We start from the raw sequence: 144,179 nt of genomic DNA, 5'->3' as shown, positions 1-144,179 counted from the left end.
CATTTGTTTATAAAAATAGGGAAAATTAGGAGAAAAAGAAGGTGAAAGGTCACATGTTGCATGTGAGGAGGAAAATGAAGAAAATAGAGGCCTCATTAATAAAAAGGCTTATGAGGATCAGTTCACAAACTTTTGTTAGTTCAGTTTTGGAGCTCTCTCTCTCATACTCTTGTACACTTGAGGTTTTTGGAGCACTCTTGGAGGAGTGTGGCATGCTTGTAGTTTTGGAGCAAGAAATCAAAGGAAGAGTAGGAAAGCGCAAGAGGACATTGGGATCAACATCTATAGTGGGTTTTGCTTGCAGGTACCAAGTTGCATGTATGTTTTCCTCACTAATTTTGGCATGCATGTGTTTTATTGGTCATGATATGTCATTGGCATGGAGAATTTCTTGGATTGATAGTGGATTTGCCAAGCCTTGTTACTTCATGGATAACCATGGTGTTGTGGGTTCCTTTCTTTGTTTTTCTGGTTTGTTCTCATGTCTCCTTTAACTTGGATTGAGTTACTAGTTCCTGGAAGTCCTGGTTGGACAAACTCTCTGGAAGCCCTGTAATAGCTTGGGTTGAGTTACTAGTCTTGGAAGCCTTGGTTAGAAAAATGCTCTGGAAGCCATTGGTGGGTTGAGTTACTAGTCTGGAAGCCCTGGTTGGACAAGCGCTCTGGAAGCCTGGTGATAGTTGTGGGTTGAGTTACTAGTCCTGGAAGCCTTGGTTGGAACAAATGCTTTGGAGCCCTGAAAGGCTTGGGTAGAGACTGATGTGATGATGCTTTTGTGATGTCTAACCATGAGGTGGAATCATTGTTTGATGGGTTGAGGTGGTTTGGCCTCTCAAAGCCCTAAATGGTTTTGATTGATGTATTTTATAAGATCCCACATTCATGCTTGGAATATGGCATAAGGGTGACTTGCTAAAGAGAGATTTGGCTCAACCATGTCTATGGTTGGGTGGTTCATGGAAGTCACACAAATGGTTGGCCTTTGCATCATTAATATGAGGTTATTTCTCCTTTTTATTCATGATTATTATACTGGTTTATATATGGATTATATGACTATTGTTTCCTTGGTAATTCTATGGTTATTATGTTGGTTATGAGCATGTATTATGACATTGGCTATGTATGGCTCTCATATATTTTTACTTGTATATGAATGAACAATGTATCTATGGCCTAATGGATGAAATTGCAGCTAATGTGTTGAGGAATCAATGCTTCTTAGTGATTCTCAAATGAGTACGAGACCCCTATGCTCAGATCTATTGTTTAAACCTGTAGATTACATAATTTTGACATGTTTGACGAAATGCCTGTCATGGCTAGTAGGGGTCCAATCAAGTCCTTGTTCAAGTAATTGTATGTGTATCATTATTCTGTTGTTATCTTGCAATTCTGAAAGTGTCATTGAGTTATGGGCAATGATCTGGGCTCTAGGCTTGAAAAAGTGGCTCAAATCCGGAGACGAAGGCATAACACTGGGTAGAAAAGTCCCTGGACGCATGCATACCCATGTTGTGGGAGCGTCTAGAGACTCCTGTATGCATGGTTGTCCATATCAAGGGAGCATCCAAGGGTTTAAAAACTCAGTGGGACCCAGGCACTGGTTACCTAAGTGGTTATGATGGTACCTGGGAGCCTTGCTGCTGATGTGGAAGGTTTGTATGGTGTGTTTCTGTCGGTTCCACTTCCTTAAGGTGACTTAAGAGGTCAAATCATGTCATAGTAACTTCTCATCACATGTTTAACTCGGTTGGCCAATTACTTGGGTAGATGTGGGAGGAAGGTGTTACAGAGTGGTATCAGAGCAGGTTGCTCTCTCTTTGGGTCATATATGATACCACATAGTGGTATCAGAGCTTGGTTCACCCCTCAAACTGGATGGGATGTGTGTTGGTCATACATTCATGTCGTTTGCATATGTGTTTCTTGTGTTGTAAGATTGCATGCTTGTTGCATTTGTATGGTTTGGGCTATGGTTGTAGTGAGGTCACCATGGGAAGTTGATGGTGTTGTTGTGGAGTGTGTCGGCATGAGGGTATGGTCGATTATGCATTGTTTATGCATGTTAGTATTCACAAGTGGTCAAGTGTATAGTGATGTGGTGGTTTTTGTCATTCATGAGGTCATTGTATGTGTAGTTCATATGGTCATGCATTGATGACTGGACTCTAGCTAGAATGATGGGTATATGCTTATATGCTTATGTGTTATATTTCTATATGTTGTCATGATTATGTTATACATGTAGTACATTGATTGATTGATCTTGCAGACGAGGTATCCTCCTCGAATTATGCTAAGGTACATTGGTTTATTGTGATTTGGTTAGCTGACATAATATATCTTGCAGGAAGAATATCACAAATGACTAGCAAGATGGTAGACCACAGTTCCCGATACTCTCCTTAAGGATCAGATGAGCAACGTGGTGTTGGGCACTCTTCTAACTTGGCAGACACACTAAGAAGCTCAAAAGAAGAAATACGGAGTTGTAAGGCAAACAATGACATAACCGTATAGGCACAAGAGAAACAAGCACATGTAAATGCAATGACACTTCAGAGTTTGTCAGAATTGCAGCAACATGGACCACTTCAGATCAGCCATGAGTAGGAGGAAAAAACTAATGGGGCATATGGAAGCAGGTATCATGGTGAGTACATGTGGGACATAGAGGACACGATCAGAGTTGACAGGTCCTTGGACACTCCAGATAGGAGAGGTGATAGACACATGTACTATTCTAGTTTCGGATTTGACAGGAATTATGATTGACATCGTTATCATCCTTACAGGAGGTTTGACAGGGGATATTTGTCAGACAAGTTTAAGAAAGCAAAGCCACCTACATTTGATGGAGAGATGAAGAAACCACATGATGCAGAGGCATGGTTGCTTGGCATGAATAAGTTCTTCAGATTGCACGGTTACTCAAAGAACATGAAAGCCAGAATAACTACATTCAATCTCAATGGTAAAGTAGATATTTGGTGGGAAGATGTGAAGAATGTCAGAGGTATTCACGAGGAGGACTTGACTTGGAGTGAGCTCAAGAGAATATTCAAGAAGAAGTACCTAACATAGAGATACTTTGACGACAGGGCAAAAGAATTCTATAAGCTAAAGATGAGATCGATGACAAATGAGGAGTACACTGGCAGGTTCTTGGAGCTACTGAGGTATGTGCCTTATCTCAAGGAGGAGAAGGCCAAGATTCAGAGATTCATTATTGGATTATTGATTACATTCAAAGACAAGATTGAGTTCGATGAGCATAGGTCATTGGAGGAGGCCATCAGAAAGCTAAAGGATTGTTATGAGCAATCGAAGTGCAGATTTGAGACTAAGCCAGACTGGAAAGGTAATGCAAGGAAAAAAGGAAAATGGGACAAGAAGCGAGCAAGACCTTAAGATGCAGGTAATAAAGAGAATGCAACACCATCTAAGAAGTTCAATGCATTTGACAGAGGACAGGGACTTTGATCTGAGGAGTAGAACAAGGACAAAGGTTGGAAGCCTTTACAGTGTTGGACTTGTGGCAAATATCATCACAAGAAAGATTGTCCATAGTATCAGGGTGGTAGACTACAGATCTATAGTGTTCATGAGGCATAGACAATGGGAGACGTTGGGCAAAAGATTCCTAGGATCTATGTAATGTTGGATAATAGACAGGCATACCATCAAGCATCTATCATTGAGATGGATGGTAAGCTTTGTAATCAAGTTGTTTCTATAATGATTGACCCTAGATCTAATTATAGTTATGTTAATCTTGACCTGGTGGATAAGTGTGGTTTGAATAAAGAAGAGCATGCAAAGTCTTGATTAATGTAGTTGCCTATAGGTACTAAGAAGATACTTCATCACTGGGTAAGAGCTTGTACATTTGATTTGAATGGTATGCCTACCTCAACACATTTGAATGTATTACTGTTGGGATCATACAGTGGGCATGAATTGGTTGTACCTTCATAGAACCAAGGTGGATTGTTATGAAAAATCTTGAGTGCTTGGATGACAATGGAGAACAAGGAGTCTTGCGAGGTAAGAAGAAAGCAACATCAATTAGAATCGTGACAACTATGCAGGCCAAGTGTTGTCACAGGAAAGGGTGTGTGTTATTTGCAGTCAACATTTCTAGTGACAAAGGTAAGGAAGTTGAGGATACAAATATTTTGAGCAGGTACGCAATTCTACAACAGTTTCGGGATGTATTTCCTGAGATATTTCAGAGTTACCACCTCACAGGGAAGTAGACTTTTCTATTGTGTTGGTGCCAGGGGCAACTCTGACATCAAAGGCACCTTACATGATGAGTATACCTGAGTTGGTAGAGTTGAAGTTGCAGTTGAAGGAAATGCTTGACAAGGGATACATTAGTCAAAGTGTATTACCATGGGGCACACCAATATTGTTTGTGAAGAAGAATGATGGTAGTCTTAGGCTATGCATTGACCACAAGCAGTTAAATGAAGTGACCATCAAGAACAAGTATCCATTATCGAGGATTGATGACTTATTTGATCAACTGAAGGGAGTAGTAGTGTTCTTGAACATTGACCTGAGATCTAGATATCATCAGGTACGCATTAAAGAAGAGGACATCTACAATACAACTTTCCGTACCAGGTATGGGCATTATGAGTTTGTTGTAGTTCCATTTGGTTTAACTAATTCTCCAAATAACTTTATATGCTTGATGAATAGTGTGTTGCATCCATATTTGGATAAGTTTGTTATTGTCTTCATTGATGATACATTGGTATATTCAAAAAATGAAGAAGAGCATGCCGAACACTTAACAATAGTATTGAGATTGTTGAGAGAGCATCAGTTGTATGCTAAGTTCAACAAGTGCAATTTCTTTCAGATCGAAGTCCACTACTTGGGACATGTGGTTTCCAAGAAAGGCATAACAATGGACTCAGAAAAGGTAAGAGTTATCATGGAGTGGGCAACTCCTAGGAATGTAGATGAGGTGAGATCTTTCATGGGGTTAACATGTTATTACAGGAGGTTCATCAAGAACTTCTCGCATATTACTTATCCTATCATGTCATTGCAAAGGAAAGGAAAGAGGTTTGAATGGATAGAGGAGTGTTCAGCCATTTTTGAGCAGCTCGAGCAGTTGTTGACACATGCACAAGTCACTTTAGTTAACTCCTCCAAGTTGTTAGTTGACGTGGAATTTCGATTTTCCTCAATTTGATTAAAGCAAAAAATCAAAATTGAGACTTTCTTATTGCATTTTCAACAATGGCTCACATTGCAACCTGGGAACGACAAATGTGAAAGTCTAGGTCCCAAACATGTCCCTCCAACACCATAATAACATCTTCTTGGTATATGAGGTGGTGACCCAACAAATTGCAGAGAGACAATGCGTTATCACTGGTGATGTCCATCTACTTGGCCTCCAAGTTTGTAATTAGGATGTGATATCGAAGAGGGATGCTATCATCAAATTGTTCAGTGCCCTGATTGTGCCAAGTAGGGAGAGGCAACTTGCCTCTGCCTCTGCTTCCCCGATGAAGTCTGCCACACTCGCTCACCATAACGATTGTGAATAGATGCTATAACCAATGTTTCTACCTTCTATTACCCATGCTTATGGCATTCTTAACATTCTTTATAGGCAAATGATTACTGCCATCAAGTGGATGTGTGTACCAGAACTTGAAGGGCCATAAATGCTAAGTCGAGAGGAGTTTGCCACCATCGCAATCATTTGGAATGTGAACAAACAAAGAGACAAGCTCAGGGCTCTGTGGTTCCCTCAAAACGAAAGCTTTGAACACATTAATTATGAAGGCAATTAATACGTATCTCTACCGGCTAGTTTAATAAATACAATTTTACCTAATATATACAAATCTTAAAAAATAATTAATCCTTCCTCAAATAATAATATAATGATATTTTTTAATAAATATTTATTTTTAAGTGATATATGAGCTTAAAAACTACATTACAAAATAATAAATAAAATAACTAGGAAAGAATTAAAACCGACATTGTGTATTTAATAATAATATAATGATATTTTTTAATAAATATTTATTTTAAGTGATATATGAGGTTAAAAACCACGTTACAAAATAATAAATAAAATAACTAGGAAAGAATTAGAACCAACATTATGTGTATTTAACCATTATGTCATATTCATCCCCATCCTCGCTCATTTAATGAAAACTCGGTTGGTATCCTAATTCCTATCTCGGTTTTAATGAAATCTTGGTCGGTGGCTGGTTGTACAGAGCTTCTAGCCTTCGCCACCTTAATCTAGAGAGTCTGTCGTTGATGGCCACCTGCGCAAAGGCTTTAGGGAATGCAAAGGCAGGTTTTGAATTTACACAGAGGATTCTTGTGAGTAGCCCGGTCCAAAGATTTCCCCGAGCGATGCAGAGTAGAGCAAATTATATGGGCAAAGATCAGAAAAAAATGCAAAGTCCGTAGGTAAAAGCGATTTCACCTACATCGAGTATAGAGGCAACAAGCATTTTGAGCTCTTGAAGACCGCCACTGTAGGTTTATCGGTTGTTGAGGTCAGATGATTTTTGTTTTATATTTTCTCGGTGATTGGATTTGATTTGCTGTAAACTGCAACTGGTCTAGGGTTTTCAGGGTTTTGATTTGGGGTTCCTCAGAGAGAAAGATGTATTGGTATGGCGGGTTCCAAGGGGCAGATTAGGGTTCTCGCTAAAATTCGATCCTGAATGACGGATCTAACCCTAACCCTAACCTCGGGTTTTTATGTACGCCTATTTATCCGAAGCCCTAATTTTAGGCCATGATGGTTGTCAATAACGCTAAACCGTAATTATAGGCCATGATGGTTGTTGTCAATAGCCGTCAACCGCAATTTTAGGCCATGATAGTTGTCAATATCCCCAAACCGTAATTTAGGCCATGATGTATATCAAATTTCGTTCATTTTAATCAAGATTGAATGTGAAACTCATTGGCCCTAACCATATCGGAAGTTAATAAAATTGCCGTAGAGGAGATTTGAATTTTTATTATCTTCTGTCAATGCCCTGGACATTTTTGAAGGCCGGTTTTTTCTTTTAAATACGCTGAGGATAACTACAAAGCTATAACATATTTATTTACTTATTTAGCTGGGTCTTTTATTTTGTTCAAATTAATTCTTTTCGTAATTGATTATCCTGTTTGGCTTTGGTTGAAAATTGAAAATTTAGGTGTATAGAACCACAAATATTTTTATATTTGAGAGAGTGCCCTTGTTTTCAACGGGTTCGTAAAACGTCATTGTTGATGTAACTTGGAAATTGTTAATCAGTAATAAAGGAAATTGAAAATGATAATGTTCTTGAATTTATCCCTCTGATAATCATGCACAACACTGACCCCATAATATTTTGTTTGGGTGGCTGTAACATGTGGAATATATTTGCGATTGTTGCATTATTTACACTTCATTTATTTAGCATTCAAATATCAAGCATGCTAAATAAATAATCATATGCCATATGCTATTTTTTGCACCCCCAATCCATAAACAAAATAATCATTGGGCTGATAGTGGTCAATTCAAGCACTTTCAATGCTTAGCCCTTGCGGGTATAGATGTTGCCACTTTTGTGCTGCCAGCAGAGCTAACCATATGCCATTTTTTGCCCTAATTAGGCAATTTCCATCAAAGAAGAGGCTTAATTATGAGTTATGAAGGTCAGACAAGCTGGAAATCATCCAAATTAGCTCCAACATTGTCTTAGACCAAGCCCTAGTTGAACTCGACCCTTGCCCTAGCCATAGTAGCTTGCCTTTATGGATTGAAAATATGAAAAAGAGAGGTAAAAGATGAGTTTTTGAAGTTTTGATCATCAAGAGGGAGGCTAGTGCTCTTTCCCTACTTGGGTGATGATGGAGTCTTAGGAACATTAACCATGGAAATATCAAACCTTTGAATGGAGCAAGGGTGAAAACCTTGGTTTTCAATTCCTAGCCCTAGCTATCATTTTATGAGGGAGAAATTCACTAGAAAAATGTTAATATTCCAAATATTAGCCCAAATTTATATTCTCACTGCAATTAATTTTCTCGATAGAGCTTAACCATATGCCATTTTTTGCACCCCCAATTCATAAACAAAATAATCATTAGGCTGCTAGTGGTCAATTCAAGCACTTTTAGTGCTTAGACCTTGCGGGTATAGATGTTGCCACTTTCGTGCTACCAGCAGAGCTAACTACTGCATTTGTGACTGGTTGGAAGTCTAAGTGACCTTGACGGCTTACAGATGTTGTGCATGTCCTGGGTGAATTTGGCATAATAGATACCCATCTGTTGTGTTACTTAAGCCAAAAGGAAGACCACTTTCTTATCAAGGGGTCATTTATCAATCAAAGAAAAAGGAAAGTAATCAAAATGTGTCATGAGAAAGGCATGGTTGTTTTAGTCTATGTCACAAGGTTCGTTGAACTTTAACCTTGAGGTTCGAATTTTGGCGAACCTTAATTTTTTGTTATCCTATAATTCATTTTAAATTTATATATAAAATAAACGAACCTAATGGCGAACCTCATGAAAAATTTGAACTTAAACTGAATCTAATCATTGTCGAACCCAAACTTGAATATGAACCATGTGACATTGGTTTTAGTTGCACCAAAATTCCTTCAAATGCATTTCTTTCCCAAAGCAGAGATGAAATCAGTCTTGAGTTGGTTGAAACATGTTTCCATTTAACTTGCATTTGTTTTGGCTTAGGGACATTTCTCAAAGAAGAACGATAGTAAGAGCAGAAATATTTGAAAACAACAACCAAAGAATACCAATCCCAATCCTTTAAGAGTATGGGTGATTGATGGTATTTGGGAACATGTGTACAACATTATGTATTTACATTAAAGAAAATATTCATGATATCAAACACCAAAATGGAAACTCAGCTTTCCAACCCTGAGGTTCCAAGCTGCTAAATGAGTTGTGCATTTATGGATTATTTGCACTTGTAATGATTCATCTAAAAGAAAATATATAACCCAATTTCACAAAAATGTAAGATTAAATCTGTTCTAAAATCCAAGGAAACAAATCAACAAAAGGACTTGCAACAAAGGCACTAGTCGATCCTTTTCAGCTGGTTCACATTAATTCTCAATGCTTGACATTGACGCGAACAAAATCTCTCACATCTCCAAGACACATCTTGAGAGTCAATATAGAAATTGTATTTTTGGTGGATATAATTTACTGCGGCAATTTCAAAACTAGAGGGGGGTAGAGTATGTATGCCTTCGTAGGATTAGCAGTCAAGTCGCTCTGCAGAGATGGGTCCCTCGTCCCACAAACAAGGGTTTCTCATACACCAATTTGGTGTCTGGCTTGGCTGCGACCCTTAAAAATGGATAATAATAATAATAATAATTTCTTCATGGATCCTGTCTTCATTGCTTAATTCCTCTCATTAGAAGCATGCATTCTCATTTCCCAAACTCGATTGTAGTTGCACAATTATTTATTTGCCTCAAGGTTGTTATTAAATATAAAATAAAACAATAGTGGCAGTGGATAGTATTTCAATTCTTAATGCCCCAATTTTCTAGTCAATCCAAGAGAAAAAGACTGAAGTGTTCTTGATTAGTTTCAACATGAAAACATGATGACCAGACCAGTAAACTAGAAATTAACTCATCGTAACTGAAGTTTATCTCATGAACTTGCACTCATGCTAGGAAGACAAAATTGTTGTCTTCATTGGTTATGTCACGAGCTAGAAGACCTTCCGTTGCTACATTTTCAACAAGGTTCTGGTCCGATTCACATTTTTGGGCTCTGTTGGTTCAATGAATGGAGATGAGGGTAAATATGGTCTTTGATTCCCTCATGAATGATCCTCCTTGCCTCAATGTCATACTTGTTATGTTGGATCAACTGTTGGGCATCTTGAGGTGGCACTATTTGCTGCTTCACAAACTTGAGCACCCCATTATCTTCCAACAACACTGATATTTGCTCCTTCCATGAGTAGAAGTTCGAGGCTCCCTCTAAATTGTGATTCGACCTTAGTCTTTGGAATGCCATACATTATCCAAAGAATTGCTCTACTCTTCAAACTCTAGCGCAAGCCTTCTGCTTGATCTACACTGTCCACTAAATGGTTAATCTGGCGCTGGTCTTTAAACTGATCTTTGCTCTGATACCATGTTACTTTCACCAAGATATAGAGTTTCTTAACAACTTGTAAGTAACAAAATAATCATTAGAGAAAAAAACACAATCACACAAATTGACATGCTTGTTTACTCTGGAAATCTAACAGGGAAACCCTACTTCCTTGGTTGTGGTATTTTTATTGATTGTTCTTGAGCAATTGGATCTATTACAAATCACTTTGTCTCTGAGAGAACATTCCACTTCTTCTCACAAATCTCAGCTAATACAATTGATCTCGGCTCTCTAGCATGCAATTGTTCCTTTCCTGCCTCCTTGACTTGCCTTGCAAACCCTGCTCTCTCTTACTTGATGTTTGTGCACTAGAAGCCTCCTAAAGCCTTGTGCACTAGGTCCCTATTTCCCAACACACATGAGGCCTCATAATCCTAGTGCAAATTTGCCCCTATTTCCTTATGCAGTTTTGGCTCCTATCTTGTAGCGCAATTCCTCCTATTCTCTTGCACACTTGTGACTTCCTAGTCCTTAGCACACAAGCTCTGTGCAAAATCTCCTAAATACTTGCGCACTTACGATCTCTTATTCCTTAGGACACAATCAAGGATAATCTCACAAACCTTGTGAACAAAATCTATGATTTCTCATGCCTTCATCCTCCTCTTTATAGACCCAATTCGAGCATGTAAGGGGCCTAGCTCAATATAGAAACTCGATTCTTGATTGACGAGTTAACCAAGTCTAATTGATTCTCTCGCCAATCAACAATTGGAGTATTAACTTGTTTTCCCTTCATTCAAGATTGGAGACTAACTTGCTCTAACTGAACTTGTAATTGCCACCTCCTTCTATAGTCAAATTGATGAAGACGCCACTTAATTGAAGCTCCAATCTATGCATGCCATCTTGATGATTATTCTAGTAAACTGGAAATCAACTAATTGTAACTGAAGTCTAACTCATGAGCTCACACTCATACTGAGAGAAAGATAAATTAAAGTCTTTACTAGCTAAGTCAAAAGACCTTTACTTACTACATTTTCAACACTAGCTAGCTTATCTCGAACTTGAATGAACTTAGGAAGGTACGTAATGATGGGCTCTCCTTTGCTCAACTGGACATGTCTTAGCTTGTCCTTCAATGTGAGCTTCCTGACATCACTAGTACCCTGACACAAATCCAAGATGAGTTTCCACATCTTGTATGCTGTCTTCTTCCCATGGAGATGAGGTATAATATGGGCTTTGGCCCCGATCAAGAATGATCCGCCTGGCCGTGGTGTCATTCTTGTTATGTTAGATCAACTCTTGGGGATCTAAAGGTGGAACTATTTGATTCACCACAAATTCTAGCACCTCGTTATCTTCCAACACCACTAAGATCCACTCTCTCCATCAACAGAAGTTAAAGGTTCTCTCTAAACAATGATTTGTCCTTAGTCCTTGGAAGGACATACTGCTTATCCAAAAACTACTTTTCAAAATTCTAGCACAAGTATGTTGACTGATTTGTGCCCTTCAATGACTTAACAATTCTGGTGCTAGTTTTTATGCAGAACTCTACTCTGATACCATTTTAATTTTCATGAAACCCTGTAACTACTTAGATGAATTACTGAAAATTGAAACCAAATTTGCTTTCACCAAGATACAAAGTCTCTTAACAATTTATAAGCAGCGGAAAAACACTAGAGATAAAAAACATGCACAAAAAATTGACATGCTTGTTTTACCTAGGAAACCAAAAAAGGAAAACTTGCTTTCTTTGTTGTGGTATTTTATTGATTGTTCTTGAGCAAATCGATCTATTACAATTCATGCTGCAACTACAACCAACATTCTATCTCTGAGAAAGTGCTAGGCTTCTCCTCACTAATCTTAGCTTCTACAATTGATCTCGACCTGCCTTGATCATTGCTTGATCTCAACCCTGCACACAATTGTTGCCTTGTTGAATAGCCTTGATCTGCTTTGCAAATCTTGATCTCCTTAGCTCCACAATCCTTACGCACTAGGATCCTAAATCCTTGTGCACAAGCTCTTATTTCCTAGCGCACTTGTGCTCCTCATTCCTTGCGCACTTGAGCCCTATTTCCTTGTGCACAATCTCCTATTTCCTAACGCGCCATTGCTTGTCAATTATGTGCACTCCACACACAAAGAATGATCTATGAATTTGTGCGTTTGTCCTTCTCTTTATAGATAGAATTCGAACCGTGCAAGGATGCCTAGTTTGATTAGCAGTTCACTCGAGTTTCCTTCAATTGTGATTGCTAGTTAACTGAGAACTCAACTCATTCTCTCTCTAATCAACATTGAAGTCTTAACTCATTCTCTTTCTAATGAACACTGAAGTCTTAAATCGTTCTAACTAAACTTGTCACTTCCACCTTGTCTTGTAGTCTAACTGAAGAAGACTCCACTTAACTGAAGCTCCAACACTACGCATGAAAACATGACCATTCTAAGAAATTGAAAATCAATTCATTATAATTGAAGTCTATCTCATGAACTCACTCTCATGCTAGATAAAGACAAATTTGTGGTCTTCACTGGCTAAGGCACAAGCCAAAAGACCTTCCATTGCTACATTTTTGACATTCCCTCTTAGGAGGAAGGGATTCTATATAATGCCCAACTTTTCTTTGAAATATACGAAACTACCTCTTACCGTTGCCTTGGTCAAGATATCTATTGTCTGCTCTTCTGGTAGCAACGTACTTGGCCTTTGTTGAATTGAGTGCAACTGATCTCTACTTCCTGTTGAACCAGGAAATAATTGCTGACCTAATGCTGAAGAAACAACGTGAAGTACTCTTTCAATCTGTTCAACTCCTTGCCTGATCTGCATCAGTGAAACCCTAAAGCCTCACTACATCAACCTGTTTGTACCATAATCCGCAATTTGCCATACCTCTGAGATATCTCAAAACATGCTTCGTATTAAGCTAGTGAACTCTCGTAGGATCCATCATGAACTGGTTCATTGCAAAACATATGTTAGGCCATGTGTTGACTAAGTACATGAACGACCTAATGAGTTGCCTGTACAATGTAGCATTCACTTGGTCTGCTTTGCTAGCTTCCCATCTTCCTCCATTTTGTGACTATAGGTGTGGTCATGGGCATGCAATCTTGCATATGAAACCTCTTTAGGATCTTTATAGTGTACTTTCACTACCCCAAGAAGATTTCCCAATCGACCTGCCATATTTCCAGCCGGAGGAAATAGTGCATAAGCCCTATACCCTTCATCGCAAACTCCCTTGCAAGGCTTGCCTTGCAATCCTAAATCAAGATGTTTGCTCTAGTCAAAATAATATCATAATCATAGAGCACTAGAATCAGTGAAAGCTCTCCAATCATGATGCAGTACAGGTTGGCATCTGCCTCACTCTTAGGGAAGCCCTATCGAAGGTAGATATCACTACAAGTGTACCATGCTCTAAGAGCCTACTTGTGCTCATAAAGAGCTCTTCAACAAATATGCATAGTGCCTTTTCTGAAGGTCTCAAATCCCTCTGTTTGCTCCATATAAATCTCCTCCTCAACCACCTTGTCAAGGAATGCTATCTTCACGTCCATTTGGTGGATCTTCCACCCCATTTGAGTTGCAAGTGCCGAAATCATCTTGATGGATGAATAACGTGCCATTGGAGCGAATGTCTCCTCATAGTTGATGTCCTCAACCTATGAGAAGCCCTCAGCCATAAACTTGGCCTTGTACTTCTCTACACTCCCATCTACTCCATGCTTTTCTTGCCTTTTCTTACTTTTCTACCTAGTGTGAGCCTAGTACTGACTTGCCTTTTGGTAGTGGCACAATATCCCAGACATCATTCTTTATGATGGAGGAATATTCCTCCACCATGGCATCTCGCCAAACTTGTTGAGAGGTTGCTTCCTCATAACAAGAAGGCTTTGTGTCTAACAAATCTGTCATTATTGCCATATATACGATGTACTTTTGTGGTTGCTTGCTCTGCCTGAACACAGAGCTAGGAGTCTTAATTCGCTCCTCGGCCTCTTGAATTAACCTCTCGACCCACTTGGTTCTCTTCCTCCCTGTGGTGGGAGTCATTGACTGAGTGGCTGCCTCCACTCATCTTGGTATCTCCTTATCATGTTATGACTCTTGGTCATTTTGTTGGGCAACTCGCTTGCCACTTAGCTGAGACTCAACGTGTAATACTAGCTGAGGCTCTTGCTTGGGAGTGACTAGCTCCTCCTCAGGTACTCCAACTTGCTCTCGCTCCAAGGATTCCCTCAAAGCTCTATCCTCCTCAAAACTCACGTCTCTCATGATAACTCTCTTCTTGAGTGATGATATATATGCCCTGCATGCCTGAGATGTCTCACTGTAACCCACGAAAAAATCTCTTTTAAGCTTGTGGGTTCCAGCTTCTTCTTGGTCTCTTTGGATACATGGAACTAAAATTTTGTCCCAAAGATGCGCAAGTGAGAAACATCAGGGTTCTTGCCCGTGAAAGACTCCTCCAGTATAACTTGTTCAAGCACTCTGTGTGGACCCCCTGTTTTGTAGAAATACTGCAGTATTGCATGCCTTTGCCCACTAGAACATGGGTATCGCCTGATTATGCAACATGGCCTTGGCTGCTTCAACTATGATGCGGTTCTTCCTCAGCTACCCCATTTTTCGAGGTTTATGGGGTGCTGTAAGCTCTCTCCTAATGCCCTCGCACGCACGTCCCTGAAGGCATTGGAGACATATTCCCCACCACTGTCACTTAATGCTTTGATCTTCTTCCCGGTTTGGTTTTCTACCCAGGCCTTAAACTCCACGAACTTTCAAAAGACCTCCTCCTTCTTCATAAAGAAGATCTGTGTTTTTTGAGAATAGTCATATATGAAATTGACAATACTTATTGCTCATGAGTGGTGGAGAAGATAAGGGCTCATAATCTAAATGTACCAACTCCAAACCCTTTGGCTTTGCAATATCGACCCTGAAATGATGACTTGGCATACTTGCAAGGTGTGCACCCATTGCACACATCATGCTGGTTGAATGTGCACTGTGGTAGTCCTGTGGCCATCTGCCAAAGGATCTTCAATGCCCCATGATGCAAATGTCCTTACGTCTGTGCCAAAGCTCCCCCACGTCTCTGCTCTGCGCACTTCCTGCCTTGCTACTGAAGGTTGCGCATGAATAAACCTGCAACCTGTAAATATTTTTCATCCTCACACTAATTTGCTTCATAGATCCATAAGCTAAATGGTTGAGGTAAGCCTTACCTTTGCTAAAATCGACATGACAACCCTTTTCCTCTAGGGTAGCAATAGAAAAAAGGTTCTTCTTAAGGCCTGGAACATAGAGGACATCCTTGAGATGGAGAGAGCTACTAGATTCCCTCTCAAAACTGATAGTACCTACTTCCCTAGTCATGTACTTGCCATCATCTACTAGCTCAATGTAAAACTGCATGTCCTCCTCTTTTAATTGGCTGAAATATTCCTTGTTCCTGGTTATGTGGAAGGTGCTGAAATTCTAGTGATGCAAAGACTAGAATAGTTTTTCATAGTTTGATAACTACTTCTATTGATATATACAATTTCTTCTTGATCCTTTCATCAACAAGTAGATATAAATGAAAAACTTCAACCAATGACTCTTCAACAATAGTAAATAGAAATCATAGTAGATAATGAACAATAGACAAGAGACACCAAGATTAGGTTCACATCTAGGGGAAAACCCAAAATTCTTTTCTTATGAGGGAGAGATTTTGTCCATCAATAGTACATCAAAAATGTTTCAACAATTCCAAAATGATTAACAATAAGGTACTTATCCAAGTTTGTTCATATAATGAGAGAGATGTCACTTTTGTTCAACAAGAAAGGTCTGAATAACGCTGATTTGTAGCCTTGAAGCTACTGTCAAAGAAGGTTGAAGACATCACTGTAATTACCAAAGAATAGCCCAAAATTTGTACCCAAACAACTCAATCAACTTCAGAAATAAGTTAGAACATAGAGTGAGTCTCCCTGTAATTTTTTGGCCACAAGAGCATCCCTAAAACAGAGATAAAAAATTGATCCCAAGTCACTGTGTCAATGAAGCCTTGAAGGAGGTCAAACTGCAGTGAAAAAATCCCTTGAAAGACTTCACACATGTGAGTAAACTTGTAATAAAAGTTTGAATTCTCTTGTAATTGTAGACTGAATCATTGAGCATGATGATGGACGAAATGATGCTAATGACCACTTATTAATAAGTGTCAAATGAGGGCTAATTAGCCCTAGTAGCGTCGACTTGATGACCTCTTATGGAGCCGACTTGTAGGTGATTTCTTCTCCATGTTTTTGATGAAAAATGGCGATCATAGCTACCTTATATTTCAACACTCCTTAGCTAGGGAGGTAGTTTTTCATTCTCTCTCATGATCCATCTTCCCGGCCAGTCCATAGGACCCTCGGTCCACAGCCTAAGGAAGAGAACACAATCCAAGTTTCTCTTTCTCGACCTCATCATAAGGAAAGATACATAGCATCCATCTCAAAGCATCTTCTTGTCAACAAGGTCTCTCGACACACAACCTACAAGAGGAATCATCAATAGATCTCCTGAACAACAATGTCTCTTGGCACATAGCCAATGGGAGGAATCATCAATACATCTCTTGGACAACAATGTCTCTTGACACATAGCTTGCAGGAGGAATCATCGATACATATCCTGGACAACAATGTCTCTTGATACACAACCTACGGGAGGAATCCATCCCCCAGACCTCAATGTCTCTCGGCACATAGCCTATGGGAGATTTTTTTATCCATGATGCTATGTAATTAGTGCTTCCTCTCACTCGGAGAGGGGTTCTTAACCAAACTTCATCTGGGACAACGGCTTCGTCAATACATCATTAATCTGCTCATCAATAGGGACATTCGAGCCTCACAACTCCTCTTTGGGCAATATTCTGGATGTAGTGATACTTAATTTCAATATGCTTTGATTTGTCATGGAACACCGGGTTCTTAGGGAACCTCACACAAATTTGATTATCACAATAGATAATAGTCGGCTCTAACATTTGATCAAACAAGTTAGAGAACAATTTTTGAAACCATATAGCCTCGTAGTAGGCAACATGAGCAATGTATTCAACTTCGCCTATACTTAATGCAATAAAGATTTGTTTCCTGCTAGACTATGAAACCATGGTGGAGCCCAGGCTAAAGCAATAACCAAAGGTGCTCTTTCTATCATTAAAGGTACCGACCCATTTGCATCAGTGAAACCATATAGTTGCCATTCACCATTAGAAGCATACATCAAACCATACTTAATGGTACCTCATTAGTACCTCAATACGTGTCTTGCTACAACCCAGTGTACACAATGAGGATCCACCAGGAATTGACTGCATGTATTAAATGCATAACAAATATCTGTCTTGGTATTCACAAGATAGTTCAACAATCCAATCAATCTCCGATATATAGTAGGATCAAACAACTTTGAGTCACTGTCCCAAGTTTTCTTCAAGTTTGTCACCATAGGAGTGTCCATAGACTTGTAGTCCATCATGCCAAATTTTTGAAGAATCGAAACAATGTACTTGCCTTGGCCCCCAAAGATCCCCTCAAGTTTTTTCCAAATTTCCAATCCCAAATAGTAATGCATGAGGCCAACGCCTTTCATTTCAAATTCTGAAACCAACTCCCTGTTGCTTTGAACAATCAATACTCTGGCACTTGTTAGAAACAAATCGTCTACATGTAATAATAATATTAGGGGTTCACCATCAACAACTTTGAAATATAGATTCAGATCAACTTCACACTTCTTGAAGCCCAAACTCAATAGATAACCATCAATATGGTAATACCATGCATGAGGGCTGCTTCAACCCATGCAATGCCTTCTTCAATTTGCAAATATGAGTTTCTCTAGTGTGGACCTCAAAACGTTGAGGTTGTTTAATGTAGACCTCTTCTTTAATGACCCAATTCAGAAAAGTTGTTTTGACATCCATTTGATGCAACTTCCAACCTGCAATAGATGCAAAAGTAATAACAGATCTAATAGATGCATACTTGGCAATAGTAGCAAATGCGTCTTCATAATCCTCTCCCTCTTTCTAGAAGAATCCACGAGACACAAATCTAGCCTTATATTTCTCCACACTTACATTAGCAACATGTTTTATCTTGTAGATCCATTTTGAAGATACAATGTATTTCCCTCCAGGTCTAGGCATGATCTCCCAAACATCGTTCTTCAATATAGGTTGATATTCTTCAGTCATCACATCTTTCCATATTTTCTCTTCAACAATGTCTTGATAGGAGGATGGCTCAGATTTAATGATCTTGCACATCAAGGCTGTATAACCATGGTACTTGTTGGCATTATGTTTCTGGTATGGCTATATGTTACAGATGTTGTACTTGATGGCAACTCCCGTGGCAAGGCTCTCAATTTGTTGAAAATTAAGAAGTACGCAGGTAATCAGTTCAGAAGGTGCGTACCCGCAGGTACACCATGCAGGGACCGCGTCCAGGCACGCAGGCCAGCCATTTAGGAGGTGCGTCCCCCCAGTGCACACATTTCAAGGCAAAGAAATTCACATGTGGGGTTTTCTTATGTTTTACTCTTGGTATTTAGCCGACGGTATTGGGTTATTATGGTGTCGGCTCGTGGTATTGATCCATGTTTTAAGGAAGAGCTTTCCTATATAAAGCAAAGGAGATCATTTGGCTTGAGCATGTTTTGGGTTGAATATCTTATGAGGGCTAGATCTGGTCTAGATCTAAACAAGGCGAATCTACTGATGGACCGAGATCTCTTCGGCGCATGTTCAGATCTGTAGATCTGACTGTCTGGGTTACTTCTGAAGTCTTGAAATCATCTATGCCCGGGGGTACGCAGTGCAGAAACAGGAAATCTGCGTCGGTACGCAGAGCAGACACAGGAGACCTGCGTCGGTACGCAGAGCAGAAGAAGGGGAGCTGCGTCGGTACGCAGAGCGACTAAGGTTCAGGTGCGTCTGCATAGTAAAAGTACGCGGCGCGATAGTATTTTTGGGTGCGTCCCTGCAGTAATAGTACGCAGTGCGGTTGAAGGAACAGTGCGTGGGCACGTAGGCCACAGAAGGGAAAACTGCGTCCCTGTCTTAAAATGTTCTGTTGATTGAATTTTTCTGTTGATAAGGTGTTCTGGGTTAGTTCTGTTATTGCTGATCTGATAACTGTAGTGGACTGTAACCTTTAAGTACTTGATGATCATTTGATGCTTTATGAAAAGAAGTAGGGGGTTGTAGCTCCCTTCCAGGAGAGATTGGAAAACGAGAGAGAGTTGTAGCTCTCTGCAGGTTGCAGCCTGCGTACTGGTAAAGGACTGCACCAATACAAAACCATTGTAAAAGGAGTTTCTAATTTGAAAGAAGATAGAGATATATTGCAGCAGGTGGTTTTCACCCACATTGGGTTTCCACCTTACATCTTGTGTTCTTTGGTGTGACTATCTATTTTCTTTTGTTCATGCTCATTATTTTATGGTACTGACATGCAAAAATAATTCAAAGAACAAACAAAGAAGATTTATTAAAAGAATTGTATAATACTGATTCACCCCCCTCTCAGTATTATTTCCAACAATACTTTTTTGGCTTCTTGCTTTCCCTCAAAGTCCCATGAGCAGTAACATGACCTTCAACTTCCTTCAAAGTTCTTTAACCAGGCAAGTCTCTTTCTTGTCTCAGCAATAGGAACTTTCGTAGATTCAACAGGTTCACGATCAATGTCTTTTGCATAGGAGTCTTCATTCATAGGTACAGGCTCTTGGGGCTTTGGTTCCACATTCTTTGAGCAGTTTGTACTTCATCAGATTCCAAGTGTGAACCCTTGGATTTCTAGAATGCAACATCCTCATCAAATATAACATCCCTGCAGGTCTCAATATATCGTTGCCCTGGAATATAGACCCTAAAGGTCTTTGAATTCTCACTATATCCAACAAAAGTCCCCTTTCTTCCAGATGGTTCCAACTTTGTCCTTTCTCTTTGGGTACATGAACAAAAACTGGACAACCAAAGATTCTTTAATGTTCAACATTTGGTCTCTCACCTGTAAAGACTTCTTCAGGAGTGTTATAGTCCAAGATTCGATGGGGGCACCTGTTTTGAACGTAGAGTAGATAACAGTCCTTGCAGCTTCACTCCGAAGAAACATTGGCAATTCTTGATCATGTGGCATAGCTTTGACAACTTCCATTATAGTTCTATTCTTTCTTTAAGCAGTTCCATTTTGTTCGGGGTAGTAGGGAACTATTAACTCCCTCTTAATTCCAGCATCCCTGTAGAAGTCAATTAATTCATTTGATACATACTCCCCACCATTGTTGGACCTTAGAGTCTTGATCCTTCTTCTTGTAGCATTTTCAACCTATGCTTTGAATTCATGAAACTTTTCAAACACTTGATCCTTGGTGTTGAAAACAATAGCGAGAAAGTGACTCCTTGATTTGTGCCTTAATTCAAGGAGTTAAATTCGAGTTCCTTCTTGTGCGTGCTCAAGTTCCTATAAATCAGGAGATTCCTTATAAATTAGGATGAGTTCCTAAAATTTATGAATGTCCCTAAAACATAGGATGAGTTAGGTTGCAATTAACTAATGTGTTGAAATTGAAAGTCCATTTTTTTATTTTCTAGTGTGAGTTGAGTGAGGAAAAACACAAGTGATTGATTTTCAAGTGGTTGATTGGAAATAGGACGAGTTGCATGAACAATTAACTCATGCTGACTCAATCAATCACAAAAGCAAACTCCTTAATTAGAAACTTACTAACTTTAACCATTCAAATTACCTTTTAAAGTAGGAATGAAGGCACAAGTTTAATCATGGTTTTGATGAACAAGAGGTATCAGAGCTTGGTTCACCCCTCAGACTGGATGGGATGTGTGTTGGTCATACATTCATGTCGTTTGCATATGTGTTTCTTGTGTTGTAAGATTGCATGCTTGTTGCATTTGTATGGTATGGGTTATGGTTGTAGTGAGGTCGCCATGGGAAGTTGATGGTGTTGTTGTGGAGTGTGTCGGCATGAGGGTATAGTCGATTATGCATTGTTTATGCATGTTAGTATTCACATGTGGTCAAGTGTATAGTGATGTGGTGGTTTTTCTCATTCATGAGGTCATTGTATGTGTAGTTCATATGGTCATGCATTGATGACTGGACTCTAGCTAGAATGATGGGTATATGCTTATATGCTTATGTGTTATATTTCTATATGTTGTCATGATTATGTTATACATGTAGTATGTTGATTGATTGATCTTGTAGACGAGGTATCCTCCTCGAATTATGCTAAGGTACATTGGTTTATTGTGATTTGGTTAGCTGACATAATAAACCTTGCAGGAAGAATATCACAAATGACTAGCAAGATGGTAGACCACAGTTCCCAATACTCTCCTTATGGATCAGATGAGCAGCGTGGTGTTGGGCACTCTTCTGATTTGGCAGACACACTGAGAAGCTCAAAGGAAGAAATACGGAGTTGTAAGGCAAACAATGACATAACCATATAGGCACAAGAGAAACAAGCACATGTAAATGCAATGACACTTCAGAGTTTGTCAGAATTGCAGCAACATGGACCACTTCAGATCAGCCATGAGTAGGAGGACAAAACTAATGGTGCATATGGAAGCAGGTATCATGGTGAGTACATGTGGGACATAAAGGACACGATTAGAGTTGACAGGTCCTTGGACACTCCAGATAGGAGAGGTGATAGACACATGTACTATTCTAGTTTCGGATCTGACAGGAATTATGATTGACATCGTTATCATCCTTACAGGAGGTTTGACAGGGGATATTTGTCAGACAAGTTTAAGAAAGCAAAGCCACCTACATTTGATGGAGAGATGAAGAAACCACATGATGCAGAGGCATGGTTGCTTGGCATGAATAAGTTCTTCAGATTGCACGGTTACTCAAAGAACATGAAAGCTAGAATAACTACATTCAATCTCAATGGTAAAGTAGATATTTGGTGGTAAGATGTGAAGAATGTCAGAGGTATTCACGACGAGGAGTTGACTTGGAGTGAGCTCAAGAGAATATTCAAGAAGAAGTACCTAACATAGAGATACTTTGACGATAGGGCAAAAGAATTCTATAAGCTAAAGATGAGATCGATGAAAAATGAGGAGTACACTAGCAGGTTCTTGGAGCTACTGAGGTATGTGCCTTATCTCAAGGAGGAGAAGGCCAAGATTCAGAGATTCATTATTGGATTGCCGATTACATTCAAAGACAAGATTGAGTTCGATGGGCATAGGTCATTGGAGGAGGCCATCAGAAAGCTAAAGGATTGTTATGAGCAATCGAAGTGCAGATTTGAGACTAAGCCAGACTGGAAAGGTAATGCAAGGAAAAAGGAAAATGGGACAAGAAGCGAGCAAGACCTTAAGATGCAGGTAATAAAGAGAATGCAACACCATCTAAGAAGTTCAATGCATCTGACAGAGGACAGGGACTTTGATCTGAGGAGTAGAACAAGGACGAAGGTTGGAAGCCTTTACAGTGTTGGACTTGTGGCAAATATCATCACAAGAAAGATTGTCCATAGTATCAGGGTGGTAGACTACAGATCTATAGTGTTCATGAGGCATAGACAGTGGGAGACGTTGGGCAAAAGATTCCTAGGATCTATGTAATGTTGGATAATAGACAGGCATACCATCAAACATCTATCATTGAGATGGATGGTAAGCTTTGTAATCAAGTTGTTTCTATAATGATTGACCCTAGATCTAATTATAGTTATGTTAATCTTGACCTGGTGGATAAGTGTGGTTTGAATAAAGAAGGGCATGCAAAGTCTTGGTTAATGTAGTTGCCTATAGGTACTAAGAAGATACTTCATCACTGGGTAAGAGCTTGTACATTTGATTTGAATGGTATGCCTACCTCAACACATTTGAATGTATTACTGTTGGGATCATATAGTGGGCATGAATTGGTTGTACCTTCATAGAACCAAGGTGGATTGTTATGAAAATTCTTGAGTGCTTGGATGACAATGGAGAACAAGGAGTCTTGCGAGGTAAGAAGAAAGCAACATCAATTAGAATTGTGACAACTATGCAGGCCAAGTGTTGTCACAGGAAAGGGTGTGTGTTATTTGCAGTCAACATTTCTAGTGACAAAGGTAAGGAAGTTGAGGATACAAATATTTTGAGCAGGTACGCAATTCTACAACAGTTTCGGGATGTATTTCCTAAGATATTTCAGAGTTACCACCTCACAGGGAAGTAGACTTTTCTATTGTGTTGGTGCCAGGGGCAACTCTGACATCAAAGGCACCTTACATGATGAGTATACCTGAGTTGGTAGAGTTGAAGTTGCAGTTGAAGGAAATGCTTGACAAGGGATACATTAGTCAAAGTGTATTACCATGGGGCACACCAATATTGTTTGTGAAGAAGAATGATGGTAGTCTTAGGCTATGCATTGACCACAAGCAGTTAAATGAAGTGACCATCAAGAACAAGTATCCATTATCGAGGATTGATGACTTATTTGATCAACTGAAGGGAGTAGTAGTGTTCTTGAACATTGACCTGAGATCTAGATATCATCAGGTACGCATTAAAGAAGAGGACATCTACAATACAACTTTCCGTACCAGGTATGGGCATTATGAGTTTGTTGTAGTTCCATTTGGTTTAACTAATTCTCCAACTAACTTTATATGCTTGATGAATAGTGTGTTGCATCCATATTTGGATAAGTTTGTTATTGTCTTCATTGATGATACATTGGTATATTCAAAAAATGAAGAAGAGCATGCCGAACACTTAACAATAGTATTGAGATTGTTGAGAGAGCATCAGTTGTATGCTAAGTTCAACAAGTGCAATTTCTTTCAGATCAAAGTCCACTACTTGGGACATGTGGTTTCCAAGAAAGGCATAACAATGGACTCAGAAAAGGTAAGAGTGATCATGGAGTGGGCAACTCCTAGGAATGTAGATGAGGTGAGATCTTTCATGGGGTTAACATGTTATTACAGGAGGTTCATCAAGAACTTATCGCATATTACTTATCCTATCATGTCATTGCAAAGGAAAGGAAAGAGGTTTGAATGGATAGAGGAGTGTTCGGCCAGTTTTGAGCAGCTCGAGCAGTTGTTGACACATGCACAAGTCACTTTAGTTAACTCCTCCAAGTTGTTAGTTGACGTGGAATTTCGATTTTCCTCAATTTGATTAAAGCAAAAAATCAAAATTGAGACTTTCTTATTGCATTTTCAACAATGGCTCACATTGCAACCTGGGAACGACAAATGTGAAAGTCTAGGTCCCAAACATGTCCCTCCAACACCATAATAACATCTTCTTGGTATATGAGGTGGTGACCCAACAAATTGCAGAGAGACAATGCGTTATCACTGGTGATGTCCATCTACTTGGCCTCCAAGTTTGTAATTAGGATGTGATATCGAAGAGGGATGCTATCATAAAATTGTTCAGTGCCCTGATTGTGCCAAGTAGGGAGAGGCAACTTGCCTCTGCCTCTGCTTCCCCGATGAAGTCTGCCACACTCGCTCACCATAACGATTGTGAACAGATGCTATAACCAATGTTTCTACCTTCTATTACCCATGCTTTTGGCATTCTTAACATTCTTTATAGGCAAATGATTACTGCCATCAAGTGGATGTGTGTACCAAAACTTGAAGGGCCATAAATGCTAAGTCGAGAGGAGTTTGCCACCATCGCAATCATTTGGATTGTGAACAAACAAGGAGACAAGCTTAGGGATTTGTGGTTCCCTCAAAACGAAAACTTTGAACACATTAATTATGAGGGCAATTAATACGTCTCTCTACCGTCTAGTTTAATAAATACAATTTTACCTAATATACAAAAATCTTAAAAAATAATTAATCCTTCCTCAAATAATAATATAATGATATTTTTTAATAAATATTTATTTTAAGTGATATATGAGCTTAAAAACTACATTACAAAATAATAAATAAAATAACTAGGAAAGAATTAAAACCGACATGGTGTATTTAATAATAATATAATGATATTTTTTAATAAATATTTATTTTAAGTGATATATGAGCTTAAAAACTACATTACAAAATAATAAATAAAATAACCAGGAAAAAATTAGAACCAACATTATGGTATTCATCCCCATCCTCGCTCATTTAATGAAAACTCGGTTGGTATCCTAATTCCTATCTCGGTTTTAATGAAATCTTGGTCGGTGGCTGGTTGTACAGAGCTGCTAGCCTTCGCCACCTTAATCTAGAGAGTCTGTCGTTGATGGCCACCTGCGCAAAGGCTTTAGGGAATGCAAAGGCAGGTTTTGAATTTACACAGAGGATTCTTGTGAGTAGCCCGGTCCAAAGATTTCCCCGAGCGATGCAGAGTAGAGCAAATTATATGGGCAAAGATCAGAAAAAAATGCAAAGTCCGTAGGTAAAAGCGATTTCACCTACATCGAGTATAGAGGCAACAAGCATTTTGAGCTCTTGAAGACCGCCACTGTAGGTTTATCGGTTGTTGAGGTTAGATGATTTTTGTTTTATATTTTCTCGGTGATTGGATTTGATTTGCTGTAAACTGCAACTGGTCTAGGGTTTTCAGGGTTTTGATGTGGGGTTCCTCAGAGAGAAAGTTGTATTGGTATGGCGGGTTCCAAGGGGCAGATTAGGGTTCTCGCTAAAATCCGATCCTGAATGACGGATCTAACCCTAACCCTAACCTCGAGTCTTTATGTACGCCTATTTATCCGAAGCCCTAATTTTAGGCCATGATGGTTGTCAATAACGCTAAACCGTAATTATAGGCCATGATGGTTGTTGTCAATAGCCGTCAACCGCAATTTTAGGCCATGATAGTTGTCAATATCCCCAAACCGTAATTTAGGCCATGATGTATATCAAATTTCGTTCATTTTAATCAAGATTGAATGTGAAACTCATTGGCCCTAACCATATCGGAAGTTAATAAAATTGCCGTGGAGGAGATTTGAATTTTTATTATCTTCTGTCAATGCCCTGGACATTTTTGAAGGCCCGTTTTTTCTTTTAAATACGCCGAGGATAACTACAAAGCTATAACATATTTATTTACTTATTTAGCTGGGTCTTTTATTTTGTTCAAATTAATTCTTTTCGTAATTGATTATCCTGTTTGGCTTTGGTTGAAAATTGAAAATTTAGGTGTATAGAACCACAAATATTTTTATATTTGAGAGAGTGCCCTTGTTTTCAACGGGTTCGTAAAACGTCATTGTTGATGTAACTTGGAAATTGTTAATCAGTAATAAAGGAAATTGAAAATGATAATGTTCTTGAATTTATCCCTCTGATAATCATGCACAACACTGACCCCATAATATTTTGTTTGGGTGGCTGTAACATGTGGAATATATTTGCGATTGTTGCATTATTTACACTTCATTTATTTAGCATTCAAATATCAAGCATGCTAAATAAATAATCATATGCCATATGCTATTTTTTGCACCCCCAATCCATAAACAAAATAATCATTGGGCTGATAGTGGTCAATTCAAGCACTTTCAATGCTTAGCCCTTGCGGGTATAGATGTTGCCACTTTTGTGCTGCCAGCAGAGCTAACCATATGCCATTTTTTGCCCTAATTAGGCAATTTCCATCAAAGAAGAGGCTTAATTATGAGTTATGAAGGTCAGACAAGCTGGAAATCATCCAAATTAGCTCCAACATTGTCTTAGACCAAGCCCTAGTTGAACTCGACCCTTGCCCTAGCCATAGTAGCTTGCCTTTATGGATTGAAAATATGAAAAAGAGAGGTAAAAGATGAGTTTTTGAAGTTTTGATCATCAAGAGGGAGGCTAGTGCTCTTTCCCTACTTGGGTGATGATGGAGTCTTAGGAACATTAACCATGGAAATATCAAACCTTTGAATGGAGCAAGGGTGAAAACCTTGGTTTTCAATTCCTAGCCCTAGCTATCATTTTATGAGGGAGAAATTCACTAGAAAAATGTTAATATTCCAAATATTAGCCCAAATTTATATTCTCACTGCAATTAATTTTCTCGATAGAGCTTAACCATATGCCATTTTTTGCACCCCCAATTCATAAACAAAATAATCATTAGGCTGCTAGTGGTCAATTCAAGCACTTTTAGTGCTTAGACCTTGCGGGTATAGATGTTGCCACTTTCGTGCTACCAGCAGAGCTAACTACTGCATTTGTGACTGGTTGGAAGTCTAAGTGACCTTGACGGCTTACAGATGTTGTGCATGTCCTGGGTGAATTTGGCATAATAGATACCCATCTGTTGTGTTACTTAAGCCAAAAGGAAGACCACTTTCTTATCAAGGGGTCATTTATCAATCAAAGAAAAAGGAAAGTAATCAAAATGTGTCATGAGAAAGGCATGGTTGTTTTAGTCTATGTCACAAGGTTCGTTGAACTTTAACCTTGAGGTTCGAATTTTGGCGAACCTTAATTTTTTGTTATCCTATAATTCATTTTAAATTTATATATAAAATAAACGAACCTAATGGCGAACCTCATGAAAAATTTGAACTTAAACTGAATCTAATCATTGTCGAACCCAAACTTGAATATGAACCATGTGACATTGGTTTTAGTTGCACCAAAATTCCTTCAAATGCATTTCTTTCCCAAAGCAGAGATGAAATCAGTCTTGAGTTGGTTGAAACATGTTTCCATTTAACTTGCATTTGTTTTGGCTTAGGGACATTTCTCAAAGAAGAACGATAGTAAGAGCAGAAATATTTGAAAACAACAACCAAAGAATACCAATCCCAATCCTTTAAGAGTATGGGTGATTGATGGTATTTGGGAACATGTGTACAACATTATGTATTTACATTAAAGAAAATATTCATGATATCAAACACCAAAATGGAAACTCAGCTTTCCAACCCTGAGGTTCCAAGCTGCTAAATGAGTTGTGCATTTATGGATTATTTGCACTTGTAATGATTCATCTAAAAGAAAATATATAACCCAATTTCACAAAAATGTAAGATTAAATCTGTTCTAAAATCCAAGGAAACAAATCAACAAAAGGACTTGCAACAAAGGCACTAGTCGATCCTTTTCAGCTGGTTCACATTAATTCTCAATGCTTGACATTGACGCGAACAAAATCTCTCACATCTCCAAGACACATCTTGAGAGTCAATATAGAAATTGTATTTTTGGTGGATATAATTTACTGCGGCAATTTCAAAACTAGAGGGGGGTAGAGTATGTATGCCTTCGTAGGATTAGCAGTCAAGTCGCTCTGCAGAGATGGGTCCCTCGTCCCACAAACAAGGGTTTCTCATACACCAATTTGGTGTCTGGCTTGGCTGCGACCCTTAAAAATGGATAATAATAATAATAATAATTTCTTCATGGATCCTGTCTTCATTGCTTAATTCCTCTCATTAGAAGCATGCATTCTCATTTCCCAAACTCGATTGTAGTTGCACAATTATTTATTTGCCTCAAGGTTGTTATTAAATATAAAATAAAACAATAGTGGCAGTGGATAGTATTTCAATTCTTAATGCCCCAATTTTCTAGTCAATCCAAGAGAAAAAGACTGAAGTGTTCTTGATTAGTTTCAACATGAAAACATGATGACCAGACCAGTAAACTAGAAATTAACTCATCGTAACTGAAGTTTATCTCATGAACTTGCACTCATGCTAGGAAGACAAAATTGTTGTCTTCATTGGTTATGTCACGAGCTAGAAGACCTTCCGTTGCTACATTTTCAACAAGGTTCTGGTCCGATTCACATTTTTGGGCTCTGTTGGTTCAATGAATGGAGATGAGGGTAAATATGGTCTTTGATTCCCTCATGAATGATCCTCCTTGCCTCAATGTCATACTTGTTATGTTGGATCAACTGTTGGGCATCTTGAGGTGGCACTATTTGCTGCTTCACAAACTTGAGCACCCCATTATCTTCCAACAACACTGATATTTGCTCCTTCCATGAGTAGAAGTTCGAGGCTCCCTCTAAATTGTGATTCGACCTTAGTCTTTGGAATGCCATACATTATCCAAAGAATTGCTCTACTCTTCAAACTCTAGCGCAAGCCTTCTGCTTGATCTACACTGTCCACTAAATGGTTAATCTGGCGCTGGTCTTTAAACTGATCTTTGCTCTGATACCATGTTACTTTCACCAAGATATAGAGTTTCTTAACAACTTGTAAGTAACAAAATAATCATTAGAGAAAAAAACACAATCACACAAATTGACATGCTTGTTTACTCTGGAAATCTAACAGGGAAACCCTACTTCCTTGGTTGTGGTATTTTTATTGATTGTTCTTGAGCAATTGGATCTATTACAAATCACTTTGTCTCTGAGAGAACATTCCACTTCTTCTCACAAATCTCAGCTAATACAATTGATCTCGGCTCTCTAGCATGCAATTGTTCCTTTCCTGCCTCCTTGACTTGCCTTGCAAACCCTGCTCTCTCTTACTTGATGTTTGTGCACTAGAAGCCTCCTAAAGCCTTGTGCACTAGGTCCCTATTTCCCAACACACATGAGGCCTCATAATCCTAGTGCAAATTTGCCCCTATTTCCTTATGCAGTTTTGGCTCCTATCTTGTAGCGCAATTCCTCCTATTCTCTTGCACACTTGTGACTTCCTAGTCCTTAGCACACAAGCTCTGTGCAAAATCTCCTAAATACTTGCGCACTTACGATCTCTTATTCCTTAGGACACAATCAAGGATAATCTCACAAACCTTGTGAACAAAATCTATGATTTCTCATGCCTTCATCCTCCTCTTTATAGACCCAATTCGAGCATGTAAGGGGCCTAGCTCAATATAGAAACTCGATTCTTGATTGACGAGTTAACCAAGTCTAATTGATTCTCTCGCCAATCAACAATTGGAGTATTAACTTGTTTTCCCTTCATTCAAGATTGGAGACTAACTTGCTCTAACTGAACTTGTAATTGCCACCTCCTTCTATAGTCAAATTGATGAAGACGCCACTTAATTGAAGCTCCAATCTATGCATGCCATCTTGATGATTATTCTAGTAAACTGGAAATCAACTAATTGTAACTGAAGTCTAACTCATGAGCTCACACTCATACTGAGAGAAAGATAAATTAAAGTCTTTACTAGCTAAGTCAAAAGACCTTTACTTACTACATTTTCAACACTAGCTAGCTTATCTCGAACTTGAATGAACTTAGGAAGGTACGTAATGATGGGCTCTCCTTTGCTCAACTGGACATGTCTTAGCTTGTCCTTCAATGTGAGCTTCCTGACATCACTAGTACCCTGACACAAATCCAAGATGAGTTTCCACATCTTGTATGCTGTCTTCTTCCCATGGAGATGAGGTATAATATGGGCTTTGGCCCCGATCAAGAATGATCCGCCTGGCCGTGGTGTCATTCTTGTTATGTTAGATCAACTCTTGGGGATCTAAAGGTGGAACTATTTGATTCACCACAAATTCTAGCACCTCGTTATCTTCCAACACCACTGAGATCCACTCTCTCCATCAACAGAAGTTAAAGGTTCCCTCTAAACAATGATTTGTCCTTAGTCCTTGGAAGGACATACTGCTTATCCAAAAACTACTCTTCAAAATTCTAGCACAAGCATGTTGACTGATTTGTGCCCTTCACTGACTTAACAATTCTGGTGCTAGTTTTTATGCAGAACTCTACTCTGATACCATTTTAATTTTCATGAAACTCTGTAACTACTTAGATGAATTACTGAAAATTGAAACCAAATTTACTTTCACCAAGATACAAAGTCTCTTAACAATCTATAAGCAACGGAAAAACACTAGAGATAAAAAACATGCACAAAAAATTGACATGCTTGTTTTACCTAGGAAACCAAAAAAGGAAAACTTGCTTTCTTTGTTGTGGTATTTTATTGATTGTTCTTGAGCAAATCGATCTATTACAATTCATGCTGCAACTACAACCAACATTCTATCTCTGAGAAAGTGCTAGGCTTCTCCTCACTAATCTTAGCTTTTACAATTGATCTCGACTTGCCTTGATCACTGCTTGATCTCAACCCTGCACACAATTGTTGCCTTGTTGAATAGCCTTGATCTGCTTTGCAAATCTTGATCTCCTTAGCTCCACAATCCTTACGCACTAGGATCCTAAATCCTTGTGCACAAGCTCTTATTTCCTAGCGCACTTGTGCTCCTCATTCCTTGCGCACTTGAGCCCTATTTCCTTGTGCACAATCTCCTATTTCCTAACGCGCCATTGCTTGTCAATTATGTGCACTCCACACACAAAGAATGATCTATGAATTTGTGCGTTTGTCCTTCTCTTTATAGATAGAATTCGAACCGTGCAAGGATGCCTAGTTTGATTAGCAGTTCACTCGAGTTTCCTTCAATTGTGATTGCTAGTTAACTGAGAACTCAACTCATTCTCTCTCTAATCAACATTGAAGTCTTAACTCATTCTCTTTCTAATGAACACTGAAGTCTTAAATCGTTCTAACTAAACTTGTCACTTCCACCTTGTCTTGTAGTCTAACTGAAGAAGACTCCACTTAACTGAAGCTCCAACACTACGCATGAAAACATGACCATTCTAAGAAATTGAAAATCAATTCATTATAATTGAAGTCTATCTCATGAACTCACTCTCATGCTAGATAAAGACAAATTTGTGGTCTTCACTGGCTAAGGCACAAGCCAAAAGACCTTCCATTGCTACATTTTTGACATTCCCTCTTAGGAGGAAGGGATTCTATATAATGCCCAACTTTTCTTTGAAATATACGAAACTACCTCTTACCGTTGCCTTGGTCAAGATATCTATTGTCTGCTCTTCTGGTAGCAACGTACTTGGCCTTTGTTGAATTGAGTGCAACTGATCTCTACTTCCTGTTGAACCAGGAAATAATTGCTGACCTAATGCTGAAGAAACAACGTGAAGTACTCTTTCAATCTGTTCAACTCCTTGCCTGATCTGCATCAGTGAAACCCTAAAGCCTCACTACATCAACCTGTTTGTACCATAATCCGCAATTTGCCATACCTCTGAGATATCTCAAAACATGCTTCGTATTAAGCTAGTGAACTCTCGTAGGATCCATCATGAACTGGTTCATTGCAAAACATATGTTAGGCCATGTGTTGACTAAGTACATGAACGACCTAATGAGTTGCCTGTACAATGTAGCATTCACTTGGTCTGCTTTGCTAGCTTCCCATCTTCCTCCATTTTGTGACTATAGGTGTGGTCATGGGCATGCAATCTTGCATATGAAACCTCTTTAGGATCTTTATAGTGTACTTTCACTACCCCAAGAAGATTTCCCAATCGACCTGCCATATTTCCAGCCGGAGGAAATAGTGCATAAGCCCTATACCCTTCATCGCAAACTCCCTTGCAAGGCTTGCCTTGCAATCCTAAATCAAGATGTTTGCTCTAGTCAAAATAATATCATAATCATAGAGCACTAGAATCAGTGAAAGCTCTCCAATCATGATGCAGTACAGGTTGGCATCTGCCTCACTCTTAGTGAAGCCCTATCGAAGGTAGATATCACTACAAGTGTACCATGCTCTCAGAGCCTACTTGTGCTCGTAAAGAGCTCTTCAACAAATATGCATAGTGCCTTTTCTGAAGGTCTCAAATCCCTCTGTTTGCTCCATATAAATCTCCTCCTCAACCACCTTGTCAAGGAATGCTATCTTCACGTCCATTTGGTGGATCTTCCACCCCATTTGAGTTGCAAGTGCCGAAATCATCTTGATGGATGAATAACGTGCCATTGGAGCGAATGTCTCCTCATAGTTGATGTCCTCAACCTATGAGAAGCCCTCAGCCATAAACTTGGCCTTGTACTTCTCTACACTCCCATCTGCTCCATGCTTTTCTTGCCTTTTCTTACTTTTCTACCTAGTGTGAGCCTAGTACTGACTTGCCTTTTGGTAGTGGCACAATATCCCAGACATCATTCTTTATGATGGAGGAATATTCCTCCACCATGGCATCTCGCCAAACTTGTTGAGAGGTTGCTTCCTCATAACAAGAAGGCTTTGTGTCTAACAAATCTGTCATTATTGCCATATATACGATGTACTTTTGTGGTTGCTTGCTCTGCCTGAACACAGAGCTAGGAGTCTTAATTCGCTCCTCGGCCTCTTGAATTAACCTCTCGACCCACTTGGTTCTCTTCCTCCCTGTGGTGGGAGTCACTGACTGAGTGGCTGCCTCCACTCATCTTGGTATCTCCTTATCATGTTATGACTCTTGGTCATTTTGTTGGGCAACTCGCTTGCCACTTAGCTGAGACTCAACGTGTAATACTAGCTGAGGCTCTTGCTTGGGAGTGACTAGCTCCTCCTCAGGTACTCCAACTTGCTCTCGCTCCAAGGATTCCCTCAAAGCTCTATCCTCCTCAAAACTCACGTCTCTCATGATAACTCTCTTCTTGAGTGATGATATATATGCCCTGCATGCCTGAGATGTCTCACTGTAACCCACGAAAAAATCTCTTTTAAGCTTGTGGGTTCCAGCTTCTTCTTGGTCTCTTTGGATACATGGAACTAAAATTTTGTCCCAAAGATGCGCAAGTGAGAAACATCAGGGTTCTTGCCCGTGAAAGACTCCTCCAGTATAACTTGTTCAAGCACTCTGTGTGGACCCCCTGTTTTGTAGAAATACTGCAGTATTGCATGCCTTTGCCCACTAGAACATGGGTATCGCCTGATTATGCAACATGGCCTTGGCTGCTTCAACTATGATGCGGTTCTTCCTCAGCTACCCCATTTTTCGAGGTTTATGGGGTGCTGTAAGCTCTCTCCTAATGCCCTCGCACGCACGTCCCTGAAGGCATTGGAGACATATTCCCCACCACTGTCACTTAATGCTTTGATCTTCTTCCCGGTTTGGTTTTCTACCCAGGCCTTAAACTCCACGAACTTTCAAAAGACCTCCTCCTTCTTCATAAAGAAGATCTGTGTTTTTTGAGAATAGTCATATATGAAATTGACAATACTTATTGCTCATGAGTGGTGGAGAAGATAAGGGCTCATAATCTAAATGTACCAACTCCAAACCCTTTGGCTTTGCAATATCGACCCTGAAATGATGACTTGGCATACTTGCAAGGTGTGCACCCATTGCACACATCATGCTGGTTGAATGTGCACTGTGGTAGTCCTGTGGCCATCTGCCAAAGGATCTTCAATGCCCCATGATGCAAATGTCCTTACGTCTGTGCCAAAGCTCCCCCACGTCTCTGCTCTGCGCACTTCCTGCCTTGCTACTGAAGGTTGCGCATGAATAAACCTGCAACCTGTAAATATTTTTCATCCTCACACTAATTTGCTTCATAGATCCATAAGCTAAATGGTTGAGGTAAGCCTTACCTTTGCTAAAATCGACATGACAACCCTTTTCCTCTAGGGTAGCAATAGAAAAAAGGTTCTTCTTAAGGCCTGGAACATAGAGGACATCCTTGAGATGGAGAGAGCTACTAGATTCCCTCTCAAAACTGATAGTACCTACTTCCCTAGTCATGTACTTGCCATCATCTACTAGCTCAATGTAAAACTGCATGTCCTCCTCTTTTAATTGGCTGAAATATTCCTTGTTCCTGGTTATGTGGAAGGTGCTGAAATTCTAGTGATGCAAAGACTAGAATAGTTTTTCATAGTTTGATAACTACTTCTATTGATATATACAATTTCTTCTTGATCCTTTCATCAACAAGTAGATATAAATGAAAAACTTCAACCAATGACTCTTCAACAATAGTAAATAGAAATCATAGTAGATAATGAACAATAGACAAGAGACACCAAGATTAGGTTCACATCTAGGGGAAAACCCAAAATTCTTTTCTTATGAGGGAGAGATTTTGTCCATCAATAGTACATCAAAAATGTTTCAACAATTCCAAAATGATTAACAATAAGGTACTTATCCAAGTTTGTTCATATAATGAGAGAGATGTCACTTTTGTTCAACAAGAAAGGTCTGAATAACGCTGATTTGTAGCCTTGAAGCTACTGTCAAAGAAGGTTGAAGACATCACTGTAATTACCAAAGAATAGCCCAAAATTTGTACCCAAACAACTCAATCAACTTCAGAAATAAGTTAGAACATAGAGTGAGTCTCCCTGTAATTTTTTGGCCACAAGAGCATCCCTAAAACAGAGATAAAAAATTGATCCCAAGTCACTGTGTCAATGAAGCCTTGAAGGAGGTCAAACTGCAGTGAAAAAATCCCTTGAAAGACTTCACACATGTGAGTAAACTTGTAATAAAAGTTTGAATTCTCTTGTAATTGTAGACTGAATCATTGAGCATGATGATGGACGAAATGATGCTAATGACCACTTATTAATAAGTGTCAAATGAGGGCTAATTAGCCCTAGTAGCGTCGACTTGATGACCTCTTATGGAGCCGACTTGTAGGTGATTTCTTCTCCATGTTTTTGATGAAAAATGGCGATCATAGCTACCTTATATTTCAACACTCCTTAGCTAGGGAGGTAGTTTTTCATTCTCTCTCATGATCCATCTTCCCGGCCAGTCCATAGGACCCTCGGTCCACAGCCTAAGGAAGAGAACACAATCCAAGTTTCTCTTTCTCGACCTCATCATAAGGAAAGATACATAGCATCCATCTCAAAGCATCTTCTTGTCAACAAGGTCTCTCGACACACAACCTACAAGAGGAATCATCAATAGATCTCCTGAACAACAATGTCTCTTGGCACATAGCCAATGGGAGGAATCATCAATACATCTCTTGGACAACAATGTCTCTTGACACATAGCTTGCAGGAGGAATCATCGATACATATCCTGGACAACAATGTCTCTTGATACACAACCTACGGGAGGAATCCATCCCCCAGACCTCAATGTCTCTCGGCACATAGCCTATGGGAGATTTTTTTATCCATGATGCTATGTAATTAGTGCTTCCTCTCACTCGGAGAGGGGTTCTTAACCAAACTTCATCTGGGACAACGGCTTCGTCAATACATCATTAATCTGCTCATCAATAGGGACATTCGAGCCTCACAACTCCTCTTTGGGCAATATTCTGGATGTAGTGATACTTAATTTCAATATGCTTTGATTTGTCATGGAACACCGGGTTCTTAGGGAACCTCACACAAATTTGATTATCACAATAGATAATAGTCGGCTCTAACATTTGATCAAACAAGTTAGAGAACAATTTTTGAAACCATATAGCCTCGTAGTAGGCAACATGAGCAATGTATTCAACTTCGCCTATACTTAATGCAATAAAGATTTGTTTCCTGCTAGACTATGAAACCATGGTGGAGCCCAGGCTAAAGCAATAACCAAAGGTGCTCTTTCTATCATTAAAGGTACCGACCCATTTGCATCAGTGAAACCATATAGTTGCCATTCACCATTAGAAGCATACATCAAACCATACTTAATGGTACCTCATTAGTACCTCAATACGTGTCTTGCTACAACCCAGTGTACACAATGAGGATCCACCAGGAATTGACTGCATGTATTAAATGCATAACAAATATCTGTCTTGGTATTCACAAGATAGTTCAACAATCCAATCAATCTCCGATATATAGTAGGATCAAACAACTTTGAGTCACTGTCCCAAGTTTTCTTCAAGTTTGTCACCATAGGAGTGTCCATAGACTTGTAGTCCATCATGCCAAATTTTTGAAGAATCGAAACAATGTACTTGCCTTGGCCCCCAAAGATCCCCTCAAGTTTTTTCCAAATTTCCAATCCCAAATAGTAATGCATGAGGCCAACGCCTTTCATTTCAAATTCTGAAACCAACTCCCTGTTGCTTTGAACAATCAATACTCTGGCACTTGTTAGAAACAAATCGTCTACATGTAATAATAATATTAGGGGTTCACCATCAACAACTTTGAAATATAGATTCAGATCAACTTCACACTTCTTGAAGCCCAAACTCAATAGATAACCATCAATATGGTAATACCATGCATGAGGGCTGCTTCAACCCATGCAATGCCTTCTTCAATTTGCAAATATGAGTTTCTCTAGTGTGGACCTCAAAACGTTGAGGTTGTTTAATGTAGACCTCTTCTTTAATGACCCAATTCAGAAAAGTTGTTTTGACATCCATTTGATGCAACTTCCAACCTGCAATAGATGCAAAAGTAATAACAGATCTAATAGATGCATACTTGGCAATAGTAGCAAATGCGTCTTCATAATCCTCTCCCTCTTTCTAGAAGAATCCACGAGACACAAATCTAGCCTTATATTTCTCCACACTTACATTAGCAACATGTTTTATCTTGTAGATCCATTTTGAAGATACAATGTATTTCCCTCCAGGTCTAGGCATGATCTCCCAAACATCGTTCTTCAATATAGGTTGATATTCTTCAGTCATCACATCTTTCCATATTTTCTCTTCAACAATGTCTTGATAGGAGGATGGCTCAGATTTAATGATCTTGCACATCAAGGCTGTATAACCATGGTACTTGTTGGCATTATGTTTCTGGTATGGCTATATGTTACAGATGTTGTACTTGATGGCAACTCCCGTGGCAAGGCTCTCAATTTGTTGAAAATTAAGAAGTACGCAGGTAATCAGTTCAGAAGGTGCGTACCCGCAGGTACACCATGCAGGGACCGCGTCCAGGCACGCAGGCCAGCCATTTAGGAGGTGCGTCCCCCCAGTGCACACATTTCAAGGCAAAGAAATTCACATGTGGGGTTTTCTTATGTTTTACTCTTGGTATTTAGCCGACGGTATTGGGTTATTATGGTGTCGGCTCGTGGTATTGATCCATGTTTTAAGGAAGAGCTTTCCTATATAAAGCAAAGGAGATCATTTGGCTTGAGCATGTTTTGGGTTGAATATCTTATGAGGGCTAGATCTGGTCTAGATCTAAACAAGGCGAATCTACTGATGGACCGAGATCTCTTCGGCGCATGTTCAGATCTGTAGATCTGACTGTCTGGGTTACTTCTGAAGTCTTGAAATCATCTATGCCCGGGGGTACGCAGTGCAGAAACAGGAAATCTGCGTCGGTACGCAGAGCAGACACAGGAGACCTGCGTCGGTACGCAGAGCAGAAGAAGGGGAGCTGCGTCGGTACGCAGAGCGACTAAGGTTCAGGTGCGTCTGCATAGTAAAAGTACGCGGCGCGATAGTATTTTTGGGTGCGTCCCTGCAGTAATAGTACGCAGTGCGGTTGAAGGAACAGTGCGTGGGCACGTAGGCCACAGAAGGGAAAACTGCGTCCCTGTCTTAAAATGTTCTGTTGATTGAATTTTTCTGTTGATAAGGTGTTCTGGGTTAGTTCTGTTATTGCTGATCTGATAACTGTAGTGGACTGTAACCTTTAAGTACTTGATGATCATTTGATGCTTTATGAAAAGAAGTAGGGGGTTGTAGCTCCCTTCCAGGAGAGATTGGAAAACGAGAGAGAGTTGTAGCTCTCTGCAGGTTGCAGCCTGCGTACTGGTAAAGGACTGCACCAATACAAAACCATTGTAAAAGGAGTTTCTAATTTGAAAGAAGATAGAGATATATTGCAGCAGGTGGTTTTCACCCACATTGGGTTTCCACCTTACATCTTGTGTTCTTTGGTGTGACTATCTATTTTCTTTTGTTCATGCTCATTATTTTATGGTACTGACATGCAAAAATAATTCAAAGAACAAACAAAGAAGATTTATTAAAAGAATTGTATAATACTGATTCACCCCCCTCTCAGTATTATTTCCAACAATACTTTTTTGGCTTCTTGCTTTCCCTCAAAGTCCCATGAGCAGTAACATGACCTTCAACTTCCTTCAAAGTTCTTTAACCAGGCAAGTCTCTTTCTTGTCTCAGCAATAGGAACTTTCGTAGATTCAACAGGTTCACGATCAATGTCTTTTGCATAGGAGTCTTCATTCATAGGTATAGGCTCTTGGGGCTTTGGTTCCACATTCTTTGAGCAGTTTGTACTTCATCAGATTCCAAGTGTGAACCCTTGGATTTCTAGAATGCAACATCCTCATCAAATATAACATCCCTGCAGGTCTCAATATATCGTTGCCCTGGAATATAGACCCTAAAGGTCTTTGAATTCTCACTATATCCAACAAAAGTCCCCTTTCTTCCAGATGGTTCCAACTTTGTCCTTTCTCTTCGGGTACATGAACAAAATCTGGACAACCAAATATTCTTTAATGTTCAACATTTGGTCTCTCACCTGTAAAGACTTCTTCAGGAGTGTTATAGTCCAAGATTCGATGGGGGCACTTGTTTTGAACGTAGAGTAGATAACAGTCCTTGCAGCTTCACTCCGAAGAAACATTGGCAATTCTTGATCATGTGGCATAGCTTTGACAACTTCCATTATAGTTCTATTCTTTCTTTAAGCAGTTCCATTTTGTTCGGGGTAGTAGGGAACTATTAACTCCCTCTTAATTCCAGCATCCCTGTAGAAGTCAATTAATTCATTTGATACATACTCCCCACCATTCTTGGACCTTAGAGTCTTGATCCTTCTTCTTGTAGCATTTTCAACCTATGCTTTGAATTCATGAAACTTTTCAAACACTTGATCCTTGGTGTTGAAAACAATAGCGAGAAAGTGACTCCTTGATTTGTGCCTTAATTCAAGGAGTTAAATTCGAGTTCCTTCTTGTGCGTGCTCAAGTTCCTATAAATCAGGAGATTCCTTATAAATTAGGATGAGTTCCTAAAATTTATGAATGTCCCTAAAACATAGGATGAGTTAGGTTGCAATTAACTAATGTGTTGAAATTGAAAGTCCATTTTTTTATTTTCTAGTGTGAGTTGAGTGAGGAAAAACACAAGTGATTGATTTTCAAGTGGTTGATTGGAAATAGGACGAGTTGCATGAACAATTAACTCATGCTGACTCAATCAATCACAAAAGCAAACTCCTTAATTAGAAACTTACTAACTTTAACCATTCAAATTACCTTTTAAAGTAGGAATGAAGGCACAAGTTTAATCATGGTTTTGATGAACAAGAGTCAGTGAGACCAAGCAATAGGAAGCACGATTTTGTGCATGGAGCTTGTGAGGAGAAAATTTCGTGGATTTTCTACATGGTATCAGAGCAGTGAACAAAATCGATCACCACACAAGACCTCAAGTACAATGTTCATGGAAGGAGTCATGGGCTATTAGGAGGCAGATTCGAATGGGAGCCCTAGTTCAGCTGATGAAAGGAGCCATATGGTTGATAAGAGGGCAATTCCAGAAGTACCTAAGAGCAGTGATGATGGATTAGCCATATCAGTGCTAGTGGGCAGACTGTGTGAAGTCCCAAAGTGTTGCATTCTTGAAGGATTAAGGAGTAGCAAGTGGGCAGTTGATGAAGACCCTATGTGTTGACTCATTGATGGACTATGATTAGCTGGAGGGTAGATAGTTTGAGTAGCATATGTTCAGTCTTCTTGGAGTAGCCAAGAGAGTTGATAGTGGCAGATTTGACAGCTAGAGATGAAAGCGTTTTGAAGTAATAGAAGTTGCAATGATCAACAAAAAGAGGATGCAAAGTACTTGCCACATGTGTTGAAGGAACATCCTACCACATGATCGAGAAGAAGAATAGTTTCAACGACCTGAAGGAGTAGGATATGTAGTTTCAGATTGAGCCAGGAGATGATGGTTAGTATGCAGTAGCCAGCTAGAGGAGTTGGTACTGTCAGTGTTTCGAGGGAGTCAAGTAATCCTCTCCATCTCAAAGATGTACCCTATGTTCTAGGATTGAGGCAGAATCTTGTTTCAGTAGCTACCCTTGAGGACAAGGGATATGATATTATCTTTAGCAGAGGTAAGGCGTACCTCCAACACTTAATTCTTGATGTAAGAAACAGTTAGGTGTGAGGGTGAAGAATCTCTACAAATTGTAGGTAGAGATAGGTGCAGGGTTGAGCAACAAGGTAGGGAGTGCTCAGAGTAGAGGTGGTGGTTGAGCGAGAGTAGGATAAAGTTCTCAAGATAGAGACTCAACCAGTATCTCAATTTTAGTGTAAGATAGTTGGCAGTTGGGCTGACTAGCAGGGTGATGACGGTGACCATAGTTCAGAGACTTTCAGTATAGGGGGAGTTCGAGCTAAGTGCACAGAGGATTTGGTTAATGGAGGTCAAAATAGAGTTGAGTCTCCCAACATCAAGAAGCTTACGTAAAGGTACATTGGATACAAGGCACTGATGTCTAAAGAGGTGGACTTGTAGAGCATGGTGGGAAAGAACAAGTCTTCAAAGCAAGTTTCACAGAAGAAAGCAGAGAAGTCTTCTAGTGTTGGAGACAAATCCAGGTGGATAAGGTTCTTCTAGGAACACCTTCATCGCTAAGAGGGAGTGTTGAAAATAGTAGTGAGAAAGTGATTCCTTGATTGGTGCCTTAATTCAAGGAGTCAAATTCAAGTTCCTAAAAATTAGGAGATTCCCTATAAATTAGGATGAGTTCCTAAAATTTTGGAATGTCCCTAAAAATTAGGACGCGTTAGGTTGCAATTAACTGATGTGTTGAAATTGAAATCAAGTTTTTGATTTTCTAGTGTGAGCTAATTGAGGAAAAACACAAGTGATTGATTTTCAAGTGGTGCCATGTTGAAATTCTAGTGATGCAAAGACTAGAATAGTTTTTCACAATTTGGTAACTACACCTATTGATATATACAATTACTTCTTTATCCTTTCTTCAACAAGTAGATATACACGGAAAACTTCAATCAATGACTCTTCAACCAGAAGGTCTAAATAAGAAGGTTGATTTGTAGCCTTGAAGCTACTGTCAAAGAAGGCTGAAGACACCACTGTAATTACCAATGAATAGCCTCGAGTATGTAAAAATTTCTGTTTTCCCACCCCAGTTTTCAGTTTCTCCTTATTTCTACCATGTAGTTAAATGCCCATTCCCATAACCATACATTTAACAGACTGAAAAAATAAATATCGCTGAAAACACAAATTCTGGAAATTTTTCAGAATGCTGGAAATTGCAGAATTAAAAATCAGCAATCAAAAACAGCCATTAAAACACTGATATTTTTGGTCAACTTGACCCTGGAAAAACCCCCTACAACTCTTGGGGAAAACTAGTTTGAGAGCTCTTCTTTATTTCTGAAAATTGCCTTTTTACAGTGAGAATTATTCAGCAAAAAATCAGCAAGCAAATTTACAACTTATCTCCTTTCCCGTGCCTCACAGCAATCTGGAAATTATAGCAAACAGGACAGCAATAAATGTTGTACGGCCTCCGTTTTGTGTGTAGAAAAATCAGCAAACTGCTCCTCGATTTTTGTGCAAAAATCTGCCTTTCAATATGTGCTGAATCAACTGTACAAATCTGCTCAACTGCTGCCTTGGAATGTGTGCCAAGCTGTTGTCTCCTTCTCCTCCCTGCTCAGAAATCTCTCTTGCTCTCTTGCTCTTCTTCTCCCAATCTGCTCATGAAAGAATGAATGACCTTTTCCTCCTTTTCCTCCTTTAATATAACTCCAAGTGACTTTTGGGTGATCTCTAAATCCAATCGCTGAAATAGATTTAGATCAATGGCTGAGATTAAATGCTCATTTAAATCTCACTTTCTATTTTTTAATTCACCCCACTTTAATAAAGACCCACTTAGTCATTTATTTCCAAAGTCACTTTTCCTTTCTAATTTTTCATTTACTTTAAAATTAGACTTAGTAACTTTATCACTTAAAGTCACTTTTAAATTAAATTTAACTTTATAAAATTATAAAGTCACTTTAGGAGAAAAATTAAATTCTTTTGGACACTTTTCCCTAGGGCAAAGATCAAAGCCTAAGGGAACCACCTGTCCTCCGGTACCAAATTTCAACACTCCCTCTTACCGAGGAAGGTGTTCCTCACCACACCCATCTTGTCTCTGAAGTAGACATGCTTGCCCCGTGGTAAGGCTTTGGTAAGAATATCTGCAACATGCTCATCAGTGGAAATATACTCAAGTTTCACAACTCCCTTCTGAACATAGTCTCTGATGAAATGATATCGGATCCCGATATGCTTTGACCTGTCATGAAATACTGGATTCTCTGTGAGTTTAATGCAACTCTGATTATCATAGTAAATCACGGAAGGTCTCAACGGCTGACCAAATAAGCCAAACAACATCTTGCGAAGCCAGATGGCCTCACAACTAGCTAGACTGGCTGCCATATACTCTGCTTCCGCTGAACTCAGTGCTACTGACTGCTGCTTTCGGCTGAACCATGACACTACTGCTGAACCCAACCCAAAACAACACCCTGAAGTACTCTTCCTATCAGAAGCACAACCTGCCCAATCAGAATCAGTGTATCCTGCCAATCTCACTCCATCTCCCTGCCTGTAGTCCAGACCATAATCCACTGTCCCCTGCAAGTACCGCAAAATGTGTTTTGCAGCCACCCAGTGAACCTTCCTAGGCTCACACATAAACTGACTCATCGTGTTGACTGCAAAACAAATATATGGTCTAGTGTTGACCAAATACATCAAGGAACCAATCAGCTGCCTGTACAATGTGGGATCCACCAACTCGGAATCCGAAGCATGAAGCTTCTTCCAGTTGGTGATCATTGGTGTCGACATGGGTCTACAATCCTCCATGTGGAATCTGCTAAGGATGTCCACAATATACTTCCCCTGCCCCAGGAAGAAATGCCCCTCCTCCTGCCACACCTCCAAACCCAAAAAGTAATGCATCAAGCCGATGTCCTTCATCTCAAACTCCGCCGCAAGATTTCTCTTGCAGTGCTCTATGAGTCTCTCTGCACCTGTAATGATCAAGTCATCCACATACAGCACCAGAATGAGAGGCTCCTCACTAATCACAATAAAGTAAAGGTTCGGATCTGCCTCAGTCTTTGTGAAACCCATCCCCTGCAAGTATGCATCTATCCTGGAGTACCAAGCTCTGGGAGCTTGCTTCAGGTCATAAAGGGCCTTCTTCAATCTGCACACATGGGACTCCTTCCCATGCACCTCAAAGCCCTGTGGCTGCTCAATGTACACCTCCTCCTGTATGAAGCCATTGAGAAATGCGGTCTTCACATCCATCTGGTGGATCTTCCAACCCATCTCTGCTGCTATCGATATAATGGAGCGGATCGAAGTATATCGAGCCACGGGAGCGAAGGTCTCCTCATAATCAACTCCCTCTACCTGGGAGAACTCTCTAGCCACAAACCTCGCTTTGAATTTCTCAATGCTGCCATCTGCAGCATGCTTTACCTTGTAAAGCCATCTGGAAGTAACCACGGATTTGCCCTCAGGCCTCGGCACCACCTCCCAAACATCATTCTTCATGATAGAAGAATACTCCTCCTGCATGGCCTCTCTCCAGACCTGCTGGCTAGCTGCCTCCTCATAGCTAGAAGGCTCAGAGTCAAGGATGCTGGTAACCATCGCCATATAACTACAAAACCTCTCAGGTGGTCTACTCTCTCTGACCGGCCTCTTCGGCTCAGCAACAGATGTGGCATCTCTCAAGGTGTCCTGAAGCCACTTGGGCTTCCTCTTCCCTGAGCATGCTTCTCCCATAGGAGGATGAAACTCCTCCTCATCATCATCAGTAGCCTGAACTCCTGACTGTCTGTCTGCTGTCCTCCTGCCTGCACCTGAACCTGTAGAAGCTGAGGTACCGTGTGAATTGTCCATCAGTGGACTCCCTAGTGAACTGCTCTGCATGCTTCCCGGAGCACCACCCCTCTGGCTCGGCGAGCCACTGCTCACTGATGGACCTGACATCCTCATAGATGTACCTCCGGATCCTCCTGATCCCTGCCCACTGGATCCCTGCGACTGACTCAACTGCTGCTGAGGGTCTGGCTGATCCAGATACTCTAACTCCCGTGACCTCCCAAAGGCCCTGTCCTCCTCGAACTTCACATCCCGTCTGACAACAACTCTCCTCTGTGCAGGAATGTAAATTCGAAAGGCCTTTGAGGTCTCACTGTAGCCCACAAAGATACCCTTCTCTGCGGTGGGCTCTAGTTTGGTCCTCTTCTCCTTGGGTATATAGGAGTATGTTATGCATCCAAAGATATGAAGATGACCAATATCAGGCTTCTTCCCAGAGAAAGCCTCCTCCGGAGTCATGTGCCCCAAGGCACGATGCGGACTCCTGTTCTGCAAGTAAACAGCTGTGTTGCAGGCTTCTGCCCACAAGAACAATGGCAACCCCTGATCATGTAACATGGCTTTGGCAGCCCCTATGATGGATCTGTTCTTCCTCTCTGCAACTCCGTTCTGTTGGGGGTTGTAAGAAACAGTGAACTCCCTCTTAATGCCTGCCTCCGCACAATAGTCAACAAACTCTCCATGGGTGTACTCTCCTCCATTGTCCGACCTCAAGGACTTGATCTTTCGACCTGTCTGAGTCTCCACAAGAGCTCTGAACTCCTGAAACCGCTTGAAGACCTCACTCTTGGTCTTCAAAAAATAAATCCAGGTCCTCCTGGAGTGATCATCAATGAATAACACATAGTATTCATATCCACTCAAGGAAACATGAGACATCCGACTGCTCACATCGGAATGAATCAAATCAAGTATCCCCGTCGCTCTGCTGTCACTGCTGGGAAAGGGGGATTTGGCAAACTTGCCCATCGCACAACCTCTGCAAGTATCAAAGTGATCAGTACTGAAATCTGGCACACCTGTAGTGATCTCCCGCAATGTCCTCAAGGCTCCATGATACATATGTCCCATCCTGCGGTGCCAAATCTCACACAGCTCAGAACTGCTAGCTCTGCTGTCGGTACTACTGCTCAATGCCAAAAGGGGTTGGAATGCAAACTTGTACACCTTTGCATGGCGTACTCCTATCACTCTAGCTGAATCAGCTGGAGTGCCCCTGGGATACATCAACACCTGTCCTCCCCTGAACAGTACCTCATATCCTCTGTCCTCCAAAGCTGAGACGGATATGAGGTTCTTCCTCATCCTTGGCACATAAAGAACCTCTGACACCTTCAAGGGAGGTTTGGACTCCCTCTGAAATGTCACTGTCCCCACCCCGACTGCTCTAACAACTCTGTCATCACCGAGTACTACCTCAATATCAGTGCCACTCTCTGAAAGCTCTGAGAAGTACTCACGGATTCCTGTCATATGACGTGAAGCCCCACTGTCCACATACCAGATACCTGAAGATGCTCCGCTAATCGAGGGAAAAACATGCTCCCTCTGAACCTGTGTGGCAGGTGATCCTGCACTAGAGGACTCACACGTAGTGAACGCAAACTCCCGGTCAAAACGACCTGCAAAGTCCTCAATCTTTGCTGAAGCTGCCACGTCCTGGTTCTTCCCCTTCTTCTTCTTCTTCTCCGGACACACAACTGCATAGTGTCCCATCTTTTGACAATTCCAACACTTCACCTTGGAATAGTCCTTCTGTGTGTTCCCTTGTTTACCTTTACCTTTGCCTTTGCCCCCACCACCGCTTGTGGAAGCTTGCTTCTTCCCTTTGCCTTTCTTGCCTCCTGCCACCAGTGCTACGTCTTCATCCTGCTCAACTGGCTTGGCTGCCCCAAGTTGTCCTTTCCTGATCTCTGTCTGAATGCAATCATCCCAAAACCTCTCCCATGTGGGAAGGGTCTCACGTGCACAAACCCTATCAGCAAAGTTCAACCATGAATGGGGGAGGCCATTCAATGCAATACGCACCAACTCAGTGGATGGAATGGCCTCTCCAATCGCTGCCAACTCATCTCTCACATTGGTAATCTTTGTGAGATATCCAGCTGCACTATCATTCCCCATCTTAATGTTCTTCAGCGTCTCCTTCAGGACCATCTTCCGGTTCTCATTGGTACTCTGGTAGAGATTGGACAATGCTGTCCACATCTCATGGGCATTGCTCTTTCCTCTCACATGAGGAATGCAATGGTCTTTGATTCCGTCTAGAATCAGCCTCTTACCCTTATTGTTCTTCTTTTTATACTCAGTCAACTGAGTAACATCAGTGGGCACAACAACAGAGTTCTGTGCGGTATGCACCATGATATCCCAGACTTTTGCCTCCTCAAAGATACTCTGCATTCTCTCCTTCCAAACGCTGTAATTTATATGCCCATCCAACCTATCCTCCACCCTCAATCCCAATGACATCCTGCTGTCCTAAAACTAAAAAATAGCACTGCTGTAGTAAAGATAAAACTGCTGTTTATGAAAAAATCAGCTTGCTGGAATTTTCTGAGTGAAAAATCAGCAACTGTAATTTTTCCTTTTGTTGTCCCAAACTGCCCTTCAGCACTCAAGCTCTGATACCATGTAAAAATTTCTGTTTTCCCACCCCGATTTTCAGTTTCTCCTTATTTCTCCCATGTAGTTAAATGCCCATTCCCATAACCATACATTTAACAGACTGAAAAAATAAATATTGCTGAAAACACAAATTCTGGAAATTTTTCAGAATGTTGGAAATTGCAGAATTAAAAATCAGCAATCAAAAACAGCCATTAAAACACATTAAAACACTGATATTTTTGGTCAACTTGACCCTGGAAAAACCCCCTACAACTCTTGGGGAAAACCAGTTTGAGAGCTCTTATTTATTTCTGAAAATTGCCTTTTTACAGTGAGAATTATTCAGCAAAAAATCAGCAAGCAAATTTACAACTTATCTCCTTTCCCGTGCCTCACAGCAATCTGGAAATTACAGCAAACAGGACAGCAATAAATGCTGTACGGCCTCCGTTTTGTGTGCAGAAAAATCAGCAAACTGCTCCTCGATTTTTGTGCAAAAATCTGCCTTTCACTATGTGCTGAATCAGCTGTACAAATCTGCTCAACTGCTGCCTTGGAATGTGTGCCAAGTTGCTGTCTCCTTCTCCCAATCTGCTCATGAAAGAATGAATGACCTTTTCCTCCTTTAATATAACTCCAAGTGACTTTTGGGTGATCCAAGTGACTTTTGGGTGATCTCTAAATCCAATCGCTGAAATAGATTTATATCAATGGTTGAGATTAAATGCTCATTTAAATCTCACTTTCTATTTTTTAATTCACCCCACTTTAATAAAGACCCACTTAGTCATTTATTTCCAAAGTCACTTTTCCTTTCTAATTTTTCATTTACTTTAAAATTAGACTTAGTAACTTTATCACTTAAAGTCACTTTTAAATTAGATTTAACTTTATAAAATTATAAAGTCACTTTAGGAGAAAAATTAAATTCTTTTGGACACTTTTCCCTAGGCCAAAGATCAAAGCCTAAGGGAACCACCTGTCCTCCGGTACCAAATTTCAACAGAGTATATACCCAAATAGTGCTTGGTCAACTTCAGAAATAACTTAGAACATAGAACGAGTCTCCCTGCAATTTTTCAGCCTCAAGAGCATCAACAAAATAGAGATAAAAATTGATCCCAAGTCACTGTGTCAACGGACCCTTAAAGGAGGTCAAACTATAGTAAAAAGAATCCCTTGAAAAACTTCTTCGCACATGTGAGTAATCCTGTAATAGAAGTTCAAATTCTCTTGTAATTGCAAACTGAATCATTGAGCTTGATGATGGACAAAAAATGATGCCAACGATCACTTATTAATAGGCGTCAAATGAGGGCTAATTAGCCCTAGTAGGGCCAACATGATGACCTCTTATGGAGCCAACTTGTAGAGGTGATTGAGCCGTCTTATAGGTGTTTTCTTCTCCATGATGAAAAATCCCGACCATAGCTACCTTATATTTCAACAGAAGGATGCTTGTTAAAATTGGCAACTAGGGCCAAACTTCATGTGGGTCATCTTATTCATGACTGATAATATTTTTATTAGATTCCTCTCGTTGAGAGGTGTAGGATTGATCTAAAGATCATCTGATTCCGATAAGTATTCATGGAGTTATGAACTTATTTTGATTATGGAATTATTATCAAGCCGACCTACAACTTATGTAGGCTCAAGAAGCCCAAACGTCATGTCTATTCAACCTCTACATTTTAGTATAAATAGAAGAGGACTTCAAGTCATTTCTACACACACTTGGATCTCTTCATCTCTCTACTAGTCTTTGGGTTTTAGTAGGAGGAGAGATCCTAAGATGAAGCCGATGATGCCGGTGAAGCTGATGATGCTAATGCCGGTGAAGCCAATGATGCCGTTGAAGCCGATGATGTCAGTGACGCCGATGATGTCAGTGACGCCGATGATGCCGGTGAAGCCAATGAGGCCGGTGATGCTACTGATGCCGCCGATGTTGATGCCACTAATCTAGGGTTTGCTGCTGCTGATATAAATCAGATTTATGTACTATTTCTCTTTGTTGAATTATTGAAGATAAAAGAAGATTTGATCAAAGGGTTTCCCCATATTGGGGTTTGTCCCTGGCTAGCCGCCACATCTTGTGTCTCTTGTCTTGGCTTGTTTTCCGTTGATCGTTTAATGTTCTATCTGCACTTTACTTATGCACATGTGATTGCTAATCTATGAATAATAATAAGAAAGAAAAGTAAATTGATCTAAGCATAGAACATAACATAATTTAACAATACTCCATAATCAATATACCTTATGCTGCTACCTATTGAGCTTGCCATGCAAGCTATCAGTAGAGAGCGAATCTACCTATGCTGATGTAGCCACATGGTCCTTATTGGACCCCCTTTCGATTAGGACACTTAGTAGCATATTGCTCGAACTGATGGCAATGGAAGTATTTGATCTTTCTCATATCTTTCTTCTTCTTATCGCCATTCTGATTGGACTCAACCTTTCCTTGACCCTTCTTGCCCTTGGCTTTGCTACCTTTGCCTTCCAAGGCAAAGTTCTCATCCTCTCTTTGCTGATCTTCCAACTTTCGTTCCTCTCTAAGTTTCTTCTTAGACGCAGTCTGACCACAACCTTTCATAGCTGGGAAGATTCTCTTTGCCATTGACTGCATCCTGGAAATTCTACCAAGACTTATGAAGTTTGAGTAGTGCAAGACACACAAGGCCATTGTCTGCCACAATCTCGGCCACTCTAGCTATTAAATTTTAAATTTTCATGAACCTCTCCAACTACTTAGACGAATGATTTAAAACAAGGCAACTAAATATTGAAACCAAATTTGCTTTCACCAAGATACAAAGTTTCTTAACAAGAAGTAGCAGAATAAAACACTAGAGATAAAAACACAATCACACAAATTGACACACTTGTTTACTCAGGAAACTCAACAGGGAAAACTTGCTTCCTTGGTTGTGGTATTTTATTGATTGTTCTTGAGCAATTGGATCTATTACAAAACAATCTGTCTTTGAGAGAGAATTTTGTTTCTCATAATTCTCAACTGATACAATTGATCTTAGCTTGCCTTGCTCACTGCTCATTCTCGACTCTATAGCACACAACTGTTCCTTTGCCGCCTCCTTGACTTGCTCTGCTAACCCTACTCTCTTCTCCTTGATCTTTGTGCACTAGAATCCTCTTAAGTCCTTGTGCACTAGGTCCCTATTTCTTATTGCACATGAGGTCCCTAAATCCTAGCGCAAAGTTGCTCCTATTTCCTTGCGCAGATTTGGCTCCTATCTTGTAGCGCAATTCCTCCTTTTATATTGTGCATTTGTGACTTCCTACTCTTTAGGACACAAGCTTTGCGCGCAATCTCCTAAATACTTGCGCAATTGTGATCTCCTATTCCTTAGGACACAAGCTCTCTATGCTCTCCACAATCAAGGATAATCTCACAAACCTTGTGAACAAAACCTATGATTGCCAGTGCCTTTGTCCTCCTCTTTATAGACCTAATTCGAGTATGCAAGGGGCCTAGCTCAACTTAGAAACTCAAGTTTTGATTGACGAGTTAATTGAGAGTTTAACCGATTCCCTCTCCAATCCACACTTGGAGTATTAACTCGTTTTTCCTTCAATCAAGATTGAACACTGACTCACTCTATTTGAACTTGTAACTGCCACCTTGTTCTGTAGTCAAACTGATGAAGACTTCACTTAATTGAAGCTCCAACTCTGTGCATGCCATATTGATGATTATTCCAGAAAACTGGACATCAACTCATTGTAACTGAAGTGTAACTCATGAACTCGCACTCATACTGAGAGAGACAAATCAAGGTCTTCACTGTTTACGACATAAGTCAAAAGACCTTTACTCACTACATTTTCAACACTCCCCCTTAGCGAGGAAGGTACTTCTGGAAGAACATCCTCCACTTGGATTTGTCTCCAACACCACCAAGCTATCCACCACTACAACTACTGCCTTTGAACTAAAAGACTTTCCTGCTTCTTGTTGCAGAATTTGATCCGAAGCCCTGTTCCTTCCAACCATGCTTCTAGGATTCTGATATTGAGCATCTAACAATGTCACATTAGATTAGTTGAGGCTCCTGTTTGCCTTGCCACTTGCTTTCTCTCAGCAACTGACATTGTTCTTGCATCCAACACACTGGTCTTGTACTTCCTCACACTTGCATTGACTCCATGCTTCACCTTGTACACCCTATCTGAGTGTGCTATTGATTTTCCCTTTGGGTGTGGCACAATCTCCCAGACATCTTTCTTCACGATGGAGGAAGCTTCCTCCCCCATGGCATGCTGCCAATCCTACTGAGAGGTTGCCTTATCAAAACAAGAAGGCTTTGAGTCTATCAACTTAGTCATCAGTGCCATATACCTGGTGTACCTTTGTGGCTACTTACCTTGTCTAAATGTGGTAATGGGAGGTCCAACTCTCGTGATCCTCCCTAAACAACTTGTCTGCCCACCTTGCTTGAACTCTCCCTGTATTGGGAGTCACTGGCTAAGTGGCGGCCTCCACTTGCCCTGGTTTCTTCTCCTCCTCATCCTGTTGGTCAACCCACTTGCCAATTAGCCAAGGCTGAAATTGTGATATTAGATAAGGTTTCTTCTTGGGAGTTCTCTCTTGCTCTTACTCTAAGGACTCGCTTAGAGCTCTGCTCTCCTCAATCCTCATGTCTCTACTCATGCACACTGCTTGCCTTGCTGCTCAAGGTTGCGCTTGTCTCAAGATGTAGCAGGTGCAAATACTTTATCCTCACACCTATTTGCTTCTTACAGCCAAAAGCTAAATGGTTGAGGTAAGTGTTACCTTTGCTGAAGATGAGATCATAACCCTTGTCCTCAAGGGTAGCTACTGAAACAAGGTTCAACTTCAGTCTTGGAACATAGAGGACATCTATGAGATGGAGAGAGCTACCTCACTCCCTCTCAAAATTGATAGTACCAACATCCCTAGTTGTGTACTTGACTTGGTCACCTAGCTCAATATGAAACTGCATGTCCTTCTCCTTCAAGTGGTTGAAATACTCCTTGTTGCCAGTTATGTGGAAGTATGATCTTGAATCAATATACCATACATTGTTCTCTGCCGGGCTTGCCATGCAAGCTATCAATGAGAAATATTTCTCAAACTGAGAAGAAAATGCATCTACCGTCGCTGATGCCAGCCACTTGATCCTTACTGGACTCTTTCTTTCGATTAGGAAATTTTGTGGCATAGTGCCCAAACTCATGGCAATGGAAGCACTTGATCTTACACAATTTAACCACAACCTTTCCTTGATGGGAATATGCTCTTTGCCACTGACTACACCTTGAAAATTTCTCCAAGGACTCATGAAGTACCATAACTGCAAGACTCAGAAAGTCACTGTCTGCTATAGTCACACCCACTCCACCTAGCTCATCTTGAACTTGAGTGAACTTTGAAAGATATGTGATGATTTACTCTCCTTTGCTCATCGGGATACATATCCTCTCCTTGAGAGCAAGCTTTTTGGCATCACTAGAACCCTCATAAATATCTAAGACGGACTTAAACATCTCGTATTTTGTCATGTCACCATTTTTATTTTCCTCTACCGTATGGTCAAGATGGGTTATGTGATGGCCAAGCCCCAAGAGCAACATTACATCATCAGGGGTCTCGGGGGAGTTTTGAGGAGTTTTTATGGGATCCAATGGCATTTGCTTGGCATATTCCATCCCCCGCACAACTTGCCTTTCGTTCCGTTGCATTCCGACAAATTTAAAAAAAATAACATTATTATGGGGCTAACTTAATTAATTATGCTTGAGGTGGCGGTTCATGAAGATTATTTGATGGAACACCTCAATGTAATAACTTGTTGGAATTGGAACGAGAAGACCTATAGTATGGGATGCTAAGAAGTGACTTCCAATGGTCGGAGAGAGTATGGCGGGCGATTTACCATTTTCCTTAATTACTAGTGGACTGAGAAACAATCTAGAGAGTTAAGGCCGGGAGGGAGTACACTATGAAGGGACAAGTTACAAACCTTGTTAGTCATTTAATTAAGGAAAAATAATTAAATGGAGGAAAAGGCCCAAAAGTGACTTAAATAAAATTGAAGAGTCACTTAAGATAGAGCCAATGGAGGAGCTTTTAGAATAATAATAAAATAATAAAATAAGATGCTTCTAGAGGCTTGGAGATCTATCCATCAGATCTATAAAAGAGGAGGAGGAGGTCATTTGAAGACATCTTGATTTGAGCATTTGTCTTTGGTGTGGGGTGGAGAATCCAATTCTCTACCTTAGTAGCCCTAGGGCGAAATCCCTCAGGTGATTTAGTGAGAGTGGGCAAGAACCCATTTCTTCCCCTGGTGGATCCATTCAGGATTCACAGGTTGTACTCTTCAGTTGTAGTGATCTGTTATTGAATGTTAGTTTTGCTGCGCTAATTTCAATTACAGATTTATAAACAAATGCTTGTCCATTACTTCTTGTGCATAGGTTTCCTTAGGTTGTTTGTGAATGTAAGCAGGTAAATTTGATCAAGTTTAATGTGACATTCATGAGTAAAATAGCATAAAAGACAAATGTTGAACAATAGCAATAAAAAGTACAACAAACCATCAATTGAACACTTAACACAATGTTTTGATGAAGCAGTTCACCCCTCCCAGGCTACATTTCCTTGGTCCAGCTTCCATGACTTGGGCCTCTGTATTTGCTCAATAAGGAAAAAATGTTGTTTACAAAGCTCTACTGCTCTTGATATTTGTTCGAATGTGTTCAGAATGTCGAAATTAGCTAGGAACACCTTTTCCTGAGCTCCATTTGGTCAAAAAGTGCTCTAGTTATGACTCAAACTGTTTTTCCCTAGAAAAGCTCCTCTAAAACTGGAGGAACTCTAGTTAAGTTCGCTAAACTTGGAGAAAAGGTCGAAATTAGCGGTACTGCCAAAACTGCCGCCGGATTAAACTGGGGTTTAATTAAAGTTAACTGTGTATTAACTACAAACTAATCCATAGTTAGTGCTAATTGCGCAGTTAGTCTAACCGTAACCCGACGGATTGGAGGAAGTGGACACATGGTGTGGCTTCTGGCATGGTTTCTGCAAACGGTTTCGAAACCCGTGAATGAGGGTCTCTCTGGTATTGTCAATGATCTATGGCAATGATGCTCGGGGGTCTGATATCCTGTCGGTTGATTGGTAATGACCGGTTGTGAATGATTGGGAATGAGAGCCTGACGGTTTTCCACGAAGGTGTCACATGACCTTGCATTGAATGTTAGCTGTTGTAGTTTGTTGGAGCCGCCATTTGTATTCACTGTTTGGTGTGGGTTGATGTGTTCACATGAGGAGGGCTGGTCCTCCTAACCGCCAACTCCATACGTTTTAAACTTTAAATATATGTGGAAAGCTACATAGGTTAAGAAACAATGGTAGCAGAGTTGGTTATGTGCTGTGGATTGTGTAGAGGAGGTTGCGGGGTCGAACCCCGACGCCTCCATAAATTTTTTACCACTGCCCATAACTGGTCCTTAGGGGAGGGGCACGTGGCGGCCTCCGAGCTTGCCATTTGTCCCCTCATTGGTCCTGTTCTAAACCAATCACAATATGCCACGTCACCTCCACTAACAACCAATAAAAAATTGACACTTGGCGAGCTTTGACTGAATGTTGAGCATAGTTGACCTTACACAGTGACCTGCCACGTCAGGAATATGGATTGCTCACTGTGCAGTGACTGTGCATTTTTAATTTTTTTCCCTATTCGGCAAAGTGGATAGAACTCAATAACTTCCTCATATGAATTCGGTTTTCAGTGAAACGAGTTGCGTTAGGATCGATTTGTTTTTGAGATGGACGCGGTCGTTTAGGTTTCGAGCCATTTTGAGAACTTTGATTTTTGAGTTAAATACTGAGCACCTGATCATGCAATTATTGTGGGAGGCCGACATCAGTTTGTAGCAGGATATTTGGAGCTCTTCTAGGTTATTGTCTAAGCTTTTGAGTTAGTGTGTAACTTTGCTCTTATATTATGATAAATAAAGCTGAGATTTCCTGTATGTGTTTACTGCCTATTATGAGATTGCAGTTAATATATTTACAGTTTGCCGTCAATTTTTGGATTGATTTGTGCAATTTGGCTATGAAATTTGCAACATTAATTATTGAAGCAATTTTCTGTGAATTTATAATTTGGAATATTACAGTGGTATCAGAGCATGATTTTGGTCAGTTGTGGGTTAAAATTAAAGCTATCTTAGTGCCGTATTGTTCCTGAAGAATAAGGGAGCCAAGAGAATAATTGTTGTAGGCATGTCAAAAAGAAGTTACCTGGTCAAATATAGCCATTATAGGTGCCTGGTCAAATATAGCCATTATAGGTTCTGCTCTGACTATTTAACATGCAGCTTGGATCTGATTCTTCAACTTGTCCTGACGATGAACCACATTGGTTGGTTCGAAACGTGTTGACAAATGATCTATCATGTGATTTACGCCAAAAAGCCTTTTCTTATGAAAAAAAGAAGTTGCCGGAACAGATTTATTGCAGGGGTGAAATTATTCTTCTAGGTTGAAATTATTTTGCTAGGCTGAACTCAGCTTGCTGGACCGAAATTATTCTGTTGGGTCGAATTTATCTTTCTAGATCAAGATTATTTTGTTGGGCCAAAATTATTTTATTGTGCCGAATTTCTCTTATGGGCCGAAATTACTCTGTTGGGTTGAGTTTATCTTGTTGTGCCAAATTTCTCTTGTCAGTATGAAATTCTCTTGTTGGGTCGAAATATTTTGCAATAGTTGAATCTATTGTGGGTTTGCAAGATTAAAGATTTGGAGCATCGTGGTACAAATTGATCTTATTTGGAGCAGTGCGTAGAGTTGGGTAGATAGGGAATTTGCACTTATTGGGGCTTTCCAAGTCAGCGGGAATTTGGCCAAGATTTTTTTGGGTTTTGTGAGAGGAGACTGTGGTTAAAATTTCAGAATTTTCTGGGTAGTATTCAGGATGTAAATCAACATTTCTTCAACAGTTCGTTTTATTGGTAAACTATGTAATTCACACCACTCGGTGGGCTTGATCTTGGCTTGGAGTTAAGCCAAACCATTTCTGGGTTTTTATGGTTATGGTGTGAGGACCTCCGAGTTAAATTTTTAGAATTTTTTGAGCATTTTTTATGGAAAAAACTCCAATTCTTCTTCAGTAGCAACAATAATATTTTTTGGGTGGCATGTGCTACCTGTTTGGGTTATTTGCAACACTTTGGTCTACTTCATTTCACCTTGTTTTGCATGCATGCAATGTGGTATCATATTTATTTATGTTACAAGTGTTTCCACTTTATTTGCAAAAGCGTTTGACAAAAGTATTGCTTGCTAAATATTTGATGAAATTTCTCAAAGAAAGTTTTTAATATTTGTTGAGTTAGTGAGAGAGTATGGTGAGTCTACATTAGGTGTTCATATTATATTTGGACCTCTATGTAATTGTGAGTGTGACTTGTGAGGGATGAGTATGTCTCTATGTGAGAGGTTTATGTATTGAGTCAACTTGTTACTATTGTGTACTTCTTGATGTACTTCTTGATGTACTTGTCATTATTTAGCTAAAACATGGATCAAACCTTTATAAATTTCCTTAATAAGCTAGCAACATCAATCAATCGATCCTTTTCCAAGGGGATGCTTTCTATGCTACTGCAAAATCAACCACAAAAAGAACATGAGTTGGGATACAAAATCTACGTATTTGGGACAAATTTGAGATTCTTGGGGTTTACAGTAAAAACCCTTCTCAAACTAGACGAACTTGCTTCACTCCTCTCCAAGGTGGATCGGTTAGATGGGAGGAGCTTGATTTGGGCTCTGAAATCAACCATGCTTGCCTTAGTATAACACAAGTATCTGGAGCACCCTTGCATAGGAGTCAAACTTCTAGTTGCCTATTGTCTCAGAGGTATCATGATGTTGACTGCACCTATAACCCCTTACAGTGATGACATTATGAGGAGAGTCTTCAGACTGATAGTGGAGACATTTCAAGATTTGGATAACAGTGAGTGCCCTACCTTTGGGAAGACGCTAGGGATTCTAGAAGTCATGGCGTTGGTTAGATCTTATGACCTCATGTTTGAGCTGGAGTGTGACGATTTGATGCTGCAGATGTTTCAATGCTTCTTCAACTTTAGGAAACATCATACCGACGGAGTCATAGCACACTTGTAGTCCATTTTGTCTTCATGCGTGGGAGGACGTGAAGCCATTTGCAGGGAGTTACAATCTAAATTGTTGACCATTTGGAGGGAGGAACAATTGGTTTCACTTGTTGCTTATGAACTAGCTGACAGGTTGGTTGAGCAAAACATTGGGCTGGGAAGTTTGATAAGATGCAAGGTTTTCATCATCATATTCTTCTATAACAAGAAGAAGCTGTTGCAATCGTTTGGTGGCCTCCAAGAATTTTTATACTCTTCAGGTGACCGAGAAAGGTTACCCTAGATTTGTTTGTTTTTGACTCCAAAAGAGGTTACAAAACACTGAATCACAAGAAAAAATATAATCCACCATAATGGTTTTTGGTCAGAATGCAGGGGGTTCTTATCATATGTATTGATGAATCTGACATGATACTCAGTTTCACCTTTTGTCTTCTTAATGTGAGAAAACTCCAAACTTTATCCCACATGAATTGTATGTATTGAACATCCATGATCCATCATGATCTTTCTGCAATGGAGTTGCCAGTGGATGTTGTTAGGTGGTGATCCATCCTTGTGTTATGGAATAGTTTTTCAGGTTCACTAAAGCCCAAAACAATGCCTTATGTATGATCAAATCATGATAATTTCCTCTTGTTAGCCAATATGATCTGATCCTACATCAGATGGAGTCACTAGATGAGTAAAAATAAAAGATAGCAATTAAAAAAAATCACCAATGTCATTAGAATGACTGAAGATTGACATTGGTTCTTCATGAGAATTTCCTCTTGTTAGCAAATATGATTTGATTCTCCATTAGATGGAGTCGTTAGATGAGTAAAAATAAAATATAGCAATTAAAAAAAGACCACCAATGTCATAAGAATGATTGAAGATTGACGTTGGTTCCTTGCAACAATGCCAAATTGTTAGCACACAAATTTGCACCACATTAAAATGCTGACTCCAATATTTGTAGCACAAAAGTGAAGTGATAGCTAATAGGCAAATCATCCCAAAGGTCACCAGTTGATTGCATTTCCATTTGGATTGGTTCTCCCCAATTTTGGGGGGTGTCCCTTGCTTGTCATGCATTGAAAATCATCTAAAAATTTGCAAAGTAGCATAAGAAATCAACACATAATATGGATCCATGGCATGCAATCAAACAACTAAGTAAAAATGTTGGTTAATTAGAAATAAATGTGACAAGTTTAATTAGTAAACAATAAAATATGAAAGAAAGGAAAAAGAAAAAGCACTCTAAATGACTAATAAAATGAAAGTATAGGAAATACTATCTATATCACCGCATAACAGTGTTGCACATATTGCGATAATATCAGAATTATCGTGATATTATCGCTGAAAGAGCCTTTGTCGATACTATCATCAGAAAAAATCACGATAATTTGCCTAGTTTAATTTATTGCGATAATTTTGGAATTATTGCGAGACGAGGGAAATTATCGACCTATTATAAAAAAAACACGAATATAAGTTGCGGTTTGAGTTTTCAATGGTAATTTTCTTTTTTCTTTTGCTAAGATTGAGTTCTGAGGGTTGTGTGAGTCTTGTGACCATTTTTCATCAAGAAAACAAGGGAAAATCCATAGTTTTCTTTGCTATCAAAAGAGCATTTTTGGAGTGGAGATTTACTCCCATATCCATTTATGTAAAAAAAATTGCCTTCCTTTTCTTTCTTTTCCAAGATTAGTATATGCTATAAATTTAGAGTTTACCTTTTCTTACCCTCTTTTTAATTTCCACATTTGTTTTGTGTGGTTGGTCCAAAACTTGAAAATTTATTTAGAGCTCTAGAAAATGGGAAAACCATTGGACCAAATGTGGGAGTATGGTGAGCCATGTGAGGATGACAATAGAACAAAGATGAGATGTAAGCTCTATGGAATGGAAATGTTTGGCGGAATCACTCGCTTGAAATACCACCTTGCCAAAATCCCAGTGCATGATGTGGAAATTTGCCCTATAGCTACCCCAAATGTTGTCCTTATTGCAAAGAACTCAATTCTTGATACTACCAAAAAGAGAGATTGGAGGGAAGAATTAAGGAATTTCATGGGAACCACAAGCATCTCAAGGGCTAGGGAAACCTAATCCTCGGCCACACCTTCTCAGTGTAGTATTATTATCAGATTATTGTTATAGTATCTAGAATCAAGATGACTCATGATGATCATCTCATGAGATACATTTATTTTTGTTTTAGTGTGATTTTGTATTAAGTTTTAACTATTATCTTGTCAGAACTTATGACTGAGGAGTCAAGACAAAATGACAAATATTGTATTTCAGACTTAAATATCCACATCTTATACATCTTATACATTTTATATTGTAGTTTTATTTTCATATTTGTGTGACAATGTGTTTGTTTGATGCTTATGTTTGCTTTAAAAGAATAAAAATTTGAAAAAATGTTAAAATTCATGACAAATATCTTATTTCAGTATCTACTATCAATGACTGATGTTGATGTTTGCTTTAAAAGAATAAAAATTCGAAAAAATGTTATGTTTCAGGACGAATATCATATTTCAGTATCTACTTGACATCTTATACATTTTATATTGTAGTTTTATTTTCATATTTGTGTGACTGTGTTTGTTTGATGCTGATGTTGCTTTAAAGGAATTACATTTTGAAAAATAAAATTATATTTTGTAAATTTTTCAAGTTTCCTGATAATATATGATATTTTCCTCGATATTGTCGATAATTTAAATTTTGGACATCTGACGATAAATTGCCGATAATGATAAATGTAACATTGCCGTATAGAACATGAAATATTGTGTCCATGAGCCAAAAAGCTAGAAGAAAAGCATGGTCAAACTTTGTTCGTCAAAATATTGTTTACTCATCGAGGCAAGGTACAAGATAGAAAACGATTAAAATGCCCTACATGAAATATAAATAGAGAGAGGAAGAAAGAAATGATGGAAATAAGCTCAACTAACTACTCTCAAGAAAACTGTGCTAAACAATGGCCATTTAAACTCACTTTATGGAACTCTTCCTCATAAAGGAGATTTATATCTCGTGCAATATGCCTTGGTAACTTGTTGAAGTGGGTGGAAGTGGAGAAGTTTGCATGTGCCTAACCCATGCACCTTGTTAGAAGTGACAAGGAGTGGAGTGAACTCAAACAAGCGTAGGCTCGACTCTCCCATGCGCCTTTAGTGAAGTGGAGTGAAGAGAGGTGACCTCATTCATTTTCTTGTACGAAGTTGAATTATGAGAGAGAGAGAGGGAGGGAGGTCCATACGTTCTAGTTCAGCTCCCCATGTGCTTTGAGTGGAATGAGCCATGCACTTTTTCCACTTTATTAAGGATAACTCAACAAGGTAGCCTCATGCACGCTCATGCGCATTGAATTGAACTGAAGTGAAGTGAACTAAACTAGAGTGAGGTTGAGTCAAGTCCAATCCTTAAGAGGAGGCCGAATGGAGATCCAATTTCTCATTGTTGAAGGGCCTTTGAACATTTTGCTGCAACGGTTCAAATCCTTAGGAACCCATCATCGACTTAGCGTGTACAGGTTTAGAAAACTTCAAAATGAAATTTTCTTGAGAACCCCTGGAGACGCCTTGCAAAAGTTTTCAAGGCCTACTACACCACCAGTATAGCTCGAAACACACCCTCATATTTCATGTGTTCCACATATGTTTTGATCGTCTTCACTCCCACTTTGGCCTCTACTATAAAGAAGACAAATATTTGTTGAGAAGGATTGTTACGCTTGGCTTTATTAATAACAAGATCTTCCTCCTTTGGGTCTTTTCCGAAATTATCGAGGAACTACTCTTGGTCAGGTTGATCTCGAAATCACTCATGAGATAATCTCTGTCATTGAGCATATGAAGAATGGTTCGTTGCATTCTAAAGAGCTTGTTTGTCTGCTCAACCAAAACCATGGTGAGTTGCTATGCCTCTCTCTTTAAATCCTTCACAAGTTACTTTCAAAGCATAGGAGTTCTCTGTCTTGAAACCATAAACCCTTTCGCCTATGCTATCTTATATATGTTACTAGAAATGGAGAACCTCTTGCACTCAAAATATAACATAGACTTGTAAAAATTTGCAAAACAGATAAATCTAACTTTCAACCTTCAGATGGGAGATTGGTGATAAATCTGAAATCAACCATGAATGGGTTACATCCACAACAAAAGCTACAACCTCTTACAACTCACTAGAATTCGACAATCTTTCAAACAATTGACTTTGAGCATGGTTGGTCCTTGCTCTGACATCAATGACAACATCTGAACTATCTCTCCCTTTGTCATTGATGGCAATACTCCTACCATTTCTCCCCCTTTTGTTCTTGCCTTCCCCTTTGGCATCAATGGCAAATGGGGTGCTTCACTTAACAATGTCTTTCCCATTGACCACATATTTACAACACTTCTTGACTTGTGCTCCCCTTGGGCATATGCTTTGATTTTTTTTCTCGGGTTGTCATGCTAGGGTCATCCACATTATCAACATCACTTTCTTGAAATCCTTTTTATCTCCCTATAGTTTTAGGAAACAAAAGTCAAATAAAGCCCACATTTGTTTTAAGTTGTTTTGAATAGGTGTGCTACTGACAATAATAGGCGCTAGGAATCTCTCGAAGGTTTGTGCCACATTTAGTATTGGGATTTTTGATGATGTGCCTTTCATCCAAGATCATGTAACAATACCTTCACTTGTATATCCATCTCTTCCATGATAATCCCCTCTAATTACTTTCCAATTACTTTGAACAACATCATCTTCTTCCTTAGCAATGAGTATTTCTCTAATTATAGATTCCATTCCTTTTGCTATGTCATTATTGCCCTTTTTGTCAATAGTCTAGGATGGTCATATAACTTTTTCAATTTAGTTAGAGAAGCTAGAGATGAACCATCAATTAACAAATGAGCCATTTCACTCTTAAGAAATGTTGAGTACAATTGGTGTTTTCATGTTATCGATTTAAGCTATATAATTATATCATTCTTTTTGCTAGTTTCTGATGAGCAGAATCCCTAGATCGTGGGAAGAATTCACTTTTGAGATGACACAAAAAGTACGATTGAATTCACGCTTTCAATTCTTGTGCAACTTTGAAACCAATCCATATTTGTTCAAAGATGTCTGCTGTTTTTCAGAGTAGGTTGAAAATCCTTAATAGCCTTGATCTCAAATGAGTTCGTAGCAATCAATGTTGTAATCAAAATACCCATTGAATTAGTAAGCAGGGGGTAACATATGGCAGTGAAATCATGATTATTTCCAAATGATAGGATGGATGTCACGACAAGAGTAGCACGGGAAGCTTCTATTGAAGAATCTAGGGCAGTTAGCATTAATAAGATTCTTCTAGGCATGATAACTATTTGTGAGGTGTTTTTCAATTTTTCTTCTTATTCTAATCTTCACTTATTATTATTAGAGTATGTCTTCGTTAGTTCATCAAATAGCTACCAAAACAAAGAGACAAGAACACAAGATGTTGGCATCCTGCCAGGGCCAAAACCTCTCCCTCTTGGAGAGGGAAACCCGCATAAAATTCTTCTTATAGAGATTCCAATTGACGAATACCAAGACCATGACCCTTGATCTACTAGACCACTCTAAGACTAAGATGCCAATCCTCTTCTTCATTAATGCTGAGTTTATCTTCATCACTGCTACTTCACCGAGGTCATCATTATTGTATTACAGTTGATCCATCTCTACACCTCCACCTAGATGATTGCTGCACTTTTACTTAGATCATCACCATGTCAACTAGGTCTCTGTACAGACCTTGTCTTCATCGAGATCTTGACAGTGTTTACATGATTACTTCTATGCTGCACTTGTGGGATCATCAAGGTTCTTATCATTACAATGAGACTGTGACTGTGAGTATGCCGGGGGTGTATTATCCTCTCCATAACAGGTATGCCAAGATTGTGTTATGCTGCTTATGGGATCATTGTCATCCTTAACCATACAGAGCTAGTAAGGCTGTTTTCCTTGCACCGAGAGCATCATCATATATATGCTAAGACTGTAAGTTGTCTCACTGTAATTGTCCATGAAGATTGTAGAGGTACCCAAGAATGAACCTTGTTGTACTCAACGAAAGTTCTATACCATTGTATACATAAGAAATTATTGTCTCACTTGTCCGAGATTCTGTACTTACTATGCCATGTTGTTCCTCTCCTCACACGTTACCTCACCCTGCCGGGGGCATGATGGCGGCCTTTATAGTCGAGCCTGCTTGCGCATCCTCACCATATGAATAGTGAGCCCCTAACCGGACGTTGGTCGAGCCAACTTTCGCTTCCTCTCCTTCACCTAGCTTTCAATTAAGGGGCCTGACATGAAGTAGTTGGGCTAAAATATTATAGACAAAGAAAGATATATGTCCTGTGTGCACTTATTTCCCTGGCACGCTAACTCATATATAACGTATTTACATATCTCGGGTAATAGGGGGATAGCCGAGATCCTGTAATAGACTTCCGAAAATCTTAGACAAGTCCTAGTTTCTTCACTGTCTTTTGTGGATACCCGAGCTGGGTATATATAGTGGTTTGCCCTCCATATTTAGCCAACCTGAGCCAGTGAAGAGTTGTGTCTTCAATGCAAGTCGGCATGACATCCTTTAATTCGATTTTGTAGGCCAACATAACTACTTTCTTCATCATTTTGCTTGCTGCTTTCATCAAGAGGATTGTGCTTGTCTTGGAGGGTTGATCTAGACACTAGGTTGACTCATATACATTACATATATGCTCAAGAAGAGGTCTTTACACAAGTCTTTGACTCTTTGACTTTCCTAGACCTATAGAATGAGCAAGAAACTCATTCTTATAATTTACAAAAATAATATTTCTTTTTCTTGACAAGTACAAAGATCAAAATTACATTTGTAAATACTGAACCTAGTTACACTTTCTTCAACAACTTCAACATAAGATCCAAACAAACTTGAGCCCATGCCAGCTTTGTCTCCATATTAAGATAATCATTTTCTTGATAGGAATGACATCCATTTTGGCATTCTTTCATCATGGCAATGTTACATGGTAGTGATGAGCTTCCTTAATTTAGACTTGGATCTTGAACATGCAAAGCTAACTCACGGTTTTTTGTCTTTGGCTCTACTTGTTTTCTTTTCCAAATTTTTGTGTAATTTTTAGATAACGTTTGTTCTTTGATTTCCATAGGAACCCACTTCATGCCACTTCTACAATCCTATGCTATATGACCAAAATTGTGACATTGATAACATTCTATATTGAGCTTGAAAAATGGAGTAGTTGAGTTGTAATTTCTACTATCATAACCATTAGGAACTCTATCTTGTATCACTGCAAACTTCTAGGATTTTAATGATAACATTTATAATCTTTGCAATATTGCGCTCTACAATTTCTTGCCTTATGACAGAAATTAGTGCATGAATAACAATAACCAAAAAATATCCTTAGGTACTTGGATGAGTATCGTTCTCTTGACGAGCTCTTGAAGTTGTTCTGCCTTGGAGGAGGCTTAGATTTTTGCAAATCCTTACTATTGCTTGCCTTGAGAGCATTTGAATAACTTCTTGGTGGAGTGGTTCTTTCAAATTCATCTTGATATCTTTTCCCACTTTCATTGTGATTGAAGCTTTGAAGGAATATAACTTTCAAGTTTTTCCTTGATTTTGCTTTTAGGTGGCTTGGGGCTTTCATCATCTTTGCATGAAGTCTCACCTATATAGCCAAGACTTGATTTGTCAAATGGTGACATAGTTTGTCAACTTCGTTTCTCAACATGATAATTTCTTCTTCAAGCCTCTCTCAATCTTCTTCTTTCTTCGTCAGCTGGATCTTCATCACTTCTTTTGCTCTCTTTGTTTCTTTTGGCTGAATTTTCAAGGGGATGACTTCTTCTTTGTGTCTCCTTTCTTATTGATTGAATTGTGCTTCAAGCTTGTTCAAATACTCAGATCTTTACTTAAGATGGTTTGTCATTTTTTTTGTTATTCTTTTCGGCTTCCTCTAATTGGAGTCTTAAGAGGATAACTTCTTGCTTTGTATTATCAAGGTCATCATTCTTTTCTTCGACATCTTGCAGCTGCTCCTAAAGCTATTTATTATCTTTTCTCTATCTATTTATTTCTTCAAGAGTATCCACAAGCTCTACTTTAGCCTTTGCTTTGGAGTCTTCTTCATCTTCACAGTCTCTTATGCTTTTGATGTTTTCATCTATCTCCTTTGATTCCTAACCATTTTTTTTGTTCTTGTTCCACATACTTTGGTTTTGGTTCAACAGACATGAAGAAAAATTCTCCATAAAGCTTTTGTAGTTTTTCCTAGAGGTTTTTGGTCGAAGAACATTTTCTGACCTTGATTTTTATAGAATTTGATAGGCCATTCAAGATGGCTTTTAATTCATTCGTGTTGTTTTCCCTTGAATCTTTTGCAACTACATTTGTTGATGGAGTTTTTGAGGCTGTGTACTTTGTAAGCATTGAATCCCAGGCATCATATCTTAGAGCCATCAAATAGAACTACATTCTTTTGCTCCATGACACATATTTTGTTCCATCGAACAAGGGAGCTTTGCTAACCTGATTGACTTTTGATTTCATGATTGAGGAGGAGATATCTTCAAAGGGTTTGGAGGTTTTCCTTCTTGACTTTGCCATTTGTGTTTCTAGGATCTACCTTCCAGCTATTAAGCTATGCTTGAAGGAATCGACTCTGATACCAATTTTTGAAAATACTTTTGGTGGGGGGGGGAATCATTATTTCTTTCAATTGTTGATTATCCAGCTAAGGTTTTCCTTATTTAGAAGCATAATTTATACCAGAATTGACGCTATGTGATTCAATTCACTAGTTTCAATCCCACTTGTTTACCCTTGTGAGCATCACCCGATGCAATGAGTGCTAAGTGGACTATTCAAAAATCATGAAAAATTAGTCAATTATGACTACCTTTCATGGAAATGGTCATAGATGAATGACTTACTTAACGGAGTTGAATCCCATAAAATGGTATCTAATATAATGCACCATGAAAACCCCTCAATACTTTATTATTGAAAACAATAGTGAGGATTCTAATCCTCTTTTTATAAAATCAGGCTCCAACCATTTCAAATATATATATATATATATAGATATATAAAGGCAACAACCTTGTATAAGTACACTAATCCTTTCAAGCAAATCCAGGCTCCAACTTGGTTTATATGGGGACACAAATCCTCTCAGCTAATTCAAGCACCAACCTGATCAATATGAGGATACCAATCCTCTTAGGCTTCAACCTTTCCTAAAGCACTTCAAATACAACTCAATCACTAGTTAAACAAATAAATCAATGTACTGCTTCACAGTTTCTTCCAGAATTGCGTCACGATGGTTTCAATGATTGATCCAAAATCTCTTCAATGGCTGCTCCAAAACATCTTCAATAACTACTCAAAAGATTCTTCAAGATTAGCTTTATGTCTGCTCCAAAGTCTACTTCAAAGTTGTCTTCAAGTTTGTTCCAAAAATATATCCAAGGGCTACTCTTAAAAACTGTTTCTATCCTAACTTCTCCTGGCCCACTAACTTTCACAATTCAATGACACATGCACATTCAACAACTTCAACACCAACATGCTCCATAATCTCATGGTTACAAATAAGGTGCCCCCAGTAGCAACATTCACATATACTTAGCCATACATGGCATGTAGCAAATCTCAATTCTTCTTGTATCCTCACATTAATGATTAACACTCGGTGCAGATCACAATCGATTCAAGGGATGACGATCAATCTTCAAATTTCTCATTAGTGTTATCAGAATACACATAGATAACACTGTGACCTTTGTACTAGGACAAACAAAAAACCAAAAAAATCGTTCACAATCTTCAGATCACATATTACTTTATCAACCTTGAATACTGCACCTATTAATTTTATTTAACAATGGTATGTTCTATGCTTTAGCACAATTACTTCAATGTCCTTTAGCAACCCAATGACAATTTCCAATTTAGTTTCAAATAGCAATCATATTAACCATTAATCACATTGTTCAATGTCCTTTAGCAACCCAATGACAATTTCCAATTTAGTTTCAAATAGCAATCATATTAACCATTAATCACATTAACAATAACTGTAGATAGAACATGAAATAACAAAATGCAGAAGACAAGCCAAGACAAGAGGACACCAGATTTGGTGGATGCTAGGGAAAAACTCCAAGATGGGGAAAACCCTTTGATCGATTATTCTTATTATTATATCAAATGTTCAACAAAGAGAGAGAGAGTACAAAAAGTTAAAATTGATTTGCCAAATCAAAGTCAAAACAGTCCTGTCAAATTTGCAGTCAACTATAGGCAAATTCAGCGCTAACCAGAAAGTCAAAGATGGTCAACACAACAGTAAAACATCCCCTTTGAAGCTCGATCAAAGGCAGTCAAACTCAACCTCCTTAGTTGGTCAAAGTCAACCCAAAACAATCATCCAAACAATAGTCAAACTCAATCAACTTGAAGTCAACCCTGTGGTCAATGCAGGTCAAAGTGCCCAGAAATTCTCAGTTCCTGTGCCAAACAGTATGACTTGCTAAAAACGAAAATTTCCCACAAAAATCATGGTCAAAGGATGAGTCAAAGTGCCTAGTCAACGTTGGTCAAACCTTGCAACAACTTTGAAATTTCAACACTGTAATCTGCCCAGGAATTCGTTGTCCTTTCCAGCCACGTGTGAGATGAAGAGTTGACCAATAGTTGTACGAACCAATTAGATGAGGAGAGAGAAGAATGTGTGAGTGAGTGGGATGCCAAATGAGGTTTGAGGTCACTTATATTTATACAAGTCATTGAGGGTGAAGTGACATGTCCATTGGGCTTCATGAGTCTACATGATGATGTGGCTAACCTTGACAATTTACACGTGTGGTCATAAATTCAAAAACACATTTCTGCTTGTCCAAATTTGATGATCTTTAGGTCGATTTTGGTCCTCTTGAAAAGAGGAATTGAATTTAATCATCATCTCCATCAAATGCGCTGTCCAAAATGGAATTTGGCCCTAGTTGCTAATTTTAACAATCCCTCTCAACTAGGGAGAATTCCACCTGCCAATCCATCCATCATCATCGATCATCATGCCATCTTGATGTCATGTATCATCTTTTTATCTTGTCTCTACTTTGTTGAACACTGATTAGATAACGAAGAAGAATTGATTGAGAGTGAGTCATAAAATCTTTCCACTCTCCACTGACAAAAGTCAGAGCTCAATCAGACTTGATCCCAGATCTAGTTGTTGAACATCATGCATCCTAGACATAAGGAGTACGACAATACACGATGCATCTATCTGTAGTGCTATAGTCCTTATCCACTTTTCCCAACTCATTGGCCAGATGAGAGGTACTTCCCATGGGTCCCGGATTGCATGGATAGGATGTATGCTGGGGCATCCACAAGAGAAGGTGAACCACTCATTGTGGTCATATGCCATAGGAGAAGGTGAACCACTCGTCCTATGCATATATCATCAATCGTAAGGGAAGGTGAACCACTCACCCTACACACATGTTAATCATCACGGGTTATCACAGGGGAAGGTGAACCACTCAACCTATGGTCGCTCATAGCTCCAAGAAGTACCCCAAGCTCCCAGGAGCTCCCAGAGCTCAATGTCCAACTCAAGTGAGACCCTCATGAGAGGGTCCTTCCACGACTCCAAGTCTCTCTCGGAAGGCTAAGAATTTCAACTTCCCCAAGGACTTCATGAGGATGTCTGCAACCTGCTAATCAGTATTGATGTGTTGGAGCCTTATTGCTCCTCGTTGTACAACAAGCCATACTAGCTACAATGTATTCGGCTTCGACAATGCTTAGAGCAACTGATTTCTGCTTCCTCCTCATCCAAGAAATCGAAGTAGACCCCAATGAGAAGCAACATCTAGACGTGGTCTTTCGATCGACGACATTGCCAACCCCGTCAACATCAATATATCCATGCAGCCTCAAATTCCCTGCAGTGTATCTTAGTGCATAGTTGATTGTGCCATAGAGATATCTGAAGAGGTTCTTAGCAGCAATCCAATGTATGTGATGATGCTCAACCATAAATTGACTCAAAGTATTCACAGCGAAGCATATGTCTGGATGAAAGTTTAACAAAAACATCAGGGGCCCCACAATTTGTTGATACTTGGAAGGGTTTGCCAATTCGGTCCCAGCAACACTTCCACATAGCTTCTTGAAGTTGAGTTCCATCGAAGTAGACACAAACTTGCAATCCACCATCCCACATCTCTCAAGAACTTCACAATGTATTTTCCTTGAGAAAGGAAAATCTTGCCTTGCTTTTGCCAGAGCTCCAGGCCTAGGAAGTAGTGCGTTAGTCCTAGAGAGGGTCAACTCCCTCTTGCATTGATAAATGAGAGGGTCTGCACTAGTCGGAAAGAGATCGCCAACATAAAGGACCAAAATGAGAGGCATGTCCTTTTTAACCTTGACTTATAGGTTTGGATCAACATAACTCCTTGTAAAGCCCAACTTCATAAGATAACTGTCAATCCTCTCGTACCAAGCCCTAGGGGCTTGCTTCAACCCATAGAGGGATTTCTTCAACCTCCATACATGTGTCCTTCGATCTTGAACTTCAAAACCCAGAGGTTGTTCCAAGTAGACTTCTTCCTTAATCGAGCCATGTAAGAAAGCAGTGTTAACATCCATTTGATATAGGCTCCATCCTTGAGTGGTAGCAAGAGCAATAATATATTGGATAGTGGTATATCGGGCAACCGGTGCAAGTATCAAGTATCTCGTCATAGTCCACTCCTTCCTTTTGAGAGAAGTCTCAAGCAACAAACCTGGCCTTATATTTTTCAGCACTCCCATCAACTCATTGTTTAATTTTTGTATAGCCATTTTGAGGTGAGTATGGGCTTGTCCTTAGGTCTAGGTACCACACCCCAGACATCATTCTTCATGATTGATTCGTATTCCTTGTTCATTTCATCCTTCCATACTTGGTGCTTTAGGGATTCTTCGAATGTGCATGGTTAAGATTGAACAATAGTACTCATAGCAGCCAAATATCCTTTGTACTTGTTCCGCTTTTTACTTTCGATGCCCCTCTTGGAGCAGTTTGTCTTTCAACATCTTCGAAAGTATCTTTGAGCCACAAAGGTCTTTTCCTTGAGGTAGAGGGATCACTAGGAGGCGGATCATTGGGATCCATCGGGCCTTCAACATCAGGCATAGGCTCATTTGTCAGAGGTTCATCTTGTTTTTCTGCAGCATCATTATCATCCTTCCTTGGGATAGGGAGATCTTTGGCTTTAACAAGGGCAATATCTTCATCAAAGGTAACATCACGACTTACTTCCACATCTCTTTGACTAGGCACATAGATTCTATATGCCTTCGAATTTTCACTGTAGCTGACGAATATTCTTTTCTTTGAATCCGTTGTTGAATCCTTGACCTTGTCTCCTTGGACCAATGTTATTTTTCCTCTTTGCATGAGCGGAGAAAGCAATAGGTTCATTTCCATTTGAGGGCTTATCTCTCACCATCATCCTCTTCTTCTCTTGAGTGCATCGAGCCAATAATTCATCAAAACCAGGTATCTTGTCATTGTTGAGAATGGTGGTGTTAAACACATCCCATGATCTTGGAAGACCTCCAAGTGCTATGAGAGTGAGCTCCCTGTCAGCAATAACTTCTCCTATAGATAGTAGGTTATTCTTGATTTATGTTATTCTCATGAAGTAGGATTGGATAGACTCCCCTTTATCCATCTTGATGTCCTTCAACTTGTTTTTGAGAAAGAGGATTTGATTTGCATTGTTCACTTTGAATTTTGAACATCCCAACCAACTTATCATACATTCATTATGTTCCCAAATAAAATATATAGGCAACCAAATGCTCTTGAATGGAGTTTATGACAATTCTCTTAGCTTTAACCTCACCTTTCTTATACTTCATCTTCGCAGTAGCAGGTGCATTTGAAGGGGGCTCCACCACTTTTCCTTGCACGTAATCCATGATTCCATTGCATCACGCTGTTCCAAAGTCAAGTCCAAAGTCATCTTCCATACATGATACTTAGATTTGTCTTTGAGCTTATCCTCAGTTTTGAAGTAAGATATAGAAGCCATTGAGACTTGTCCATTAGTCTTCTCTCTCTTGCTTGGGCTTTGTCTTCACCTGAGCTTTGATACCATGTTAATTTTAGTTAACAATCGTATGTTCTATGCTTAACACAATTACTTCAATGTCCTTTAGCAACCCAATGACAATTTCCAATTTAGTTTCCAATAGCAATCATATTAACCGTTAATGACATTGACAGTAATTGTAGATAGAACATGAAATAAAAAAATGCTGAAGACAAGCCAAGACAAGAGGACACCAGATTTGGTGGATGCCAGAGAAAAACCCCAAGATGGGGAAAACCAAATCAAATGTTCAATAGAGAGAGAGTACAAAAAGTCAAAATTGAGTTGCCAAATCAAAGTCAAAATAGTCCTATGAAATCTGTAGTCAATTGTAGTCAAATTTAGCTTTAACCAAAAAGTCAAAGATGGTCAATGCAACAGTAAAACATCCCCTTTGAAGCTTGGGCAAAGGCAGTCAAACTCGACCTCCTTAGCTGGTCAAAGCCAGCCAAAAACAGTCATCCAAACAATAGTCAAACTCGGTCAACCTAAATTCAACCTTGCGGTCAAACAAGCCTGTGGTCAATGCAGGTCAGAGTGCCCAAAAATCCCTGGTTTCTGTGCCAAATAGTATGGCCTGCTAAAAACAAAATTTTCCCACAAAATTCATAGTCAAAGGATGAGTCAAAGTGCTTGGTCAACGCTGGTCAAACCCTGCAACAACTCTGAAATTTCGGCCTTGTAATCTACCCAGAAATTCGTACTCCTTTCCAACCACACGTGTAAGATGAAGAGTTGTCCAATAGCTGTAAGAACCAATTAGATGAGGAGAGAGAAGAATGTGTGAGTGAGTGAGATGCCAAATGAAGTTTGAGGTGCATTGGGCTTTATGAGCCTACATGATGATGTGTGGGCCGACCTTGACAATTTGCACGTGTGTGCATAAATTCAAAAACACATTTCTGCTTGTCCAATTTTGATGATCTTTAGGTTGATTTTGGTCCTCTCGAAAAGAGGAATTCAATGGAATCATCTTCTCCATCAAATGCGCTGCACCACCAATATAACTTGAAATACACCCTCAGATTCCATGCGTTCCACATATGTTTTGATGGTCTTCACTCCCTCTTTGGCCTCCGCCAGAAAGAAGACAAATTTTTGTTCAGAAGGACTGTTGCACTTGGCTTTGCTGATAACAAGATCCTCTTTCTTTGGGTCTTTTCCGAACTTATCTAGGAATCTCTCTTTGGTCGTGTTGATCTCGAAGTCACCTGCACGATATTCTCTATCATTGAGCATTTGAAGAAGGGTTCGTTGGATTCTAAAGAGCTTCTTGTTTGCTCATCCAACGCCATGGTGAGCTGCTCTGCCCTTTTGCTTAATTCCTTCGTGAGTTACTTTTAAATCATAGGAATTGCCTGTCTTGAAACGATAAACCCTTTTGCGATTACTAGAAATGGAGAACCTATTGCACTCAAAATATAATGTAGACTTACAAAAATTTGAAAAACCAATAAATCTAATGTTCAACCTTTGGATGGGGAGATCGGTGATAAATCTGAAATCAACCAAGAATGGGTTACATCTAGAACAAAAGCTAAAGCCTCTTACATCTCACTAGCAATCTGCCAACCTTTCAATCATCTGATTGCGACCATGGCTGGCCCTTGCTTTGACATCAATGACAACATATCACGATTGCCGTTACACTAAAACCAACAGTTGTTAGTAAACAGATGCGTCGCTAGAGTTAATGGATCCTCAAGAGGCAGTAAGCACATCTCACGAAACACATGGGGAGTGCTAGATTATCCAATGCCCAACAATCTCCCCCCCAATGCGAGCCGAGGGTGTTTTGAACTCGAGAGCCTTGGCTCTGATACCACTAGCTAGAAATCATGATTGTCATTAGACCAAAACCTGCAGGTGTTCGTTAATGATCACATCGCTAGAGATAAGGATCCACGAGAGGTGGTTAGTCCATGTCATGAAACACATAGGGAGCATTGGTTTAACCAATGTCCAACAATCTCCCCCTAGTGCGAGCCGGGTGTGTAACGAACTAGTGAACTATGCTGCGATACCACTTGTTGGAATCACAATTGCCATTACACCAAAACCTGTAGGCGTTAGTAAATGGATGCATTGCCAGAGTTAATGGATTCTTGTGAAACATATGGGGAGCGCTGGATTATCCAATGCCCAGCAGAGCCTTGCCAAATCTAGTGCGCCTAAAAATGAACATTGCTAAAAATCGAAAATGTTTGCATGTTAATGAAGTTAGGCTCATTGAGTTTGATTTTTTGCAAGGAATTTGGATATGTGCTTAGAATCTCCATGTGAGCCTCAGAACCTCAACTACTAAAAATGGCAATGTCTCACTTGTTGTGCAGAAATAGGTCCATCAGAATCATGAGCTCGCACTTTTGACATGAAAGCCTTTGAACTCTGGCTGCAAAAAATAGTAGTGCCCTCCAGAACTGATGAAAGTGGCTGTGAAATGTCTTTGACTATGAATTGGGCTGAAATCATTGAAAAATCCTTCATCTGATCTATATGAAAGCTGGCTCAGACCTGTGTTGAAGCAGCATCTCTGAAAGCCAGCCGAATGAGTGCTGTCTCTTAACCCTCTAGTTTGCAAGGAGCAAATGTGAGGGTTAACAAGGCCCAAAGGATTTTTGTGTTGATCTCCAAGTGCACCTTGGTATTCATGATATTAGCATCAATATTATGAAACTTAATGAACCATCAAACTTGGACAAAGAGGTGCATGTATCTCACTGGGGAAGTTACCATTCCAGAGTTCTATTGATCAGTTTGAGAAGATATGTTTTTTAATACATGAACTAGAACCATAGGAAGCAAGTACAACAATTTATTTGGCTGGTAAAAAAACAACTCTACCATATCAAGCTAAATGGATTTCTCATTTTGCGTTTGAGCAAAGATTTACTGATCTTTAACAGAACTTATTAAGTAAGAAGGAAATGAGTAAATAGTACCTCAATAGGCATGGTTTACATCCCTTGCAATAGGCTACATGAACTCGGAAAGGGGATGTGCCCCTTGTCCCTGGTGTGTGGCTCGGGAGATGCCCATTCTTCACCTGGGCAAAGGACATGCATTTCCTAAGTTCTCCAGGGATGTGTCCAGTGACCCCAATCCAATTCAAGGGATGTTCCTATTTTATAGGCTAATTAATTCCCTTAAAATTGTGGTATATGATTGGTTTTCTGGCTTCTCTGTAGATTGTCACATTCCCAGTGCCCATTCTTGGAAGAAAAGAATGTTGTTGTCTTCACAACAACAGCTAACATCATGCTGTATTTTGTTGGATGGACTTGAAAAAAACTGCATTATTTCTCTTACCTCCGGTTAAAATAGTTTGTTGTGGACTATAGCCCTTGAGTCCTCAATTATAGAATACAACAAAAATGAAAAATCTAAGTCAATAAAAGGTCAATGGTTTATTTGCTCAATCCTTTACTCTTTGGGACATACATAACTTGAAAATAAAGCCTTCATTGGGCACCTATCCAATAGGAAACCAACAAATGCATACATATCTAATATTTTTAAATTAATTTTTTATTTAATTTATAAATGGGGGAAATCTGTAAGTAGAATATACAATCATTGCTGCCTCCAAGATCACACAGTGCTGCTGTCTAGAAAAAACCTCGCTGGCCTGTTATGATAGCACACAAACCATACTGAGCAAGGTTACCAGTGATTCCAACCGAGGCTGGTGGCATTAGCACCATGAATCCCAACCACTTAGGCTACTTCTGATTGGCTGTATGAGATCTGAGTTAAAATAGGTCAATTTTTTATTTTCTTAACCCTAAACCTTGTTTGGAACATGTATAATTTGAAAATAAAGCCCAACAATCATTTTTTCCACCATGGAGATGAAAAATGCAGCAATATTGTTTGTCATTTGGTGAGTGGTGAAAACCACTTTTGGGCCCCAAATTGGAGCTTGGGGCGCTTATTTGGAGTTGCAAGAACTGCTTTTTTCTGTTCTGGCTCCTTCTTGCCATTGACAGTGTGCAGTGGACACCATTTTCTTTCTGTTTCCATCCCTTTTTTGCCGTGTAGGCTTCATCTTCTTGCTGTGGATGGTGATTGTATGCAGTGGGTATCTGTGTTTTGGTATGTGGGCACCTTTGCTGTCATGGGCTTCAATTTTTAGTTTTGGGAAGTTTTCTGTTGTAGGTACCATATTCTCGCAACCTACAATGATTTTATGTAACACACACCATTGTCTTGTTGTTGGCATTCATTTCAAGCTTCATTATATATAATCTAACCAAAGAAATAAGCTCACATAATTTCACCCATTTCCCCAGATTCCTAGATGGAGGTTGGTATTAACCAGCAGCTCGAATGAGCAGATGGTAACCTCAGAGGACTTGAATGGGAATGGATCCTGTGATCTCGTATCAGACTGCAACTTTGGCAGATGTGCGCGCACACAAAAACAGCTACTCTTGGCATGCTCTATTTTTCAGGGTTTGTACTATGTAGTTCCTGTACTAAAGATGCCCTCCATACCTGAGATTCATTGCAAGTTTGATATGTTTGCGTGTGTGTTTTGATGCACCCATGAGCTTGGTCAACTGAGATTCATTGCACCCTTAAGTGTAAAATATTGATGTATATACCCTCACTTGGCATAGCCTATTTTGGAGGATTGTACCAGGTACCCCATCTCTAGAAATGTCTAGTACCCAGGTATTAGAAATGTTCCCATACCAAAGACTCCATGCAACTTTGATGTGTATGTGTGTGTTTTGATGCACCCATGATCCAGGTGGACGTTGGTGGCCACCCACCTATCCCATTTGGACCCCCACAACTGTCTCTTTCAGTGTTTCACTTTCCTTAATTATAGTGCAGTTTACTATTTTTAGCAGTTTTTCGGGTCCTAAACTTCTGGAGCCGTTTTGAGGCCCTAAACGACGTTTTTTGGGAAATCCACCGCCAACGACTTTTTTGATAAAAATCATCTTTTCCGTCGTAGTCCTCGGAGAGATCTTTCCAACGGGCTATCATGCGCGTCAAACGGAGATAAGACGATCAATTCACGACCCCGGGAAGTTGGCTGTCCAACTCACCCCAAAACGGGGCCCACAATTTGGCGTTTCATCTTCTAGGGTTAGGTTTTGGAATGTGAAGGGTTTTCCATTGTTTCTCAATAATAAATAGGCCTTCGAGCATCATTGTAAAGACAGTTCGAAACAGTTCAGAAGCATGTAGCCGACACATCTCTTCTCAGAGATAAGCTACCATCGCCTTAGCTGGGTTATTTCTATTTGTAAGCATATTTCAGTATTCTCCATTAATGAAATGAAGTATTATTTCCGCTGCATCTCTGTTTTTATGGTTATCGCATCTCTGTATTTATGGTTATCTCTGTAATCTATTGCGTTCCTGCTTAAATCCGGATCAACCCATGAACCTGGGGTACTAGAAATTTCTAGTACCCTGGGTACTAGAATGTCCCCATACAAGAGACTCCATGCAACTTTGATGTGCATGTTTGTGTTTTGATGCACCCGTGAACCTGGGCAACTCATGTAATGCATAAGTACCAAGTGTAAAATATTAATGTGTTTTAGTTGTAGCACATGCAGACATGTGCATGAAGGTTACCAGACTTGGAGTCAGGAAGAACTCGGTGAGGCAGAAGAGAAGAGTTTAACTTGGATCTGGAAAAACTAAGCAAAAGGTTGGGAGAAACTTAACAAGGACACAAATAGTAAGGAACACAATACACAACTATAAAGAGGTACACAAGCACAAAATACTGGATTGGAAAAAACTCAGGAATGCAATTGGGGAGGATAGTTTGACTCGTGAGTCTAACTCTTTTCCAGCGCAATCCAAGTTGAACTCACGAGTTGGTGAGTTTGACTCGTGATTCCTGTGAAAATCATGTGCACACTAAGAGAGCAAGTCAAGTCATGTATTTGGTACGATCAACTCTTAGAACAATTAAACAATTTCTGAAAGATTGAACTCAGGTGAAAAAAAGTTTGTGGAAGTTCACCGTCTCTCCTTCAAATGCAGAGCTATAAATGATGTGTGTAGAAATTTCTCATTTTCCACCCCGGTTTTCAGTTTCACCTTATTTCTCCCATGTAGTTAAATGCCCTTTTCCATAACCATACATTTAACAAGCTGAAAAAAATAAATATTGCTGAAAACACAAATTCTGGAAATTTTACAGAATGCTGGAAATTGCAGAAATAAAAATCAGCAGCAATAAACAGCCATTAAAACACATTTAAACACTGAGATTTTTGGTCAACTTGACCCTGGAAAAACCCCCTACAACTCTTGGGGAAAACTAGTTCGAGAGCTCTTCTTTATTTTTGAAAATGCATTTTTCACAGTGAGAAATATTCAACAAAAAATCAGCAAGCAAATTTACAACTTATCTCTTTTCCCATGCCTCACAGCAAACTGGAAATTACAGCAAACAGGACAGCAATAAATGTTGTACGACCTCCTCGATTTTCGTGCCCACTTTTAGCATTAAATGCTGTTGTACGCCATGCATTAAATGCGCTGTACGAACTGCAAATAAATGCACTGTACGGCCCTCATTTTGTGTGCAGAAAAATCAGCAAACTGCTCCTCGATTTTTGTGCAAACCACTCGAAAATTGTGCCAAAATCTGCCTTTCATTGTGTGCTGAACTAGCTGTACAAATCTGCTCAACTGCTGCCTTGGAATGTGTGCCAAGCTGCTGTCTCCTTCTCGTCCCTGCTCAGAAATCTCTCTTGCTCTCTTGCTCTCCTTCTCCCAATCTGCTCATGAAAGAATGAATGACCTTTTCCTCCTTTAATCTAACCCCAAGTGACTTTTGGGTGATCCAAGTGACTTTTGGGTGATCCCTAAATCCAATGGCTGAAATAGATTGAGATCTAAGGCTGAGATTAAATGCTCATTTAAATCTCACTTTTTATTTTTTAATTCACCCCACTTTAATAAAGATCCACTTAGTCATTTATTTCCAAAGTCACTTTTCCTTTCTAATTTTTCATTGACTTTATAAAAGTCACTTTAAAATTAGACTTAGTAACTTTATCACTTAAAGTCACTTTTAAATTAGATTTAACTTTATAAAAATTATAAAGTTATTTTAGGAGAAAATGTAAATTCTTTTGGACACTTTTCCCTAGGCCAAAGATCAAAGCCTAAGGGAACCACCTGTCCTCCGATACCAAATTTCAACACTCCCTCTTACCGAGGAAGGTGTTCCTCACCACACCCATCTTGTCTCTGAAGTAGACATGCTTGCCCCGTGGTAAGGCTTTGGTAAGAATATCTGCAACCTGCTCATCAGTGGAAATATACTCAAGTTTCACAACTCCCTTCTGAACATAGTCTCTGATGAAATGATATCTGATCCCGATATGCTTTGACCTGTCATGAAATACTGGATTCTCCGTGAGTTTAATGCAACTCTGATTATCACAGTAAATCACTTAAGGTCTCAATGGCTGACCAAATAAGCCAAACAACATCTTGCGAAGCCAGATAGCCTCACAACTAGCTAGACTGGCTGCCATATACTCTGCTTCTGCTGAACTCAGTGCTACTGACTGCTGCTTCCGGATGAACCATGACACTACTGCTGAACCCAACCCAAAACAACACCCTGAAGTGCTCTTCCTATCAGAAGCACAACCTGCCCAATCAGAATCAGTGTATCCTTCCAATCTCACTCCATCTCCCTGCCTGTAGTCCAAACCATAATCCTCTGTCCCCTGCAAGTACCGCAAAATGTGTTTTGCAGCCACCCAGTGAACCTTCCTAGGCTCACACATAAACTAACTCATCGTGTTGACTGCAAAACAGATATCTGGTCTAGTGTTGACCAAATACATCAAGGAACCAATTAGCTGCCTGTATAATGTGGGATCCACCAACTCGGAATCCGAAGCATGAAGCTTCTTCCAATTGGTGATCATCGGTGTCAACATGGATCTACAATCCTCCATGTGGAATCTGCTAAGGATGTCCACAATATACTTCCCCTGCCCCAGGAAGAAATGCCCTTCCTCCTGCCACACCTCCAAACCCAAAAAGTAATGCATCAAGCCGATGTCCTTCATCTCAAACTCTGTCGCAAGATCTCTCTTGCAGTGCTCTATGAGTCTCTCTGCACCTGTAATGACCAAGTCATCCACATACAGCACCAGAATGAGAGGCTCCTCACTAATCACAATAAAGTAAAGGTTCGGATCTGCCTCACTCTTTGTGAAACCCATCCCCTGCAAATATGTATCTATCCTGGAGTACCAAGCTCTGGGAGCTTGCTTCAGGCCATAAAGGGCCTTCTTCAGTCTGCACACATGGGACTCCTTCCCATGCACCTCAAAGCCCTGTGGCTGCTCAATGTACACCTCCTCCTGTATGAAGCCATTGAGAAATGCTGTCTTCACATCCATTTGGTGGATCTTCCAACCCATCTCTGTTGCTATCGATATAATGGAGCGGATCGAAGTATATCGAGCCACGGGAGCGAAGGTCTCCTCATAATCAACTCCCTCTACCTGGGAGAACCCTCTAGCCACAAACCTTGCTTTGAATTTCTCAATGCTACCATCTGCAGCATGCTTTACCTTGTAAAGGCATCTGGAAGTAACCACGGATTTGCCCTCAGGCCTCGGCACCACCTCCCAAACATCATTCTTCATGATAGAAGAATACTCCTCCTGCATGGCCTCTTTCCAGACCTGCTGGCTAGCAGCCTCCTCATAGCTAGAAGGCTCAGAGTCAAGGATGCTGGTAACCATCGCCATATAGCTACAAAACCTCTCAGGTGGTCTACTCTCTCTGACTGGCCTCTTCGGCTCAGCAACAGATGTGGCATCTCTCAAGGTGTCCTGAAGCCACTTTGGCTTCCTCTTCCCTGAGCACACTTCTCCCACCGGAGAATGAAACTCCTGAACTCTTGACTGTCTGTCTGCTGTCCTCCTTCCTGCACCTAAACCTGTAGAATCTGAGGTACGTGTGAACTGTCCATCAGTGGACTCCCTAGTGAACTGCTATGTGAACTGCTCTGCATGCTGCCTGGAGCACCACCCTTCTGGCTCGGTGAGCCACTGCTCACTGATGGACCTGACATCCTCGTAGATGTACCTTCGGATCCTCCTGATCCCTGCCCATTGGATCCCTGCGACTGACTCAACTGCTGCTGAGGGTCTGGTTGATCCAGATACTCTAACTCTCGTGACCTCCTAAAGGCCCTGTCCTCCTCGAACTTCACATCCCGTCTGACAACAACTCTCCTCTGTGTAGGAATGTAAATCCGAAAGGCCTTTGAGGTCTCACTGTAGCCTACAAAGATACCCTTCTCTGCGGTGGGCTCTAGTTTGGTCCTCTTCTCCTTGGGTATATAGGAGTATGTAATGCATCCAAAGATATGAAGATGACCAATATCAGGCTTCTTCCCAGAGAAAGCCTCCTCTGGAGTCATGTGCCCCAAGGCACGATGCGGACTCCTGTTCTGCAAGTAAACAACTGTGTTGCAGGCCTCTGCCCACAAGAACAATGGCAACCCCTGATCATGTAACATGGCTTTGGTAGCCCCTATGATGGATCTGTTCTTCCTTTTTGCAACCCCGTTCTGATGGGGGTTGTAAGGAACAATGAACTCCCTCCTAATGCCTGCCTCCGCACAATAGTCAACAAACTCTCCAAGGGTGTACTCTCCTCCATTGTCCGACCTTAGGGACTTTATCTTTCGACCTATCTGTGTCTCCACAAGAGCTCTGAACTCTTGAAACCGCTTGAAGACCTCACTCTTGGTCTTCAAAAAATAAATCCAGGTCCTCCTGGAGTGATCATCAATGAATAAAACATAGTACTCATATCCACTCAAGGAAACATGAGACATCCGACCGCTCACATCGGAATGAATCAAATCAAGTATCCCGGTCGCTCTGCTGTCACTGCTGGGAAAAGGGGATTTGGCAAACTTGCCCATCGCACAACCTCTGCAAGTATCAAAGTGATCAGTACTGAAATCTGGCACACCTGTAGTGATCTCCCGCAATGTCCTGAAGGCTCCATGATACATATGTCCCATCCTGCGGTGCCAAATCTCACACAGCTCAGAACTGCTAGCTCTGCTGTCGGTACCACTGCTCAATGCCAAAAGGGGCTGGAATGCAAACTTGTACACCTTTGCATGGCATACACCTATCACTCTAGCTGAATAAGCTGGAGTGCCCCTGGGATACATCAACACCTGTCCTCCCCTGAACAGTACCTCATATCCTCTGTCCTCCAAAGCTGAGACGGATATGAGGTTCTTCCTCATCCTTGGCACATAAAGAACATCTGACACTTTCAAGGGAGGTTTGGACTCCCTCTGAAATGTCAGTGTCCCCACCCTGACTGCTTTAACAACTCTGTCATCACCGAGTACTACCTCTATATCAGTGCCACTCTCTGAAAGCTCTGAGAAGTACTCACGGACTACTGTCATGTGACGTGAAGCCCCACTGTCCACATACCAGATACCTGAAGATGCTCCGCTAATCGAGGGAAAAGCATGCTCCCTCTGAACCTGTGTGGCAGGTGATCCTGCACTAGAGGACTCACACGTAGTGAACACAAACTCCTGGTCAAAACGACCTACAAAGTCCTCAATCTCTGCTGAAGCTGCCACGTCTTGGTTCTTCCCCTTCTTCTTCTTCTTCTCCGGACGCACAACTGCATAGTGTCCCATCTTTTGACAATTCCATCACTTCACCTTGGAATAGTCCTTCTGTGCGTTCCCCTGTTTACCTTTACCTTTGCCTTTGCCCCCACCACTGCTTGTGGAAGCCTGCTTCTTCCCTTTGCCTTTCTTGCCTCCTGCCACCAGTGCTACATCCTCATCCTGCTCAACTGGTTTGGCTGCCCCAAGCTGACCTTTCCTGATCTATGTCTGAATGCAATCATCCCAAAACCTCTCCCATGTGGGAAGGGTCTCACGTGCACGAACCCCATCAACAAAGTTCAACCATGAATGGGGGAGGCCATTCACTGCAATATGCACCAACTCAGTGGGTGGAATGGCCTCTCCAATCGCTGCCAACTCATCTCTCACATTAGTAATCTTTGTGAGATATCCAGCTGCACTATCATTACCCATCTTAATGTTCTTCAGCTTCTCCTTCAGGACCATCTTCCGGTTCTCATTGGTACTCTGGTAGAGATTGGACAATGCTGTCCACATCTCATGGGCATTGCTCTTTCCTCTCACATGAGGAATGCAATGGTCTTTGATTCCGTCTAGAATCAGCCTCTTACCCTTGTTGTTCTTTTTATTATAAGCAGCCAACTGAGTAGCATCAGTAGGCACAACAATAGGGTTCTGTGTGGTATGCACCATGATATCCCAGACTTTTGCCTCCTCAAAGATACTCTGCATTCTCTCCTTCCAAACGTTGTAATTTGTATGCCCATCCAGCCTATCCTCCACCCTCAATCCCAATGACATCCTGCTGTCCTAAAACTGAAAAATAACACTGCTGTAGTAAATATAAAACTGTTGTTTATGAAAAAATTAGCTTGCTGGAATTTTCTGAGTGAAAAATCAGCAGCTATAATTTTTCCTTTTGCTGCCCAAACTGCCCTTCAGCACTCAAGCTCTGATACCATGTAGAAATTTCTCATTTCCCACCCCAGTTTTCAGTTTCACCTTATTTCTCCCATGTAGTTAAATGCCCTTTCCCATAACCATACATTTAACACGCTGAAAAAAATAAATATTGCTGAAAACACAAATTCTGGAAATTTTACAGAATGCTGGAAATTGCAGAAATAAAAATCAGCAGCAATAAACAACCATTAAAACACATTTAAACACTGAGATTTTTGGTCAACTTGACCCAGGAAAAACCCCCTACAACTCTTGGGGAAAACCAGTTCGAGAGCTCTTCTTTATTTCTGAAAATGCCTTTTTCACAGTGAGAAATATTCAGCAAAAAATCAGCAAACAAATTTACAACTTCTCTCTTTTCCCATGCCTCACAGCAAACTGAAAATTACAGCAAACAGGACAACAATAAATGTTGTACGGCCTCCTCGATTTTCGTGCCCACTTTCAGCATTAAAGGCTGTTGTATGGCCAGCATTAAATGCGCTGTATGGACTGCAAATAAATGCATTGTACGACCCTCGTTTTGTGTGCAGAAAAATCAGCAAACTACTTCTCGATTTTTATGCAAACCACTCCTTGAAAATCGTGCCAAAATCTGCCTTTCACTGTGTGCTGAACTAGTTGTACAAATCTGCTCAACTGCTGCCTTGGAATGTGTGCCAAGCTGCTGTCTACTTCTCCTCCCTGCTCAGAAATCTCTCTTGCTCTCTTGCTCTCCTTCTCCCAATCTGCTCATGAAAGAATAAATGACCTTTTCTCCTTTAATCTAACCCCAAGTGACTTTTGGGTGATCCAAGTGACTTTTGGGTGATCCCTAAATCCAATGGCTGAAATAGATTGAGATATAAGGCTGAGATTAAATGCTCATTTTTTATTTTTTAATTCACCCCACTTTAATAAAGACCCACTTAGTCATTTATTTCCAAAGTCACTTTTCCTTTCTAATTTTTCATTGACTTTATAAAAGTCACTTTAAAATTAGACTTAGTAACTTTATCACTTAAAGTCACTTTTAAATTAGATTTAACTTTATAAAAATTATAAAGTTACTTTAGGAGAAAAATTAAATTTTTTTGGACAATTTTCCCTAGGCCAAAGATCAAAGCCTAAGGGAACCACCTGTCCTCCGGTACCAAATTTCAACAATGTGTATAAATCCCAAGAACAACAATCTGTTCAGGAGTTCTGGTCTTTGACAAGGTCATATTAAATCTTGATTCATGTGAAGCCTATTGGGCATAACATTCTAAAATTTTTGAATTGGAAAACTGAAAGTTAATAGTAATAGCTAATGGTATTTTGGAGTTGAATTGAAAAAAGTGTGGTATTTAATGACCTAAAACAACTGGTTGTTATGGTTGTGTAAAGATATTGCTCAAAGTGCTATGTTAAGTTGTAATGTGGCTTGCCCATGTCAATTCATTTATTTGGTATGGTGATCTATCAGAACAATAAGCAGTTCCTGAAAAATTTGAACTTGGGATAAAAATGTCTGTGGAAGTGGATAAGCACTTTCTCCTTCAAATTCAGCGCTATAAGCGACTTGTATATATTGCAAGAATGGCAAGCCGTCCAAGCAGAACTCTTGTTCAATTTCTAAGGATTTGGTATTTATCAGTCCTTTAAAAATTAAGTCTAACATTTGATCAATGGTAATGCTCTCCAATCTAAGTAGAATTTCTTCCAAAATTTTCTGTAATTTGATGTTTTATTTTCCCATGATGTGCACCATGGTTATATCCCCAAGATTTAGAATAGTCAATAATGGTGTTTTATTAAGGCATTCCTTGTATTAAGGTCATGGGTTTGAAACCCTGTGGATACAAATAATCCAGCCATTCAAGGGTTGGTTGGTCCAGGCTGGGTGCAATCCCCAGGGGATTTTGATGGCTTAGATGCCCTTGGGTCGTGGTTTCCCAGTCAAAGGCTAGTCACAGAGAAATTAGCAAACCAAAAAATATCATGGTTATAAACTCTCTCTCTCTCTCTCTCTTGATATATATATGTGTGTGTGTGTAGATATCTTTCTATAAATATATAATAGTATATCGAACATACATACTGCCATAAAGAAAAAGGCATCCATACTTATGCACTTCTACTTCTGTTGAACTGCAGTTAAATATATTGACCATATGGTTATATGTTAACCATGTTGACTTTAACTATAGCTGAAAGGTGATCGTGATTGATTGAAACTTATTGCTGTTAAAAGTTGTATACAATCTTTGATAGAAAAAGATCATGATGAACTGCAATTAAATTTCACAGACAAATTAAATCTAACACATTATTTTGGCATCCAGGTTGATAAATCGACTATCTTATGCCACGGTAATTACTTTCCAGACTTAGCAAGATCTGTGTCTGATGTCTGAACTCTCTAGAATGCGTTTGTAAGAATTTTACCTAGAAAATATATTACAGGAAGAATATGACCTTTGTTATCTTAATGGGAATGCTCATGCTGACAAGGGTTGGCCTTCTTTTCCTCAGGTTTTTAAATGTTTTCCATGAGGAACATGCATGCACTTTTGGGCATGATTTTCTGCCTTTCTCTCTTCTTGAACTTGCAAATCTTCTTTGATGGCATCAACCTCACCTAATCCCTGTCAAATTTGTTAGAGGCCAGCGGAAAAAGAGTGGAACATAACTCTCTTTAAGTACCTGAAAAAATACTGCATGAACGTTATAACAAAATGCATAAGAACTTTAACGTGACTACATCAATATACATACCTTAGGGAGGTTCATAACAGGAAACTATTTAGAGTTGAACTGTTTGCCTCTTGAATAAATGATCTTAATCTTGATCATAGGAATTTAGATAACTGTTTCATATAAATGATGTGAACTAATAACCGAGTTTTGGAAGATGGACAACCCTAGGGCAATGCTGCTTATTCTTAAAGAATGTGCAGCTCATATCAGACCTTGATTGAAGCAAGGCTTTGTAAACTTTAACTTAAATTTTGTTCATAATAATAATAGTAATAGTTAAGTTATTAACTCGGTTTAAATGAATAAGTGGGATCTTAAAGACACTTTGACAACTAAGGGTTTATTTGTGTGGCTTCCTAAATGTATTATTCAACTTATTCTGGCAAGTCGTGACATGGTTTGTGCAACATCAAACTATTCAGTCCATGGTTTGTGCAACATCAAACTATTTAGTCTGTATGGTACACCTCTTAGAACAACAAAAAGATCCTGAAAGATAGAATTCAGGTGAAAAGAAATTTAGGGATCTGCACGAGAACAAGTCTTTTCTCATTGAAAACCAGATCTATGAGTAGAATGAATCCAAGAACAATGCATCCAAGCAGAATTATTGACCAATGTCTGGAGATTGGCTACTTATTTGAGTCCTTGTTTGAAAATGCAGTCTAAAATTATAGAATATTCTGCAACATAAGCAGAACAGTTTCAGCTATTTTTGGTAATTTGGTGGTTTCCTTTCTTGAGTATTATGTGTTGGTATAGGCACATATTCCTATATGTATGCCTGTGTGCATGTTAAAATATATAAAGAGAAAAGATATATACACCTTGTTACAAAGAATTTTGAAAATGGTATGGGTATATGTACTTGTATATATCCCTGCTCTTGATCACTGTTAATTTCGGTTAAAAATTTACCATACATTACTGTGGTTAGAAATAGACTACAAGTGAACATAGTTAAGTTCCATTCTTATCTATTTCAAATTCAAACTATGATTGTGGAGTGCCAGCGGATAATTCATAGGTGTAAGAAAGAATGAATGGAAGCAAGCAGTAAATGCTAAATCTGCAGTAAAGAGAAAGAAAAGCAACCCCAGCTAGAGAGAAAAATAACCCAAGAGCAGCATTAGATAAAGCAAAATAACCCAATCACAAGAGAGGGCAGCATTGTAGTTCTACCTCAGACATTTAATAGGCTTGGAAACACTCCTAACACTATATCAAGCCACGTCCATAAGGAGACTTGGAGACTGCATCTTGTATTGAAGTCTCGAATAAGAAAGTACTAGGGTTTGTGTCATGCATGACTTAATGAAGAAACCCTTAGCAGTTGATGTCGAGTATGAGGATGACTGTCCACCTTAGGAGAAGATGAAAGAATCCAAGTTTCAAGAAGGAGTTGACAATTCCATACAACTCTTAGTAGTTTAACCAAAAGGTACATCGTGAAGGCTGCCAAGGCAATAATTCTAGCAACATGAGGGATAACAAAGCAAAGTTTGTAACAAGAGGGTTCTTCTTGTAAGAGGGAGCAATTACAACAGGACTTACAACTTCAACAAAATGACTTGCTTGCGTGATAGAGGGAGCAATAGTGGCAAGAGGATTTGCTTCCATGACAGAGGGAGTTTGGCTTCAGAGATTGAAGTTAAGGATTCTGGCTAGGTCATAAAGGACTTTGACTAGAAAAATGAATGGTCCATGATAATGGCAGGGGTAGAGATTGAAATGAAGGATTTTGGCTAGGTCATAAAGGACTTTGACCAGAAAGATGAATGGTAAGGGCATTTATAGAAACATTCACCTTTGCTGCCAGGAGGACTTGGCTAGGTCGATCAGAATTGAATGTGCTAGGGAAATTATAAGATTGGACATATCTTCTCCTCAAAAGACAAAAGGATTTGGCTACGTTGACTAAAGGAGATAGATGCAATTCACCTTTAGATCTAGAAGGACTTGGCTTATGTCATAAGGGACTTCGACTAGAAAAGTGAATGGTCCAAAGGCAAATTTTGTTCGAAGAAGCTAGAAAAGTTTGGATGCCTAGGTCAGGTCATGACCAAAGGAGATTAATACATTGCCTAAGGAACGATAAAGGATTTTGGCCAACCTTGGATATATGAGAAGTTATATTGGCCACTCCAAGATGGAGTTATTTTATAGACACACATCAACTTGACAAGCTCATGAACTTTTCTTAAGGATAAATTTTAGTAAGGGAAATTTGTTGCAGAGAATACCTCCCTTGTAGTGTTAGGAGGTATTCCTGTATGCCAAAAGGCCTCCCAAGTCAACTAAAGAAAATTGTACAAAATGAAAATGAAAATTATTATTTGGGCTTCATGTAGGTCCCAAAATTCAAGTCGACCTCATAAGTGAAGGGGTGTGACTTTTGGTCAAAAGTTACTCCATCTAACTAATATAAATACAACATGACCTCCTCCACTTTGAGCAATTTAGACACAACATTTCTTTTATTCTTTTGCTCACACATGCAAATTCAAGGAGGATGAATTGGATTGTTTGATCAATTATAGAAGCTATTGTTTGACCTCAGTTTGATTGAATTTGATCTGCTTCACTTTGATTGAGAATTAGGCTATTGTTTGATCGAGATTTTGACTAAGATCGATTGCTGAAAGGATACTATTTTGACCGCAGGAAATTCATACTTTGGCCATAGGAAATTCATAATTTGATTGCAATTGATCACAAACCCTTTGATCGCAGGTCCAAGGTTGATCTCAAGCTAAATTTCAGATTGTTGACTAGCATTGACTCTTGGTATTTTTGGAGGTTTACTAGCTTGGACCAGCGAGTATTTGACCAAGATTGACTGGTATGTTTTGTTGAAGAATCTAGGGCATTGTAGTTAAGATAGGATTCTTCTAGCAATGATAACAATTTGTGAAGCACTTTTACTTATTCTTGTTAGCTTAATCTTCTTCTTATTATTAGTGTATGTTCTTTTACTTCATCAAACTGCTATCAAAATACAAAAGACAAAAACGCAAGATGTTGGCTCTCTGCTAGGGCAAAACCTTCTCTCTTAGAGAGGAAAACCCTTCTTCAAATTTCTTTTATTGAAGCTTCTATTGATAAATGCGAAACCCTAGACCCTTGACAAGAATATCCTCCAAGCACAAGTCAAGTCTTTGTCCTTTTGACACTTTGCCCTTCTTCCTCCAACACTTCATCCTTATTCTGACAATTGATAACAATCATTCTTATGCTTCTTAAAAGATATCCTCTTCGATCCTGGGTAGGTTCCTTCACATATGAAGAGTACTTTATCCCTCCTTCAATTGAGCTCTTTCTTGAGATATAGTTGTAGGTATGATATGACAACAATGTATCACTGTTTCTTCGCACGTGTGAGGGGATTCCTTCAAAAATCGTATGTGTAAGTCCTCTTTCCTTCTTGGCTTGAGTGAGAGGCCTTCTAGGCCTACTTTTCTAGCCCAAACAATGAGATAAGTATGACTATGGTGGAGGGCTGCTATGACAGCAGAGAGACCCTCTTTTGCTTCGCACGTGTGACTGTAGTTGACCTTAGAACAATCCTCTAAGGCTCGATGTTCTTCCTTCCTTCTTCACTGCACTAGAGGCTCCTTTTTTCGTCCCTTTCTCACCCTTCACTTGTCCCTTTACTTTGCTGATTTTAGAGGTAGATTTGTTGTCATTGGATGAGTGGACAACCTCTTATATATAGAGGTCTGTCCCTTCTTTAGGCCGACTTGAGGCCGACTTGTCGTATATAATTTAGATAGCCTCTTTTAGTGATGTCGTTGCATGGAGGAGACTTGTGAGTTTGCTTGGAGGTATTCTTTTGACTCTAATACAAGTATATACATGGTGTGACATGCCCTTAAGGGTCTTCATCATTTCTTTTGACTCTTTGACTTTTCTATAGCACTTTAACATGTGCTAGACCTATTCAATGAGCAAGAAACTCATTGATATAAATAACAAAAATAATATTTCCTTTCTTTTATAAATACAAATATCAAAATTACATTTATGAAGACCGAACCTAGTTACATTTTCTTCAACACTCCCTCTTAACTAGGGAGGTATTCATAAATCATTACAAGGTGTTTAGTTATTTTTTCAGTCTTGAAGAATTCACATAAGAGAAATTGGATTGGCAATCCATCTGTTATAGCATCATAGTAACCAACATTGTTTTATAGCAAGGCCTTTACTAACAACTCTACCTCTCATAAGATCATAGCACAATGTTGGCGAGACCTATGATTTACAGACACCTTTATCATTGTCTCTCAAGGTACATACCCACTCGGGTGTTCACTAAGTATGACCTTGTAGGACTATTCTTGTCTTGGGTTCCCAACCCTCAAAGAATATCAGTCCTCTTGCCTACTCTTATCTTGGATGCCCTACACATCCTCAAAGAGCATCAGATGCCAGATGATTACCCAATCGTCCATTCTTTCTTCCAAAGTGAAGACACAAATGTTGTGTCTATCTCTTCCTCTTAATTGGGGAAGGTACGCCCAAGTTTCCTCTGACAAGGAACTTGCTACAAAGGAACTTGTTGGAACTCCCTCTTAGCTAGGGGACTTGTCCATTCATCAACAACTTCTTCTCCATGGGTCCTTCAACTATTGGATCTCCTTCTTCCTTTTGATATCATGAAGTTTTGTTGAGCTTCTTTTTTGTAGGGCATCGACCATCGATAAATTTCCTTCCTAGTTTGTCATGTCATTTCTTCCTTTGTGGAAAGTTGTCTTGTTGAGATATGTCAAGATCTTTCGTCATCTGGCTACTCCTTTGTCATTTGACTATATTTTAGAATGTGTATCATATGGATGCTTAATTATGCCTGTCTTTTCCAATACTTCGATTTAGTAGCCCTTCTTGAATTCATCATGATATTACAAAGTGCTTCTCTTCTTGCTTTGTAGTCTTCCTTGATGAATAGTAGATGGTAGACCTTCTTGTCCTTGATGTATTTGAGACTTCTTGGCTTGATGCTTCAACCTTGTAGATGTTCTTGAGATGTCCTTCCTTGATGTGTCACCTTATGAGTGTTCTTGAGATGCCCTTTCCTTGATGTGTCACCTTAGCTCCGATACCATGTCGAAGAATCTAGGGCATTGTAGTTAAGATAGGATTCTTCTAGCAAATGATAACAATTTGTGAAGCACTTTTACTTTTTCTTGTTAGCTTGATCTTCTTCTTATTATTAGTGTATGTTCTTTTACTTCATCAAACTGCTATCAAAATACAAAAGACAAGAACACAAGATGTTGGCTCTCTACCAGGCTAAAACTTCTCTCTCGTAGAGAGGAAAACCCTTCTTCAAATTTCTCTTATTGAAGCTTCTATTGATAAATGCCAAACCCTAGACCCTTGAGAACAATATCCTCCAAGCACAAGTCAAGTTATTCGTCCTTCCTCTGACACTTCATCCTCTTTCCTCCGACACTTCGTCCTTCTTCCGGCAATTGATAGTAGTCCTTGTAATGCTTCTTAGGAGATTCCTATTTGATCCTTGGTAGATTCCTTCACATATGAAGAGTACTTTATCCCTCCTTCAACTGAGCTCATTCTTGAGATATAGTTGTAGGTCTAATATGACAACAATGTATCACTGTTTCTTTGCACGTGTGAGGGGATTCCTTCAAAAATCTTATGTGTAAGTCCTCTTTCCTTCTTTTTGAGGGAGCTTCTTCTTCGCTTGAGTGAGAGGCCTTAAAGGCCTACTTTTCTGGCCCAAACAATGAGATAAGTATGACTGTGGTGGAGGGTTGTTATGACAACAGAGAGACCCTCTTTTCCTTCACACGTGTGACTGCAGTTGACCTTAGAACAATCCTCTAAGGCTCAATGTTCTTCCTTCCTTCTTCGCTACTCTAGGGGATCATTTCTTCGTCCCTTTCTCACCCTTAACTTGTCCCTTTACTTCGTTGATTTCAGAGGTAGATTGCATTGTCATTGGAGGAGTGGACAACCTCTTATATATAGAGGTCTGTCCCTTCTTTAGGCCCACTTGTAGAGATGAAGCCGATTTGTCATATGTAATTTAGATAGCTTCTTTTAGTGATGTCATTGCATGGAAGAGACTTGTGACTTTCCTTGGAGGTATTCTTTTGACTCTAATACACGTATATACATGGTGTAACATGCCCTTAAGGGTCTTCATCATTTCTTTTGACTCTGACTTTCCTATAGCACTTTAACATGCGCTATACCTGTTCAATGAGCAAGAAACTCATTGATATAAGTAACAAAAATAATATTTCTTTTCTTTTATAAATATAAATATCAAAATTACATTTATGAAGACCGAACCTAGTTACACTTTCTTCAACATGATTTACTTGGATTCTGGCAGCGATTCGTAGAATATTTTGAGTTGTAAATATTACTGAAGAATAAATTTCTCCTAAGAAGAAAATTTTGTTGGGTTTTTCGAAGGTTGGGTTTTCAAAGGGTAAATTTGTTGTCTCTCTGTTGCTTGGGTGTCTTTTTATGATCTGTTAGAAACATTGAGAGTGGGGGGTTCAATATTTCGTGATAATTCAACTTTTACCCAATTTTCACTCTTCTTTACAATGTTAATTGAAGTATTGATTAACTAGTAGCGCATTATGACCATAAATCTAATCATAAGTGGACAACACATGTAAATCATGAGCAATATATAATCATAAATGCATTTTAACCATAAGAACACAACACATCAACAAGTCAACATACACATCATCACTTAGTGACATTGAATGTTAGGTTGAAACCCGACTGGGAAAAACCACCACTGCTGTTATCCTTGTCTTCTTATTAATATTTAGAAAATCTTCTTTTACATCTTACATTGGCCACAATCAATGTGTAGGCCACCACCTCCAATTATTTCTGTAGCTACCTGTGGAAGGAAGCCACCACTCCTTGATCGAATACTTTGGCCACCAATGGAAGGACGCTACCACTCGCTCTCACTGAAGGTTCCAACCCTCAGACTTTTGTGAACCTCATTTCAGAGTATTTCACACTGGGTCCACCTGCAACAAATTCAAATCTTGTAGGACGTGTTTCACTAATTTTCAGACTAGAACCACACAAACATTCGCGCTCAATACATCAATACATTTGCAATACATCTTTGTCACAAATTCAACCAATAATGTACATAACAATCTCTCTCTCTCACAAGCTCAATCACAACACAAAACCAAACCCTCTCAACATCAAACATTACACAACATAACTCTACAACAACATATCAACAACTCTCTTTACAACACCACCAAATAAACTAGAACAATAACATGCATATAAATGCTCTCGCTTAGCCATGACACTTTAAAAGACTCGGCCACAGAGATATGAATCAATACAAAACACAAGATTGAGCTCACAAACTCAACCAACAACATCTTTGTCTCTCACACTGAACTCTGCACCACACTCAAGTTGTTACACAAAATCAACTAATATAAACCCTTACCCTCTGTCATCAACTGGTGCGAGCTACTTTTGACTCCAATCGCTCTACATTTTTGTCGTTCGATATTCAAAACATACTATAGGAAGGTATCCTCTATTCTAGCTCTGATCCATCCCGCCTCTCTCGAGCTATCCATTGATTTCTATTTCTGTGGCACAAAGTATGTAAGCTCTATTTTTTAACTCATTGCCAACACCATACTCTGATCTCGTTCTGTCTATCTCTCGGGCTATGCACATCAACAATTACTCTACTCATCATTACACTGTATCCCACAATGCACACACAACACCATTGTATCATCATGTCTGGAAATTGATCTCTTCCATAACCCCAAACTACAGGACATATTGCCCCATACACATTGATCAAATCAAAACTTGGCATATGGAATCCTTGACTCAATAAAATTTACTCCATATGTAGAAGATATAAGCTTCTTGTTGCCTTGTCATTTGCACTAGTAAAATGAAATACACTTGACGCAATACTAGATTAACATGTAGGCATATTCAACTATGGTGCCCAACACCACAACGATTCACCCAATCACACCTATAAGACAATGCACACTAGATGAGACAAACTTGCTATATAATCAGATTGCCACCAATTTTTCGAGTACTTGGGCTAGAACAATTCAAAGAAACTTGAAGAAAATGGGTGTTGGTGCAGTAGGCAGAATGTCCAAACTCCAAAAATGCGCACCCCTACTGCTTGATCACACACTATACTTATAGTCTTTGGAGGATTGATTAGATCACGTCAGTTCATGGTTATCATGGGCCAATGGTAATATTTGATGGTATTTCAAGATAACCTCATAATGCATTTAAATAACCAAATTCAAACTAGATGGTATAATAGAAAAATATCTAGCCATTGTGGCCCATACTTCAATAAATGGACCAAAGCAATGTGCAAGTTCTTGGACCATTTTCATATATTATCATTGCGCAGTGTGCAACCCCCTGGAGCATTTCAATTTATTATCAATGTATTTATACTTTCTTGGACCAGTTCAAGTAACAATTATGTTTATATTTTCAACAACAAACCCTGGCTTTAATAATGATTGTGTTTATACCATGAAGGATTGAGTCAAGCCATCGAATCAATGGAGAGGTTAACAATGAGCTAACAAATATTAAACTTATTCCATACAACGATTTAAAATGATCAAATCAACAATATTTTCCCAGCCACATCATTGCATGAGACAACCCTGCAACGTTGCGACAACAACAATGTGCCCTTAGCCATAAGCAACAATCATCATCATCATCAAGAGTTGACATCAATGCCGACTTGTCATTATGCCAACATGATCCTATTTTATCATTGCATTATTGTTGAGATTGTTTTTGTATAATTGCTTAATGATACATGTGATTTAAGCTACCCTGATCAACAATCATTGGAAAGTAATTATCAGAATCGAAGATTGGTTTCAATTCTAGGAAACCTTCGAAAAATATATGATCCAAAACCCTAGTTTCATATTCATAGGTGAGTGATGCCATTGGCGAAAAATCCTCTTATTAGTTAGTGAAGTGATCCCTTGAAACAATAGATTAAAACTTTGGGAAATCATTAAAGGGGATTATTCAAAAACCCTGGTATTCAACCCTTAGGTAATGCTTCTAGCCAAAATTATTTGGATCAGAGAATGAATCGAGTAAATGAGATAATATGAAACCATGATTCTATGGTCACAAAATATTAGTGATGCCACTAGCCGAAATACTGTTTGATTGCTTCCTAGAAAATTTGTAGTGAATTGTCATTTGAAACCTTGATTCCATAGTTAGAAAATCAATGGTGCCACTAGTGAAATAGAGCTACTGAAATTTTGTTGTAAAAAGATGCTTTGAAACCCTAGTTCCACAGTGACAAAATCAATGCCATCATACAAATAGCCTCAGTTCAATTGTATAATTAAGGGAGCTTCACATCTACATTGATACTGGTGGAGATTCATGAGAGAGGATCGAATGGAACCAACTAGAAAAACCTAGTTGTTTGATAAAGAGAATGAAAAAAATACTACGCCACTCAGAGGCACAAACCTAGAGAGAAATCAATCAAAGTGCAATGTACTAGAGAGAAATAATCCAATCACAAGAGCACACCACTCTAGGTAACTATAAGCCAAATCACTTTTGTTAATAATGAATGAATGAATGGTAACAAGATACATGAAATTACAAATGGGAAGAGTGCGGCATTTTTCCCAAGAAGGGTTATGGGTCAAATTCGACTATGTCAACATTAACCAAACCTAGCAATGCAATAAGTGAATGTTGACTATGTTGTCCTTAGCCAATCCTAGAAACATAGACAATAATGATTACAAAATGATGTTTGTGTTGGTTGAAAATGAAGCCTACTCCATTCTCAAGATGTAAATTGAGCAATATATTGTGGCAATTATTTTCCATGGGTTTGTATGACTATATATGTGTTTGAGTATAATCTTATTGTTGTTTTTCTAGGGCACAACTAGAACAATATTTTTTTTCAATAGGTAACTACTTTTAATGATTAGTTTCGACAATATTTGTCCATTATTTATAGCATCATCAAACAATTACATAAAAGAAAATTACAACTACCAAACATGAAGTGAGCAGTAAAATCCACAGTGAGACAATAAACAAGAGATACAAAAATTAGGCTCGAGGCTAGGGCAAAACCCACAAAGGGGAAATCCCAAAACTCCTTTCCTTATGAGAGAGAATCCAATGTCCACCAAAATATCCAAAAACAAAATGATAATCATGATAATTGACCTAAACAATATCAAGGAACTAGCCTCTGACATGGGTGCCTTCTAGGGGCCTAACCGACTTGACTTTTAGTGGAGCCGTCTTGTCATCTTTTAGGAGGCATAAATATATTATTTTAAATTTCCAATTTTGTCATAATGGAAATATCGACCATGACTACCATATTTTTCAACACTCCCTCTTAGTCAAGGAGGTACTTTTCATTCTCTCTCTCAAGATCAATCTCTCCGACTAAGGGCTCCTGGCCCAAAACCTAAGCGAAAGATCATCAGTGTTAACACAAGGAAAGTTGATAGCTTCAAACCAAACAACATTGTTCATGAGGCCATAACACATTCCAATCTCTCACAGAGATGATCAATATCCTCTCAGGAGAGATGAAAATAGTATGCCATCAATCTCCTTTCAGGGATAAATGAAAACAATATACCATCAATCTCCTTTCATGAGAGATGAAAATAGTACAACATCAATCATCTTTTAGGGAGAGATGAAGACAATACATCATAATTATCCTCTTAGGAGAGATGAAAATAATATACCATCAATCTCCTCTTAGGGGAGATGAAAATAGTACACCTTCAATCTCCTCTCAGGGAGAGATGAAATTTGTACCTCATAACTGTAAGCCTCAGAACCAAATTTCTCGACCACATAGGTCTTATAGTAACCTAATGATGCTATCAAACCAATGCTCCCTCTCAAAGGATCCTTAGCCACTCAAGGCTTCTTACATAATCATCAACCAACTCAAACGCAAAAAGTAGCCATGGTGGATTTTAGCACTTGTTTCAGTGACATCATCCAACTTTAACTAGATCTTTGTATGTAAGCAAACATCAACAACCTATTAGTGCTCTTTCTTAGCTTAACGAGCCAAATCAACACATTAGCAACAAAGTCTTGCAACTTCTTAAACGAGTATCCATGGACTCATAGTTCATCATGCCACATTTTCAACAGGGATTTTATCAGGCTCATGCAATACTTTTGATCAAATCCCGCAATGTTTGTCAGAAACATATCATAAACACATGGCAGAGGAGAGCATGAACTCATTGTTAGTAGATCATCATCTTCCTTTAAGACTTCAAACCATCTTCATATTGAACTTCGCGGGTCAAAACATGCTTCAATCAGGGAGATCATGTCTACTCCCTCTGAATCAAGAGCTCATCCAATCACGCGCCATCTTGTCACTTTGTTCTTCCATCCATTTTCAATGGTTGCCACACATTGACAATCTTCATTATGTACCTGCAATCATCACTAGCAGAACATGGAAGAACAAATATGACCAAACAAGATATACAAAGACAAGAGACTCATAATTAAACAATAATAGAAACAAATAATAAAAGACTTATCTCTTGAGAGCGTGCCAACTCCTCAATCTTAACCTTCTTGCAACCAATCAACCTTGTCCACATCAACAAGACCATGGAGGCCAATCATCAGGGGAACAATCCATATCAACAAGAAGATAAATTTGTTAAGGTCATCCAAGATTCATCATCAAATGACTCCAAATCATCATTATCAAAGGAATCTATCTCTACAAGGAGTCAAAGCACATCATCAAGGAATCCACTCTTGTTCATGTCAACAAGGAATCTATATCACCATCAGGGAGACAACTTCATCACTGTTATCAAAGAGCCAATCTTGTACATATCGTCAATGAGTTGAACTTGTAAGTCAATCAAATGACTCTATATCATCAAGAAGTTCATTTCGTCAACATCAAACATCATCATCATCAAGGAGTAAGCATCAAGAAGTTCAGATCACCATTAAGGAGTCCAATCACATCATTGACATCATCAATGAGTCATACATCATTTTCAGCGAGGAGTACACATTGTCAACATCATAGAGTATGCATCATTCAACAAGGAGTCATATATCAATATTATTAGAAGAATCCACATCATCCATGACATGAAGGAGTCCAAATTAACAAGGATATACATCAAGAATTATATATCAACATTAAAGTGTTAGGGCTTCTTCTATTAATCAGACATAATGGTCCATATTATCAAGGCGATAAACTTGTCCATGTCATCATTAAAGAGTCAACTTCATAAAGGAAAAATCATCAAGAGGCTCATATTATCCATGTCATCATCAACAAGGAATTAGGGTTAGGTCCATTAGTCTTAGAATTTTCCTCTCCAAACCTAACCTAGGGTTTTACAAATCATAGACAATCCAATGTTAATATTAATTAAAAAACAACAAAAGGAATACACAATATTTATCTTTTAAGATCAATACAACTCCCTCTTGGTCTTCAGTGCTTTTGGAATCCAACCTACAAATCAACCTCAACATCAAGATGTTAGATCTTTCTTGAGTTCTTTTATTTTATCAATCCACAGGCACATGACATTCATTTCTAACCCTTATTGATTTGAAAGGGTTCCAAACCCTAATTACCTTTTAGGATTAGACAAGGGCTAGTTCGAATTTGATATCAACATCCTAGGGATTCACAAAACCTAGGGATTTTCATGAGCAAACCCTTACTAGGGTTTTGCAGATCCAAGTTATTCCAAGAAAGTAATCATTAAAAATCACAATATGATCCTTTAGGTATACAACATTTTGGTAGGGCATTCACACCAATATGTCTTGCTATTCAGGGCTAGGGAACTCTGTACAAGTAGAGATGTATACATGTCTCTTTTCATATCGTAGATCCATCATTATATGTCACGGTGTTTTCACATGATTAATGTCAGTGGTCAATTCTATCTGGCAGAGGTAGAGCTTATCTTTTGACATTGCTTTAGCAATTCATTTCTCAATTCAAATTTTTTTGCTTATAATCCAGTATTCATATCTTTCCATGACTTCTCTTTCTAGAGCTTCTTCTACAATTGCAACATTTATGGCAAGAGATCTTTCAATTCGATCAATTATGGCGGGAGATTTGTAATCAATACCTTTGATTAGGATTACAATGATGAGACAAATATAAGGGACTCACTCCTCAATATCCTAGATAGAGCTAGGAACACAGTTCAGATCATCATCATAAGCATAAAGTCAACTTCCTTTTATCTTTCATACTTATATATATGGCAAAAATTACGAGAATTACAAAGAGAATTCATCTCTTTTGTCATGTCTTGAACATAGATCTTTATCGGGGAAATAGATCAATCTAGGAGTGATAAAGACTTGGTTACTGTCATGATTCTAGGCTTATACATCACACAATACCTTTTCAAACTTAGCACCTGTAAGAGGTGTACTATATTACAACACTATCAAAAGAGCAAGATCACTGGCATTATTATCATGGTTACTGTCATATAAAGGTATTTGCCACCCTAATTCATTGTCTTACCCAAAGGTTATGGTTACTTGAGGTCACATACGAGCCACAATAAAATACCATAGGTGATTTACGCGAGCCACAAAGAAATCACAAAATGCGAGCTATACCACAGATCTATAGGACATTAGACCGAGCCATAAATCACAAATATGGTCCACAGATATATAATGCTCACTATAGAGACGAACCACGCATTTGGATAGAGTATGAGCCACTGTGAACCATAGAGATAGAATTATGAAGCCACATAAACAATGTAAAACAATGCCACTATGTAATGAAAGCCACAATGTGAACCTCAGAGTGAGCCACACAAGTTAGTATGAGTCCCATGGTAGGAGATCCGAGCTTGTGTAATGTATCTATGTTATAGAAAGTGAACCATATTGTAATATGGATGCCATAATGTGAGCCACACTGTAGTGCAAATCAATGAGCCACATATATGTTCGAATTACAAAGGTGCAAAGACATCCAAATTTTTGGAGCCACAAATCCTCAAACATAAATGTGAGCCTCAGAAAAGCAAGTCATTGAGTCTAGTGCGCGCTGTCATAGATGCGAGCTAACCCGGGTGTGAATGCGAGCCACTGAAGGTCACAAAGATTGAACCACAACAAGAAAAGCGAGCCATTATTTGTGGGCCATCACAGAGAAATTTGAACCACTGTAATAACTTGCATCATACCTTAGAAATCATCATAAAAGATTATTGGATTCTCTTCACTGCTCAATGAACTTGTGCTTTGATACCATGTTTTTCTAGGGCACAACTAGAACAATATTTTCTTCAACAGGTAACTACTTCTAATGATTATTTTTGACAATATTTATACATTATTCATAACATCATCAAGTAGTTACACAAAAGAAAATTACAACTATCAAACATGAAATGAGCAGTAAAATCCACAAAGAGATAATAAACAAGAGACAAAAATTAGCCTGAGGCTAAGGAAAAACCCACAAGGGGGAAAACCCAAAAATGCTTTCCTTATGAGAGAGAATCCATTATCTATCAAAATATCTAGAAACATAATGATAATCAAGAAACAAGCCTCCACATTTTTTACAAATTTGATCCCCCTCTTTTCTCTTCCAGTGTGCAGAAAACAGATATATTGATCCAAAATGAATTTTCCCAAATGAGGAGCAATTGGCGCACGTGCACACACACACACACACAGTGATTAGAAGGGGTCGAATGGGTGCATCTAAGAGGCCCAACCGACTTGACTTTTAATGCAGTCGACTTATCATCTTTTAGGATGCATAAAAATAATTTCAAATTTCCATTTTCGTCATAATGAAAATATCGACCATGGCTACCATATTTTTTAACACTTACTATGTACACTAAGATGATTTGAACAAAATCCGTCACTTGAGGATACTACTAGAAAACATATATCAAATAAGTATATTACAAGGAAAGATGGTTTGACTTACAATAACAGGAAATTGGATAATTGATTTATGGAAGTGAAGCGAATCAACAAATGAGATTTGAAAGGTGGACAAGAGGAAGGGTGTTGTTTTCTTTTAAAGCGAATGCAAACCTCAAAGCATAATTGAGGTCAAACTAACCGAGCTCTAGGCATCTAAATTTTATGAAATAGATCTTACAGTAGTAGAATAGTTGGATCTTAAGGACATTTTGACTATTGTGATTTGTTATTGTGGGCCTTGTTCCCTCAAAATCTAGTAGGTCTTGTTAGATGCCTCACAAGACAAAAGTAGGGCGAAAACACAACAAGGTGGATGCCATTGCCACCTTAGCATTCCACCTCTTTCTCATTAGTGAAATTTCACCACATGGGAGACTTCCCAGACTCTGCCACCTAAATGGTATTCTAGGTCAAAGGATCTAATGTGACATTGTTGTTGGAAATAGTGAGAGGGGGGTGAATCAATATTTCTCTTCAATTAGTTATTTTTAATAACGATATAGAGCATTAATTGTTATTAGTATCAAATAAACATTAAGCAATCATCAACACCATGATTCAGCAATGCACAACAATAAAGGCAATACGCCAGAGAATTTTTGGTGGAAAACCTATTGGGAGAAAAAGCACTGAACGCTTCTTAATATTTGTCTTGAAGATCCAACTTTCAAGAGTTTCAACTCCAACTGAAGGATCCAACTGAAGGAGGCTCCAACCACCTTGGTTTATAGGCCCCAACCTAAAAGATGCTCCAACACTTTGTGTACAAGTTTTCTTTGGAAGGGCATTCCAATGCCCTACTTGGCTCCAACTTGTCCTAGCACACCTTGCCGCCTTGAAGTGTTCTCAGGCTCTAACTTGAAAGGGACTCCACCATGGTGGACCACGTTTCATAGTTTTAAGACTGAATCCACATGTCTACAATACAAGATCATCAACAACAATGCCAATTCTTCTTTGCCCAAATGATCAAACCCTAGGTCAAAATATAAAGGCAATACGCCAGAGATTTTTTGGTGGAAACCCTATTGGGAGAAAAAGCACCAAACGCTTCTTAATATTTGTCTTGAAAATCCAACTTTCAAGAGTTTCAACTCCAACTGAAGGAGGCACCAACCACCTTGGTTTATAGGCCCCAACTTGAAGGATGCTCCAACACTTTGTGTACAAGCTTTCATTGGAAGTGCATTCCAACGCCCTACTCGGCTCCAACCTGTCCCAGCACACCCTGCCGCCTTGAAGTGTTCTCGGGCTCTAACTTGAAAGGGACTCCACCATGGCGGACCACGTTTCACTGTGCAAAGACTGAATCCACATGTCTACGATACATGATCATCAACAACAATGCCAATTCTTGTTTGCCCAAATGATCAAACCCTAGGTCAACATATGCATGCTTCGTGACATTTTTTCTGCTGAAATATGAACATTAAATCCAAGCTTACTTCTTGTCAATCATCAAACCATATCATAAACCCTAGCTTATCAGTGCAACATAACACTGGCCAAAACAATGCGAAAATACAAAGGCAGCACTACCACCATATTCCAACGTTCTGTCAATCAACGAAAGCTCTCTGAAGCTCAGGAAATTAACAACTTAGTACCTCAATAGTCAACTACACAAGCTAGCAATATCAATTCGGTTCTCTGCAGCTTGAACAATACAACATGAAATGAAACCTTTATCAACATCGATACAAGACACTCGTGTCATCAAGGCCTTAATGGCAACAATAGCTCTGTTCAGTTTTCTGCCAAACTGCTATCGTCATTGGTAACTTTGCCCATCAATATCATAGGCATTAGTTACAAGGATATACAAAACAACAATGATATGTTATGCTCATGTGAGTTCTGCTGTCAATTGAATCCTTGGTATCTATGGGTAATGAGGTTGATCAGTGACTATTGCACAGACCCTTGTAAGCATGTATCTCACCGATATGCACAAATTGTTTAATGCCATAGTTAATGTCTTCAGAAATTGGTGTTAACAAGACGCTGATGTATATTGTGGATGCACAATCCTTTCCCTGAATAGTCTTGAAGATGTGTGCTGCAAGACACCACGGCATCAGAGAGTACTTTTGCAACACATATTGTTGCCTTCAAAGTTTTCCTTTATGACACCCAAGGATTGAATACAATATAACAGTTTAGATTAGGTACGTAACTTAGCCCGTGGCGCAGTAGAATGTCGCAGATATCGTGTCCAAGGAATTAGCTCGTGGCGCAGTAGAATGTCGCAGACATCGTGTCCAAGAAACTGCCACGTGGTGCAGTAGAATGGCGCAAATGTCGTGTCCACAGAACTGCCAAGTGGTGCAGTAAGAATGGTCCAGATGTCGTGTCAATGCACTGCCAAGTGCCAGAGTACAATGGCCTAGATGTCGTGGTTAGGTGCCTGCAAGTGGTGCAGACCTGGTTGCCAAGTGGCTCAGATCCAATCCCCAGATCTGGTTAGTGAAGACCAGCTAGGTGGCACAGATCGAATGGCCCAGTCTGCACAGAAACCCCTCGGATATCGCTGTAATGTTATTAACTCATTGCTTGTGAAGGTGGAATGCGACCTGCGTATCTGATAAATAACTTAAGGGTCGATAACTTATCCGCGGGTCACTTTTTATGGATAAGTTTCGTGATTTTTGGCAGAGGGCAGATAACGTATCTACTAGTAGCTTATCTTCATATAAGTTCTTCGCCGATAAATTACGAGCTTATAGCTTGGTTACCGACAAGTTATCATCTGAGGTTATCTACCAATACGTTATGAGTAGATATGTTATTGGATGATAAGATCTGAGCTGATAACTTATTGGTAGACACCCCATAAACCGATAAATCATCAACTGATAACCTATCATATAAGAAGTTATATTATCATCTGATAACTTATATTATTAGAACCTATAAAATAATATCTTATCATCTGAGAACATATCGTCTAATAACTTAATTGTCTGATAATCAATGTCTATAACTTATCGTCTGATAACCAATGTTAGATAACTTATCAACTATACCCTATCGTCTGATAACCTATATCTGATAACTTATCAACTATACCCTATCGTCTGATAACTTATCAACTGAGAACTTATTGTCTGATAACCTATGTCTGATCGGTTATCAACTGATAACTTATTAACTGAGAACCTATCGTCTGATAACCTATATCTGATAGCTTATCATATAATAACCATCGTCTGATAACTTATCATCTGATAACTTCTTGTCTCAGAACCTATTCTCTGATAATTTGTCGTCTGATAAGGTATCATCTGATAAATTTTTGTCTGATAACCTATCGTCTGATAACATAATCTCGGCCGTCAGATCTCGTGCGGTCTGGGCCGTTAGATCTTGCAGATCTGGACCGTCGGATCTGATATATCTCAGCCGTTGGATCTGGTAAATTTGGGCCGTCAGATCTCGGCCAATCTGGGCCGTCAGATCTTGCCCAATCCGAGCCGTTAGATCTTGCAGATCTGGACCGTTAGATCTCGCCTAATCTGAGCCGTCAGATCTAATATATCTCAGCCGTTGGATCTAATAAACCTGGCCGTCGGATCTGATATATCTCAGCCGCTGGACTAGTAAACCTGGGCCGTTGGATTTCGCCCAATCCGGGCCGTTAGATCTTGCAGATCTGGACGGTCAGATCTCGCCCAATCCGGGCCGTTAGATCTTGCAGATCTGGACGGTCAGATCTCGCCCAATCTGAGCCGTTAGATCTTGTAGATCCATTGGATCGCAGAGAATCTGAACCGTCGAGTTTTCCTAAATCTGGACCGTTGGATCTGATATATCTCAACCGTTGGATCTGGTAAATCTGGGCCGTCAGATCTTGCCCGATCTGGGCCGTCAGATCTTGCCCAATCCAAGCCGTTAGATCTTGCAGATCTGGACCGTCAGATCTTACCCAATCCGAGCCGTCGGATCTAATATATCTCAGCCGTTGGATCTAATAAACCTGGCCGTCGGATTTGATATATCTCAGCCGCTGGATCTAGTAAACCTGGGCCGTTGGATTTCGCCCAATCCGAGCCGTTAGATCTTGCAGATCTGGATGGTCAGATCTCGCCCAATCTGAGACGTTAGATCTTGTAGATCTGGACGGTCAGAGCTCGCCCAATCTGAGCCGTTAGATATTGCCCAATATGGGCCGTTAGATATGACAGATCTGGGCCGTCGGATCTAGCCCAATCCGAGCCGTTGGATCTAGCCCAATCCTGGCCGTTGGATATGGCAGATTTGGACCGTCAGATCTAAGGAAATATGGGCCGTCAGATCTCGCCCAATCCGAGTCATTAGATCTTGCAGATCTGGACGGTCAGATCTCGCCCAATCTGAGCCGTAGGATCTGATATATCTCAGCCGTTGGATCTAGTAAAACTGGGCCCTCGGATCTGGTATATCTCAGCCGCCGGATCTAGTAAATCTGGGCCGTTGGATCTGGGCCGATCGGGGCCGTTGGATTTCACCCAATCCTAGCCGTTAGATCTTGCAGATCTGGACGGTCAAATCTCGCCCAATCTGAGCCGTTAGATCTTGCAGATCTGGACGGTCAAATCTCGCCCAATCTGAGCCTTTAGATCTTGCAGATCTGAACGGCCAGATCTTGTTCAATCTGAGCCGTTGGATCTTGCCCAATCTGAGCCGTTGGATCTCGCCCAATATGGGCCGTTAGATATGACAGATCTGGGCCGTCGGATCTAGCCCAATCCTGGCCGTTAGATATGGCAGATCTGGACCGTCAGATCTAAGGAAATATGGGCCCAATCTGAGCCGTTGGATCTAGCCCAATCCTAGCCGTTGGATATGGCAGATCTGGACCGTCAGATCTAAGAAAATATGGGCCGTCAGATCTTGCCCAATCCGAGCCGTTAGATCTTGCAGATCTGGACGGTCAGATCTCACCCAATCTGAGCCGTAGGATCTGATATATCCCAGCCGTTGGATCTAGTAAACCTGGGCCGTCGGATCTGGTATATCTCAGCCGCTGGATCTAGTAAATCTGGGCCGTTGGATTCGGCCAATACTAGCCGTTAGATCTTGCAAATCTGGACGGTCAGATCTCGCCCAATCTGAGCCGTTAGATCTTGCAGATCTGGACGGTCAGATCTCGCCAATCTGAGCCGTTAGATCTTGCAGATCTTGCTCAATCTGAGCCGTCGGATCTCGCCCAATATGGGTCGTTAGATATGACAGATCTGGGCCGTCGGATCTAGCCCAATCTGAGCCGTTGGATCTAGCCCAATCCTGGCCGTTAGATATGGCAGATCTGGACCATCAGATCTAAGGGAATATGGGCCGTCAGATCTCAGTCAATCTGAACCATCGAAAATTCGACAATCTAGGCCGTCAGATCTCGGAAGATCAGAGCCGTCGGATTCGGCAAATCTGGGCCGTCAGGTTCGGCAGATCTGGGCCGTTGAATCTCACTGAATCTTGACCGTCAGATTGGCTATGGCTCCACTGGAGGCGCCACATCGGTGGAGAAAGCACCATGTGGGAAAATTTGATACTGCAGCGTTTCAAATTCGTTGCAGCTCGTCGGCGCATTTCAGATCGATTCCGGTGGTTGCAGGTCAGCGCAACCAGAACAAATATCAGATGCGGCATCATGTTTTGACTGAGAAACCAATGAATTTATGGGCTACTAACTGCACCGGGGGAGGAGCTGCGCCGGCCAGTGCTGGGAGGGGTCTGAAACACTTCCCATACCCTCGGCGGGGCAGAATGGGCCACCCACCTACAAAAATAGACGATATTAGTTTAGTTTTGTTGCGCATCTATTTTTCGAGTGACTCACAGCACCATTATTTATATATGGTTACAACGGGCGGTGCTAAGATTATCGGTGGCCGGTGGGATATTGCATTTCCAGCGCCAGCGTTCTTGCAATTCACAGTTGCGTTGTTACCACTTCGAAATTGGTGCGCTTTTTGATGTTGCCATCCTCTTTTGCTTATGCCATCCTCTCAGATTCATGATATACTCTGTAACAGAACGCTAAAAAGAAGCCACTGAGGTGGGACCAGACGTGCTTCCTGGGCGGTTTCCATCCTTACTCGCCGTACAGCTGCTCTAGACTAGACTCAATCGGGCAGTAAGATAGAAGCAGGAGTGACTTTGTACTTGAGTTTTTCAAATCCTATTTTATGATTTAATGAAACTGGTTTTAATGTTAGGATTAATTATATAAATTATATGTTGCTTAATCCAAAGTTTTTATATTTAGTTCTTATTTTTATTTTAATAACAAAATTAATTTTGAGAAAAACCCTATTTTATGATTTAATGAAACTTGTTTTAATGTTAAGATTAATTATATATATGATATGTTGCTTAATCCAAAATTTTTATATTTAGTTTTTATTTTTATTTTAATAACAAAATTAATTTTGATTAATAAGCAAGCATGGTTATTGTAAAAATTTTGACATTAAAAATGCTAAGTGTGTTTTTTTTTTGGTTTTTCTCTTTTAAATTAGAACCAAGATTTTAATATTAATATTAATTATATAAATTATATGTTATTATTTATTTTAATACCCATTAATTATATAAATTATGGGTCGCTTCAATCCATATATATTATTTTTTAATACCAAGATTAATTTTTTTTAATACCAAGATTAATTTTGATTAATAGGTAGTCATTGCTATTGTAAAAATTTTGATTTTGAGATTAAAAATGTTAATAGTGTTATAACAATTTTAAAATATTGTAAAAGTTTTGATTTTGAGATTAAAAATGTTAATAGTGTTATAACAATTTTAAAATTAAAAGTAAAAGTGAATATCCTTAAGGTGGAAGGATGTGTTTATCCATTTATGATTAAGTGAGTGATAATTCCTATCATATTTTATGAAACTTGTTTCCTCACATCAATTTATTATAATTATATAAATTATTTTGCTTCAATTCACTTTATAAGATTTTATGAAACTTGTTTTTCACATATCATTCTTATTATAATTATATAAATGTAAAATTATATAAATTATTTTGATGCAATTCACTTTATAAGATTTTATGAAACTTGTTTCTTCACATATCATTCTTATTATAATTATAAAAATCATGTTTTCTTCAATTCACCTTAAGATTAATTATATAAATTATTGTTTGCTTCAATCTATTTTTTTTTTTAATATTAATTTTAAAATTTTTAAGATTAAAAATGTTAATATTGTTATAAAATTAAAAATGAATAGTTGTAAATTTTTAAGATTAAAAATGTTAATATTGTTATAAAATTAAAAGTGAATAGTTGTAGGAAAGTGAATAGTTGTAGGAGCTTTTGAGATATCTATTTATCATTAATTGAATTACAAGTTGTATTTTTAATAAAATTTCGAAGACAATGGAATAATGATATATAAAAAATATCTTCCAAAGGACTATTGGGATTAAGGGAAAATATAGAATAATATATGATGACATTTTCATGTATTATTAGTATGTTTCAATTAGAGGTTTGAAACTATTAAGATTAAAAATGTTAATATCGCTATAAAATTAAAAGTGAATAGTTGTAGGAGCTTTTGAGATATTTATTTATCATTAATTGAATTACAATTTGTATTTTTGATAAATTTTTGAAGACAATGGAATAATGATATATAAAAAATATTTTCCAATGGCTATTGGGATTAGGGGGAAATATAGAATTATATATCATGACATTTTCATGGATTATTAGTATGTTTCAATTAGAGGTTTGAAACTACAAATTTAAACTAGTTTAAGTGCTTGAGAGCAATGACTACTAAAAGTGCTTGAGAGCAATGACTTATTAGTAGTTTCTCAAAAATGGAGTTCTATCCAAAATGGAAAAAAATAGTAATGTTTGTAGTAAGCTCTTTTGAATGTAGGATATATTGTTACTGTATTTCTCATATTATTGTGTTAAATTAAATTGTTTAGACATAATATTTGAAAAAACATGATTAAAAAATATTAATTTAATGGATGGATAAATATATGAAATGGTAATAGTAAGATAATGTCTCTATTTTGTTTTTTTACCATTTTCTATTGTGTTAAATTAAATTGTTTAGACATAATATTTGAAAAAACATGATTAAAAAATATTAATTTAATGGATGGATAAATATATGAAATGGTAATAGTAAGATAATGTCTCTATTTTGTTTTTTTACCATTTTCTTACACAACGAATTCAACAAGTTAATCATTATTAAAAGCAATATTTATTTTATGCTCTTTGTTTTTATTATACAATTAGAGTTTAGAAAAACAATTATAAAAATTTATGAGTTTAGAGTTTATGGCATTTGCAATTTGTTTCCTAGAGTCAATTATAAAAATAAATGAAATGAAGTAACAAAATTAGTATTTTAAGCTCATCAAAGTATTAGAAATAATATTCATTTTACGATTTTTGTTTTTATTATTATAATTAAGATAAAGTTTAGAGAAACAATGAGATCACTCATAATGAAGTTATAATGTAGGGATTTTAGTTTTCATTTTATGACATATTGCCCATGCTATTCACATGCTCATATAGATATTTATCGATTTATCATGTCATATGGCGACAACCTTGAAGGGATCAACTAACCACGCAGAGCTAATTAAGTTTCAAACTATTATTGTTGTTTGCTATTGAAAATGGTGTTACAAGATCTATTGAAAAGGATGTTAGAAGATTAGATGGAGACTCTTTGATTGTTATTAAATGGTTTAATGAGATACACTTGTAGATTGTTGCCTGTTCTTGAGGAAATTCTGAGGTTGAAGTTTTCTTTTGATCAGATTTCATGTGCTCATATCTACAGGGAAATGAACTCTATTGTATATGCTCTTTCCAAGGTTGGTGTTGAATGGGGACTTGGAAGATCCAAGAGCAATATGCAGAGACACACAAAATACTAGCGGACACATACACAGGGGACATACAAATGACTTATTAGATTTCTTGGTATTATTAGTTTTTTGGTTATATCCTTAGTTAAATTTTGATCTTCCAAATAGCTAGAGTTTGATGATGTATTATTTATGAGATGATATGTATTTATTTTGTGGACCATTCGATATGAGACATAATATAGGCTTTACAACCCAATTTTTGTTTTGTGAATGGGTGACTATTTTGCATATAAAACAATTTTTTGGCATGCACAAAGTGCATATGTAAAAATTTAATTTTCACCTCAATGAAAATTATGATTTTCCTCTAAAAATATATAATCTTATAATATTAACTTTAATTTTCCTTTGATGAAATGAAATGCCTATTTTTGAAATGTCCATTTTTATAATTTTACTTTGATTTAACTTTAATAATATAACGTGCAGAGTGTTCACTTGATAGCTAAATTCAAATAACATTCTAATCCATTGCAAGATACAATATTATTATGAACTATGCAACTCAAATCAATTGTAAAAATCTAATATAAAATTGCTGCAATTTAGGGGCTAAAAATCTAATATAAAATTGCTGCAATTTAGGGGCTAAGGTTCACTTGATCATTCATCTTAATCTTTCCCCTTAACAACATGAAGATTAAAATGAAATTGTTGATATTAAGCCAACCCACACATATATTTGCATTGACAAGGCACCATCCATAAACACAAAACCAATACATTTCATAAATATTTATAATATTTTAGATTTGCAGGATTAAAAATTAATCTCCCCCTTAACAACTTGAGGATTAAAGTGAAATTGTTGATATTAAACCAACCCACAAATATATTTGTATTGACAATGCACCATCCATAAACACAAAACCATTATAATAATGCTCATCATGTTACTAGCAAAGATTTGAATTTGGATAGAGAAAATTACAAACCTCAATTAACCCAATTAACATATAAAAATGATTAAACTTTCAAACTTTATACGAAGCCATTATAATAATGCTCATCATGTTACTAGCAAAGATTTGGATTTGGATAGAAAAAGTTACAAACCTCAATTAGCCCAATTAACATATGAAAATTATTTAACTTTCAAACTTTATTCTGTTAGTATTGTGTTGTTTAAGATGACTTTTCTCATCTATTTGTATTTTTGAGATAATTTAAATTTTCAAATTTTATTCTATTGGTGAAAGTGTGGCGTTGTTTGAGATAATTAAATTTTCAAATTTTATTCTATTGGTGTGGGTGTGGTGTTGTTTAAGATAATTTAGATTTTCAATTTTTATTCTAGTAGTGTGGGTGGTGTTGTTTAAGAGACTTTTATTAGATAATTTTATTACTTAAAATATAAAAAAAGACATAAATACTTTATATATTATTAAAGTTCAAGAAATTTCATTCTATTGGTACAAAAAAGACATACAATTCATAAATAACTTTGACTAGTGTGGGTGTGGTGTTGTTTAAGAGACTTTAATTTTATAAAAAATAAAAAGAGACATAAATACTTTAATTCAAGAAAGAAAGAAGACACGATACAATTAATAAATAATTTTGATTAATGTGGGTGTGGTGTTGTTTAAGAGACTTTTATTATATAATTTTACTTAAAATATAAAAAGAGACATAAATACTTTATATATTATTAAAGTTCAAGAAATTTCATTCTATTAGTAAGAAAAAAAGACATGATACAATTTATAAATAACTTTAAACTTCTTAACTTTCTGATTTCTTCTATTATTTGAATATTTCTTATGAAAATAGAATTATAAATTGAATTTTTTTGATACTTTCTTTCAAGAAAGAAAGAAGACACGATACAATTCATAAATTAATGTGGGTGTGGTGTTGTCTAAGAGACTTTTATCAGATAATTTTACTATTTAAAATATAAAAAGAGACATAAATACTTTATATATTATTAAAGTTCAAGAAATTTCATTCTATTGGTAAGAAAAAAGGGCGTGATACAATTCATAAATAACTTTAAACTTCTAAACTTTCTGATTTCTTCTCTTATTTCTTCTATTATTTGAATATTTCTTATGAAAATAGAATTATAAATAGATTTTTTTGGATAGGAATAGGTACTTTGAGAGGGTGTGAAAGTTTCTTTTAATTCGACAAACAATTTGTAAAAACTCTCTTTATTGCACAATTGAAAAATGTATTTGCATAACAAGAAAGTGAACATAGATGATTTTATCACCTTGTTATGCATAGAACAAGTTTGCAATCCCTTCCTTACATTGAAACAACTATTTTAAATGAAGTTTTCCAATTTCTATAAGCATCTATCTTGTCTACCTTCACAGAAATTTTGGTAGATAAAAATTACTTATAACAATAGCACAATCAACTCTCAACATTCTAAAAACTTTCATGGATATTTTGTTTGCATGAAAAAAGAATCCCCTCCTTCATGAGGATTGTGAATAAAATCCCAATGAAATGAAAATCAATGTCAGTTAAATATGAGTTGAAAGCATTGATTCATGATTATGAAATTTAGCTTTGCTTTTCCATATATTCAAAAACAATTCATGAGCAATAAAAAATCTTGCTAAATCCTATCAATACGTAATCTCATTTAAGATTGTGTCTAAATCTCTTAAAACATCCACCAAGTTTATGATAGATTTTTCGGCGAAAATCACATGAGAAACCATTTGTGACGCGTTTCGAACCAACCAGTGTGGTTCATCGTCAAGACGATGAACCACACTGGTTGGTTCGAAACGCGTCACATATGGTTTCTCATGTGATTTTCGCCGAAAAATCTATCATAAACTTGTTATGGATCACAAAAACCTCAACTTTACAACATCCACCAACTAAAGAGTTATTGAACACAAGGACATTATTTCTATTTGGAATGTCAAGAAACAAAGTTGTGTATGCTATAAAGCAGGGCTTCACAAGTGAAGAAAAAGAAACAATGTAGTAAATCAAAATCTCCAACCATAAACATCTAAATGGTAAATCTCCAACTGTAAACATCTAGATGGTATCAAAATTCCCAGTTCATTATTTCCATTTGGAGTGTGTCACGCAATAAAGCAAGGCTCAAGTGGAAACTAGGAAACAATGTCCCATAACAGACATGCAGATGTTATCTAAGCAACCAAAATGCAAAATTCATGCATTTGTTAAATGCCAAGCATGCAAGTCTTGTGAATAAGACAAAATCTCACAACTACCCATGGCATTGGCATAAATGAAGCCTCCTATTAATATTAGGAAACACATTACAACATTCAACTTGCAAATGAAAGATCTATAAGATTTTTCCCATTAAAGAGTCCATAAAAACAAAACACATAGGTTACAGCAATGAAAAAGAAAAACATGAACATTATCCCATATGATAAAACAATAGAGTCATCAAACAATGTGTTAATATGATTAAATCAATAGAGTATCAAACAAGAGAGTTCGCTGAGTCAATTTTAGAACCAACATGTTTAAACAATAGTCATCATACAAGAAAAAATGTTCGTTGAGTCAATAGCAGAAACTCATGCATAATTAATGTTTCATCAATTGCATTACTTCAATCAAATTTTCAAAGGCATTCAACACAAAAATGCTGATTTGGTTAATAAATATAATATTCCCGCGGCAGCGCATCAGCTACACTTGAAGATCGAGAACCACCAGCAGCCCATACGGCTGGTCTGATTGTTCACCAAAATGAAACCTCGTGAGCCTGGTTGGCTAATCAGGCTTGCATAGGTGATGAAAATGTATCGCTATAATCCTAGTTGTAGGATCATATAATATATATAATATCATGAAAACCTATAGCTGCCCAACCTATTGACTTCTTTCGATTGCTGGGCTGATCGTATGTCTCCTGTACCTCGTGCTGTTTTTATCGGTAGCGGGTTGGTGGGCTGATGGGAGTGGTTTCTTTTTGCAGATATAGTGATCTGAAAGGAAATAGACAATGACAAAGCTTCCGCATAAACCAGGTTGGTCCGGGTGGACATGAACATTATGAAAAAAACTAAGCTTCCGCATAAACCAGGTTGGTCCGGGTGGACATGAACATTATGAAAAAAAACTAAGCTTCCGCATAAACCAGGTTGGTCCGGGTGGACATGAACATTATGAAAAAAACTAAGCTTCCGCATAAACCAGGTTGGTCCGGATAGACATGAACATTATGAAAAAACTAAGCTTTCGCATAAACCAGGTTGGTCCGAATGCACATGAACATTATGAAAAAACCTCATGTGGTTCAAAAAAGGTTTAAAAATAGACACTGAGAAACCCTCGGAAAGAACATTCATGAATTATGCTCCAACGACAGACTTCAAATTTTTAATACTTTAGTGTCATTTAGAATGAAATGAATGAATGAATGTGTTTTTACAATTTCAAATTCATTCATTACAAGGATTACAAGGACCTTTTTTACGTGCTGACACCATTTGTTTATATATGTGATACAGGACCAGGGCAGCGGCACAAGTAATTGAAACAAGTTCAATTTTTTAACAGCATATACCCTCAAATGAATAACTCAATTAGTATTTGGGGCCCTAAAATGCCAACAAGACCTGAAGGAGTCCCAGTACAAGCAGCACAAGCAGCACAATGACCAGGATCATTCCAATCAACATCATCATTCCCAGCAGAATCTTCGGGGGCCAGACTAAGCAGTAGCAGCATCAATGTAACCAGCATAATTCCCATCATTCCCAGGATAATTCGAATAAAAGCATCAGTCGAACCGTCATAATTCCAATCATTTCCAGAATAAATTGAACCAGCAGAACCGGAAGTAGTCCCCACCCGGCATCATGATTTCCCGGAGAATTCCTAGCATCAGTTGAGCACGGTTATTTAAGGAGGGGAAGTAGGTCCAGCATTCCCAGCACAAGCAGCACAAGTAGGCCCAGCAGCAGCAGTCGTATGATCAGGATCATTCCAATAAGCATAAGTTGGAGCGGCAAGATCATTATAATCAGCATAATTGTGTAGCCAGCTAATTCCCAGCATTCCAAGCATAACTCCCATCATAAGTCGAGCACGATCATGGTTCGGAAAAAGCATTCCCATCATCATTCGAAAAGGGTCATGATTGGGACGGGATTTCTCTCATCAGCATCATTCGAAGAACTAACAGCATTCCCAGGATCATTCCAATCAGCATAATTCCCGACATCATTATAATCATTTCCAGCATCAGTTGAAATGGTCATTCGTACACGGGATTCTCTCTCCCATCAGTCGAACCGGCATAATCATCATTTGAACGGTCATCATTCCGAGCATCTCCATTCGAAGAACATTTGGACATTCCCAGGAGCACAAGTAGTCCCAGGACAAGCAGCATCACGATCAGCACAAGGATTCGAAGCACAAGCAAACAAGCACTACAAGTAGTCCCGGCAGCAGCATTGGAACCGTCATTATTCCAAGCATTCCTAGTAGCATTCGAACTGGAATCATCATTATTGGCATCATTCGAAATGGCCATTTGTACACGGGTATTCTCAGCATTACCCGGAAAATTCCAATAAGCATAATTCGAACCGACATCATTTGAATCTGGATATCATTTGACATACCCCCTCAGTAGAAAGAATAAGGGTAGAGATAGAGAATGAGGTAATAGAATGGCCCAGCATTATTCCCAGCAGCACAGCCAGCAGCACTAGCACAAGGATGCCCATCAGCACCAGTCGAACCGGCCTCATTCCCGGCAGCACCAATCAGCATCATCCCCAGCATAATCAGTCAAAACGGGCTATTTGGGCACGGGATTCCCATGAGCAGTCAGAAATGGTTATTTAAGGGGCTTCCCAGCAGCAGTAGTCCCAGCGGCAATAAAACCAGGATCATGAAAATCTGGAGTGTATCAACTTCTTCCAAGGGGTAGTAGGAGTAGGTCCAGCATTCCCAGCAGTACAAAGATTATTTCCAGCAGCAGTTTCCGGATCCGTTCCAGGATCATTTCAAGCATAATCCTGATTCCCAGAATTTCCAGGAGCACAAGGAGGCCCAGCAGCATTAGTTGAACCAGAATTCCCTGGCACCATTGATTCCAATCATCAGTTGAAACGAGATTCCCATGAGCAATTGAACCAGCGGCATAACTACAACCAGCATTCCAAGCAGAAGCATTTCGATCATTCCCTGCAATTGAACCGGAAGTAGGCCCAGCATCAAAACCAGGAGCACTACAATCAGCAGCATCACGACCAGCATCCCTAGGATCATTTCCAGCATCAGTCAAAAACGGGATTCTCTCAGCATCAGTTGAACAGGTTCATTCCCGAGAGCATTCTCAGCGGTTGAAAGGGTCATTTGTAAATGGTCATTACCACCAGCATAATTCCAAGCATAATTTGAATATGGAGTGGATCGACTTCCTCCAAGGAAGGGTTAGTAGGAGTAGTAGAAGGAATAGGGAGGAAGGTAGGTCCAGCATAATTACCATACTGGCATTCCCAAACGGCCGCCATTCCCAGCAGCACAATCAGCACAACCAGCACCTAGATACTCACTTAGTATCATTTACAGTTGCTTCACCTCCATCTACAGTGCTGAACAATATCTTGATGAAAATTAAAATCTTGATAGAATGCCTCAGCAAATGGAACACAACTGAGATGTGTGCTGAACAATATCTGATGAAAATTACAGTCTTGATAGAATGCCTCAACAACCGGAACACAAGTGAGGCATTTCACTGACAGGACGTTACCATTATTCACGGTATTCTTGTAAATAAAGAGTCCGCAAACACAAAGTAGTACAGTGTAATGCAAATTGTTCTTGTGTTTCCATTGAACTACCTTTAGGGGAGCTCTGAACCTTGGTTACTACTTCATGTTGGATTTGATCGACAGTTCCATTATATGGGGGTGGTCCAACACCCCATTTCCCTTCTTACTTCCCTTCTTCAGAGTTCCCTTCTTACTCTGAAGGCTCAATAACATGAACTCCTCCATCTCTTATTCTAAGAGAAAATTGATTCGGTTCGGATGAATGTGATGCAATGACGTAACGACTAAAGGATAGGCATTACCACTGCATAAATAACCAAACAATAAATTAAATCAAAATATGCCTTGTCAAAAGGAAAATCTGAAAAATAGATGTATCAATCATGACAGAATTAAGGAACTCATTTACCTGTTCATTCCCGATGGTAAATGAATAATATGCAGAGGGTGCAATGCGACAGTGAAGCCTCAAGTTTTTATAATCAAACACTCCAACTGCACCATCACAGAAGCTAGCATAAACTAGGATGTTGTCACATGAGTATATAGCACTTTGAAATAGGAACAGATAGGGAATCATGAGGAGACCACTGCAATGCAACCATGTAACAAGGTCATCCAATCAGATACAGAAGGTAAGTGACATTATATAACTGTCTATGTTTGAATTCAACACTGCTTACAAGTAATTACATAGCGCAAGCGCTCTAACTTAGAAGCATCATATATAGCAAGCTGGCTCTCATGCACAACCAACAAATGAATTTGATCTTATGAAACTGTACTCTTGTATCCCCCACTCCCCACTGGTGGTGATGATCTTCCTGGCTGTACTGGTACAACTTTTGACTTACGCTTGTCCCACCATCTATGCCCCAGAGACATAACTGCCAAAAGACGTGGTTGTGAGAACATGAACATTTCTACTCGGTAAATTTATGTAAACTTTAAAGTGAACATCATGGAGACAGACTACATATAATAATAAAAGAAACCATATACCTGAGCATTAGCTCCAAAAGATACCAACACATTCAAAACATGTGAAAAAGTCAGGCCTGTGATTTTCTTTTGGTGGCCTTTGAGCTTTGTTTTTACCTATAAAAATTGCAGCAAGTTCAGAGCATGCCACTTAGGTCATTTTTGATAAAACGGCACAATGAAGAAAAAAAATAAGAATTTTAAATTCAAAGATATATTCACAGGAAACACCTCATCATCTCAAACATTGTATATTTGAATTGATGAATCCTCCATGCCAATTGCAATGATGTTATTGTGCTGAGATACCAACACATTCAAAACATGTGAAAAAGTCAGGCCTGTGACTTTCTTTTGGTGGCCTTTGAGCTTTGTTTTTACCTATAAAAATTGCAGCAAGTTCAGACATGCCACTTAGGTCATTTTTGATAAAACGACACAATAAAGAAAAAAGATAAGAATTGTAAATTCAAAGATATATTCACAGGCAGCACCTCATCGACTAGAACATTGTATATTTGAATTGATGAATCCTCCATGCCAATTGCAATGATGTTATTGTGCTGAGGGTGGACAGCCAGAAATGTGGCTAAGTTGTCATGATCCGCAATGAATCACTAATTAGTATCCCATGAAACCAGTGATTTAGATAAATTGGGAGCGTTTGAATTCTTAGCCAATAGCGAGGAACATTACACAAGAACCTACAGTGATCCTAGAGTGAACCCCGGTACGTTCATAATTTGAAAGTTAAAGGTGAGACATTAGATAATAAACCCTAAGAAGACCAATGTATCAAAACTGGAATTATATATATCATCGGAAACATTGAAATGAAACTGCTCTTTAGGTAAAGGTTCTCTTACCTTAAATGTCATCATATTGAATAAGGAGACCTTGCCACCGGAAGTAGACATCACATAGGAATCATTCTCAGTAAGCTATACAAGCAAAGACTTCTTTTGGATTCATAACAATCCCACTAGCTGGCTGCCTGTGGTGGTATACTCGCTGTAGACCGTGGAACAAAATATTAACTCTTAGTTACTCGTCAATCATTACTACATAAGAGTTACTCGTCAATCATTACTACATAAAATACAGCTGCAAATTATATATCCAAAATTATAACTAACAAATAAATAAATAAAGCAAGCTAAAATAAAAAGGAAACAAACAACAACTACTAAAGAACCCCACCTTTCTGGATGGATTCTCGTCATTCCGCGGCCATTTCCATAGCTTATGGAGAGCATTGGATGTCAGTGCTAAAACAACAACACCAGAATTGGTGTATAATATATATTAGTTTTACCACCTGCAAGAAATAGCACATTGCATAATTTGTAGCACATAAAATTGTAATATCAGCCTTTAATGTTTTATTTATTTATAATAGGACGATTGCATACCTTGCTCGCATGCATTGTGTACACTGACCCGAATCAGTGATCTCAGTCAATTTACAGTTCTTGCTCTTGTCTGTGACCTCATCTAGAAGCCTTGGTTTGACATCTTTGCACACATGTTTTCTCGAGTGTCAGATAATTGATAGAATGCATTGATAATATCATCCTATTCCTATTAAAGATATGCCAACATAATGGTTAATAGAGCATTTGAAAGGAGAAAAGAACAAAATCTTACGCTATATGGAAAGTTGAAAGCAACAATATCTGAGCTCTGGAGTGAAAGTTTAGAAAATGAAAAGATATATGTAACCAACTAAACTGAATATGGCTAGACAAATACGCTAGATTCTAAAGAAACAATTCTTTGAGAAAGCTCTTACAAAATAGGTCATTTGACAATGCAGGTTCCCAACGCTAGATTCTGAACGTTCTATAGCATTGCTAAGGGAACCAGGAGCAGTGACTGCAGGAGGCATGACATTCACAATTGAAGTCTGCACAGTAAAAATGATTTAGTTAGAGTTTAAACTTTGCCATTAATTAGCAGTTTGTGTACATAGTAAATGTGCATGGAAGAAGCAATCTACCTTTGTTTCCATCATCTCTGGTGGGACCCTCGTTCCCTCAAAGGGTCTACTCCCCAGTGTGCAAATTAAGCGAAATCCATCTGCATTGGCTCAAATCTTTATGCCATTTTCATTCATTGTGTCTGCCAATGGGGAACCATCTTCACTGAAATGAAGGCGAGGACTAGCCTGGACCTTTTGAAAATAAAACAAAGAGTATGCATTGAGATGTGATCAAGAGACCTTAAAATAATGTGTTAGGTTTTTTATTTTTATTTTTATTTATTTTTTATTTTTATTTTTATTTTATTTATTTTATTTATTATTATTATTATTATTATTTTCCCTGAAAATCAATATCTCTCAATCTCTGAAAATAAACCATCCTCATCTTCAAAAATAACTTCTTACCAAACTACCCTCAACATTAATTGTTGAGGATATTGGTGTTATCCATGTCTCAAAACTTTATTTGAAATTCATCATCAAGAATCTATTCCTGGTTGTATCAAATTGCACAACACCTAAGGAACGCTTCCTAAAACTAGAATATGTCTGCTTGATTGTTACCTCACTTTCATTTCACTCAACCAGGTATGAATCACCAACTTTACTTGTCCCACAGGAGAAAAGCCTAATAAAAAATACAATGATTATATACTCCAGAAAAAAAGCCTAATAAAAAATGCAAATGATTATATACTTCATAAATAGTCTTGACAGAGCAAATATAGAAAATTTTATAAAGTAAAACTCGGATCCACATGAAGAGACTACAAACTAAACACCATTCTAATTTAACATTTTACCTAGTTCCATCAGCACTATAAGTCATTGTAGTGCACCAGAGACCTGGAGCATTATAGTCCACCCTAGATCCCTCAAGATCATACAACCAGGCTTTGATCTTTCCATCAATCGCTGTAGAAAATATAAATTGCATACAAACAAAGAATCATAATTCATCTATATTTAGTGCAATAAAGTATTTGTCATATGGAAAAATTCACAGGAAGCCAAACATCAAACAAAAATAGAATATGCAATGTAACTTCATAACAACTAGAATTTAATATTACTCAACTGCAATGCACATGAATTTTTTTTTCTAGGTCTCAAGGAACAAAGCACTCAAATATTTTCTTACTGGTGAGGACAAACAGAACATAGCTGCTTCATGACCTTCAAATGTGCACTGCTTTCGACCAGTTACTGCATCCTGCATCTCACACATACAAGTATAAATGATATTTTTTTCTTTATTTTCAAAAATTTTCATATACAGATAAGTAAGCGACAATTACTAGAATGAGTCTCGATACATGATAAAGCGTATTGCCTTGATGGTCTTATCATCCCCTAATTGTAATTGTAATTATGAAGAGCTGGTAGGTAGGGTGTGAACAAGCAATATCATTCACACCGCCAACATGCATGTCAATTTGTTTAAATTATATCAATGTTAATAAATATACTTTCAATACAAACTTAATTTTACAGATGTACAAGAATGTACAAGTTGGCCATGCAAGCAAACCTCTAGATGTTGTCTCAAATTGCCTGCCACAGAATAAGAATATATATGTGAACTATATGCTTGGAAAACACAACTTCTATAACACAAATGTAGGCATGTCAATATCTGAATAGAGGCAGTAGCACACCATTTTATTGGTGTGCAACCAAACACCAACCAAAAAAAGCGACTAGAGGCATTTGTAGACGGCATTATTACAAATCAGTCACATTGTTGTATAAAGAAGGAAATGATATCAAAACATCTTATTAATGAATATAGAGTATAGATTAAGTTACCAAGGACTGCCCGATCTGGGCTAAAATACAACAATTCATTGATACAACTGGATTTTTCACAATAGCAGTTTAAGAAAACATAGCAAAATATGTATTAAGAGTTTATTACAAATCAATCACATTGTTGTATAAAGAAGGAAATGATATCAAAAAATCTTATTAATGAATATAAAGTATAGATTAAGTTACCAAGGATTGCTCGATTTGGGCTAAAATACAACAGTTCATTGATACAACTGGATTTTTCACAAGAGCATAACAAAATATGTATTAAGAGTTTACCTAAACCCAGTGCTAATGATCAACTCCAGTAAAGACTCTAAAATCTTTTCATGATCAATTCATTTCTAATTTCAATTGGAGGACTAATTTATGAAAAAATCATCTACCTGCATGGAAATCGAACATGCAAAAATTTCCCAACCCTTAAAGGTCCTGCAGGCTAATTTTTGTTGAGATGCCACTCCCCAAATTGTAATTTCGCCATCATTTGTTTCAACTGATCGATAAAGCCAACAATCCAAATTTCAACATTTGTTCCAACCGATCGATAAAGCTAGCAATCCAAATTTGAAACACTAGTCAGTGCGAACATATTTATAAAGATAAAAGGTACATCTTCCGAATTAACTTAAGGAATTTATTTAAATGATTTGAACCACTAGTCAGTGTGAACATATTTATAAAGATAAAAGGTACATATTCCAAATTAACTTAAGGAATTTATTTAAATAAATAATTGTATTGAATGGAATTTGAAATCACCTAGCATAATTGTTTGCTGCCAGAGGATGGGAACCCATGCTCATGACATTTGAATTCTGCTGCCAAAGGATGGAAACCCATGCTCATAACATTTGAACCCTAATTGAGAGTTCTTGCCTCGTTCGGAAATGAAGAGGGCAATATGTAACAATGCCAACTAATAACAATGCTATACCTAAAAACATTAAACATTCCCTCAAAGATGCAAGCCCTTGTTAATTTTCTTTGATCATATAATATTTACTCAAGTGGCCCAAGGTTTTAATGTTAAGGTCAATTAACAAATTACATTGTATTATTAGGAGATGAAAACTTATCAATTAATTTTCTTTGATCATATAATATTTACTCAAATGGCCCAAGGTTATAATGTTGAGGTCAATTAGCAAATTACGCTAGATGCTCAAACTTAGTTGCTTAGGGCCTCTGAGCACTCATAACAAGACACGGGCAATAAATTGACTAGCTTGGATGATCATGATAACAAGACACGGACAATAAATCGACTAGTTTGGATGATCATGGTCACCGTGAAGGATGATGGCCTTCATCCAAGATGTTTTCCATGTATCACATACAACGAAATATCTTCAAGCACCTTTAACTTTGATATGCAGACATTGACCTCCAATCTCTTCCATTTTGCTAACAAGCATAAGCGATTGAAACACCCAACAATGTATAAAGTCGCACAGTTGTTTGGCTACAACATCATGTTTATGTCTACACAAAACAAAATTAAAGGGGTTGTGGTGATATAGAAAAATGTTTTGGATTTACATCAAAGACGATCTCAAAGAGTTCTTTGGGATAAAAGTATCATTGAAGCTTCTCAGCATATCTCAAGATCGATTCCAGCAATGGAAGTGCAAAATTAAGTGAAATATGCTTCTACATGACTAGATCTCTACTGATGAAGGAGTAATCACTCTCAAACCACATGTGCTTGGGTTTGTGTGAGTTTACACCACAAAAGGGTTTGCCCACAAAAGTTTCTATTGATGAAGGAGTCATCACTATCAGACCACCTATGCTTGGATTTGTGTAAGTTTGCACCATAAAAGGGTTTTGCCCTTTTGTGGGCAAAGAACCCAAGCATTGGGATTTTGCACCCAAGGTTTGGACGTGAAATCAAGAAAAGGAATTATTATTTATTCATTGTTGCAAGTGGAGATGCCTTAGAGGAGCAAGGGTGACCTAAGGCTACGATGAAGGGTTTTGATCAAATGAAGAAATTAATTTTCGTTAATTTAATTGGGGTTTGTCTTAGGATCTTGTACCCAAGGTTAGAGGAGCAAGGGTGACCTAAGGCTATGAGGAAGGGTCTTGATCAAATGAAGACATTAATTTTCCTTAAGTTAGTTGGGGTTTGTCTAGAAACTTCAAGTCGGCCTAGGCTTGGAAAGACACCCTTTGAGGGCAAAGTCTACCCTCATGAGAAAAATATAAGGAGGGAAGTTGTGAAACTCATTTTATTATCCAAGAAGTGGAATTGTTCTCAAGTGAGGACGTATCCAAGGAGGCCACATAACTCAAGAAGCCGAGCTACATAAAGAGCAAGAAGAAGGGTTTCATGTTTGTCTTTTTGTCTTATGCTTTGGTTCATGTTCAAGGAGGATGTTGGTTGAGTTTGGTGAGGGTTTCAATGGGCAAGGGTTTATCTAGAAACTTCAAGTCGGCCCAGGCTTGGAAAGACACCCTTTGAGGGCAAAGTCTACCGTCATGAGAAAAATATAAGGAGGAAAGTTGTGAAACTCATTTTATCCAACAAGTGGAATTGTTCTCAAGTGAGGATATATCCAAGGAGGCCACATAACTCAAGAAGTTGAGCTACATAAAGAGCAAGGGTTTCATGTTTTGTCTTTTTGTCTCATGCTTTGGTTTAGGTTCAAGAAGGATGTTAGTTGAGTTTGGTGAGGGTTTCAATGAGCAACTCTATGCATCCAAGTAGTGGAGGAGACTTGTGGAAAAGGGACGAAAGTTCTAGGCTAATCACAGTGGTACTTTTGTGATCTAGTCACAGACTCTTGTACCTTATTAGAGCGCCAAAACACCTAAAATAAGGTTGTTTTGGTATGCCATGAGGATTGGCGAAAAGCTGGAGTAACACTGCATGCCTTAAAGGACCAATGAAACAAGTACAACACTGGAAGAGGGGTACCGCAGGCTTGAGGTAACCCTAGATTTTGGGCCGCTGAGATATGTAGCAAGGCCTAGGATATCAATCAAGAAAATGACCATAATTGTGGTTGCTTGGAGGCTAAGTGGTAGCGTCCTCAAGGAGATAGATTGCTAAGGTTGGAGGGTTGTCCATGAGGTTTTGGACAACAATTTTGATATGCACTAGTTAGGGCTTTATCTTATGTAGAGAGCCATCGTATGGTCTGTCCAAATCTTAGTGAAATAATAACCCAGATCTTTGATGAATGAAGAGAGTTGAGACCCTAGAAAGGGAGGTTGATGACTCTTTGTTGAGGGTAGAAGTTTGAGACAAAAGGAGAACGAGACGGGTGATGTAGTAAAGGAAAAGCTAAGGCCCGTTCAAAGGTTTGAAAAACAATTGCAATTAGACCTAAGAATAGGGATATAGAATGCATCTTATCACTATTGGTGGGTTGTTTGGAATAGCCTCAGATTTGGACAATTTAAGGAGACAAATTGCAAAAGAAAGGGCAGTCTTGGAAGCCCTAGATTAGTCATGGTGTTGACTGTGCATGGGTAATTTTGGAATCCTTTTAGAATGCATCTTATCACTGTTGGTGGCTTCTTTGCAATAGCCCTAGATCTGGACAATTTAAGTACACAAATTGCAGAAGAAAGTTCAATCTCAGAAGCCCTAGATTAGTCATGGTGTTCACTGTGTATAAGTAATTTTGGAAGCCCTGAGGGTTGAGCTTTGAAGGATGAAAGGGCAACTGGAGCATCCAGGAGGTTGACAAGTGTGTAGTCTAGAAGACCAAGTACGATGTTCATGAAAGGAATCAATGGGTTGTTACGAGGCAGAGTAATGGAGCCCTAGCTCAGCTTATGAGAGGAGCCATATGGTTGACAAGAGGGCATATCCAAAAGACCCAAGGAGAAGACTTCTTAATGGAGCTAGAAGGCTGCTAGTGGGAAAATCCGTGAGCCAAAGTTTAGTGACACAAAAGCAGTTGTGATCATTGATAGTGGCAGCGGAAGATGCAAGTTCAGTGATCAGTAGATTGGGAGGCAAGGGGACCCGCTATATGTGTTCAAGGTACGTGGACTGAAAGGGCTATAGTGCGTCTTGTCAACAAGTAGGTCAAGTGTAATTCGTTTAAGGTAGATTGGTGGTCATAGCAGATGACACCAAGCCCTAGTTGTGTCCTTATATCAAGGTTGTATGTAAGGGCCATGATCCCTAGTATGGAAGCCCTAAGACTGTTGTATTACAGTTTGTAACATAACAAGTAAAGGGTTTTAAAAGTTAAAAATTGTCATGTGCACTAGTTGATTCACTGACGTATGTTATTTCGTTGTGCAAAGTAGATGTGTTGTCGCATTTGAGTGTGTTTGTGTTCGCAATTTTAGACTCAAACCGGATTTTTGAGTGTCGTGGAAAAATCAACAAGCTTACGCTTGAATTAACCACACACAAACGTGCCCTTCATTGGCTAATATTATAAAAGCAACAATCATGAAAAATAAGCACTAAAGATGTGAACCTAAGTATAAATTTTCTATTACATATCAAAGTTTTAGGAAAAACTCTTGAATCTCACAAACTTGAGTAAGATCATACTAACTTGAAACCATTACAAAAGGAGAAATCATTGTGCAAAAAGCAAATATTTCAGTGTATTATAGGACAACAATATTTTGTAGGATAAAAGTATGGCTCACCCATTCTTTGTGCCATGTTTGAAGAATTTCTAGTGTATCTTCGCTACTTGACCTTTGTAGATTATACAATTGTAGTCGTTCACTACATAAAGAAGATCATTATAGCTGATTATGAGAGCATAGATAAAACATAATAAATTGAATAACAAACAAGTGGAGGCACATATTAGCAAAAGATACATTTAAGTGAAATGCACTGCATATAGGTATGTTATCTCACCTTCATTTATGAATAATAACCTCCATTTTCACTATCTGCTTCCTTCATTTCTTTCTTTGTCTGCTTCCTTCATTTCCTTTTCCACACCCAACAAACAAAACCAAGACCAAACTACAAAAAAAGTGAAGAAAAGAAGAAAACAAAGGAAAATGAGTACAACAAATCCAACAAATGAAACCAAGACCAAACTACAAAAAATGAGCAAAAAGAAACAAAGGAAAATAATTACAACTCAAAGCATGGCCATGCTCGAACTCTGAAAACAAAACATTAAGACAAGAATAAAGAAAAATTGCAAATATCCCCTTTGCAGATCATCTCTCCTACAATGTGCTCTTCTCTGCTCGAAGGAAAAAAAGTGGGTTGAACAAGGTTAAAATATACACACAATTAGTAATGGTAAGCATATTTTCGAACCAGTAATTATTCATAATAGAAAACGCACCTCCCTTAGAGTTTGTTTTATAACTATGGGCACTCTCTTTTATATTCCACTTGTTCGTGCTCATCAAAACAAGCCATCTACAACATATAAAAAAGAAGATATTATAATCGTTATATAATTTAAACTAAAGAGTCGCACGCAATAATTAATCGTACTTAGAAACACACCTTTCTTTAAGACTATTATATAAAAGGGGAGAGTCCATTTTGTATTTCATGTATTCATGCTCAATGGAACAAGCCATTTGCACTAGATATACAATAAAATATTAGATTTCTAAAAACATTTAAACTAGAGAGTTTGAAGGTATGAATTTGTCATGCAACTTAGTTCGATTCCAATTATATTCTGTGCTATATCTCAAAAAAATATAAATTCTATAAACTAGATGTACTTTTGCTACGAGTAATGCAAACAATATTTTCATAAGATGCAAACTTTCAGAAAAGGAATCTAGGTATATCTAAAGATATTGAACACCCAAATTCCCAGGGTCCACAAGACAGTGGTGTTGTATGTTAGCACGATGGTTGAATGGTTGAAGGGTTAGTATGCTTGTTTGCTCAACCTTACCCACCTCCTCTACAAGGCTCGTTGTGTGGGGGTGTGCATGTGATGTGGAGCAAGAAAACATACGCTGCACCATCCTAGACACTGCAACTATAGCCACTCACTGCACAAAGTAATATAATATATGAGATCACAAATAAACCACGAGAGAAAATGAATAAAAAATATGCAGAGCAATAAATTAATCATACGCATACCTGTTCGCCCTTGGCTAATGTTATAGCAACAACAACCATGAGCAATAAGCCCTGAAATTGTGAACCTCAATATAACATTTCCCTTTATTATGTATCAAAGTTATTGGAAAATCTCAAACCACACACTCATTAACAAGATCATACTACCTTGAAGCCATGACAAAAGGATAAATCGATTCATAAAAAACAAATATTTCACTCTATTAAAGGACAATATTCTTATGTAGGAAAAAAATATGGCTCACCAATCGTCCAATTTGCGTTGGTAGAATGTCTAGGGTATCTTCACCTTGACCTTCATAGACTATAAAATTGTAGTTGCTCACTACACAAAGTGAGATCGATATAATTGAGTGTGAGACCACATATAAAACATATAATAAATTGAAAAGCAAACAAATGCATTCATAGATGAGTGAAATGCATTGCATATAGTTAAGGTGATTCACCTTCATTTATGAATGATAACCTCCATGTTATATCTTTGACTTTCTCTCCTCGCTGCCTTCCTTTCCTATTGCACATCCAATAAACAAAACCACGACCAACTACAAGAAATGAGAGAAAAATGTAAAACAAAGCTAAACAAGTACAACAAAAAGCATGACCATGCTAAAACTCAACAAAAACAAAACATGTAGCCAATGACAAACTAAAAATTGCAAACTTCCCCTTTGCACATTATCTCTACTGCAATGTCTTCTCCTCAGTTGAAAGGAAAAAAAAGTGGGGTGAATAACATTCAAATCTAAACATAGATAGTAATGGTAAGCATAATTCAAAACCAATAATTATTCATAATAGCAAACACACCTCCTCTAGAGTTTGTTATATAACTATAAACACTCCATTTCGTATTCCACTTACTCGTGCTCAACACAAGAAGGAATCTACAACAAATACATAATAAGATATTAAAATCAATATACAATTTTAACTAGAGAACTGAATACAATAATTAATCATAATATGAAACATACTTGTCATTGAGTTTTGTTATATAAAGGGGGACAATCCATTTGTATTTCATGTATCCATAGTTTTGATGGATTGTAGTAAATATAACTTACTACACACTAACAAATGCACTTTAATTGTTTCAGTCAGTGTTTACACTAGAACACACTGAATTCAACAAATGCCTTTAATTATTTTAGTCATAATTTAGACCATAACACATTGAATTGCCATGTTGGGAGCCCTTTCTCAAGAGAGAGCTTTTGAAATAGAAAATCGAGCAAACTTACTATAAGAAATTGTGACAAGGGTTAGATAAGATAGCCTTGAAGTTATCTACATATAAAATTGTTTAGAGTAATTCAATACAGTCATGTCATAGTAATTTGAATGACTAATCTTCTGCGTACTCGTGTGAAAGCCAAAACACATTGAATTCAACAAATGCCTTTAATTATTTTAGTCATAATTTAGTCCATAACACATTGAATTGCCATGGTGGGAGCCCTTTCTCAAGAGAGAGCTTTTGAAATAGAAAATCGAGCAAACTTACTCTAAGAACTTGTGACAAGGGTTAGCTAAGATAGCCTTGAAGTTATCTACATATAAAATTGTTTAGAGTAATTCAATATAGTCATGTCATAGTAATTTGAATGACTAATCTTCTGCATACTCGTGTGAAAGCCAAAACACATTGAATTCAAAAAATGCCTTTAATTATTTTAGTCATAATTTAGTCCATAACACATTGAATTGCCATGGTGGGAGCCCTTTCTCAAGAGAGAGCTTTCGAAATAGAAAATCGAGCAGACTTACTCTAAGAACTTGTGACAAGGGTTAGCTAAGATAGCCTTGAAGCTATGTACATATCAAATTGTTTAGAGTAATTCAATATAGTCATGTCATAGTAATTTGAATGAATAATCTCTGCGTACTCGTGTGAAAGCCAACATTTTGGCTGTTTGTTTTAGAGATTCATAGTGAGGAGGCGATTTGTTATTATAGAGCATGCCAAACCCAATTTCTATGACTATCGCTAATGCTTATGGTTTGTAGATGGTTTTTGATACCTTCTAGGTGATTTCAAGGCTTCCTCAATTGCTCAATACTTCTAGGTGATTTCAGGGCTTCCTCAATTGCTCGATACTTCTAGGTGATCTTAGGGATTTTCAATTGCCTGTCATATGTCAAGAGGAAGGGGTTACTAGTTTCGAGCTAGAACTTTTAGGTAAAACATCTGTTGTTTCAACTTCTTATGTAGATAGCGGATTTGTGTACATAAGGTCAAGCTATGGAGCTTTATAACTTATTAAATTGCATCAGTAGCTAGTCGTTTCAAGCTCACATATAGAAGTTTTGGAAAGATATGTAAATATCGATCTTTTAACGAACTTTTGTATTTTAGATGAAAGTCAAGCATAAGGTCAAGTTGTTCCCTATTTCGAAGCATTTAAATAGGATTTTCTCTTACAGTCCACAATCATGAGCACGCATCAACAAACCTTCTAGGAAAAAAGGAGATTTGGTCATATTTTATAGTACCCACTGGATTTTCTATAATTGTATTCACAATGTTCTTCAGGTTCTTTTGGTCATAGAAGGGGTAATATTGCCTATATTGAAATTGGAGAAACATTTGGTCATTGAGTTTCATATAAATCCCATCAGTGATGATCCTATGTGGGTTAGATGGGCATATATTTAACTTTATATTTAATATGAGCAGAGGGAAATTATCTAATAAGAAAGAAATTTCATTGGGTATGAAAGCTATCAATCTTCGCAATTTTTGGTCTAGGAATTCAACGCATATTTTTGTAGTGCCACATAGGATCATCACTCTGTGCATCCAAGTAGTGGAAGAGACTTGTGGAAAAGGGACGAAAGTTCTACGCTAATCGCAGTGGTACTTCTGTAATCTAGCCGCACACTCTCGTACCCTATTAGAGGGCCAAAACACCTAAAATAAGGTTGTTTTGGTATGCCGTGAGGATTGGAGGAAAGTTGGAGTAACGCTGCATGACTTAAAGGACCAATGAAACAAGTACAACGCTGGAAGAGGGGTACTGCAGGTATGAGGTAACCCTGGATTTGGGGCCACAGAGATATGTAGCAAGGCCTAGGATATCAATCAAGAAAATGACCATAACCGTGGTTGCTTGGAGGCTAAGTGGTAGCGTCCTCAAGGAGATAGATTGCTAAGGTTGGGGGGTTTTCCATGAGGTTTTGGACAACAATTTTGATATGCTTTAGTTAGGGCTTCATCTTATGCAGAGAGCCATCCTATGGTCTGTCCAAATCTCAGTGAAAGAATAGCCCAAATCTTTAATGAATGAAGAGAGTTGAGACCCTAGAAAGGGAGGTTGATGACTCTTTGTTGTGTGTAGAAGTTTGAGACAAAAGGAGAACGAGAAGGGTGATGTGGTAAAGGAAAAGCTAAGGCCTGTTCAAAGGTTTGAAAAACAATAGTAATTAGACCTAAGAACATAAATATAGAATGCATCTTATCACTATTGGTGGGTTGTTTGGAATAGCCCCAAATTTGGACAATTTAAGGAGACAAATTGCAAAAGAAAGGGTAGGTTTGGAAGCCCTAGATTAGTCATGGTGTTGACTGTGTATGGGTACTTTTGGAATCCCTTTAGAATGCATCTTATCACTGTTGGTGGCTTGTTTGCAATAGCCCTAGATCTGGACAATTTATGTACACAAATTATAGAAGAAAGTTCAGTCTCGGAAGCCCTAGATTAGTCATGGTGTTGACTGTGTATGCGTAATTTTGGAAGCCCTGAGGGTTGAGCTATGAAGGATGAAAGGACAATTGGAGCATCCAGGACATTGACAAGTGGGTAGTCTAAAACACCTCAAGTACAATGTTCATGAAAGGAATCAATGGGTTGTTATGAGGCAGAGTAATGGAGCCCTAGCTCAACTTATGAAAGGAGCCATATGGTTGACAAGAGGGCATATCCAGAAGACCCAAGGAGCAGACTTCTTAATACGTGAGCCAAAGTTCAGTGACACAAAAGCAGTTGTGATCATTGATAGTGGTAGTTGAAGATGCAAGTTCAGTGATCAGTAGATTGGGAGGCAAGGGGACCCACCATATGTGTTCAAGGTACTTGGATTGAAAGGGCAATAGTGCGTGTTGTCAACAAGTAGGTCAACTATAATTTGTTTAGGGTAGATTGGTGGTGATAGCAGTTGACACCAATCCCTAGTTGTGTCCTTATATCAAGGTTGTATGCAAGAGCCATGATTGCTAGTACAGGAGCCCTAAGACTGTTTTATTACAATTTGTAACATAACAAGTAGAGGGTTTTAAAAGTTAAAAATTGTCATGTGCACTAGTTGATTCACTGACGTATGTTATTTTGTTGTGCAAAGTAGAAGTGTTGTCACATTTGAGTGTGTTTGTGTTCACAATTTTAGACTCAAACCACATTCTTGATTGTTGTGGAAAAATCAACATTGTAGTGCCCTCTCTAGTCGACTAACAGTGATATGCCATTAATATTTAGTTAGCCCTAAGGCCCACACATTATTCTTGAGGACCTCAGGTTGAGGATTCAGACACATGACTCTATTATTAGTGGTTGTGATGTATATGTATGTTCTCCATTGATATTATGATCATTGTAGCATTAATGGTTATGCCTGTTCCCTATTGATATTATGAGGATTGTAGCATAAATGGTTATGTTTGGTTTCTATTGAATTTATGATAATGATGGCAGTAAAGGATATGTATGCTCTCTATTGGTGTTATGATGACGATAACCATGATAATGTGTCCCCTACATTTACCTACTTCCATTAGTTCTGGTTCACAATGAACAATGATGCGAATGACTAAGTGATGTTGTTGATGTTATTATGACAATGACTAACACCAAGAAACCTTGTTATTGATGATTATTGAGTATGGCAGGAATACCACCAGAGGCACTCGCATATGACGAGTTGACGACACCTAGTTTGATGAAAAATTTATATTATTTTATATTTGAAATTCTAAGCCAATTTTGAAACCTGCCATATATGTTTATCTGTCTTCTGATGATATGTTAGTGGTTGCAGGCACAGATTATTTGCTTGGCCGAATGACTCACATATGGGTGATGGGGTTTTACAATTGGATGGAACTGCATGGGAGGGGTGGGGCAGTGTCCCTGATCTCACCCACTAGCACTCCCAACGTGACTTGGGCTGGAAAGGTTGAAACACCTTTGCCTTGAAGATCACGATGTCATGAGGGCAGGTCCCAAAGTTGGGTCGCTCATGAGGATTTTACCGGGGGCGCGCATCAAGAGATGATAGTGGTGTCTGTTGTTGCATCTATACTTTCCCCTCGTAGCCACTGAATGCTTGAAGGGCAAGTGGTGTGGCACCATTGGAACTTCAAGGGAATTTATTGAAGGGCACAACCAACTTGGCACCCTTGGCATCACAAATAAATTGTTAGGCGTGGCACCCTTAGAACTTCAAGGGAGGTTCTTGAAGGGCATGACCAAACTTGGCACCCTTGGAATCATTAAAAATAAATAAATTAATAAATATAATCAATAAATGATAACTAGGTGAATTTACATCAAGGGTAAATGATGTTAAAAACCGAGGTAATTAAATCAAGAATAAAACTTGGATTAAGAGGAGCATAGTAAAAATTAAAATATTTAAAAACTCTACTCTTCCCATGTTGGAAAATATTAGGTAGATAATGTAGTTTAATTAGGTAAAAAGGGGAAAGAAGGACATAAATGTAAGGATAAATATTAATCCTAAAATAGTTAAACCTAATTTAGAGAAGATCATGGTGAATTAAAATAAGATTAATGAATTAAATTTTAGAGAAATTTAGAGAACCTCCAAGTGGCAACAACCAACATAAGAGTATCCATTTAAGAGATAACTTGAGTTAAATTAGGGAGTAGATAGGGGATCAAATCTTGACTTATCAATTGACTTTAGTAATGAACACAAATTAAGGAGTAAAAAGGGGGATCAAGAGACAACTAGGAGAATAAATAGGAATCTTGTTGAGGTGAGGAAAAATATTAGTTTTAATTTAAAATTTAAGTAAATAATTTTGGAGACCCTTGATGAGAGAGTGACACATGGGTGGGTGAATAATCAAACTATTGAATTATAAAAAATAATTAATTATGTATGAAATGCCAAGTGTCACCTATGAGGACTCCTATAAAAGAAGGGGCAGGCCATGGGAGAAGGGACTTTTCTTTACCCTATTGTTGGATGGATGAGACTATGTCAGAGTAGTGACTACGAGCTATAGTGAGTTTGGTGAGGTAGAGGACTTTAGAGAGGGGACTCTTGAGCCAAGGAGTGCTCTCCTCTACCAGCTAATACATTCTTCCATTGTACAACCCCATTGCAACTCGGGGATCCGTGGGGAAGGAGAGTACCCAACGAGTAGGTTGGGTGGGTCATTACATTCGGATTAAGCACGTCGACATTCACACTTGGAGGCGACTGACAACAAAGGAGGGCAAACATCGGCAAGTCAAGTTTGAATCTCGTCTCTTGGTGAATGGTACCTATGTTGTTATAATATTCTTTTGTATGATTTCATTATGGTTTTAGTTAATAACATGTAATTAGATGATATGTTCAATGAAGTGAAATTCAGGAAAGTTTTATATAATGCTTAATAATTTTTGGGTTCCCAATGCTATTTTTCTTATGGTTGTATTTTTAGCATTAAAAAAAAAAAATTATAGGGTTGGTCCCTACAAACAAGCTTACACTTGAATTAACCACACTCAAACCTGCCCTCCATTGGCTAATATTATAAAAGCAACAATCATGAAAAATAAGCACTAAAGATGTGAACTTAAGTATAACTTTTGTATTGCATATCAAAATTTTAGGAAAAACTCTTGAACCTCACACACTTGAGTAAGATCATACTATCTTGAAACCATTACGAAAGGAGAAATCATTGTGCAAAAAGTAAATATTTCAGTGTATTATAGGACAACAATATTTTGTAGGATAAAAGTATGGCTCACCCATTCTTTGTGGCACGTTTGAAAAATTTCTAGTGTATCTTCACCACTTGACCTTTGTAGATTATACAATTGTAGTCGTTCACTACATAAGGAAGATCATTATAGCTGATTATGAGAGCATAGATAAAACATAATAAATTAAATAACAAACAATTGGAGCCACAAATTAGCAAAAGATACATTTAAGTGAAATGCACTGCATATAGGTATGTTAACTCACCTTTATTTATGAATGATAACCTCCATTTTCTCTATCTGCTTCCTTCATTTCTTTCTTTGTCTCCTTCATTTCCTTTTCCACACCCAACAAACAAAACCAAGAACAAACTACAAAAAACGTGAAAAAAAAGAAAACAAAGGAAAACGAGTATAACACACTCAACAAATGAAACCAAGACCAAACTACAAAAAATGAGCAAAAAAAACAAGGGAAAATAAGTACAACTCAAACCCTGGCCATGCTCAAACTCTGAAAACAAAACATTAAGACAAGAACAAAGAAAAATTGCAAATATTCCCTTTGCACATCATCTCTCCTATAATGTGCTCTCCTCTGCTCAAAGGACAAGAAGTGGGTTGAACAAAGTTAAAATATACACATAATTAGTAATGGTAAGCATATTTCAAACCCAATAATTATTCATAATATAAAACACACCTCCCCTAGAGTTTGTTGGGCACTCACTTTAGTATTCCACTTGTTCATGCTCATCAAAACAAGCCATCTACAATAGATAAAAAAGAAGATATTAGAATCGTTATATAATTTAAACTAAAGAGTAGAACGCAATAATTAATCGTAATAAGAAACCAACCTTTCCCTAAGACTGTTATATAAAAGGGGAGAGTCCATTTTGTATTTCATGTATTCATGCTCGATGGAACAAGCCATTTGCACTAGATATACAATAAAATATTAGATTTCTAATAGAATTTAAACTAGAGAGTTTGAAGGTATGAACTTGCCATGCAACTTAGTTCAATTCCAGTTATATTTTGTGCTGTATCTCAAAAAAATATAAATTCTATAAACTAGATGTACTTCTGCTATGAGTAATGCAAACAATGTTTTCATAAGATGTAAATTCTTCGGTAAAAGGAATCTAAGCATATCTAAACATATTGAACACCCAAAATCCCAAGGTCCACAAGACATCAGTGTTGTATGTTAGCACAATGGTTGAATGGATGAAGGGTCAATATGCTTGTCTGCTCGACCTTACCCACCTCCTCTACAAGGCACATTGTGTGGGGGTGTGCATGTGATGTGGAGCAAGAAAACATACGCTGCACCATCCTAGACACTACAACTATAGTCACTCACTGCACAAAGTAATATAATATATGAGATCACAAATAAACCACAAGAGAAAATGAATAACAAACAAATAGAGCGATAAATCAATCATACACATACCTATTCGCCTTTGGCTAATGTTATAGTAGCAACAACCATGAGCAATAAGCCCTGAAATTGTGAACCTCAATATAACATTTCCCTTTATTTTGTATCAAAGTTATTGGAAAATCTCAAACCACACAATCATTAACAAGATCATACTACCACGAAGCCATGACAAAAGGATAAATCGATTCACAAAAAACAATAATTTTAGTCGATTAAAGGACAATATTCTTATGTAGGAAAAAAATATGGCTCACCAATTGTCCAATTTGCGTTGGTAGAATGTCTAGAGTATCTTCACCTTGACCTTCATAGACTATAAAATTGTGGTTGCTCACTACACAAAGCGAGATCGATATAATTGAGTGTGAGGCCACATATAAAACATATAATAAATTGAAAAGCAAATAAATGCATTCACAGATGAGCAAAAGATAATTGTGAGTGAAATGCATTGCATATAGTTAAGGTGATTCACCTTCATTTATGAATGATAACCTCCATCTTATATCTTTAACTTTCTCTCCTTGCTGCCTTCCTTTCCTATTGCACATCCAATAAACAAAACCACGACCAACTACAAGAAATGAGAGAAAAATGTAAAACAAAGCTAAATGAGTACAACAAAAAGCATGACCATGCTAAAACTCAACAAAAATAAAACATGTAGCCAATAACAAACTAAAAATTGAAAACTTCCCCTTTGCACATTATCTCTACTGCAGTGTCCTCTCCTCAGCTGAAAGGAAAAAAAGGTGGGGTGAATAACATTCAAATACAAACATAGATAGTAATGGTAAGCATAATTCAAAACCAATAATTGTTTATAATAGCAAACACACCTCCTCTGGAGTTTGTTATATAACGATAAACACTCCATTTGGTATTCCACTTACTCATGCTCAACACAATAAGGCATCTACAACAAATACACAATAAGATATTAAAATCAATATACAATTTAAACTAGAGAACTAAATACAATAATTAATCAAAATATGAAACATACTTGTCTTTGAGTTTTGTTATATAAAGGGGGACAATCCATTGTGTATTTCATGTATCCATAATTTTGATAAATTGTACTAAAAATAACTTATCACACACTAACAAATGCGCTTTAATTGTTTCTGTCAGTATTTACACTAGAACACACTGAATTCAACAAATGCCTTTAATTATTTTAGTCAGAATTTAGACCATAAGACATTGAATTGCCATGCTAGGGGCCCTTTCTCAAGAGAGAGCTTTAGGAATAGAAAACCGAGTAGACTTACTCTAAGAACTTGTGGCAAGGGTTAGCTAAGATAGCCTTGAAGCTATCTACATATCAAATTGTTTAGAGTAATTCAATATAGTCATGTCATAGTAATTTGAATGAATAATCTTCTGCGTACTTGTGTGAAAGCCAACATTTTGGCTGTTTGTTTTAGAGATTCATAGTGAGGAGACGATTTGTTATTGTAGAGCATGCCAAACCCAATTCTATGACTATTACTAATGCTTATCGTTTGCAGACGGTTTTTGATACCTTCTAGGTGATTTCAGGGCTTCCTCAATTGCTCGATACTTCTAAGAGATCTCAGGGATTTTCAATTGCCTATCATATGTCAAGAGGAAAGGTTTACTAGTTTCAAGCTAGAACTTCTAGGAAAAACATCTGTTGTTTCAACAACTTTATTTAGATAGTGGATTTGTGTACATAAGGTCGAGCTATGGAGCTTTATAACTTATTCAATTGTATCAGTAGCTAGTCGTTTCAAGCTCACATATAGAATTTTTGGAAAGATATGTAAATATCGATCTTATAACGAACTTTTGTATTTTAGATTAAAGTCAAGCATAAGGTCAAGTTGTTCCCTATTTCGAAGCATTTAAAGAGGGTTTTCTCTTACAATCCACAGTCATGAGCACACATCAACAAAGCTACTAGGAAAAAGGGAGATTTGGTCATATTTTATAGTACCCACTGGATTTTCTATAATTGTAGTCACAATGTTCTTCAGGTTCTTTTGGTCACAGAAGGGGTAATATTGTCTATATGGAAATTGGAGAAACAATTGGTCATTGAGTTTCATATAAATCCCATCGATGATGATCCTATGAGGGTTAGATGGACATATATTTAACTTTATATTTAATATGAGCAGAGGGAAATAATTGCAGAAGTGTCCTCAGACACGTAATTTTATTAATTAGAAAAAAATAATTACATAATTGATTTTGCAAGAGTTTACACCCGAACATCCAAACCCTCTGAAATAGGTAGAGGATATTTGAGAGCGATGGAGGCGTTTATGGCACTTAGGGTTTCAGAGAAGAGTTTCTGCGCCGTCGTGGCCCCAAAAGAACTGAATGGCTATGGATCGGCTAGACGCATGGCAGCTGGATATCCTGAACACGCTGTCCCTCTTCGGTCATGGGCCAGATCTGCTGAGGAGAAGGGTTATTATGGCTCGAACCAAAGTAACTTGCGACTGGTGTGCTTTCCCTCTTTCAGGATGCAGGTAGGATACCTCAGGGCGGCACCAGAAATCGATAGCCCGGAGTTTTTCAGTCCAAAACAACAGGCTCTTACCTGTTATCTTCTTGATATGCCCCCCAGCGTGAATGCTATACTCTGGCATGGCAAAGCTGTCTACGATCATGGAGAAAAGAGGCATTCGACAGTTCCCATGCCCCAGTTCGATGCACAGTGGATTCGATCTGCCGGCATAGGGCGGATTTTAATTGGTAAAGCCGTAGAACAAGCAGGGGGTGGGCGTAGGGAACTGGATCCGCGGTGTATGGAGTTTCTTATGCCCTCTGCAGCGCAGATCTGGGCTCCTATCACCTCGACGCTGCGTTTTATGCACCCTTCTACAACACACGGACCAAAACAGTGTGGTCTCGGCTCAGATCTACTTGATCTAGCATCCATACGAGCACAGATTGATCCCAAACAGCAGGTCGAAGACACCATCCACAAATTGAGCAGAGTTCACGAAGATCTGGACAAGCAAAAGGAAAAGCGAACAAAATCAGGGCCAGATCTGGAATTCGGCCTACAGCCAGAGCAGGTAACAAACAATTGTTTTCAGATTTTGATAAAACCCCCACAAGGGAAAACTCGGTTAGTATGGGTTCATGCAGGAAGCACCTCCATGCAACTGAAACAACAAATTTGGGTAGAAATGGGATACCCAGTCCAGATCCAACATCTGGTTAGTGGAAGGAGGTCTATACAGGACTGCAGATCGATGGAAAGCTATGAGATTGGGCCAGGGTCAATCATTTCTTTAAACCTCAGATTGAGAGGAGGGGCTACGCCTAAGGGACAGCAAAGCGGAGACAAGGGAAAAAAAACTGCACCTCAGCACCAACCCAAGGGAGGGTTATCCTACAAAAATATTTTATAGGGCAACAAAGATTCAGGGTCCTCTCCAGATCAAGGTGGCCATATACCCAGGCCATACATAGTAGATCAGACAGAGAAAACCCCAGCTTTAAACTTAGATTCTTCTGGGCTGGATGATTTCGTAAAGTCCTATGAAACGCAAGCCCTCATTTGCCGTTTCAACAGTTTTTGGCCAAAACCCTTGGATCTATTCCATTGGATCTTCACCAGCTGGACCATGGAATGTGATATTCATCTCTGCTCAAAGGGGTTTTTTATAGTTAGATTTTCATCCAAGGAAGTCAGAGACACAGTTATTAGTACAGGACCCTGGTTTTGGGGAACATCGGGGCTGTTTATGACCCCATGGTTCCCAGATTTTGATCCAAACAAAATGACTGTAACCAAAATGCCGGTCTGGGTCAGACTATATAATCTACCTCTGCATTTTTGGAATGAACGAGTTCTGGAAGGCATTGGGAACAACATTGGGAGATATATCAAAACAGATTTGGACAGGATTGATGAAAGGATCTACACTTACGCACGTATCTGTGTGGAAGTAGATTTAAGCAAAGGGCTGCCGGACAATATAAGGTTGATCTACAAACAACAAAACTGGTTGCAAGTGCTAGACTATGAAAATACCGCCTTCAGATGTAGACTCTGTAGGCAGACAGGACACTTACAAAGCACATGCCCAGAAGCCAAGAGTAAAAAGAAGCAGAGGAAAGGATGGCAATTCTCGCCACCAGCTTCAGAGGACGAAGAATCAGAAGCAGAGGAGGAAGAGATCCCTGCAGAGAAGACCGAGGCAGCTCAAGAAATGGAGAAACAGAAAGGAAACACAACAGACAACAAGGCAGAGATGACAAGCGTGGACCACAATATAAGAGGCACCAAGCGACATCACCACTCAGATACCTCAGATTCAGACAAAGAAATTGGATTACAGAATGTAGAAACACAGTTGATCATTGCTCCGACCGAACCCACCCAAGGCGAGTGGCGTAAGGTCGAAAAGAAAAAGGGGCGGAAAACTTGAACTATCTTCAGTTTACTGCCTTTTTCCATACTCTCTTCCCTCTTCTCTTTTTCTTATTTCTTATTGCACGTTAGTCTTCTAACGCTGCGTAGAGCCCTTGTGGCAGGTCATAGTATGCTTCATTGCATAAGCAGATGTAACTTTTCATTATCTTTTTAATAAAAAGTTACTGTTTTTTCTTCGGAAAAAAAAGAACATCCAAACCCTCTTGCAATGAGCTATTTATAAGCTCCATGTCCTAACTACCTCTAATTATGGATCACTTATTAAATAACAAGTGTCCATTTACAACAAATGCTATTCAAACCAACTAGCTAACAAATCTCCTAAAATAGAGCCTAAGATACGACACATTTGGAGAGTCATATCTAGTTGCAACAATATACTAATTCTAAATAATTAAACATTCTAGAATAATAATTATTAATTTAATATCTTAAATTAATAATTATTTTATTTTAATTTTATAACCTATGATAAGATTGTATTTTTGGATCATCTAACATTCCCCCCTATGATCCAAAGATATATTACAACAGATACCAAGTTCATCCCTGAACTTAGTAAATTTTATTCTGCCAAGCGGTTTTGTGAAAATGTCGGAGATCTGATCTTCAGAAGGACAATAAACTGGCTTGAGGACATCTTTGGCAATGAGAGATCTGATATGATGATACTTGGTGTCCACATGCTTTGTCTTTGAATGAAAAACTGGATTCTTGGCAAGTTTGATGGCTGACTGGCTGTCAATGAATAATGATGTAGCTTCTGCCTGAGAAATGCCCAAGTCCTGCAAAATTCGGCGCAACCAAACGATTTCACATCATGCTTCCCATGCTGAAATGTACTCTGCTTCTGCGGAAGAAGTGACCACTGTAGTTTGTTTCTTACAACTCCAAGATACTGCTGTTGACCCCATGTTCATTAAATAACCTGATGTTGATGCTCGATCATCAATACTCCCAGCAAAGTCGGCATCGGAATATCCACCAAGTACAGAATTTTTAGTCTTTGTGTAAAGAAGACCAAAATCTTTTGTTCCTTGGATATATCGAAGAACTCTTTTAGCTACATTCCAGTGGCTGTCTCGTGGTTCCTGCATAAAACGTGAAAGAATACTGACTGCATAAGATAGGTCAGGACGAGATTTGTCAAATAAATCAAGCTTCCAATCAACTATTTGTAAGTTGTACTGTCCACCTTTTCCCCCCCTTCAAATTTTGAAAGTTTCAAGTTTTGCTCCATGGGGGTGAGGACGGGCTTGGAATCCTGCATGCCAAATCACTGAAGAATCTCTGCTGCATGCTTACTCTGAGAAATGAAAATATGATGTGGACGTTGGAAGACTTCAACTCCAAGATAGTAGCGAAGTAATCCCAAATCTGTCATCTTAAAACCTGCATGTAACTCCTTTTTCACCTGTGCAATATGATCATCATGGTTGCTAGTGATGATCAAATCATCTACATACATAACAAGAATTACCAGATATTTTCCCTGTTGTCGCACATACAAAGTATCATCAGATTCACTTCGTTGAAAACCAACTTTCTTAAGGTATTCATCCATCTTTGCATACCAAGCTCGGGGAGTTTGTTTTAACCCATATAAAGCCTTAATCAATTTGAGAAAAGCACTTTTCACATCCATTTGGTGAACTTTCCATCCTTTCTAAGCGGCCAATGCAAGAGTTAATCGGATGGTGTTCCATTTAGTTGTAGGAGCAAAAGTTTCCTCATAATCAATGCCTTCTTGTTGCGCAAAACCTTTTGCGACAAGTCGTGCTTTATACTTTTCAAGTTCTCCCTTTTGATTATACTTAATTCTGTAAACCCATTTGCATCCTATGGGTTTAACATTTGATGGAAAATCAACAAGTTTCCAAGTGTTGTTATCAATTACTGCTTGATATTCTTCAACCATAGCCTGTTGCCATTCTTTATGTTTTACTGCTTCTTTGTATGTGGAAGGTTCAGTAAAATCATTTGATATTAAGGTAAAATTGCCTTCACTTCTATGTACCCTTCTGGTGCCTGTTTTATTTTGCTCATCAGGCTTTACATCTTTCAAAAGTTGAACTACCCATTTCGGTAGTTGGTGCTCACTTGTTTGCGCTTCTGTAAAATCTCCATCATTGTAAAGAGGATTAATATAAACTAATGTTCTTCGTTCAAGTGAAGAGTGTGGAGAATCACTGTCAGAAGAACTGCTGCTGCTTGGAGATGTGGATGAACTGCTAGAAGACCCAGATGATGTTGTTGATGTAGATGGACTGGATGACTCATCTTCAGAGGAAGGAAAATCAAGTTCATACCAATTTGGTGAAGTTGGCTGACTTTGCATTTTTCCATTTCTTTTACTTCCCTTAGTTTCTAACTTGTGAAGAAGATTTTCAATTTCTTCAACACTCTTACTCTCAGTTTCATCGAAAATGACATCCCTGCTCACAATGAATTGTCCATTGGTCAAAAGACGATACCCTTTCTTCTCATCAGAATCGCCAATCATTGTGCATTTTAAACTTCTTGAGTCAAGCTTAGTTCGTTTTTCTTTTGGAACTAAGGCATAACATACTGATCCAAAAACTCTAAGATGTAACCAAACCAAGCTTCATAAGGTGTGATTCCGTCTAAAGAAGCAGTTGGAGATCTGTTTCTTAAGTAGACAGCTGTATGTATTGCTTCTGCCCAATATGTTGGACTTAACCTCTTGAAAGTTAACATGGATCTCGCCATTCCTAACAAGGTGCGATTCATTCTTTCAACTACTCCATTTTGTTGTGGAGTGTAAACATTAGTAAGATGTCCTTTTATTCCATTTTCACTGCAATAAGTTTTGAATTCATTTGAAGTGAATTCTCCCCCATTATCTGTCCTAAGAGTACCTATCTTTTCTTTGACTTCATTTTCAACGAGTTGGCGAAAAATTTTAAACTTATCAAATGCTTCTGACTTGTTCTTCAAGAAGTAAACCCAAGTCATTCTGCTGAAATCATCAATGAATAGTAAGAAATATTTGCATCCACCATAGGAAGTTTGTAGAGGTCCACAAACATCACTATGAACTAGTTGTAGCCGCCTGTTTGCACGCCATGAACTTGTTGGAAAAATTTCTCGACTTTGTTTGCCATAAATGCAAGCTTCACATTTTGCATTTTTCCTTTTGAAAGTGGGAAGTCCTTTAACCATTCCTTGTTTCTGCAATTGAGAAAGACTCTCAAAATTTAAATGTCCATATATTACATGCCATAGTCTTACAGGTGAAATACTTGCAGTCACTGCCCCTGCAAAATCAGAATGTCTTGGAATAATTGTCCCTTTCATCCGTAACAGTTTTCCATCTTCATAACCTGTCATGGTTGTTTTCAAGTTGTGTTTGACTGAATTAATCTTGACTAAACCATCTTCCATAATCACCTGATGTCCTGCTTGTCAAATCGTGACTAAAGAGAGCAAATTTTTCTTAAAAGTTGGTACATACCATACATTGGAAATCATTTTTTCTCCAATGCCAGGGAGAAAAACTTTAACTGCTCCTTTTCCATAAGGAGTATGTTTTGTATCATCAGCAACAAAAATGGAATTAAGTTGGCAAACTTGAAAATTCCAAAAAAATCACGTCGACAAGTCATG

General features: G+C 38.5%; 4 long non-coding RNA genes across 5 annotated transcripts; 1 reads left to right on the top strand and 3 right to left on the bottom strand.

The window, feature by feature from the left end:
• Positions 1–25,312: 25,312 nt before the first annotated feature.
• LOC149208052 (uncharacterized) lies at positions 25,313–110,359 on the top strand. The gene is made up of 2 exons (XR_016252720.1): positions 25,313–25,717; positions 110,058–110,359. It is a non-coding gene; the product is annotated as an uncharacterized LOC149208052 (long non-coding RNA).
• Positions 110,360–114,818: 4,459 nt separating this feature from the next.
• Positions 114,819–118,490, bottom strand: LOC149208051 (uncharacterized). 2 transcript variants are annotated; one of them, XR_016252718.1, is made up of 6 exons: positions 118,373–118,490; positions 118,110–118,259; positions 117,900–117,995; positions 117,581–117,784; positions 117,307–117,487; positions 114,819–117,201 (listed from the first exon to the last, which is right to left on the bottom strand). It is a non-coding gene; the product is annotated as an uncharacterized LOC149208051 (long non-coding RNA). The 2 variants fall into 2 exon arrangements; XR_016252719.1 differs by having other exon boundaries at positions 118,110–118,178.
• A 1,472-nt stretch (positions 118,491–119,962) lies between these two features.
• On the bottom strand, positions 119,963–128,417 carry LOC149208050 (uncharacterized). Its single transcript, XR_016252069.1, has 12 exons — positions 128,182–128,417; positions 127,978–128,057; positions 127,733–127,783; positions 127,543–127,638; positions 126,966–127,042; positions 126,521–126,860; positions 126,301–126,382; positions 122,061–122,227; positions 121,004–121,075; positions 120,666–120,777; positions 120,427–120,490; positions 119,963–120,051 (listed from the first exon to the last, which is right to left on the bottom strand). It is a non-coding gene; the product is annotated as an uncharacterized LOC149208050 (long non-coding RNA).
• A 125-nt stretch (positions 128,418–128,542) lies between these two features.
• On the bottom strand, positions 128,543–136,161 carry LOC149208049 (uncharacterized). The gene is made up of 4 exons (XR_016252068.1): positions 135,949–136,161; positions 134,942–135,446; positions 134,722–134,803; positions 128,543–128,622 (listed from the first exon to the last, which is right to left on the bottom strand). It is a non-coding gene; the product is annotated as an uncharacterized LOC149208049 (long non-coding RNA).
• Positions 136,162–144,179: the final 8,018 nt, after the last annotated feature.

This window comes from Pinus tabuliformis, chromosome 1_2 (genome assembly GCF_031772625.1).
Source record: "Pinus tabuliformis cultivar Carrire ecotype Pingquan chromosome 1_2, CPIR1, whole genome shotgun sequence".
Lineage (NCBI taxonomy): Eukaryota > Viridiplantae > Streptophyta > Pinopsida > Pinales > Pinaceae > Pinus > Pinus tabuliformis.
Note: the sequence above shows the minus strand (reverse complement) of the source record. Positions and strands in the feature narration are given on the sequence as shown.